The sequence below is a fragment of the Trachypithecus francoisi genome, unplaced genomic scaffold (genome assembly GCF_009764315.1).
Source record: "Trachypithecus francoisi isolate TF-2019V2 unplaced genomic scaffold, Tfra_2.0 Lachesis_group2, whole genome shotgun sequence".
NCBI lineage: Eukaryota > Metazoa > Chordata > Mammalia > Primates > Cercopithecidae > Trachypithecus > Trachypithecus francoisi.
Genome location: NW_022681465.1, coordinates 139,698,035 through 139,842,213, shown reverse-complemented (window position 1 = coordinate 139,842,213; position 144,179 = coordinate 139,698,035). Strand labels below are relative to the sequence as shown.

The 144,179-nt window shown below is 46.4% G+C and overlaps 1 protein-coding gene and 1 long non-coding RNA gene across 2 annotated transcripts; both read left to right on the top strand.

Annotated features, from left to right (window-relative positions):
- The first annotated feature begins 41,903 nt into the window (after positions 1-41,903).
- On the top strand, positions 41,904-63,667 carry LOC117065625. Its single transcript, XR_004430005.1, has 2 exons — positions 41,904-42,007; positions 63,382-63,667. It is a non-coding gene; the product is annotated as an uncharacterized LOC117065625 (long non-coding RNA).
- Positions 63,668-72,691: 9,024 nt separating this feature from the next.
- FAT2 (FAT atypical cadherin 2) lies at positions 72,692-138,795 on the top strand. The gene is made up of 23 exons (XM_033180665.1): positions 72,692-75,991; positions 78,267-78,581; positions 85,388-85,446; positions 87,144-87,455; positions 88,428-88,638; positions 90,238-90,377; positions 90,973-91,254; positions 92,347-92,557; positions 95,525-99,577; positions 101,103-101,299; positions 103,834-103,987; positions 107,408-107,641; positions 110,028-110,411; positions 112,593-112,807; positions 113,855-113,992; positions 114,610-114,753; positions 117,022-117,219; positions 120,858-121,668; positions 125,162-125,307; positions 130,339-130,780; positions 132,679-132,832; positions 135,278-135,735; positions 136,786-138,795. The coding sequence occupies exons 1-23, from the start codon at positions 72,733-72,735 to the stop codon at positions 137,316-137,318; spliced, it is 13,050 nt and encodes a 4,349-aa protein (XP_033036556.1). The 5' UTR covers positions 72,692-72,732; the 3' UTR covers positions 137,319-138,795.
- Positions 138,796-144,179: the final 5,384 nt, after the last annotated feature.

The window sequence follows — 144,179 nt, the reverse complement described above, 5'->3', positions numbered from 1 at the left end:
ACCAGGTTAAGGATGAAATGAGATGATAAAATTATCTATGGGTGGGCCCAATGTAACCACCAGGGTGCTTATAAGAGGGCGGCAGAGGGTCAGAGTAGAAGGAGATGTGATGATAGAAGCAGATGTGAGGGCTGGGCACGGTGGCTCACACTTGTAATCCCAGCACTTTGGGAGGCCCAGGCGGGCAGATCACCTGAGGTCAGGAGTTTGAGATCAGCCTGGCCAACATGGCAAAGCCCTATCTCTACTAAAAATATGAAAAATTAGCCAGGCGTGGTGGCAGGTACCTGAAATCCCAGTTACTAGGGAGATTGAGGCAAGAGAATCGCTTGAACCCAGGAGGCAGAGGTTGCAGTGAGCAAAGATCACACCACGGCACTCCAGCCTGGACAACAATGGCGAAACTCCATCTCAAAAAAAAAAAAAAAAAGAAAGAAAAGGAAAAAGGAAACAGAGGTGAGAAAGAGAGAGGGAGAGAGAGCTTTGAAGATGGAGTGGGGACAGAAGCCATGAGTTGAAGATTGTAGGGAGCCTAGAAGCTGAAAAAAAAAGGTCAAGAAAACAGATTCTCCCCTAGAGCTTCCAGGAGGAACATAACCCTGCCAACACCTTTTTTTCTTTTTTTAGGACTTCTACCTTCAGAACTATAAGATAACATATTTATGTTGTTTAAGTCCACTGAATTTGTGGTAACTCAACACTGCAGCCATAGGAAACTAATGTAAGGGCCTTACCCCTCCAGGTTTACATCTTCTCATTTACTAATCTAGTAGTCCATGGGGGTAGAGGACGTTTCTTTCTCTCAAAGTCCCCACAGGATTCCCAGAGAAAGAACTGTCAAGCTGGTTCAAGGAACTGTCTCTTGTGGTACGGATCACTGGTGCCAAAATGGGAGGAAGAGAGCCAGCCTAGCTCAGGTTACATGCCTGTGGTGACGGTTTGGGTGGAGACAATGCGATTGATGGGCCCCTCAGAATCACTTGGAATGAGGAGAAGGCCTGCTGGACAAATGAAAACAGCCCATATGCCCTGCAGCGGCAATATTCCAAGAGCTGAAACCAAGGGCTGCATTAGGAGGTGCTGATGGCAGGAGAGAGGTGTGCAAACCAGAGGAGAAGTTGGCAGAATCGCCTGAAAGTTCTAGGTCCTTCAGAACCATGTGAGAATTTCTATTGCGACATTGCAGAGTTGTCAGTGTGCATACTGCTGGGGTGTGCATGTGTGGGGTGGGTGTGCACAGGAGGTAGCAGAGTGCAATGGTGAAGCTCAGGAACTATATTTTTATTTTTAGAGACAGAGTCTTGCTCTGTTGCCCAGGCTGGAATGCAGTGGCTTTTCACAGGCGCAGTCATAGGTCATTATAGTCTTGAACTCCAGGGATCAAGGGCTTTTCGCCTTAGCATTCTGAGTAGCTAGGACTCCACAGGTGCGCACCATCATGCCTGGCTCATCAGGAGTTTAGAACATGAAAAATCTGGCTTCTGTATTTCAGTTCTGCTACTTACTAGCTGAGCAATCTTGGGTAAGGTTCCTCATCTCACCTAAGACTCAGACTCCTCATCTGTAAAATGGGGCCAATTGTAAACACTATGTCATGGGATCGTTGAGAAAATTAAATGAGATCAGGCATGTAAAGTGTTTAACATGGTGTCTAGCACACAGTAAAGACCACATTAATGGTAGCTATCATTATGATTATTTTGATTAAGGAGAAAAATCTCATGAAAGATTTTTGAGGGTGTGATTTGCATTGTGTCCTCCTGGAAGGCAGAGCCAAGGTCAAAGGGTGGAAGTCATAGTTCAACGTGAAGAAAAAGCTTTCTCTAGAGCTTTTTGTTCTGAAGACAGAACAGGCTGCCTGGGGGAGTGGTGAGCGTCCAACCCTGTAGGTTCTCAGTAGAGCTGGAGGGCCACTTAGAGGGGAAGCCATGGAGAGAATAGACATTAAGTTGGAGATTGGAGTGGTTACCTTTGCAGTTTCCTTCTGCCTCTCAGAATGTGTAGTGTTCTTCCCTTGGTAGGCGCCTTCTGCATATAAGTTGAGCAGCTGTGATTTCAGCCACTCTCCAGGCTCTATCAAGTCCACATGCATTTGGGTTCTGACATGCCCTGCCTGGGATATCTTCCAGGTTTTTAAGCTTCCAGCCCCAGAGCATGACTCTGTCTCTAACTTGTTCTACTGGAGCTTAGGGAGCAGAGGAGGCGTTGGCTTGTGCTCAGTAACCGCCTCAGGAATCCCGTCTCAGGGCAAGTCTTGGGAAAACAGCCTCTCCAGGTCCTGGCACCCTGTTGGATAGCTGCAAACAACAGCAGTTAGCAGTTCTTGACCACTTTCTAAGTGTGCAGCACTGTGCGAAGCTCCGGTACCAGCTAGAATTCAGTTCAACTGCATGGTAGAAGAGCCAAATAACATTAACTTACACAGAAGGCTTGCTTTTCTTGTGTATAAGAGAAGTTTGGATGTAAGTACTTGTGATTTGCTGTGATGGTTTCATGCAATTATCAGAGACCCAACTCCTTTTATGCAGTGCTCTTTAGAGAAGCAGTTCCCCAAATGGTCTCTGGTCAGGTAAGCTTGAGATGCACGACATACTATAATCCCCTTTTAGAGACTCACAAATCGGCGCCAATGTGCTCTGGACCCTACTTTGTTGCCCTGGAGCAATTTACTGATATATATACACACACACACACATGCACACACACACTTGCTTTTTCACCCAGTGTAATTTGCTGGAAAAAAATTTAAGTACAAACGGAGAAAAAAAGAATAAAAATATATTGTCTTTATCTTTCACCCAAGAGAACTTTTATTAGGATTTTGGTGTGTTCTTCCAGACTAGATATACACAAAATATGAACATAAATATTTACAAAAATGAGATAATTCTCACATACTCTTCTATAGCCTGTTTATTGCACTTAGCAAGATATCATTGACAAATTTCCTTGTTAAGAAATATAGTCACAGCATCAAATTAATTTATTTGATTATTCAACAGTATTTATTTGGTGTCTACCAAGTGGCAGGCAGGAACTACTGCAGGCAGGTAGAAAAAACCAGAAGCTGTCTTGTCCCTTCTTCTGGAGCTCACAGCCTTTCTCCACTGCACCATGTTCCACCTTGGGATTGTTGACTACACACACATACAGCTTTCGTTGTTTACTGAGATATATGTAGAGTGAAGGGAAGACGTTTTTCAGGCACAGCTGGTTAAATGTTTGCATGTGTGTGCCTCCATGTAACCACCCCTCAGATACAGCACATTTTTAGCACTCCAGAAAGTACCTTCTTGCCCCTTCCCAGACATGGATCCCTCACAGTTGAAATATATTTGGGGGTGTGTGGATTTTTCAGGGGAGTGGATTTTGTCTCTGGAAGTAGATAGAATTTAAGCTCCTTGACCTAGTCAGTGTCCTGCACCGCTCTTGATCCTAGAGGCCAGGGAAGGCTGGTGGGCATTACTGAGGGCTGATAAGTGTGTCCTCTGGGCTTTCCATGTACCTATCCACCTGGCATAGTCTCAGGGGTCCTCCTGCACTCTCAGGTCAGGCTTGAGTGCTCCTCATAGTGGCACCCCCCTGTTCTATCTTGTCTGGGTACACTGGAGTGGGGAGGGCAGTGGACAAGAGCACTCAGAGGATGGGAGGGTAGAAGAAGAAGGATTAAAGACCTTATTCATGTTTCCCCCACAGGCAAGCAGGTTCCTGGGCACAGGAGTGATGAGTGCAAAACATCACCAGTTCTGAGGTGGGGTGGGAGATAGTCAATTATTGGAACAATGGAGGAAATTTGAATATGGACTGCGGATTAAATGGTGGTATTGTATCAAAGTTAAATTTCCTGATTTTGATCGTTGTACTGTGATTGTGTAAGGGAATGTTCTTACTTTGGGAAACACACCCTGAAGTTTTGAGGGATGCTATCTTTTACTTACTTCCAAATAGTTCATGCCTGTGCATGTGTGTGTTTGTGTGTGTGTGTCTGTAGGAAAGAGAATGGTAAATAAAATAGGGCAAAATATAAACAAATGGTGAATCTGGGTCAAGGATTTGTGGGAGTTTTCTGTACTTTTTTATTTTAAAAAATAAATTAGAAGTTATGGTAAGATATAAAGTCACAGACTACAATGGCATGTGAGACTTTCCCGGGTTTTGGATGTGTCCACTCTATTTCTGGTGAGCTGCATGATCTTAGGCACCTGCTTTTCTCTTTGATCCTAATGTGTCTGGAGTTGGTTCCTTCTGGTGGATTTGTGGTCTCGCTGACTTCAAGAATGAAGCCACGGACCTTCCGGGTGAGTGTTACAGCTCTTAAAGGTGGCATGGACCAAAAAAGTGAGCAGCAGCAAGATTTATTGTGAAGAGCAAAAGAACAAAGCTTCTACAGCATGGAAGGGGGCCCCCAGCTGGTTGCTGCTGCTGCTGAGGGGGTGGCCCGCTTTTATCCCCTTATTTGTCTCCACCCGTGTCCTGCTGATTGGTCCATTTTACAGAGTGCTGATTGGTCCATTTTACAAACCTCAAGGTAGCCACAGAGCACTAATTGGTGCGTTCTTACGGACCACTGATGGGTGCATTTTACGAACCTCTTGTAAGACAGAAAAGTTCTCCAAGTCCTCACTGGACCCAGGAAGTCCAGCTGGCTTCACCTCTCACTAAGACTTCACTGTGTAGGGGAGGCAACTGGACACCACATGATCTTTGTAAGACTGATGAGCTCTGGCTTTCTGGAATTCTAAGGCTCTGGGCTTTTGGAATGTCAGAATTACACAGGTGACTGAAACGTAGGGTCCCTCTCTGTTCCCATATTTATCAAATTACCTGGAGTATGGGGTTTGCTTCCTGCTGGGGAGGAGGAGAAATGATTTTTCAGTGGCTGCCTTTCTAACAAATAAAACAAATTCTTGTTTCTTCCCTCCTTCCTTCTCTTCCTTCTTTCCTTCATAACAATAAAAGTTGTGGCCAAATTACCATTACATTGTGCTTTAAAAAGAATTAGGACATTTATAAGACGTGTGGAAAATAAAAAATAAAAAGCCAATGGCAAAGGCATCTATAATCTCGCCACCCTAATTATGGCATCCATTTGACAGGTAGTTTGTCAGAACAAGAAGGAATCCGTACTTACTGTACAGCTGGGGAAACTGAGGCCCAGAGAGAGTCAGTAACTTGTTCAACGTCACATAGAGATTTGGTGGCAGAGTCAGGACTAGAGATTATATGTTTTGAGTTTCAGACTAACTTAGTATTGGTTTTTATTTTATTTAATTTTATTTTATTTTGAGATGGAGTCTCACTCTGTTGCCCAGGCTGGAGTGCAATGACACGGTTTTGGCTTACTGTAACCTCTGCCTCCCAGGTTCAAGCAATTCTTCTGCCTCAGCCTCCCAAGTAGCAGGGACCACAGGCACATGCCACCACATCTGGCTAATTTTTGTATTTTTAGTAGAGACAGGGTTTCACCATGTTGGCCAGGCTGGTCTTGAACTCCTGACCTCACGATCTGTCTGCCTTGGCCTCCCAAAATGCTGGGATTACAGGCGTGAGCCACCATGCCCAGCTGTTTTTTGATATATAATGTTATTTTTTCTAGGTATGTAAAAAACACATCAAATTTGAAAATACATGAAACTCTGAGGAGCCATATCTAGTGGATTTTGGTTGCTGGTTTCCATACTCTAACAATCTCCAGAGTTCAGATGGGGCTCTCCTGTCTCTCTGGGGTGCACACCTGGCCCTTCCTTCCATCCCAGCAGCCTGGGCAGGGCAGGGCAGGGCAGAGCTTAACTCCATTCCTCTGCAAGATGCTTCCGGGTGACAGCTGGAAACACTCAGGCCCTGAGTAGACTTCCCTGCTGGCTTCTTCTCCTCCTTCCATGGAAAGTTGGGCTGGGGCTAGTGCAACAACCAGGTGCTGTATATGCCACCCACAGAGCCTGACTCCAGGGGCCAGGAAGATAAACCATACATGCATTATCCTACCTGAAATTTAAGAATCACAGCTTCATTCCTATAACTGAAACTTTGGCCAGATTCCTCGGGCTGCCATGTCCACCTCTAGAGCAATGGGTTCATCGGAAGGTTGGGGTCATTCTGCTTGTGGGAAGAGAGGTGTCCTGCTTTCCTTTTTCTCACACCCCAGAACCCCTTTGGAGCTTTTGGCAAATAGCGAATTCTGCTCTGGGGCCATCCCTGGATGGCTTGATTGTGATCTTGAGGTAGGTCAAGGTAAGAATGCCCAGAAGCAGATACATTTGTTTTACAAAACAAAACAAAAATTCTGGTGGATCTAAAGTTTCCTGAGCTACAATTTTGGAGTAGGCACCCCACTAAGTGCCTGACATGCATAACCTCTTTTAATGCTCACTGTCACCTTAAGAGGGATATTTTCTCTTTTCCCTGGTTCATTCATGGAAAACCTGGCTAGAGGGGTGAGATTCTACATGGTTGCAAAACAGAGTAGGGATGGGTCAGAGACACAAATCCAGGTCTCACCCTGGGAGGAGGGAGTCATGATTGCTTTGGGGGTTTGGCCATCCTCCAGCCCCTAGACCTTCTCTACCACCATCTCTGGCACTGGGCAAAGGCCCTGGTCCCCTATCTCCTACCAAAGCCCCTCATTTTGCTCAGACTGCTATAAACTGAGACTTAGAGTGGCCTGCAGAGGTGATCCACACCAACCTTCGTCCTCCTTTCGGCACAGCCAAGGAAACTGCGATTAGAAGCAGGGCCACTGGGTTGCACAAGTCTGGGCACATTGTTTCATTGTCTCCCGTGTGAATGGGACTTCCTGAAGTTGTGAAATGCAGGGGCTGCGAGAGAGGCACAGGGACTAGCCCAAATCCCAGGGTCTGTGGAAGAGCCAGGACTTTAACCCAGAGCTGAGGCACTTCCTGGCAACTGGGGCAGTGCTCCTGAGGGTGCTCTGGGGAATGTGGAGGGTAAGTCTGGCCTCATGGTTCTATGCCCAGCAGGCAGGCCTGGAAAGCTTGCTGTCCAATCTAGCCATTTCTGAGGGGGAAGCCTTCCCTGCAGGAGGATCCACAGCCTCCCACATCTCGCCCTGATCCTGAGCAGCTCTTCAGGAGAGCCCGGCAGAGAGCAGCAAGTGGTGAGACCTCCTCCCCGAGCCGGCCCTGGCTTGGTGCCCACCCTTCCACACGCCGCCAGCGAGCACAGGGCAGAGCAGGTCACTCCTCTTACAAAACCTTCTGTGGCGCCCCATTGCCTGGAGGATGGAGGAGTCCAGACACTTTGCTCAGTTTTCAAGGCCTGGCTCAAACCTGCCTTTCCAGCAGCAGCAGGCCACAGCCCTCTTTCCGCTCTGTTGACCCCAGACCACTGCCCGTGACTACCTGATGCATTGAGCTTTCCTGCCCTGTGACTGAGCTCAGGCTCTTCTCACCTACCCGACCACCTTCCTCCTCTCTAACCTCTTGATCTCACCCTACTGAAATCTTACCTACTCTTTAAGTCTCAGTCCAAATAGATTTTCTCTAAAAAGTATTAACTTACCAGAATTAGAATTATCTTTCCTCTGGATTCCGAAAATATTCAACTGTCCATTATCAATCCATGCATCCATGTCTCCTTCCTTCCCTCCATCTCTCCCACTGTGTCCTAAGTTTAAGGATTCAGTGAGGAACACTGCATGGTCACCGCCCTCAATTAGCTGTCAGTGAGAGAGGCAGACACCTAAGCAAGGAACACAGTAAGTGCTGCTCTGGGGGAAGGGAGGTCTCAGCAAAAGCCTCATAGGGAGCCCAGACAGTTAACACCCCTTCAACAAGTGAAGGAGACCTGCATGGACTCAGCTCCACACTACATTTGGAATCAAGAGAATAGCTGGTGCTGACAGGCAACTTGTCCAGTGCAGTTTGTCACCAGTACTGTTGTGTGTCCTTAATAACTCCCCATATTAACATTTACTTTATTCATGCTTTCTCTTTTTGTTTGTTTATTTTGGTTTGGTTTTTGAGACAGTCTTTGTCGCCCAGGCTGGAGTGCAGTAGTGTGATCTCAGCTCACTGTAACCTCCGCCTCCCAGGTTCAAGTTATTCTCCGGCCTCAGCCTCCTGAGTAGCTGGTATTACAGATGCGCACTACCATGCCCGGCTAATTTTTGTATTTTTAGTAGAGATGGGGTTTTGCCATGTTGGTCAGGCTGGTCTCGAACTTCTGACCTTAGGTGATCCGCCAGCCTTGGCCTCCCAAAGTGCTGAGATTACAGGCATGAGCCACAGGGCCTGGCATACTTTATGCATGCTTTCTCTGTTCTCATTTGTATCCCACGAGAGCTCTGCTATTTATAGATGAAGACACTAAGGGTCAGGGAGGGGAAGTGACTTGCTCACATAACCCAGCTACCACAAAGCAGAGCTGAGACTAGAACCCAGATCCCCTGATTTCTAACCCATTGGCCTCTACTTTATATCTCAGCTGCCTTCTTATATCCACTGCCTCCCTGTTACCTTAACAGCTGCTGAAAGACCCTCCTTCCCACTGAATTTAACCTTGGGATGGATATTTCCTCTCATTCCAATCAAAAGTGGCCAGTTCCTGTCCCATTCCATCCCTGTTAGGGAGACAGAAGGAAATCATGAAAATTTCCCAAGGTAAGTAGGTCATTTTTTTTTTTTTTTTTTTTTTTGAGACGAAGTTTCGCTCCTGTTGCTCAGGCTGGAGTGCAATGGCGCGATCTCTGCTCACGGCAACCTCCACCTCCTGGGTTCAAGCCATTCTCCTGCCTCAGCCTCCCGAGTAGTTAGGATTACAGGCATGTGCTACCACACCCGCTAAGTTTGTATTTTTAGTAGAGATGGGGTTTCTCCATGTTGGTCAGGATGGTCTCAAATTCCCCATCTCAGGTGATCCGCCCACCTCAGCCTCCCAAAGTGCTGGGGTTACAGACGTGAGCCGCCGCGCCCGGCCTGTAAGCAGGTCATTAAAAATATTATCTGCCCTTGTGCCCATTCTCTTCAGAACTCCTTACTGGGCCCGGTGCAGCGGCTCACGCCTGTAATCCCAGCACTCTGGGAGGCCAAGATGGGCAGATCACCTGAGGTCAGGAGTTTGAGACCAGCCTGGCCAACATGGTGAAATGCCATCTCTACTTAAAATACAAAAAAAGGAGCCAGGTGTGGTGGTGCATGTCTGTAGTTCCAGCTACTCAGGAGGCTGAGGCAGGAGAATCGCTTGGATCCGGGAGGTGGAGGTTGCAGTGAGCCAAGACATTGCCACTGCACTCCACCCTGGGTAATAGAGTGAGACTCCGTCTAAAAATAAAAATTAAAAAATAGTAATTAGAAAAACCTCCTTACTGGACCGGTTTAAGCTAGCCCCTCCCCATCTCTAGGCTTCAGTTTGTCCATCTGGCCTAGCTGACTTACAGAGCCCGGGTTAGCCACTGGTCAGCATTGCTCTTCCTCATTCCCTCTCTTCTTTCCAAAGTTTTCAGGTGTTCAACATGTACCAGATGCTATGCCAGAAACTGGGCAATCAGCTGACATGATGGTCCCTGCCTTTACACACATACAGGACAACAGCCTTTCCCCTCTAGCCTATTGAGAAGGGTTCTCTTCTAGTGAGAACGTGCAGCTACAGACTGCAGCAATTATACATCCTTTCTAGGGATTCTCTTCCTGGTTGGTCATGCTTCAGCAATGTGACCTTGGCCAAGCCACATAACCCCTTTGGGCCTCTATTTTCTTATTTATAAAGGGGAAAACCATCACTTCTTCCAAAGAGAATTAGTAGTATGAAATAAACTCACACATATAAAGTAATATCGTAATTTACGGCTTGGGCTCTGGAGTCACACATATGTCAGTTCAAATCCCAGCTCTGCCACTCACTAGCTCTGTGACTCAAGGAAAGTCACTTAGCCTCTCTGTGCCTCTGTTTCCATGCCAACAAAATGGGGCTAATAATAGTAATCACCTCAAAGTGTCGTTGAGGAGATTAAAGGAGATGATGCATGTAAGAATTCAGCCCAGTATCTGGCATTTTATAAGCCCTCGATCTGGTCCTCCTCTCTCTTCTTCTTTCTTCTTCTTCTTTTGAATTGTACTCTGTCAATTGAGTAGGTAATTCATGCAAAAGGTACCAAAGCACATATGAGAGGTCCCCCTCACATCCCTTTGCACAGTCAACTCTAGGAAGTCTCTGTGTTGCCAGTTCTTTGAATTGTCTTTCAGTGTGTGTGTGAGTGTGTGTGTGCATATAAACAAATTTGTTCACATATTGTCTCTTTTTTCATACAAATGGTAGTTTCCTATATTTAGTGTTTACACTTTGCTTTCTGCTACTTAATACTCCATTGTAGAGACCATTTCATAGTATATATAAAAAGCTTTCCTACTCTTTTTCTATAAAAGGTTGTTGCATTACATGAACACCCCATAGTTTATTTAACCAGCCTAGGGCTGGTGGATGTTTAGGCTGTTTCCAATCCTTTGTTTTCTAATTTTTATCGAGATAGGGTCTGGCTATGTTGCCCAGGTTGGTCTTGAATTCCTGGGCTCAAGTGATCCCCCTGCCTTGGTCTCCCAAAGTGCTGGGATTATAGGCATGAACCACTGTGCCGGGCCCCAATCTTTTCTAATTACAAAGAATGTGGTAGTGAATGTGCTGTTCTTTTGTGTTCCTTTCAGCCTCTCTCAGCTCATGATCACTCACCGACCCCTGTGGAAGGGAGACAGGGTCCACAGACACAGGCGGCAGTGACTAGTGGGCAGAAGTGTGGGTCCTGGGGCAGTCCTGGGCTGCCACCTGATGCTATGCAACTTGGGGGAGATTCTTATGCTCCCCCAAGGGATTTAAGGCAATAGCACCTGGGAATTTGCATTTCTAACACATTTCCAAGTGATGCTCATGTTGCTAGTCCAAGAATGCACTTTGATAACCACTGCTCTAAGCCACCCAAAGGGGTAATTTGATGTTTCCCATCTCATAGGCTTATTGTCGGGGTTAAGGTGTATAGCCCCTTAGCACTGTGCTAGCATCAGACTAAGAATTTAATCACATATATCAGTGCGTATTACTATATCCACCCCTCACCACAAAGAGAAAAGTGAACCAATGCAGAGATGATGCACAGCGATGCGAAGAGCCTTAATCTGTTCTGCAGAGGTTCTGAGTGTGGTGGAGCTCCTCCCCACAAATCTCCTTTGAGCCCCAAGTCTTGGAATGGCTGGGGAACTCTGCTGAGCTGTCTGCAATCAGAAATCTTCATTTTCCCAGCAACTGGAAAGTAGAAAAATTCAGAGTAGAAGCCCAACCCAGAGTCCCAGCAATGACCACAGGGATGGATGCTTCTGTGAGCACCGTCCTGTGCCAGCTTGTTCCCTGGTGAAGCGCATTGCACAAGAGGACAGAGAGAGCAGGCTAGTCCCATCTCAGCTCTCACTCCGGCGGCCTTCAAAGGGTCCCTTCCATTTTCAGAGCCTTTGTAATTTGCTCTCATTAACCTTGCTTTGTTCTGGGGTTGAGGGGCTGGTTGAGAACCCCTAGTTAGCCACAGCAGGCCTGGTCATGCCCCCACAGCCCTCTCCTTCCTGCCCTGGGAGGGGAATCCTGGAGTGAAGTCTGCTGCTTTGCTCCCTTCCCACGCCATCCTCTCTGCAGGGAGCCCGGGACCGCGGAGCCTGCCATGGTGGAAGTGTGAGTCTGTTAGTCAGAAGAGGGGCACTTGTTGCAGTGCCAAAATCCCTGGGCTGGGAGCAAGACTGGGCTGGGCTTTAACTTGTTGGGTGACCTTGGGCAAGGCCTTTTCTCCCTCTGAGCCTCAGCATTTCTTTTTGTAAAATATGGTGTGCTCCAGCTCTGTGCCTGGTGCCCTAGTCAGTGTCTTGTCCCAGAATTAAGAAGTCAGCAGCCGAGGTCAGGATATTGAGACCATCCTGGCTAACACTGTGAAACCCCGTCTCTACTAAAAATACAAAAAATTAGCCGGGTGTGGTGGTGGGCGCCTGTAGTCCCAGCTACTCGGGAGGCTGAGGCAGGAGAATGGCGTGAACCCGGGAGGGGGGCTTGCAGTGAGCTGAGATCGCGCCACTGCACTCCAGCCTGGGCGACAGAGCGAGACTCCATCTCAAAAAAAAACAAAAACAAACAAACAAAAAGAAGTCAGCAGCATTTTCCCTTGCTCACTTGTGCCCAGGACCAGAGACACTGAACTTCTAGCACCTGCACGCAGGCCTCCTCTACTGCCTGGCACCCCAACCTGCCACCATCTCATCCCAGTCTCCTTCCACCTTCTCCAGCTTGTATTCCACGCCCCAGGCCTTCTAAGGATGACCCACCTCCTTGATGCACTGTGTTACTCACCGGCTGTGGGACTTCAGGAGTCATTCAAGCACTGTTTCCCCATGTGTAAAATGGAAATAACATCACAGCAGATACTGAGCGTTCAGTGAGACAACACATGCAGAATGCTTAGCACTATGCCAGGTCCATGGTAAGCTGTCAGGAACCATGAGCCATTCTTGTCCTTATCATTGTTGTTATTATTTCTAAAACTAAGCAGAACCAGCACTCTGGGTAGACAGACACCCTAACTCTTGGTTGATTTTCTGTTTTAACATTTTACCATTCTCTCCTCTTTTCTGAACTATCTCAAACACCTAATTATCTAGAGAAAACATTCAGCTCTCTGTTGTTTGCTTTCTTTTCGTCAATGAAAACGCATCATTTTATTTCTTCCTTCTTTCCTAAAACAGACATCTAAATATTGATAGAGTTTCTACCAGATCCCTGACATGACAGCCATTGAAACCAAAAAGACTGAGAGGGTCCCGGGACTTAGGAGGGGGAGGCAGTGAGTGATCACATAAGTTAGTATGTAATTACAATTTAGAAGTGTGTTCTAGATGGCATGACAGAGGGAGGAGAGAGCTTGGATGTCTTAAGCTACAGTTTTCTGTAGACCTCATTTGGCCCCTGAGACTGCACATGAGGTACATTTCACAACAGGACAAAATCGATGCTCCAGGACCTCCATCCCTAGTGTGCTTGGATGAGTTTGGATGCAGAGGGTACGGTGGAGTGGGGAGGTGCAGGAGGGTCATTCTCAGCTATAGCAGCTACACACAGGACCTGCTGAGTGACTTTGATGAGTCACATGGCCTCTCTGATCTGTTTAGCTTATTTAATGGGGGGGGGGGGACTTTTCCCAGTCCTAGGAAAGGCTGGAAAGTCCTCTCACTGACAGAGTTGTTCCCATATGCCTGCACTTATTCCTGAAAGATTCCTACATGCCTTCCCCATGCTCTGCACTAGGGGAACAATGAACACATGGACTTGGCTCTTGAGCGGTTCATAATACCAGCCAGCATTTATTGAGCTGTTACTATGTGTCAGGCACTTTACCCATATTAAGTCATTTTATTTTCACAAGAGCCTTATGAGGACAGTTATTACTAGCCATATTTTATAGGCAAGAAAATTGAGGCATGAAGAGGTTTAGCAACATGCCCAAAGTCCCCAATAATTTGGCTTCCACCATTACACTAAGACTTTCATGGAGTGGTCTGGGGACCCCTGTCTAGGGGGGGTCTCATAACCCTTGTACGTGGTCCATGAGGTCAAAATATTTTTCATGATAGTACCAACAACACGTTTACCTTTTTGCTCTCATGCTCTCCCGAGTGCTCAGTGGCATTTTCCAGAGGCTGCCTCCTTAATGATATCAAAGCAAGCAGCTAGGAGAATCCAGGTATCTGTTGAACACATTTGCAAACATGTAAAACGATGCCACTCTTCTCATGATTTTTTTTTACTTTGGAAGTATGGTTCAGGACATGGTATGCACCTGTAGTCCCATCCACTCAAGAGGCTGAGGTGGGGGGTGACTTGGCTCCAGGAGGTCGAGGCTGCAGTGAGCTATGATTGTGCCACCACACTCCAGCCTGGGTGACAGAGTCAGACCCTGTCTCCAAAAAGAAAAAGAAAATGTTATGATTATGTGAAACATGTAATGGGCTTATTGCTATTTTTAAATAAATTACCACATAAATATTTATTTATTATTTATTGTTTATTTGTGTATTTATTTATTTGTTTTTATTTCAATAACTTTGGGGTAACAAGGGTTTTTGGTTCATGGATGAACTGTATAGTGATGATGTCTGAGATTTTAGTGCACTCGTCACCCAAGCAGTATACAATTGTACCCAGTATGTAAACTACCATGTAAATATTTAAAACACTCTTTTCAGTTTTTTTTTTTTTTTTCTTTTGAGACAGAGTTTTGCTCTTGTTGCTCAGGCTGGAGTGCAATGGCACGATATCGGCTCACTGCAACCTCTGCCTCCCTCCCAGGTTTAGGCGATTCTTCTGCTTCAGCCTCCCGAGTAGCTGGGACTACAGGCATGTACCACCATGCTCGGTCAATTTTGTATTTTTAGTAAAGGTGGGGTTTTGCCATGTTGGCCAGGCTGGTCTTGAACTCCTGACCTCAGGTGATGTGCCCCCCTCAGCCTCCCAAAGTGCTGGGATTACAGGTGTGAGCCACTGCGTCCAGCTGTCTTCTCAGTTTCAATTCCTAATAAAGACAGAGTGTAAAGGGGTCCTGAGATCGAGTGTCTTGAGAACTGCTGCATAAGCCTAAAGGGAAACGCTCCCCGCTCTTTGGCACATGGGAGCTAATGCTCCAGCAGAGGCCCACTTGAGGTGTGGTCCCGGCGTTGCCTGCCAGTCTCATTAACATGATGAAGTCATAGATTTCTGGATTGTGCTGCACAGAGCAGCCTGTGTCAGAACCAGCTCCCTCAAAAATCAGTGCTGGTGATCTCTCTTTGTGACTTGCAATATGGGACTTAAATTTTGAATCTGTCTCTGGGCTTCCCTTTCTGCAGCTTCCTGAGAACTATGGCAGGCCTCTCTTGGTCAGCAGCCCCTCCAGTGTCTAAGACGACTCCCTTGCAATTTGAGATGCACCCCCGCCTGAGCCCTGCAAAGTAAATTTTGTTTCCTACATAGCGTACACTTTATACAAAATGTTTGCAAACATTCCTTCCAAATTTGGTGACAGCCCATCAAGTCACTCTCATTTGATGTGGTGGCCACTAGAAACTAAGTAGTGAAAATGATGATAACAATAGCACTGGGAATTCAGTAGGAGCTGATGGCACGGAGTCAGATCTACCACACATTTGCAAAATCTGTTATATGTGTCCCTTGCAGGGGAATCTTGTTTTCTGGATGGCATTTTTAATTTAATCCTTCATATTAACTTTTAGATTGTCCTGTTTATCTGGAGCTCCATAGGAAGTTTCTTGGAGGAATTCTAAAGGACATATATTCTAGAAGGATTTTATTCCAGAAATATTAAATTATGATCAGACATAGGGAGGATTCTAGCCTTTCAGTGTTTCTGTAAAGGTTTCTTCGAAAGACGCGCAAGCTACGTTTTTCTGCTGTATTGGTTCAATTACGACAGGTGCTGCATGTGCTGATTTTCCACACCCGCTCCCCACAGAGCGTTCTGTATCACGCTTGGCAACTCTTCTTGTGCTTGGCTTCATTTTGAACTTTGTAACCCATTCAGAGGCTTGCCTGAGAGCGGATCTTGTTTTGGAAGCTCACAATGGCATGGTGTCAAAAGGAATGAGCCTCTGATCTGACCTGAAAGGATAGGGCAGACCACAGATTTCTGCCTCTGAATCAGAATATTCCTATGTGATCCTGGCTGAACGGTTAGATATTCTAGAGCTTCGGTCCTCAGCAGTCAATAGAAAAAGAAATCTATCCTTCTTACCCTTACAGCATTGTTCTGAGGATCAAACGAGGTAAAATACTTTGAAAAACAGAAAGCACTTATCATCGCTGGAGGCTTTCGAGCGTACTGTTCTCCCTACTTGGAACCCGCCCTCATCCTTCCCTATAGCTGTATAATCCCAACTCATCCTATGATATTGCTAACTCTGCTCCAGTCACACTGGTCTACCCCTGCAAACAGAAATCTCAGGGCCTTTGTACTGGCCGTTCCCTTTGCATGCGATGCCCTCCCCAGCAACTGCACGGCTGGCTCCCTGACTTCCTTCAGAGAGGTCTCTGTTCAAATGTCACTTTATCGAAAAGACCTTTATTTTAAAAAAAGTTTTTATTTTTAGACAGGGCCTCACTCTGTTGCCCAGGCTGCAGTGCAGTGGTGTGGTCTTAGCTCACTCAGCGTTGACCTCCTGGGCTCAATCAATCCTCCTGCCTTAGCCTCCCACATAGCTAGGACACAGGCATGCAACACCATGCCCAGCTAACATATATATATATATATATATATTAGATGGAGTCTCACTCTGTCACCCATGCTGGAGTGCAGTGGCAAGATTTCAGCTCATTGCAGCTTCTGTGTCCTGGGTTCAACTGATTCTCCTGCCTCAGCCCCCTGAATAGCTAGGACTATAGGTACCTGCCACCATGCGTGGCTAATTATTTTTTTTTTTTGTACTTTTAATAGAAATTGGGCTTCATTATGTTGGCCAGGCTGGTCTTGAGCTCCTGACCTCAAGTGATCTGCCTCCCTCGGGCTCCCAAGTTGCTAGGATTACAGGTGGGAGCCACCATGCCCAGCCTTAAAAAGTATATGTTGTTTTTGTAGAGATGAGGTCATGCTGTATTGCCCAGGAAGTCTCAAACGCCTGGGCTCAAGTGACCCTCTTGCTTCAGCCTCCCCAAATGCTGGGATTACAGGCAGGAGCCACTGCACTCACCCAAAAAGGCCTTCGCTAGACTCGCTATATGAATTAGCACCCATGCCCTGGGTGCTCTCTATTCCTCTTACCCAGTATCAGTGTTCTTCATAGCGTGTATTACCATCTGATGCATCATATTGATTTACCTGATTGTTTGACTTTAAAATGTCACTTCCATAAGAGCTGCTTTGTTTTGTTGTAATCTCAGCGCTTAGAATTTGGCACACACACACCCCTCCACCAAAAAAAAGGGAGACAAGAAAAAAATAATCAGCAGATAGTGATAGCAGAGTATAGGACAGGGTGGGCTGGGTGAAAGAGATTTCAGTGGGCCAACCATAGAAAACAAAGGACAGGAGACCCCATGTTCCCTGCTGCCCATCCTCATCTCCTGGCTTAGATGCATTAGAGCAAAGCCTCAGTGTAATTATGGGCATTTGGATTGTTTACTCCTCGTTAACCACCCTCTTTGCTCACTTAATTGGTCCAAAGCCTGTGGCATGAGTAACTAACTGTGCAGCAATTTGGCACGTGGTCAGCCAGCAGCGGCAGCCGTAATTGCACAGCGAGTACTGCACTCACACTAACTGGGCGGGTCCTGTGCAGTTCTCACACGGTAATGGAGCTCAGACGGGCAGCTGCCGCTGCCTGCAGCACCTTTGATGTCCTGGCAAACACACCCATGGGACTTGCTCAATCACAGGATCTTCACTCTTGGCTTCTTATGGGTGCCCAACTAGTCTCCCAGGTCCCATGCTGTCTGAGCATCTTACACAAGTGGGCAGAGAAATTCACATCCCTGGTTTAGAGGGAACTCAATCCAAGTTGCGAATGCATGGCCTGGCTTCTGCCTGCCTGGCCACCTCCCCTCACACCTCTCCTCCTCAGGTTGCTCTGGTACACTCACCTCCTGCCTGCTTTCCTGTAAAGGTCGTGCCTCAGGCCCTTTGCACTAGCTCTTCCCCCCATATCTTCACACGGATATCTCCTTCTTATCCTGCATGTATCAGCTTATATGAATAAATGAAGGAATTGTATGACTGTGGGCAAGTCCCAGTTCCTCTTTGAATCTCCATTTACCCCTCTGATAAGTGAGTAGATGGATTCAATCTCTATGCTCTTTTCACATGGATATTTTATGTCTGAGCATTGTGCTAGTCATTGAACGAGGCCACAAAGATTTTTGGAGACTCTACTAGGCACTGAGCTCTGGGTGCTAAGTAGAAAGTAGTAAGGAAATAAAAGAGAAACACGACCCTCAAGGGGCATGGCAGGAGGAGACTGACAGGCAGTAAACATACACACAAAGAAATAAGATGATTTCTATTATTGATAAGTGTTCTGAACATAAAAATAAGGGAGTATGATGGGCAATGAGTGATGCGGGGGTTTGGTTAGTGTGGTCAAGGAGGACCTCTTCAAGTAAGTGACTTTTGAGCTGAGTCCTGAAAGATGGGAAGCTGGGGGCAAACATTCCAAGGAGGAGCAACAATTTCAGAGGCCCAGGGAAAGGAACAAGTATGTCATCTTCTCGGAGTGGAAAGAAGGCCTGTGCATAAGGGGCAGTGTGGAAGGGAAGGACGTCCTGTGGGCAGGAGACAGGTGGTGAAAGTCTTGTCCAGGGACCATGGTAGAGAGTGTGCATTTCCCACTAAGGGCCATGGGAAGTCCACGGAGAGTTTTAGCAGGAGAGTGACTTACTATCTTAGAGCAAATCACTCTGGCTGCTCCTTGGAGAAGAAACTACAAGAACAATCATCCAGGAAAGAAAAGGTGGTGACTGGATATAGGGCGAGGGACCGACAGAAGTGGTGAAATTCAGGGTGTATGTTTTGGAGGTAGAGCTGTGAGCACTCACTGATAGGTGAGATGCACTTGTGAGGGACGGAGAGACATGTGGGATGCAGTTGGTACATGTCTAGTAAATTATAAACACAGCCCAGGGATCCTGTGGGGCTCTGGTTTGCCAAAGAGCTCAACTTCGGGATTCAGGCACATCTGAAATAATAAGATGATCTCTGTATTTCTCACCTGTCACTGACCTTGAGTGGAGGAACCGTGCGGATTTTATTCGTCACTTCAAGTGCCTAACATAATCCCAGGCAGAGTGGCACTCAGTCACTAAATTGTCCCTGAAGCTTGCATCTCTCTCAGGGACCTCTCAGGGAGGATGGGAGGCTGTTTGAAGAAGGCATTCCTGGGTTCACAGGCCACGTGCTCTCTGATAGTACCGTCAGTCCCATAAGGAACCAAGTCCAGTAGGTGAGACAGCTCCCATCACCCACTGTCCCGGGTCACCCAGAGCCCTCTTCTGGGGCCTCTGCCCCCTCACTGGCTGCAGGAGCCCAGGCTCCCAATTTGATGCACTCTGATCGCTTTCTCAGGTCAAAAATATGTTCATTGCTTATAATTCACCAATAGACTGGATCTGTTCCCCCAACCTCCTCCACTGCCCCCCATCTCTGCTTCTTTCTCTGTGGGTCACACTGTGTTCACAAAGACCTTTGGAGACCAGGAGCCTGTTGCACATGAAGGTCAGTTGTATGTGGGAAATGTTAGGAGCAAGGGTACATTGCCAGGAGGTACTGTTTATCCAGATTTGTCTCTGCCAAGGGGCTCCCCACTTTGTCTATGACTAGGATTGGCGCAGGAAAAAGGATGCTTCTTGTTCATAAGGTCCCCTGAGAATTTCCCCAGAAGGAAGGTTGCTGTCCCAGGAAGCTTCTCAGGGAAGGGACTCCAGCCTCACATTCTTGGCCCCACCTGACATGCCGGCTTCGCCCTGTTTCAGGGCTGATGAGAAAGCACGGCCCCAGGCACTGGGGCTTCATATTAAATGTTTAATAGCCATGGTGGGTTTGATCCCACACTCCTGAGAGAATTAGTCACTACAGGTTCAAGTGAGGAATTTATGGACAGGCCTCAACAATCTGCTTCTAATTTGGGGATGGAAACTTTGATTTAAGAATCCCAAAAGGCAATATAGTAGGCACAGAGGAAGGAGCGCAAGGTGGGGAGGACTTGATTCCGGTTGCTGAACACACTTTATTCATCTCTGTGTCTGGCACTGTCCTAGTCCAGGCCACTTCCTGTGAGTCGAAAGCTATGTTACCCTGGGCAAGTTCCTTCCCATCTCTAGGCTTCAGCTTCCTGACTGGCAGAAGGATGGAATGCAGCCCTCTTCTGGCTTTTTTGGGGGAGTGGAGCAGGAGGGGCTTTGATGCCTTGAGTCTGGGTCTATGAAGGACAAATGGCATCTCCAGCTGTGGTTGCTCCCAGGGAGGGCTCCCCTATGGAAAGTTGGCTTTGGTGGCACAGCAGTTCCTGGAAGACCATGCATGCCTGGGATGCATTCTTTACCCTCTGTCTGGAAACCCTGCCTGCCCTCCTGCTGCTGGGGAGGCATGGAAGGGGTTAAAGTTGCTGAGCAAGGAAGGAATAGACTCACTCCTTCCCCTCCCTTGTCAGGTCCTCTCCCCCTTTTGTTCTCAGGGATTTGCTCAGCTTGCTGGGGTTAGGTAAGCCTCCACTCTGGGCTGGGAGCCTTGCCACTCTGCTGTGTGGAGAGAACAGAACTGCAGCAACTTGCCCTAGCTCTTCCCCCAGGCAAGAAATCTGAAGCTACCACAAGGGGTGGGGAAATCTTGGAACCTGAGACAGTGACCAAGCTGGAGCTAGAAGTGTCTTTAGGTATCACTGAGTCCAACTAACTCCTTTTGCAGATGGGGAAACTGAGGCCCAGAAAAGAAACATTTCTTGGGTTCACAGCTAGTTAGATGGATTCAAATGCAGGTTTTCTAAATTTCTGGGCCTGCTCTCCTCACAGAGTATAACTAACATGACAATGGAGGTAAAGTACTTTATAAAGGCCAGTGTGGAACCAGTGGTCTCTTGGGGGTCCCTCAGGCTACTTTGTCGCATGGCTCCATGGCTCCTGGACAATACCTGGGTTGACCAGTTGTCAGTCATCTCAGGATGTGGTGTTGGGGAAACACCAGGATCCTGGAGGTGTGGGGACTCTTTCTTTCTACCTGTGAGCTGAATGACTCTGGGCACATCATTTCACCTCTCTGAGACATTTTGCCACTGCAAAATGGGGCCAGAATCCCTGCTTTCCCTAATTCATAGGTGTCTGTGTGGAATAATGTACTTTGAAGACTGCAAAGCCCTATATGTGCTCTGCATCGATTCCTCCTCCCTCTGGTTCTGCCCCTGATTTTCAGGAGGGGTTCAGTCTAGTCTTCAAGCTTAACCAGTGGTTGGGGGCAACGGACCCAACCTATGCTCCAGAGATGGGTTTTGCCAATCAGAGCATGAGTTCCCTGTGGTCACTGTGATTGGCTCAGGGATGCGCTTGTACCCCAATCACAGATAATCAATATTCATCCTGGGACTTTTGCTTGTAGTGACAGAAAGAAATGACTCACTCTTTTCTCAGCTGAACAATAGCCTCGGAGACTGTGAACTCAGAGCTCCCAGGGACCACCAGCTGAGGAGAAACTACCTGATAATTAAGTAAATGCAAAGGAAAATAGCCAAAAAGCAGAGAACGGCAATCTCTTGACAATGCTGTTGGCTCATTTGGCCTCATACTTAGACCTAAGGACAAACTCTCCCTGGATATGAGTCAATTCATTTCTTTTACTGTCTCCTGTTCTTCTTTGGTCCCTCTTTCTTTCTATCCATTTCTTTATTTTTGCTTAAGCAAGTGTGATTTGGGTTTCTGTCATTTGCAATCAAATTCCTTATTAAGACAAAAAAAAAAGAAAAATAATTACTGGGCAAACAGTGTTAGTTACTGACCCAATATCCATTTCTCCTTCTCACTAAAATAACCCTGATGGGAAATGAGAGCAGGGAGAGACAATGTGTTAAGCCCCAGGAGAGATGGAATGGTGGTGTAAGTTAATCATGACATCCCTGTTTCTTGTTTTTCATGATTCTTTGCAGCTGGTGGTGGCCACATGACCCAGTTCTACACTGTGAAACATAGGGGCAATCAGCTGGGAAAGAAAACATAAAGGGCTTCTGGGAATGTAGACATAGCCAGCATCACCCGATCTCCTTTTCCCTGCCTTGAAAGTGAGTGCAATGTCTGGAGCTTCAGCAGCAATATTGTGTTTATGAGGCAGAAGCCTAAAGAACTGCAGTGACACCACCCTGACACCACTGAGCCACTGAACAAATGCCAACAGCTGTCTGTCTGTGTGTTTCTTGCAATATAATACAAACCAAAACCTATTTGTTTAAGCCACTGTTAGTAGATTTTCTATTATTTGCAGGCAGCTCATAGCATTCTCTGAAAATGAGTCAAGTACTTATCTTGCAAAGTCACTGATCCAAAACTCAGTCAAAAAAAATAGCTAAGAATAAAACAAATATTTACTGAGTAGCTAAGGTTACAATCCAGTGTGCTAAGTGCTTTAGTTGCACATAACTTTACATTGAGCTGCAATGACCTTATGAGGCAGATACTACTATTAGTCCCATTTTATAGATTGGAAAACTCAGTCATAGAAATATCTTGCTCAGGGTCATACAGCTAATAAGTGCTGAAGAGAGAAAGGCTTCTGACTAGCCACAATGGTTTCTACTATGTAGACTCATAGGACTCATAGGAAAGTCCCTTGCTCAGATATTACATATCCATTTTATACCCAATGCAGACATGTAGTTATCTAATAGATTCACTGTCATAAAGAAGACAGAGAGAGAAGCGCCTCTGGAATAATTGACAGCTGACAGTGTCAATGAGAGAAGATTAAACACAAAAAAGAAAAGCCTTGCCTTTCAGTGAGAGGCAAATAGCCTAAAATATCTTTGCAGCCCTTGAGGACACCTCTGTTTTAAAACTCAGTTCAAACGTTAATGTTTTTATGATGGTCCTGAGTCACCAAGGAAAGATGAAATCATGCTTTGCTTCCTGTTTGAAAAGGCAGGGAAGCACCTAGCAGAGCTAGAGAAGGTTCACACCTTTAATGGTTACAAGGAAAGAAAAGTTTAACACATTGATCAACACTGCCTCTTCTCTGACTCCCTCCCCAACCCAGCTCTCTGGAAAAATCAGCTTACAGAATACTTCCTTCCTCCACAGGCCCGAAGGCCAGGGTATTAGAAGACTGCATTTTTCATCACCATTTCCCCAAGATGCTCCCTTCCCAAGCCTACAAATCTCCTCCAGCCTGTTTTTAGCAAAGATGATCTGAATTATGATGCCTGGGGGTTACCGACAGGCACTCGCGGCAATAGCATGAGGCCCTAACGAACAAGGCCTGGTTGGGGCCTCTGCTTGCTGCCTGGCTGGGATCACAAGTAGGTGGAGAAGGAGCTGAGAGGGACGATTACATTGATCCAGTGTCTAGATGGGCAGGGGCCACTGAATAAAGAACTCGAAGGTAAAAAACCACCCCATGCTGAGTCTGAGTGTGCCTTTTGATATCCAGAAGTCCAATCTGTTCTTTTATCAGATAGGGAAACTGAGGCCCAAGAGGGAAAGGACTTACCCAAGATCATAGAGCCAGGTTATGGCAGAGCCCAGAGCTTTTGTGTCTTGACTTCTGACCAGGGCAGAGGGGGACATTGAGCAAAAGCCCCTGAGGGTCAGGAAGGTCAGTTCAGACTTGTGTCCTGTAGCTAGGAAGGAATCACCTTGAATGAAGCTCTTCTCTCCACTGGGCCTTTTCTTTGGGACTCCTGGAGCTTCCAGGGAGCTGGTTCAGGTGGGGGCCTTTCTGATATATTCATTCAACAAATATATACTGAATGTCTGCTCTGTTATCACCATAGTGAGAAAATAAGAAGTGGTGACTGTCCCTACAGGGTCAACAGTCAAATGTAGTGGTTAAGATTATAGGCACTGGGTCGGGTGTGGTGACTCACACCTGTAATCCCAGCACTTTGGGAGGCTGAGGCAAGTGGATCACTTGATGTCAGGAGTTTGAGACCAGCCTGGTCAACATGGCAAAATCCCGTTTCTACTAAAAATACAAAAAACATTAGCTGAGCATGGTGGTGCACCCCTGTTTCCCAGCTACTCAGGAGACTGAGACAGGAGAATCACTTGAACCTGGGAGGCAGAAGCTGTAGTGACAGTAAACCAGGGCTGGTGGTGGGCACCTGCAATCCCAGCTACTTGGGAGGCTAAGGTAGGAGAATCCCTTGAAACTGGGAAGCGGAGGTTGCAGTGAGCCAATATCACAACACTGCACTCCAGCCTGGGCAACAGAGCAAGACTCCATCTCAACAAAAACAACAATAGATTATGGGCACTGGAATCATTTGGCCAGGGCCAAGCATGGGGACACCCTGAGCTACAGAGGCAAGAACATCCATACAGACCCACAGGCAGAACGATGTGCATGTTCACACACAGTGACACAGGTACTGTACACACAGGACACACAGGCACAAACACATAGACACACGTATACATGTGTCCACATCAGACACACATATACATATCACACACAGACACAGGCATACATATGTACACAACGTGTGTATATACACATGCATGTGCGCACACACATGGAACCTTCTTATATTTTCCCCCATAAGCAAATTGCAGTCTCAGGAATGCTAGAAATGACATCTACATATTCTCCTGGAAAATCAGACTTCCTACATGCTGCCTGATTCATGACCGGGGTGCCTGAGTCTCTCTCCCTACATCCCCCGCTACTGTACGCATTTGCTGAGGAGAAGCCAGAACCCAGGATCTGAGCCACTCCTGCCTGATTCATTCCTCTCTGGGGCCACAGAGTTTCCTCTTCCCTGCTTGGAGCAGTCTCCCAGGCTTAACACCTTGAGTTCTGCCCCTGACTCATTCTGTTTCAGCACAGTACTTAGACCTGTGGTTTGCACAAGTCAGGGCACGACCCAAGGTGGGGATGGGGTGATGTTGGTGGTGAGAGGGGGGAGGTCACTATCAGGTAATCAGGCAAGGGCTCTGGAGAAGGTTAGGGTGTGGCTGTGTGGCTATGTGACTGTGCAGGGGCATAAGGAATGTGCACTAGTCAGCCCCGCTGGAAAGCTGGCTCATGAGGCAGAGGGGACCCAGCTGTAACTCTGGCACTGTCTGCATTTAGAACTCCCTCACATTGGAGCTACTAGGCCCTGCCCTGCTCTTCCTCCAGCTACATTGTTGCTATGGGGTGAGGAGTCTGTGGAGCCAAGGGAATGGCTTACCCTAAGCCTGTGACCCACTTACCACTTTCAGATCACATTCTGAGCACCCAAGCTGTCGGTTTCCAGCTCAATAGCCCCCAGGTCACTTTCTAGGCCTCTGCCAGGGGTCTTTCCTCCAAAGGCAGGCTGTACACCTCTAAGGGTGGCCTGAGGGATGGCCAAGTTGTTGTTTGCTGGGAAGGCATTAGGGTGGTGAGGATGGAGCGTGGTCACAAGGGGTGAGATGTCTAAACACCTGCGTGTAACCATTTTCCTTGTAGGAAAAGGAGTCAAGAGCAGGCAGGTGGGCTGGAGCCACAGCGTCCTTCTTTTGTACTCTAGCTTCGTGCCCTGTAGTATTAGGGTTAGACCTGCCTGAGGTCAGTCAGTCCAACTGCAGAGATGTGGAGGCCTTCCAAAAAGTATTTGCCAGGCTGAATTTTTATTGCAATGATAAATGCATGAGACTGCATTCAAGAGAAACTGGATTCTGGCCAAGTTCTGACAAAGAGTCCCACTGGATAGGAACGTAGGTTCTGGGGTCAACTACCTGGGTTTCAAAGCTCTGGGACCTTCTGGCTGTGTGATCTCAGACACGATCACCTCGGTGAACCTCACTTTTTTCATGTGACACATGAGATCAATAATTGTGTCTCCCTCGTGTTGGATGGAAAAATGCTTAGCACAGTGGCTAGTACCTAGTAAGTGCTTAGAGTGATTCTATGTGACACCACTTGCTTTCTCTGAGTCTCAACCTCCCTTCAGAAAAGGAGGGGATGATACTAAATTCAGTGGTTTTTAACATTTCTCCAGACACTCTCCGTCTGGGATTAGGTCTGAGGGAGAAGCATCGCGGTGCCCAGAAAGCCCCCTGGGCAGAGCACAGCAGATGAGCTGAGCACTCTCCCGGCATCGGGACTGTGGCTTCACAGAGTTTGGACCTGGAAATCCTCAGCAAAGGGTTTGGAGAGGAAAACAGTTCTCGAGTACTGTAATAATGTCTGGGGGTTATAAGGCTCCAGCACCTTTGCACATGCTGGTCCCTTTGCAGGGAACACCTATTGTCTCCCACTTCTCAGCGGTGAGCTGCCACGTATGTTTCAGATCTGAAACCTCACTTCCTCAGGAAAGCTCAGAGCTTCTGTTACAGGTTCTTTTTCTCTGTATCCACTCCCATCTACACTACACATCAAGGTGGGGGAGCATTTGATGACACTCCTCCAAGAGGTCTTTCTTTCGGCTCCATCCAGGTTTAGTGTCCTTCTGAGGTGCTCCCAACGAACCCGGCACTGTGCATTTCACATACTTTAAAACTCTGGTCAGCTTCAATTCAGTTTCCCTCAGGGTCACACAGCCAACACACGCTGAACACAAAAAGGCTTCTGAGTAGTTGCAATGGGTTCTACCATGTATTTTACTCATAAGGAGTATGTGTTGCCCGGATATCATATATTCTTTTTTTTTTTTTTTGAGATAGAGTCTTGCTCTGATGCCCAAGCTGCTGTGCAGTGGCGCGATCTCGGCTGGCTGAAACCTCCGCCTCCCAGGTTCAAGCGATTCGCCTGCCTCAGCCTCCCGAGTAGCTGGGATCACAGATACATTCATTTTGTACCCAATGCAGACATGTAGTTATCTAACAGATTCACTGTTGTAAAGAAGACAGAGAGAGAAGGGCCCCTGGAATAACTGACAGCTGACAGTGTCAAGGAGAGTGATACCTTCAACCAACTCCCATGGTTCCCGAAGCCACCGCCTTTTTCTCCATTGTCCAACAGCCACCGCGGGAAACCTCATGAAGCGAGGGCAAGAGGGGATGTGAAAGTTCAGGGGAATGGAGGGAGGCTTCCTTGACACACTAGCATCTGAGCCTGGCCTTGAAGCCTGTCTGGGTGTGGTTTAGCCAGGCTGAGACTGTGTGGGTGGATTAGAGAAGAGCAGGGGGAGGCAGGAGAGGCATTTCAGGCAGAGAGAATCATCAGCAAAAGCTCAGGCAACGAATCATCAGCAAAAGCAGCCGAGATGTCTCCCACCCTGGAGGCCCCAGATTAAATAGCTTCCTCCGTTGCATGTTCCCGGAGTGCTCTCTACTCGCCTGTCATGAAGTACACCGCACCTGTCAACCGGGTCAGGGTGTGCTCAGCATGGGTCTCTCACCAGAAAAGAAACTTCTAAGGCAGGACTTACTTGCCTTAACCACAGTTCTGTCTCTAGGATTGAAAGAATTATTAACTACCCGTCTGCCCTTTCTGCTATGAAAACAAACTACACCTCCGGCACCACACACACACACCACACACACATACATCACACCACACCCCCCCACACCACACACACACACATACACCACACCACACCCCCCCACACCCCCCACACACACATACACCACACCACACCCCCCCACACCACACACACACACATACACCACACCACAACCCCACACACCACACACACACACATACACCACACCACACCCCCCCACACCACACACACACACATACACCACACCACACCCCCCCACACCACACACACACACATACACCACACCACACCCCCACACACCACACACACACCCCCACACACCCCCCCACACACACCACACACACATACATCACACCACACCCCCCCACACCACACACCACCACACCACACACACACACCCCCACACACCCCACACACACCACACACACACACATACACCACACCACACCCCCCCACACCACCACACACCACACCACACACACACCCCCACACACCCCCACACACACCACGCACACACACACACCACACACACATACATCACACCACACCCCCCACACACACCACACCACACCACACCACACACACACCCCACACACACCACACACCACACACACACACCCCCCACACCACCCACACACCACACACACACCCCCACACACCCCCACACACACACACCACACACACACCACACCACACACCCCCCCACACCACCACACACACCCCCCACACCACCCACACACACCACCACACACACCACACCACACCACCCCCCCACACCACACACACACCCCCACACACACCACACCACACACCACACACACACACACCCCCCCCACCACACACACCACACAACACACACACCACACCCCCCACACCACCACACACACACCACACCACACCCCCCCACCACACACACACCACACCACACACACCACACACACACCACACGCAGACACCACACACACCCCCACACACCCCCACACACACCACACACACAACACACACACCCCCACACCACACACACACACCACGCACATCACAAACACAACACACTACACACACACCACACACAGACACCACACACACAGCACACCACACACAACATACACGCATACCACACACACACACCACACACACACCACACCACACATATACACCACACACCACACACACACCACACAGACACATACCATACCACACACACATCCCACACACACCACACCACCACACACACACATACCACACCACACACATACACCCCACACACACCACAACACCACACACACCACACACACACTACCCTCACACACACCACACCACACACACACACACCACACCACACACACACACCACACCACACACACACACCACACCACACATACCACACATACACCACACACAGACACACACACACCACACACACACTACACACACACCACAGACACATACCACACACACATACCACACAAGCACCCCCTCCCACACACACACCACACACACACGTAGACTCTCACAAATCAGTTTTTGTCCTCAATGCCTAGAATGGTGTCTGGCAAGAGGTAAAATTCTCAATTAGTATTGTGAAACGAATGCGTGAATAAGTGACTCTCCTTTATTAGAGGTGAAGCTCTGGGAGGCCAGGGCTTATGTCTTAAGCAATGTTGTTTTCCATCTCCTCATGAAAATGGAGTCAAGTTAGGCCCTGGGAGAAATGTCCCTGTTATGGGAGCAGATCTCCTGGCTTCCGCTCGGGCAGTAGAGTAGGGCCTCTGCTTCCTCACTCTTCAGCTCTTTAAAACCTGCCCCATTCTCCCATCTTGCCTCAGCCTTTCTTTCCAATCTTAATTTCCACAACTTCCCCTCAACCATGGATATCATAACTCCCCTGGATTCCTGAAGCCACCCCTTTTTCTCCGTTGTCCAACAGCCACTCTGGAGAACCCCTGGAATAAAGGAATAAGGGTCACTGGTTCAGTAGGATAGGAGGAAGTTTTGTTGAGACAGCAGTATTTGAGCTTGGCCTTGAAGTGGGGTACGATTTAGCCAGACTGAGACTGCAAGGGTGGCACAGAAAGGAGCAAGGAAGAAATGCATTTCAGGCAGACAGGACCGTCGGCAACAGCTCCAAGGGTAACCAGTGGAAATGTTGAGCCCTGTGGCTGCTTCCCCTAAGAACACTATGGGATCCAGTGTTACGGAGGTAGCAGAAGGATTGGTGGGTGCTGGAATAGATTCCTGACCTGGCCTCATTTTAGAGAACAGAAGTCAAGGTATCATCAGCAATAAGAAAACTGAGATGTGGCCTTTCCTATTAAAGAAACTCACTGTTAATCTTATGCAGGACCTTGCCTTTCCTGGACCTCCTCATCTACAAAATAAATGTTCTGAATGAGGCAATCCTGTCAATCTTTCCTGCTCTGAAGTTCTGTGACTAAAACTAGTTTCCTCTTAGCTTCTCACTCTGGTTTTGGGCCAGTCCCAGGACTTGCGACCAGATATAAGGTCAGTCTTAGCGATTTCAAGACAAAAGAGGGCTCTGTCTGAGCTGCTGGTGCCCGTTTTCCATGCCCAGGGCTTTGCTTAAGTGGTTGGTGCATCTGGCTATCACTGTGTCTATGGTGTCACCTGCTCCTACTAGCCTTTCATCCTCTGGGCTGTGGGAGCATCCCCGGAGCTTGGCCAGGGGGAAGCTGTCACAGCAGGTCAAGGAGTGGAGGTGAGTGAGGGGGGCTGTGGGGACCTGGCAGGACACTGTGGACACCCTGATGACACTTGGCTCGATGGCCCAGCTTCAGCCTTCCTTTCCTATGCCCACATATGTTTCCTGCAGCCAATAGATTTTGGAATGAGTCAGACCTGGCTTTGAATTCCCTCCTTACCACTTACAAGCTGTGGGCATTTGGCCTAGTTATTTTACTTTTCTGAATCTCAGCTTCTCTATCAAATTGGAATGATATTAACTATGCATTTGTTTATTAGCTGAATTTGGCCATCCATTCATCCATATACACATTCTTAAAGAAGTGTTTATTGAATACCTACTATGTGCACACACAATGCAGGGGATTCAGTGGTCAAGCTGACATGGCCACAGCTCTCATGACACGGTGTAATGGGATTGTTGGCTTGCATGTCCAACACCATGGCCACCGACCACCCGTGGCCATCGAGCATTTGAAATCTGGCTAGTATGACTAAGGAACTGAATTTTGAATTTCACTTAATTTTAACTAAATTTAAATTTAAAAACTCAGTTTGCTTTTAAGTATGCTTGGTGTAACTTGGGAAGGTGAAGCTACTTTTTCAGCTATACATTTCATGAAATCTAAATACAAGTCAAATATCACCAACAAAAATTTAGCATTTGAGGCAAGATGTGCCAGAAGTATCTGAAAATATAGTGGATTTTAAAGACATTGCAAGAAAAAAAATGAATGAAACATATCTCACAAAAATGTTTAAATATTGATTACATATTGAAATGATAACGTTGTGAACATATTGGTTAAATACAAATATATTACCAAAATGAATTTCACCTCTTTCTTTTTGCTTTTTAAATATGGCTCCTGGAAATGTAAACTCAGATCTGCAGCTCACATGCTTTTTCTATTGGACAGTGCTGTGTTAGGCAATTAAACAAGCAATTATAGCGTAAACTCATGAAATCATGGTGAGCATTAAATGAGATACTGCCAGTAAAGTGCTTAGTTCAGGGCAAGTACTTAGTCATTATTAGCTATGGCTAAGCATCAGACACTGGGCTGTACCCCAAATTACTCCTTTCCCTGTCTTGGAGCTGAGCTCTAGTTCCCATTGCTGAGGGTGACTTCTTTCCTAGGAGTCTCCTGGGTCTTTCATGTAAATAGGGTCTTTCTCATCCCATCACACCACCCTTTGGACACTACCATGTGTCTATTACAGTGTGGGCCCAGGTGGGCCCCTCAATGCCCCACTTGAAACCATCTCTGCCTTCCACCTTCCTCCTCCTCAGCAGTGCACCTTTCTGCCCCACCTCAAAATCTGACCCATTCACCAGGACGTTCTAAGTCACTTTTGGATTTCACAGATTGATACTATCCCCCACAATGGGGAGGGGGAATACAACATTGCTTTTGCTTTTTTTGTTTTTTCTTTGCCAAGCAAGGTCTTAAAAAAAAAAAACTCATTGTCATCTTCTATCATTTTATTTTATGAGAAGAAACACTTTTAAAAGTGAGACACTTTCTTTTTTTGCAGAATTTGACAAACTAATTAAAAATTTATATGAAAATACAAAGGACTCAGAAAAGCCAAAACAATCTTGAAAGAGCAGGACAAAGTTGGAGAACATGTACTTGCCCACTTTAAAACTTACTGCAAAGCTATGGTAATCTAGACAGTGTGATACTGACATAAGGATAGGCGTATGGGTCACTGGGATACAATTGAGAGTTCAGAAATAAACCCTCATATTTATGGTCAATTGATTTTGACAAGGATGCCAAGACAATTCAGTGAGGGAAATAGGCTTCTTAATAAACAGTGCTGGGACAATTGTATATGCGGGTATGAAGGAATGAATTTGGACCCCTATATCGCTCCATTCACAAAAATTAGCTAAAAATATGTCATAGACCTAAATTAGTTATAAACTCTTATAAGAAGATATAGGTGTAAATCTTTGCCACCTTGAGGCAGGCAATACTCTTGCTCTCTCGCCCAGGCTGGACTGCACGGGTGCAATCTTGGCTCACTGCAACCTCCGCCTCTTGGGTTGAAGGGATTCTCCCACCTCAGCCTCCAGAGTAGCTGGGATTACAGATGTGTGTCACAACCCCTGGCTAATTTTATATTTTTGGCAGAGACGGGGTTTCACCATGTTGGCCAGGCTGGTCTCAAACTGCTGACCTTAAGTGATCTGCCCACCTTGGCCTCCCAAATGCTGCGATTACAGGCGTGAGCCACTGTGCCTGGTCAGTGATTTCTTAACATATGATATTCTAAAGCATAAGGAATAAAAGAAATGGACAAATTGGGCATCATCAAAATGAAAAGCTTTTGTATTTCAAATGACACCATCAAGCAAGTGAAAGGAACAACCAGCAGAATGGGAGAAAATATCTGCAAATTGTATATCTGATAAGGGACTTGCATCCAGAATATATAACAGACTCTTAAAACTCAACAATATGCAGACAACACACGTAAGACAATAGGCAAATGATTTAAACAGGCATTTCTGCAAATATTACAAATGACTAATAAATACATGAAAAAATACTCAACATCCTTAGTCATTAGAGAAATACAAAGGGAGACATCACCTCACACCCACAAGAATGGCTATGATGAAAAGGACAGATAACAACAAGTGTTGACAAGAACAGAGAGAAACTGGAACTCTCATATGCTGCTGGTGGGAACATAAAACAATACAGCCACGTTGGGAAACAGTTTGGCAGTTCTTTAAAAGTTTAAAGATAGAGTTATGATATGACCCAGCCATTGTACTCCTGCATATCTACACAAGAGAAATAAAAACATAGATCCACAAAAAAAGAAAAACTCACACAGAAATGTTATTAACCACATTATTCCTAATAGCTAAAAAGTAGCAAAAGCCCAAATGTCCATCATCTGATGAACGCATAAACAAAATGGGATATACCCACACCATGACGTTTTATTTAGCCACTAAAAAAGGAATGAGGAGGCTGGGCATGATGCCTCATGCCTGTAATCCCAGCACTTTGGGAGGCTGAGGTTGGTGCATCACCTGAGGTCAGGAGTTCAAGACCAGCTTGGGCAACATGGTAAAACCCTGACTCTACTAAAAATACAAAATTATCCAGGCGTGGTGGCATGTGCCTGTAGTCCCAGCTACTTGGGAGGCTGAGGCAGGAGAATCGCTTGAACCCAGGAGGCAGAGGTTGCAGTGAGTTGAGATTGCACCATTGCACTACAGCCTGGGCAACAAGAGTGAAACTCTGTCTCAAAAAAAAAAAAAAAGAGAATGAAGTACTGATATATATGATAACAGAGATGAATCTCGAAAACATTGAGCTCATTGAAAGAAGCCAGTCACAAAAGAACAGATGTAGTATGATTCCATTTATGTGAAATGTCCAGAATAGGCAAATCTACAGAGATAGAAAGTACATTACTAGCTGCCTAGGACTGGAAGTGAGGAATGGGGACTGGGGAGTGGCTGATAATGGGTATGAGGTTTCTTTTTGGGGTGGTGAAAATGTCCTAAAATTAGATTACAGAGATGGTTGCATGACTCTGTAGGTAAAGTAAAAACCATTGACTAGCATACTTTAAATGGATAAATTTTATGACAAGTAAATTATATCTCGATAAAGCTGTAAGCTGTTAAACATAAAAGTGGGCCCTAGGACAGACAGTATATTGGTTAAGAATGCAGGGCTCTGGTGTCCTGAGGTCTTCAATGAGTCCCAGCTCTGCTACTTTTTTTTCCTCTTCTTCTTTCCCTGAGAGACAGATTCAAGTTGCCCTGAATATATGCTCTGTTTTTTTGGTTTGTTTTGTTCTTGAGAAAGGGTCTCGCTATGTTGCCCTGTCTGGCCTCAAACTCCTGGGCTCAAGAAATCCTCCTGTCTCAGCCATCATGTCCAGCTTGCCATGTTCAGCTGGGGCTGGAAGATCTTTAGGGATCATCTACTCCAGTCCTTCCCCAACATGTCTTAGGACTACGTAGAATCAGTCTCCACATGAAATTAAAATACTAATAATCATATCATAATAATAGCTAATGATTGTTGAGCCTTTACCGTGAGCCAAGTACTATGCTCAGCATCTCATGTGCATTGTGTCCTTCAATAACTCTCAAGGCACTCAAGGCCATGGTGTCAGTAAGCACCTCGAGAGACTGTCAGTGTCATATAAAACATCAGTACTCTTAATCAAAGAATGGTTAAAAGTGAAGATTTGGAGCTTGACTATAAGCATTTGCACCCTAGTTCTGACTCTAGACAAGTTATTTAACTGCTTAGAACCTTGGTTTCCTCATTTTTAAAGTGGAGATACAGGCTGGGTGCAGTTGCTCACACCTGTAATCCCTGCACTGTGGGAGGCCGAGGTGGGAGGATCACTTGAGCCCAGGAGTTCAAGACCAGCCTGGGAAACTTAGCAAGATCCCATCTCAAAAAATAAAAAATAAATAAAGCAGAGATACAGATACTATGTAGAATTATTGCACTAAGCTGTGTTATTGCATGTAATTCACCCAACAACGTGTGAGGGCTCAGTGTTTATTTTCATTGTCACTCTATGTATTACCTCCTTGTGAGGAAGCCCAGAGCATGAAACAGATTCAAGCAGGGTCCTTCTGGTTGAAAAGAGTTGGGGCCCCAGTTCTATCTGTCCTGTCTATCTTCTGCTGCTCCTTCCTTCAAGGCACCACCAAAAACAAACAAACAAACGAACACCCTTCTTTGGGACTCTAGGGCTCCTTGAAGCATAGTTCAAAATCACTGTTCTTAGCCCATTCTCCCTCATTCATTGAAGAGAGGGAAATATACTGCTTAAAGTCACACAGTCAGTCACAGGCAGAGACAGGACTAGAACTATGGCTCCCTGAGTCCTGACTCAGTTGTTTCTGCCACAGTTGGGGTCCCTAGGTCTCCCTGCTGCCTCACAGGAGACTGTGCTGCTGCCAGAACTCCCAGATTCTGCTCCCTCCCTTCTCCCAGTCTCAGATATAATCCTTTAATGAATTAAGTGGAGCAATTATGGGGGGTTATGGAGAGGCTTTGGTACTTCGTGGTAACTAACTGGTATCTTGCAGAGTCTCATTTACTGTCAGTTGTGTACTTAGGGATAAACCCTCTTACTTTCCAAATCTTCACCAGAATTTCCTCCCACCACCCTCTCCTTCAAGTTAGCAGTCCCTACCAGGCAAAGGGGATAAAGTGTGAACGTGAACTTTCTCTTTTTGCCTCCTCTCCAGTGCTTCCATTAGTATAGCAGATGGACACAAAACAAGCAAAAACCAAGGCAAAACCCAAAAAGATAAATATTATCAAGCTATCTACCAGTTTGCAAATCTCTTTGCCCAGGATGGAGTAAGAGGTTGGGTCTTGGAGGTAGCACAGAACAAGGCTCTCCTGTCTGGAATGTTTGCTTGCTGATCTTCAAGGCTGGCTCCTTATCCCTCCAGGTCCCCTCCAGGGTCACTTGTTTGGAGTGGCCTTCCCTGACCACCACACTAGAGCAGCCTCCAAGCCTCTCCAACCCTTTCTCTGCATTAATTTCTTTAGAGCATATAGCTCTCTAAAATCATCTGATTGATGTAGCTGCTGATGTGTTTGTTTTTCATCTTCCCCTTGGCCCCCTCCCCCAGCAGAAGCTCTGGTAGTGAGAAGTATGTCTGTCTTCCTCAGGACTCAATGGCCAGCACCAGAGCAGTGCTTGGCATTGAGTAGGGGCTAGGTAATATTTGTTGAATGAGTGAGTGATGGAAGGAATGCGAAGGTAAATTGCAAAGAAATGGGAATTGGGAAAGGAATCTAGTTCCAGATCTGTCACTAACTTGCAGTGTGACCTTGGGCAAGTTTCTCACCCTCTCTGGTTAACCTCATTTTCTTTTCTTCAATTGCAAGATTAAAGGCTTAGAGTTAGCATCTGTTTCAGTTGTGTGCTCAGATCTCATTAGAGTTAGCATCTCTTTCAGCTGTGTGCTCAGAGCTCCTTAAGATGATTTTCACATTGAAATATAATTCTCTCTTTAGACATTTGTCTTACCCATTAAGCTCTATGTTCCTTGTGGGTAGAGACTATGTCCTAATCCGCAGCCTAACCTAGCACAGTGCTGGACACACAGGGAAGCTAAGGGTATATTGGACGAGTGAGTGAATGGATGAATCAAAGGCTCTCTGGAGTTTCTTCCAGGTCTAGTGATTTAGGGTCCTAAGGTTCCTGAAAGCAGGGACATTAAAAGAGGAAGCAGGTGTTCAAGTGTTTGCCTCCTTTGGCATTTACACTTGGACACTAAATCAGAATCTTTCACCTGACTTCCATACCCATTTCCAGAGTTCAGGCTGTTCTTGCCACCCCTGCCTCCCACTCCCAATCTCCAAGGCAGAGAACACTCTGCCAAACCACAGGTGACACCATGGAGGGAGTGGTACACAGGTGGCCTGTGATACAATGTCATTAAAGAGCAAAAGATAGGGCAAATTATTAATTATCCAAACAGCAAAATGCATAAAGGTAATACAGCAACAATCCTGTGGAATAAGGGCTGGGGGGAACTAGAACAGAGGTTAGCACACCTTTTCTTTAATGAGCCAGATGGCAAATATTTCAGGCTTGACTGTCTCAGTTGGGACTCCTCAACTCTGTGGCCATAGACAATAAATAAATCTATATACAAATGTGTGCCAATAGAGCTTCATTTATGGATACTGAAATGTAAATTTCATATCATTTTCATGTATCCCAAAATATTATACTTGTTTTGACTTTTTTTCAACCATTGAGAAATGTAAATCCTTTCTTGGCTCATGGTTCTGTACAAAACGGGTAGCTAGCTGGATTTGGCCACAGGGGCACAGTTTGCTGACCTCTGAGGTAGAAGGGAAAGAATAGTGCTGAGGGAGGTCTACCTGGGAGGTTTTCTGGAGGAGGCACAGAGATCAGGGAGAAATTTGGCTAGGGGAGCAGAGAAGGTTTGAGTCAGATGTGAACTAGTGGGCTCACACACTCAACCACCAACAGGGGCCGGGCAGGTCAAGGGGGTGACTGAGGCAGGCTGGGTGGGGATCTGAATGCTTGGGTTCCATCTAAAGTCAGCAGCATCTGAGTCCAGCCCTTTGCTGCCAAGATGCCCATTTTATGGATTATCTAACATTTCAAAAGAAGCCCAGATTTTTTTGTGAAAACTCTCAAATTTAAAATGTTGACAATGAATAAAATTTTTTTCAATTAAAAAAATAGAGTTAGTCAAATAGAATAGGAGGTTGATTTTGGTGCATGGATCATTAGTTTGTCACTCTCAGCTTTAGGTGTTTGTGGAGATGGTTCAAATTTAAGTGACAGGAAAGCTTCTCAAACTAGGAAGTGTGCCTGCCCAGGGAGGTGAGGATTGAGGAGAAGAGATATAGAGACTGAAATTCACTGGAGAAGCAAGACCTGTAGTCCAGGAGGGTCCATTTTACTTGAACACTTAGGAGGAAATTATTGTTAAGGTAAGCACAACTATGTTTGAATGAATTTGACAGTTCATTCAAACATGATTGTGCTTGCTTTAACAATAATTTCCTGTTTTTAAAAAATTTTGGTATGATAGATATACAGTAGAGCACACTTTTTTTTTTTTTTGGAGATAGGGTCTCGCTGTGTCACCCAGGATGGAGTGCAGTGGCGTCATCTGGGCTCACTGCAAACCTCCGTCCTCCAAGCTCAAGCGATGCTCCCTCTTCGGCCTCTTGAATAGCTGGGACCATAGGCAAGCACCACCATGCCCAGTTAATTTTTTGCATTTTTAGTAGAGACAAGGTCTCACTATGTTGCCCAGGCTGGTCTCAAACTCCTGAGCTCAAGTGATCTGCCCACCTCGGCCTCCCAAATTGCTGGGATTACAGGCTGACGCTGCACCTGGCCAAGCTCCCTAATCTTAATAGCGCAGTTGAATGAATTTTGACATGTATTTGCATTCATGTCCCTTTCCAATGGATATACATCTCTACCTTTCAAGGTAACCACTATTCTTTCTGCTGTCATCTGAATCAATTTTATCTGTTTTTGAACTTCACATTCATGGAATTATACAGCATATGCTATTTTGGGTCTGGCTTCCTTTTCTCAAGATTTTGTCTGAGATTTGTCCATGTCGTCATGTATAGCAGTAGCTTGCTATTTTTCATGGTTCTGTAGTATTGCTCAATTTACCTACTCTACTGCTAAAGGACATTTGGGTTGTGTCCACTTGTTGGATTTTATGAATAGCAATGCTATGAACATCCCTATGCATGTCTTTTTGTGGACATAAGCACTTTTCCCTTGGGTATATCCTCAAGAGTGGACTTGCTGGCTGTGTGGCTTATGTGCATGTCAAAGGAAATACTGTGGCTGCTGTCTGCGGTTTCAGGCTCCACTCCCAGCCCCCAGAAAATCAAGCCCACTCTCTTTTGCAATTAAGAGCCCTTTGAGGGAAGTTTGGGGCACATTGATTAAGGACAAGTGTAAGGAATGAAGATCCAGAAGACAGAGATCAACGTATACTACCGTTGTGAGTACTGTTTTGTAGATAAACACACTGAGCTCCAGAGAAGGAAGCTGATTTGTCCAAATCAAGTAACTATTGAGAAGAGACCCTGGGTTTAATCCAGATTCATCCAACTCCAGAGTCATGTTATTAACTACTCTACACTAAAGCCTCAGGGAGTGGGCACCTGTATTTTCACCTGTCTGGCATCCATTCTGCTCCTTCTGCTAACAGCCACCAGTCATCCTTTGGGGAGGCACCAGCTGCCACCTAATGCAGTCTCAGTGTGCTGTCACTTCAGGTGCCTTCTAAGTTGGATCAGGACCAGCACTATGGTGGGGCAAGTATGGTGCCCAAAGCACCTACAGAGCAAAATATAAGAGAGCACTCATTTTCAGGGTCAGCAAATGCTTGGTCAGCCTCACTCTCCTCACAGCCCTGCATGGGACCCAAGCGTAGCCAGCCTAACCCCTCTTTCATAAATCTGGATCTTGAGAGGACCAACCTTGGTGCATCTTTCTGGTGGTGGTGTGTGATCGCCTGAACAGATTGCACATGTGTTGTGTCTGGTTCTTTCCTAACTGTGAGCCCTGTGTTCTCTCTCATTCTCTGTGTCACCCATGGCTCTTCATTAAATCTCCCGTTTGCTTAAGTTAGGTGGGGTTGGTTTCGGTGGCTTTTAGAGAACCTAACAGAGTATGTGCTTTGGAACATGTTGTCATGTTTCTAAGCACTCGTCCCTTGGGTATATCCTCAAGAGTGGACTTGTTGGCTGTATGGCTTATGGCTTTACATATGTATGGAGTGGGCTTAGGCTCCTGGGAGCTGGAAGCATTGTTTCCATCTGGGAAATGGGATTCTATGCTTGGGACTTCAGCTGGAAAACACAGCAAGCCCCTAGGCAAGGATCCTCAGCTCCACAATTGCATTAACTGGGGAGTTTTAACAATCCGATGCCCAGACTTGTATCTTATCCCAATTAATTCAGAATCTCTGGGGGTTGGCCCAGATATCAGTAATTTCTAAAGCTCCACAGATGATTCCAATGAGCACCAAGGAATGAGAACAACTGCTCTGAACTACCCCGGGGATTACTGTGGGCAATTAGCAGCTCGACTTCACCGGCACAGCCCACACCGGTGACTGGGACTTCAGCATCGGCATTAGGTGGCCTCCATCTGGGCAGCAGCCAGACAGGAGGAGGAACAAGAACTACTTATCTCCATTAGGCCTCCCTTATCCCCAGGTTCTGTGAGGATCCCCACAGAAGCCTGGTGAAAGCTGGAGGGCTTAGCTCAAAATCCTCAGGCAATTTGAGTGGCTTGTGTCTGGGAGCTGCTGAGGAGTCTGAAATCTTAGGGCCAAGGGCTATGGAGAGGTCATTGAAGTTATTTTCTTGTCCCTGGGCAGGAGACACTGACAGGGGCCTTGCAATAGTGAGATGGAGAGCTGGGTTCAAATCTCAACCTTGCCAGATGCCAATCAGTAAATGTGGGCAAGCAACTTCAGCTGCAAAACAAACAGATGTTTACAGAACAATCACTGTGTGCAAAGCACCAAGCCAGGCAGCCTCAATCCGGACACATCAAAGTACTCTGATTTAGAGGACAGAGGGAGAACCCCAGAATTTGCCTTTGTCAGTAGGCATCTGTCTTAGTCCATTCCTGCTCCTATAACAAAACACATGAGACTGGGTAATTTATAAAGAACACAGCCCTGGAGACTGGGAAGTCTAAGATGAAGGTGCCAGCCAAGTTCAGGGTCTGGCAAGGTCTCTGCTTCTGAGATGACGCCTTGTTGTTGCATCCTCCAGAGAGGATGAACGCTGTGTCCTCACATAGCAAAAGAGATGGAAGGGCAAAAGGGCCTAGCTATTTCCCTACAGTCCTTTCACAAGGGCACTAATCCCATTCATGAGGGTGGACCTTCTTGGCTTAATCAACTCCTAACGGCCCCATCTGTTAGTACAGTTGCATGGGGGATTAAGTTTCAACAAGAATTTTGGAGAGGACACAAACATTTAAATAATAGCAGCATCCAAGCGATTCCAATATAGATGGGCTCTAGATATGAACCCTGAAGCTGTTTTATCAAAGTGTTTCTAAAGAGGGAAGCCAGCGTTGAGTATCTCAGCAGAAGGTGTGGTATCAGGGAGGAACGGCATGGTTTGGATGGCAAGATAAAGTGAGTAAGCCAGATGCTGACTTCAAGCAGTTCCAAAACATTAGGCCCTTAGCTTTCTCAACTGTTATTTGATGGAGTAGGACCTACTGTTGTGTAATATAAATTCCAGCTCCTACATCCTATTCCTCTAAAAGTCATGCTTCATATTACCAGCTCTGAATCCCTTGCATTGTCCTGTTGATGTGCATCTAGGACTGAGATGTTGTTTAAATGTGTTTATAACCACTATCCTCTGACAATGGCATACAGCTTTGTGCAGAACTCCCTGCCATCTGCTATTTCAGGTGATTCTCATAATTTCCTGGGGTGGCAGGCTGGACTGGTTATCCCTGTTTTTCAGCACAAAATCCATATTATCACATGGCCAGTAAGAGTCAGTAAGCAGAAGGTCCAAATTCAGACTTGGATATCTGACCCAAAACCAGATGAACCTGGACCAAGATTATCTGTCTCTTTGCTTGCCCATCAATTTGTTCATCATCCATCCATCCATCCATCCATCCATCCACCCACCCACCCATCCTTGTGTCCATGAATCCGCACATCTGCTTATATCTGTCATCTACTTAATACATTCATCTGTTTCTGTGTATTCATTTATTATGACCTATTCTCTATAAAAATCTGCCTATTCAATTTGGCAAACATTTACTCAGCACCTGCCATGTGCCATACACTGTCTCTACTTGTATCTCCTGGCTCCACGCTCCATCTACCTCATCTTTCCTGACTACTCCAGCCTCCACTGAATGCTTTCTCCTCTGGCCTTTTTGCAGGACCCTTAGTCCATGTGACTATGGTCTCTGCTGTCTCCTGGGTCACATTCATTGACTGATTGTCAGTGGACTCTTTGTCCTTCCTTGACTGCCACGATCTGGCTCCATTCCTGCCCTATGTCAGACTCCAGGGAAATATTCATTGGGTGGATGACTGGACCCCCAACTAGACTGTTTGCAACTCAAGGGCAAGGACAGTATCTTTTCAAGAGTTTCATTCCTTCCTCAGTTCCCAGTCTAGGGCTACACACAATGGAAGCATTTTGCTCGCAATAGAGGGCTTAAATTCACAGTCCTTAGGAGGTGGAAGGAACTTTACAACTTTTATTCTTTCAACAAATCTTGCCTACATATGTTTGCTAGGTGCTCTTGCTAGGCATAGAGATTAGTGAAAACAACGTTTTACAGAGGAGGGAGGGAAACCCAGAAAAGGACAGCCTGATGACAGCGAGGAGAACACCACCTCTCTGCACCCAGATAGTTCCTAAGTCCTCACAGAGCCAGATCGTCTGTGCCTGAAGATCCCCAGAGAGGCGGTATTGGGAAACCACAGTTGCCTCACCAAGTCAAACCAGTCAGGCCCCATCGAGAGCCATAGGAAGCCAGTTTCCGGGTGGCAGAGAGAATCTGAGTCAGCTCTCACCTACATGGATCACATCAGGGCGATCAGGAACTGGCAAAGATGGAAGGAGTGGTCCTGAGAGTGCTAAAAGAAGGTAAGTAGAGGTGCCCCAGCTGGATCTTGGGGAACCACACCCTTGACAGGGGATATCTGAGCCATGGAGTCCATGTCCAAGCGTCAAGGATACTCCAGTCAGGCCAGGCTTTCCCTCACTCTTGGGAAATAGCTTGCTGATTTTGCCCTCCCATATGTTAAGAGCAGAGGCTCCAAAGATATCAGTTTATCAAGCACAGCGGTTCTTTGTTTGTTTGTTTTGAGACGGAGTCTGGCTCTGTCGCCCAGGCTGGAGTGCAAAGTGGCCAGATCTCTGCTCACTGCAAGCTCCGCCTCCTGGGTTCACACCATTCTCCTGCCTCAGCCTCCCGAGTAGCTGGGACTACAGGCGCCCACCACCATGCCCCGCTAATTTTTTGTATTTTTAGTAGAGACAGGATTTCACCGTGTTAGCCAGAATGGTCTCAGTCTGCTGACCTCGTGATCTGCCCGCCTTGGCCTCCCAAAGTGCTGGGATTACAGGTGTGAGCCACCATGCACGGCTGCACAGCAGTGCTTCTTAAACTTGAATGAGCCCCAGAATAACCTGGGAAGCTCAAAGCATGGATAGATCTCTGTGTACTACATGATAGAGACCTTAAGACACACTGTTGAGTAAAATAAAAAGTTGCAAAATGACACAGAAGATGTTATTCAGCAACGCCCTTCCCACAACCAACCCATTTCTGTATATTTCCCACTGGTATACTTATATATGAATGTAAATATTTAGAAAGATTACATACCAAAATTATTATATTGGCTGTCTTTAGAAAGGTTATTGGTAGTGATGGCAGAGAGAGCTTTAGCCTTAAATGCAATGTTTCATTATTTTTATTAGGAAAAGGTATCATGTATTACTTGTGTACATAAATTGTTTTAAAGTTCAGATTTCTTCAAAAATTTTCACCTATTTTGTCTGGTTGGAGGTCCAAGAATCTGCATAATGGCAAAGTTTCTGGGTGCTTCTTTGGAGTGCTTTTGTAGAGATGATCACTTTAAGAAAAGCTGGTCTAGTCCAACCTCTTATCATAAAAAAGGGCAATTTGAGGATCAGAGAGGGTAAGGAACTTGTCCAAGATCACAAGGAACTTGCCCAAGACCACACAGCATAGTAGTGACTAAGATGGGGTTTGATCCTAGGATGTTTTACTCCAAGGTGGTGTGTTCTCTTGCATTCAATGACAAGAAAGGAAGCTCACTAGGAGAGGTGGGTGATGGATGTCCACAACCAGAGTGTGAGGGGTCTAGGGCTCTGTGCACTGCTGACTTAGTCCAGTTAGCAGTTTCTGGCTGGGGGAACAAGGATAATGATGGGGCAAGAAGGGGGAAGAAGGGGAAGACAAACACTGCTCATCTTCTCAACTCTTTTTTTGAGCTACTCTATTCCCAGATCTCCTCCTGAGGCTCCTTCCTGTTTCCGGCAGGGGCAGTGGCTCAGAGAGAACCACACAGCTTCTACCCTGACAACCTTGTTGCTGGGTGACCTGGGGCAATCTCGTTCCCTCTCTTACCCTCAGCTTCCTCATCCATACAGTGGATTGAATCAGTCTCCCAAACCTGGTTTGGCATCCTCTTGGAGGCTCAATTAAAAACACAACACATTTCAAAATAACATGTTGTACATGATAAATACATACTTTTTGTCAATTAATAAAATTCAGAATCCTGGGCCCCTTCATAATGGGGGTGCATCCTGGAATGTGCATTTTTAAACACTCCACGTCTCCCATCTCCACGGATGATTCCTACAGACTCTGAAGTTAGAGAACCATTGGGCTACTGAGTCTCTTTTCCCTGAGCAATCCTCCCTGCATTGTGGGTGTTGGGTGGGACTGAGGCCTGGCCTGTGAGGAAAGTTTGGAGTGGCCCAGTAATCCCCACTCCTCAGGAGACCCCTGCCTCTCTTCTTGCTGTCTCTATCTAGGTTAGGGCTCCCCAGGGTCTCTCCCCTCAGGGCCAGCCTCTTCCTAACCTGGGCAGAATGTCTGGAATGTGGCTGCCCAGGGAGACAGGGCCAGTACAGCTGCCAGAGCTGCCTCAGGAATTCAGGCAGCAGAGAGCAGACTCCTGCCCATGAGGGCCCCTGCTCTACTGGCTTTGAGGTGACCTGCGGAAGCCAAGCCTCCGAGTGGGCAAGGGAGGGCTGTAGGGCTCTGAACAGGCTGGGAAGTCTTGTTAGGCCTCAGTTTCTTCACATAAAACCATGTCCTACTCCTCTACACAGGTGGCATTTTGGCACCTCCAAAGCAATTTTGCATCTATAAATCCTCTGCCCCATCACATTTCATCAGCACTATGCAAAGAGCTACGGGAAATCTACAGATAAGTTAGACACCAAACGGATCCAGGAAGTTTCCACTTTTTGGCCCTGGGCACACTGCTTAGTGTATTACCACAAATTCATCATCTTATGTAATCCTCATGATAACCCCTGCAAGATAAGAACTGTTATCATCTCTATTTGGCAGATGAGGAAACTCCTCAGAGAGTTTTAATTACTTATCCAAGGCCACACAGCTGCAGAGCTGGGTTTGAATCCAGATCTGCCAAACTTCAAGTTCAAACTTTACCCGGTGCTCCACTCCCCTGACAAGCACAGCAAGGGAATGAGGACTACACAGGAATATCTTGTCCTGATTTCACTATGAGGCCTGAACAGAGCAATCTATGCTCCACAATGGCAGGGAACCTCTAGTAATTCATAGAGATGGTCCTGAGCAGACGATCTTCTGATGAACCTGGCAGGTGTGAGTGGAATGACAGTCTAGGGAGAGAGACAGCATAGGCATTAGAGGGTGATAGGCTGTAGCTTGGGACCCATAGGCTAGCTGATTTGCAGAACTAGCTCCATAATCTGCAGGTCCCAATGCAGAATGAAAATGTGGGGAACCTTATTCAAAAGTGATTGAGATTTGCAAGACAGAGACAGCAGAGTAGGAATCAAGTGTCGGTCTATCCACAAGTGCAAGTGCCATGTCCGTGAATCCAAATCCTGTGATTTGGTTGGACTATAGCCTAACAGTGGTAGCTAAGAGCATATATCTTGAAGCCAGATAGACTTAGTTCAAATCCTAGCTCTACCATTTAAAGGTATGATAACCTTAGACAAGTCACTTAAATCTCTCGGACTCTGAGTTCCATCCTCTGCAAAATGAGAATGACAATAATAGTATTGTTATTATTTTCTTTTTTTTTCTTTTTTTTTTGAGACGGAGTCTCGCTCTGTCGTGCAGGCTGGAGTGCAGTGGCCGGATCTCAGCTCACTGCAAGCTCCGCCTCCCGGGTTTACGCCATTCTCCTGCCTCAGCCTCCCGAGTTGCTGGGACTGCAGGCGCCCGCCACCTCGCCCGGCTAGTTTTTTGTATTTTTTAGTAGAGACGGGATTTCACCGTGTTAGCCAGGATGGTCTCAATCTCCTGACCTCGTGATCCACCCGTCTCGGCCTCCCAAAGTGCTGGGATTACAGGCTAGTATTATTATTTTCAATGGCAACAGCCGCAATTACTTTTGCACCAACCTAAGGCCTCATAGGGAAGATCAATTTCAGGATTAAATGAGATGATGCTCAGCCTGGTACATAATACATTAGATCAAATATTGTCATTATTACTACAAATATTATTGTTGTTGTTATTACTATGCAATGGGGAAAAATGGAGATGATGCTGGAAATATAGTTCATGGTTATGAAGAAGGGGACAAGGAAGGGGTACTGGTTCCCTGGGCCATGGCCACATCACAACTGCAAGTCTCAGGGCAGGGAATGGTGGGGATAACATCAGAGGTTCTGTTTCAAGTCTTCAGAGTGTCCTGCCACCTCCCAGGCGTCCCAATGGGGAGACCTAACCAAGGCCATTGAAGCAGCCAGCCCAGCTCCAGTGCACTCACCCTGGAGCCCCACCCACCAGCAGCAGCCTGGGCCAGGCCGACTGAGGACTGGGCTGGCAGCAGATGAGCTCATGCCCACAGGCCTGGCCAACAAGGCCGGACGCTTCTACTGGTAGGAGCCTGTCAGAACTGCCGGCTGGGGGTCAGGATGAGCTGGAGAGCCCGGTGGTACCCAGATGCCTATGGCCAGCAGGTCTGCTGAGTGTTTGATTACATTCCCGGGCACCCCAGGCAATACCAGGGCTGGCCGTTCCCACTCCTGCTGAGTTCCGTCTGTCAGCCACAGAGTTGCCATCCCAAGCCCGGCCCCCACGGCCCTCCTACCTTCCACCTTCTGCTTCTCCTTTTCAGCAGCAGCCCTGGCTGCAGAGCCAGGGGGCCTCATCCCCGGATGACTTCATCCTCCTTAAAGGCATCATGTCCCTTTGACAGTCGGGCCTCTAGAGGCTTTCCTGTCCACAGACCAGGCTTCAGGGTCTCCACTTTATTCCTGTCTCCCAGCTCCACTCTCATCCTGCTCTGTGACCTTCCCCAAGGAGAATGCAGTGTAAAGGAAGGGGCCTCAACCTGGAAAAACAGTTTGCACTTGTCACTGAACGTGTCGCAATGTAACCAGTCCATCAGCCAATTGTCCCCAGTGGGCTGAATCCTCTCTTGCTACTGGTCTTCTAAGGTGGACGACACTCACTTGGCACCTACCCTATGTAAGCGATGCATGCGGTGCAGTCATGCAGCATTTCCCTCCACTAGGATGACCAGCCATTCTGGTTCTCTTGGGACTGTCACAGTTATTGAAAAGTCCTGCATCCTGGGAAACTCCTCAGTCCCAGGCCAACTGGGACGGTTGGTCAGCCAGCCCTGTGCATGCATCTGTGACATGCCTCCTCTGACGATTTGTGTTTGATTTTCACTGAACAAATCTGAACCCTTAGCCTGCCCCAGAAGGAGTCAAGGGGGTTCAGTCTTAAAAATTCAAATAATACTGTCTATGCTTCCAGACTTTATGAGCACCCTGAAATCTGCTGCCTGGTCAGAGTGTCCTCTGCTCCATCCCCTCATTTACATCACTGCTTATTCCGTGAGTGCAGCCATATTGTTCTAGAAAGAAAAGCCCAGGAGGGAGAGAGAAAGAGCTCACCCAGTTCATAGGGAAGAAGACAGCTTTCCCCAGGCAAGTAGGGGAAATGGACATGACTCTTCTAGTTCTTTCTTTAGAAGCCTACAACACCCCTGTAAAGACTTTAGAACTCTAGAATGTTAGAGGTGGATGTTAAAGATCAGAGTTCAACACCTCCTTTATTGAAAGAAGGACCCTGAGGTCCAGGAAGGGGATTCAGAATCAGTTGTGAACACTGAGGCCTGGGTCCCACCCACAGGGAGTCTGATATAATTGGTTTGGATCTGGGGCCTGGGCTTCCCAGGTGATGCCAATGTGCAGCCTTGGTTGAGAACCAATGCGTGAGACATAGACCCATCCCTGAGGAACTTCAAATAGAGTAGGGCAGGAGTTAAAGTGAAGAGAGGTACACACAAGGCCAGGGTCACACAAGGGGTCTTGCCAGAGGGTTGTGAGGAGAGGGGAGACCCAGGCAGTGCACAAAATGCTGGGTTAAGGGCTTCAGACAGACCGGAGCTTGGATCTTAGCTTAATCTAGACCAGTGACCTTGGCCAAGTAATTAAAGCTTTTCTGAGCTTCAGTTTCTTCACCTGAAACAGAGAATGATAATAGCACCTAATCCATTGTGGATTTCAGAGAAATCAGATAATTCATGCAAAGTGCTGATGTAAAGATGAGATGTTATTATTATTATTATTATTATTATTATTTGAGACAGAGTCTCGCTCTGTCACCAGGCTGGAGTGCAGTGGCGTGATCTTGGCTCACTGCAACCTCCACCTCCTGGGTTCAAGCAATTCTCCTGCCTCAGCCTCCTGAGTAGCTCGGATTACAGGCAAGTGCCACCACTCTCAGCTAATTTTCTGTATTTTTAGTAGAGACGGGGTTTCACCATGTTGGCCAGGCTGGTCTCGATCTCCTGACCTTGTGATCCACCCGCCTCGGCCTCCCAAAGTGTTGGGATTATAGGCGTGAGTCACCGCGCCCAGCCTATTATTATTATTATTACTTCTTGCTCAGGTCAGTGGCTTGGTCAGGATGTGCTCACAAAGGGGAGTGGAATATGAGCTATACCAAGACAGAGAGGTACAATTTCAGGAGGAAGAGAGAGAATTTCAGATATCAGGGAATGAGAAGTTTCTGAGCATGCTTGGAGGGCACTAGGAGTCCATTTCCCTGGTGCACGGGAGACTGGAAGCCTGAAGACCCACCAGAAAGGTGCTGGGGCCAGCAGGGAGAAGGACCAGGAGTGGCTCAGGAGAGTGGTAAGGGAGCTGGGGAGAAGGGGATGGACACCAGCAGCCTTATGAGGCTCCGAAATCCATCCTGATGCCCATCTCCCCCTCCTGCAATAGGCTGCAGACAGTCCCTGCGCTGGACAGGCTGGAGCCCAGCCTTGGCCCCAGTGAGGGCCCCCGGGGGAAGACAGTCGCCTGCCACTCTGCACATGACTAATCAAAGGGCCCGTGGGGTTGCCCTGCCACCCCCTCTCTGGTTAATGCCTAATCGGACCAAACTTGGAGGCCTGGGTGGCAATCAGCCAAGTGGATAATTGCTCAGGTTAGCCTTGATCACAGGCTCCCTGGGAGCCGATCACAGTAGCTCCCTTCACGCTGCAACTCCCTGGGCCTCTCATCTGGGGTGGAGGCAGCTTGTCGGAGGGAAGCCTCAGAAACTCCTACTCGTGGGGAATCCCTCTGGACATCTTGAGCAACACACCATAGCAGCCTGCATGATGCCTGTGGTCATCCGGGATGCTGGTGACAGGTCCCTGAAGGCACAACTCACAGTGACTGCAGCAGCTGCATAAACATCTCACTGAGAGCCAGGAAACAGCAAAAAGCCTCGTTGCTCCTGTATAAGCAACAAGACCAGAACCTTCAAGGTTTCACTAATTCGTAGGGTACAGCCTAAACTTCTAGATACCTAAGTCCTAGCCATAGAACCAGGCTTTAGTTTTGTCACATGGCAGGGGAAACAGATCTGTTCTGAGTGGTCCCAGCGCAGTTGTGACCCCATTTAACAAATGCGGAGACAGAGACTTAGCAAATTTAAGTCATTTGCCTTGAGACACATAGCTTATAATAATAATAGCATTAACAACAATAGGAATAATTCTTATTTATTAACCAGGTGAAAGAGTTGCTGCTCAGCTGAACAACTAGAATTGCTAAGAGTTCAAACTGATTGCTGGGAGAGGTGATAAGCTCCTTGTAATTAGAGGTATGCAAGCAAAGACTCATTTATTTGCCAGGAATGTTGCAGAGGGGCTTCAAGACCTGGGGGGAGGGAAGGGATTGGACAGAATGGTTGCAGAGTTGCTTTTGGCTTTATGGGGCAAGAGCTATTTCATTTACCTCTGTGTCCCCAGGGCCTAGTACAGTGTCTGGGAAAAGGTAGACATGGGCCTCACCTCTGCATGAACACACAAAACAAGCAAACAAATGTGTTCTATAACTAAAACCATGGCAGCAGGGGAGACGAGTGCTGATTCTTGTCTAACTCTTCTTGCTTTCCCTTAAAACACTGGTTCTCAACACAGGGTGCACAGTGGAATCATCTGGGGAGCCAGAACAGAGAGGCACCTCACAAAATGCATCGAAGCCGAGGCGTCCTGCACCCCAGTGAGCCGTCACTCACTGTGCTTTGTGATGCACACAAAATCGGTCTCATGAATCTGTACAATCTTATGAAGGAGGTATTCTTGTTACCCCCATTTTATAGATGGGGGAGCCCAAACGTAGAGAGGTTAAGTCAGGTATGGGGGAAGTCACAGCTGAAAACAATAAGAATAAGAATTACCTTTTATGGGGGACTTTCTCAGCTAAGTCCTTACTGGTTTCTTAGCAACCTTTATCTCATTTAATTCTCATAACAACCTTATGAGGTAGGAACTATTATTATCCCCATCTTTTCAAAAAAGGAAACTGAGGCTCAGACTAGGTAACTCACCCAAGCTTACTGAGCTGGTAGGTGGCAGTGCCAGAGTTTCGAACCAGATCTGTCTGGCTCCCAAGCCTTGGGGAAGGGGGTGCTGTGGTTGTCAGTCTCAGATCTGAAGCGGGGAGGAGTGGAGAGAACACTGTTCTGAGAGCCAAGTGACTTTTCTAGTTCCCCCGTGGTCTCTGTGTGACTGTGTGACCCGAGGCAATAACTAACTGTCCAGGGCCTCAGTTTATCCCTCGGTGAAACCAAGAAGGGAAGTGGAGATGGGCCTGATTTCTCAGCTCCTTTCATTTTCCATGACTCGATTCCCCACCGTGAGTTCTGGGCCACAAACCAGTTGGCTTCCTCCCTCCCTCTCCGTGAGACAGAGAGCTGGCAGGAGGGGATGATCCGCCTCAATTCTCCCACCTCCTTTTTCCTCCTCCTCCTCCTGGGCTGGGACACACCTACTCCAACTTTCTCAGCAGCCTCTCCGGCTGCGGGCTGCGCGCCTTCCTGCTCCGAGTCTCTGCACCTCCCTCTGGAGCCTGTCAGCCTGGCCCTCGTGAGAGGGGCGCCAGCCCAGCAGCCTGCTCTGGGGCACAGGTAAGAATTGCTGGAGGATGGGAAGATGTGGGTGGCGGGGGGGTGGTGGGCAAAGTTAATCCATTCTCAAGTCTGGTTCCAAAGCAGGCTGTAGCTGGGGACTCCTGGAAGGTAGAGAAGGAACCAGGAGATGGCTGGAACAGGCACAGAGAGGGAAGACAGGGACATCTGGGCCTGGATCATCTAGGTACACTGAAAGAAGCCAGTGAGGTAGCCAGTCCGCGGCTGGGGATTGGGGCCCAGCAATGGGCAAGGCTCAGACTGTGATCTTATGGAGGAGGAAGGTCATATTTGCACACGTGGAAAGTTGGATTCTTGTCCTGGAAGAATCAAATCCCCCACTTGGACTTTCTGGAGATGAGCCTTTAAGAGGACATGGAGGAGATTTCCTCTGTAGTTTTAGGAGGAAGTGCCAGGGCCAGGAATTGAGAGTTGCTGGCTTCTTGTGTGTGTCCAGGTGGGCACAGGAACCTTATCACAGACAAATCTACCCGGCGACTAAGGGAGAGTCAGATAGTCTGGTCAGCTCTGGTTCTCCGGTGGCTGCTGAGATTAGGACCTCGGCTTCCCTGACTGTAGAATGGGGGCATGCATAGTCTCTAACGGCTGTGAAAGACCGTGAGTCTGAGTGGCACCTAAGATAGCACTGGAATTGTTGGGGTGGGAACAGCCCTGCTCCCCTGTCTTGGGGAAAGCAGAAATCTGATGCATATCTCTGGAGGCAGGAGAGCCAGAGTGGAACGCTGAGCAGAACCACTAGGCTAGAGTTCAGTTCTCAGAGCGGGTGCAGTGCCATTTGCCCCAGCATGGGGAGCAGTGAGGCAGTGCAGAAGTTTGCCAAGGGCTCAGAAAGGCTGCCTCTGTGCCCAGCCTTAATCTGGAGCTGGTGCCTGGACTCAGGGGAGGTGGAGAAGTAGGCTAGGAAGTAGGTACTTGTAGTCCTTCAGCCCCTGCTTTACAGGTGGGAGCAGAGACTGGACAGGTGAACATGCCTTGCTTGCAGGACCCTATTAAGAATTATTACAGCTTATGCTCACTGAATGCTTCCTGTGCTCTGGGGACTATGCTGAGCATGCATGGTCTTTTGAAATTTTTGAGGTTTCAAATCCAGGCAGTGTGGCAGAGTGGAAAGAGAATTTCATTAATCATGTCTCTGTGACTCACAGGCTGTGTGGCCTAGGACAGTTTCTTACCTCTCTGGGCCTATGTCTGAACATATAAAATAAAGGCAGTTGGATGTTTGTTAAGATCCCCTCCTCCCTTTATTTATTTATTAAATATTTATTTATTTTGAGACAGGGTCTCTCTCTGTCACTCAGGCTGGAGTGCACTGGTATTATCATGGCTTACTCTAGCTTCCACCTCCTGGGCCCAAGCAATCCTCCCACAGCAGCCTGCTGAGTAGCTAGGATCACAGACAAACACCACCACACCTGGCTAATTAAAAAACAATGTTTTTTTGTAGAGACGTGGTCTCACTATGTTGCCCAGGTTGGTCTTGAACTCTTGGGCTCAAACAATTCTTCCACCTTGGCCCCCTAAAGTGCTGGCGTTACAGGCATGAGCCACCACACCCGGCCAAGATCCCTTCTGAATCTATTCTGTTGGATAGACAGAGCAGGAGTGATTGTCTCCATCTTGCTGTTGAAGAACCTTGAGAGGCTCAATGTTCCATGTCCCTGTAAGAGGCAAACGAGGGTCTTCCCCCAGGGCTCTCCATAGAGTACATGTTAGACTTCTTGCAGGAAGATGCTGAATCCATGATGTCAGCTCGCCTGATGCTCAGCTTCCGGCATACTCTAACCTAAGTGCAACTGAACTCACCTTGGCCTGTAAGTTCTCCTTCTAGATGCTTTATGACAGGCTGTGGCACTGGCCTGGTGCTCACCAGTTAAGGCCAGGTGGGAGAGGCTGTCAGGTAGGCGCTAAGTTTTAGAGACAGTCTGTGTGTGTCTGGGGGGAGATGGAGTTGGTACAGTTGGGGACCTGCTTGCACCCCCTGGATAATCCCTGTCTTTTGGATTCATTTTGAGTGGGGATGAAGCCTCCTATGATCCCTGGGCTCCTAGAGTGCAAACTGAGCTAGCTCAGAGCCTCAACACTAGTATTTCTAGGACTGATAGTACTAACACTCACATTCATGATGGAGGTTTCTAGACAGGTTTACAAAGTAAAGTGTGGGTCCAACTCCAGGATATTATTAGCCAAGTGACCTGGACCTCAACTTCTCTAAAAACCTCAAGCTCCTCATTTGAAAAATGGAGATCATCATGGTTCTTTCCTCAGAGAATTGTTGATGTGAGAAATGAGGGGGTGCGTGGAAGGTAATGCAGGAAATGTGTAGGACCTTATTTATTATGTTCACAGTCATCAAAGAATTGATTCTTCTCTCTTCCTCCTGGAGTGAATATCATCTCACAGCACCCTGAAGTGTTCCTTCCTGAGAATGATCACAATTATAATTATTAATTCTTTGTGTAACTTTTTTTATGTTGGTTCTCCTACTAAGATAAGCCATGGGTCTGTCTTGCTCACTGCCCGGGTGCCTGAGTCCAGCACAGTGCCTGGCACATAAGAAAAGCTCATTGCCTATCTGCTGAATGAATGAATGAATCTTCATTTTGAAATCATAGATGAGAACTGCTGCTTACTGGAGGACTAACTATTAGCCCCAATCCATTCATAGATAGAGTCCAGTGGAAGGCCCTTAGAGATCACTGAGTCAGACAGTTGGTAATGGTGAGGCCTCACTAGGGAAGTCTGGTAACTTGACTGAGGTCACACAGCAGTGGGGAAAACCAGACCACTACGCAGAACTTGGACTTGCCTCTGCTTTTCTCTGCCTAGCCCAGTTCAGGAGGTGTTCCTGTTTCTTATGTAAGTGGCAGGTCAGTCTTGAAGGCCAGTTGGCTCCCACATCCTCCAGAGGCAATGTGGGATCAGCAATGAGGTTGATCTCTAGATTGTCAGCTGCCTTCCAGGGGACAAAAACATCATCAATCAGACTCCTCTCTGTCAACATGCACCAACACCCACATATACACTCACACACACACACCACTCCATCACTATTGCCAGTGGGTCAACAGATAGCTGTAACTGTACAACTCGAAGAAGCCTTAGGAATTCTCTGAAGTCTCCCTTGAAGAATCATTGCTCCCATTTTACAGATGGAACCATAGCTTTTGAACTACTTGCCTAGAGTCACATAGCCAGTTTGCCTGGGTGGGCATGCAGTCAACAGTGACCTATTTGTGAGAATTCTCAATGACTTAGACCCTCTATGTGCAGGTCACCAGGTTAGGCCCTTTCACAAACTCCTTCTCTTCTACTCTGCACTACTGCCCACATCACCCTCTACTGCTTCTTCTTGTCATGGTTTTCAGTGTGGAGACCATGAATAGAGACTCAGAAAAGTTAAGCTAATCCCTGTAAGTGACACAGTTCTGTTCTTAATAGACACTTAATGAGCAGTTACAATGTGTCAGGCCCCCAAACACTCACAGTTGGTAGAGACAGGCCCGTAAATGGGTGGTTTAATATCTCGAGGTAGGCGGTAAAACTCAGGCTGGCATGGGGACCCAGAGGAGTGACGGTAGTTGGGTTATAAATTCAATGAAGTTCTTGGAGGAGTTGGCACTGAACACCAGTTTTAAAGGCTGAATGAGAGTTAAATAAGGAAAGAAAAGTGGGAAAGGCATTTAACAGAGGGAAAATAACATATGGAAAGGCACAGCAGTTAAAGAAAACAGCAGATGTGTACAGGAACCTATAAACTGGGTGGGGAACATCTGGAGACATGGTCCGAGAGATAGGTTGGGGCCAGATCATTGAAGGCCCCAACCTACCTTTTTTGTATGTGTCAGGCCAAGGAGCATGGCATTTTCAAAAAAATGTCACATATATATAATGTATTATTGGAGGAAAATTATACACAGAAGTAAACAGAATGGTGTAAAGAAGCCTATCACTCAGCTTCAACAACTATGTTATTTTGGGGCATGGGTTGTTTTTTTTTTTTTTTTTTGGAGATGGAGCCTCATTCTATTGCCCAGGTTGGAGAGCTGTGACATGATCTTGGCTCACTGCAACCTCCACCTCCTGGGCTCAAGTGATTCTTGTGCCTCAGCCTCCTGTGTAGCTGGGACTATAGGCGTGTGACATCATACCCAGCTAATTTTTGTAGTTTTAGTAGAGATAGGGTTTCACCATGTTGCCCCAGGCTCGTCTTGAACTCCTGACCTCAAGTGATCTGCCTGCCTCGATCTCCCAAAGTGCCGGGATTACAAGCGTGGGCCACTGCGCCCAGCCTGAGCCACTGTGCCTGGTCAACAATTAGGTTTCCTTTATACCTCCTCCAACTCTTCCCCTATTACATGATCTTGAAGCAAAAATCCCAGATATATGATTGCACCTGAAAATATTTCCATGTATCTCTTTAAAACAGAAAGAATTCAGAAAGTATTTTCAGGAGCATGGCTTTTATTTTATAAACATTGGAGGATCGTTAAAGGAGTTTAAGTTAGAGTGCTTTGGCTAGGTAGACCTATCTGCCCGTGAGGTGGAACACCAATTCAAGGAAAGGAGTCAGATTAGAAGGCTAAGATATCCTATTTTCTCCCCCTTGGCCGATCACAGTGCCTGATATTCCACCACTACCCATTGATTAACAAATTATCTTCTGAAATCCATCTCTTCCGGAAAGGGGCGATGTCATAAGCATTTTCCAGTGTGAGTCTGCAAAAGAGAGAAATCCTCCCTTGCTCCTTTTTCCGTTCCTGGGCGGCCCCTGCAAGACCACCTGAGGCAACAGGAAAATGCCATCTATCCTTCTGCTGGCTGGGGGCAGGGAGCTCACAGACGAGAATTCTCTGGTTCCCATTTGGCTCCAGTGCCCGCAGCAGTTGGCCTGGGCACAAGCCAAGCAGGATGGAACAAGCCAGTGGTGCGGTAACGTCAGCATGTGTGCACGTGTTGGCCTGCATGTGCTCACGTGTCCAGTGTCAGAGCTGCTGCCTGTCCCTGCAGCATCCTCTCCCCTCAGGGTCTTCCCATCAAATGCAAGGCTCAATGGTGCAAAACGTCTCATTTTGGACCCTTGGAAGCTTAGCCTGAGGAAGCGGTAGAGATCGCTATCAGTACGGCACGTGGGCTCTGGAGCTGGGGTGCTGGAGTTCCAGTCCTGGCCTTAACACTTTCCATCTCTGTTACCTTAATGCATGATTCCACCTTTCTGAGAGTTGTATAATGCTGTCTATCGCCCAGAGCTGCTGAGAGTTGATGCATGTAGAGTGCTTAGCATAGTCGGCACAAGCTAAGAACTCTCTAAATGTTAGTTACTATTATAGATTTAGGGGCTCCTGAAGTCTTGGAAATTGACTCAGAGAATTATAGCATCTTGAAAAATTCCTAGAAGCTCAAACTCTTGGAAGCATATATTAGAGAACCCTGTTGGATCCCTGGTACACACTCTCTACTCTGTCCTGGTAGTATATGACAAATTCAAAAACAGAGTGCATAAATTGTAAGTTATGGCTGATAATTTTTTTTTTTTTCCTTGAGATGGAGTCTTGCTCTGTTGCCCAGGCTGGAGTGCAATGATGCAGTCTCAGCTCACTGCAACCTCCACTTCCTGGGTTCAAGTGATTCTGCTGACTCAGCCTCCCAAGTAGCTGGGATTACAGGCATGTGCCACCACGCCCGGCTAATTTTGTATTTTTAGCAGAGATGGGGTTTCACCATGTTGGTCAGGCTGGTCTCGAACTCCTGACCTCAAGTGATCCAACCTGCTTCGGCCTCCCAAAGTGCTGGGATTATAGGCAGGAGCCTGGCCACAGCTGATAAGTTTTTATAAAGTGAACTCAGATGGTGGCTAACCAGTAACTGGAGCAAAAACCAGATGTTCCCGGCCCCCTGAAACCCCCCTGGTGCCCCTTGCCAGTCACTGGCCCCTGTTGAGTGACTGTTATTCAGATGGCCAGGCTATTCTCAATGCCTCTGAGGATGGCCATGTCACTCCTTCTTTAGGGGCTACTTACTGTTGTTAGGAGAACTCCAATTATTAGAGCGGTCCAGTGAGTTAACTTGGAAGTTGCTAAATTAAACTTTACCTTAAGTTTTTAATTTTTACTGTCATATTTCAGAGGCAGCCTAATTTAGAGGCAAGTTTCCCAAATGTCTAGGGCTGTTTTTTAAAAAACACAAATTACTTAGCCCCATCCTAAGTCTACAAAGTTAGATGGAGGAGTGTGAGGGTGAAGGACGGGAATCTATATATATTTTTAAGCTCCAAGGAGGCTCCAGGTGAGGTCTAACTGGGCTTGGTAGCCATTGGACTAGCGGTTCAGAGTTTGGACTCAAGTCAGATAGATCATTTGTTCCAATCCGTGATCCACACTGGCCATTGACCTTGAACAAATCACGTGGCCTTTCTGACCCTCAGTTTTTTCATTTGTGAAATGGAGATAGATGAAAGGATAGTACCTGCCTCTGTGGGTTGCTGAAAGGCACTGAGACATCCACAGTACAAGCGCTCACTAAGTGCTAGGTGCTATAATCAACATTACTATTATACTGGGCAGAGACCGTATGTGGTGGAGCCAAGGGAGTGCTGAATCTGGCATCTGAAGTTTTGTGTTTGAGTCTTGACCAGGCCACTTGCTAGCAGTATATGACCTTGGACAAGCCTTTTGAGCTCCCATCTCCTGGCCTTGACTTCCCCATCTACAAAATAGAAATACTCCTTGCTTCCTTCATAGGGTCTTTGAAGGAATTAAATAAGAAAATGGACCAGAAAATTGCTCCAAGAACAGAAAAATGCTGCAGGAAGCAAACCCCAATGAGCTGGAACCCAGCTAAGCCTGGGAACCCTGTGGAAAGTGGGCTTGCCATTGTCCTCGTGGTTCTGGGAGGGCAGGCCGGGCAGGGGAGGGTAAGGGAACCGTTGAGGTGTCAGTTTTCCACAGCCCTGGTATGCCCTGGCATGGTTCCTGAGCTTCTTGGTTTCTGAGAGCTGTCTCCTTCCTGGTTCCTAGGGCAGGAAGGGTCCAAGATCCCATAGCTGTGAAATCCCATGCAATTTGCAGGTAGTCCAAATGCTTTTATTATTTTAATGTCTTCTTCTTTTTTAATTAAAGTCTTCTTTGAAGTCATTTACTAGTGTTTAAAAAAAACTTTTTTTTTTTTTTTTTTTGAGGCAGAGCCTCACTCCATCACCCAGGCTGGAGTGCAGTAGTACCATCTCAGCTCACCACAACCTCTGCCTCCCAGGCTCAAGTGATTCTTGTGCCTCAGTCTCCCAAGTAGCTGGGATTACATGTGTATGTCATCACACCCAGCTAATTTTTTTATTTTTACTAGAGACGGGATTTCATCATGTTGGCCAGGCTGGTCTTGAACTGCTGTCCTCAATTGATCCACCCACCTTGGCTTCCCAAGGTGCTGGATTTACTGGCACAAGCCACCATGCCTGGCCCCTAAAAAAAAACTTTTTAATGAAGTATAATATGCATACATAAAAGCGCACAAATCACAAGGGTACAGCTCAATGAATTTTCCAGAAACTAACCAGCTCCCAGATTAATAAATAGAATATTACTACTATTCCAGAAACCTTCTTTGTACCCTTTTCAGTCACTCACCACTTCCCCCCCACATGAGAGTGACTCTAATAATCTAATCTATAGATTTGTTTTGCCTGTTTTTAAACTTTATAAACATGGACTACCACAGTATGTACTTTTTAAGATATGGCTTCTTTTGCCCCATATTTTGTGAGTGGGATTCATCTCTATTGTGCCTAGAACAGTAGTTCATTTTCTTTGCTGTGTAGTGTTCCATTATGTGACTGTACTGAAATATACTTGTCCATTCTGCTCTTGATAGCCATTTGGTTTGTTTCCAATTTGGGGCTGCTATAGCTAGTGCTGCTTTGCATAGTCTTGTGATGAATCTTTTGGTGAACATATGTTCACACTTCTGTTGACCTAGAAGTGGAACTGCTGGGTCATGAGCTGTGCATATGTGAATGGAACTCTCTTATTTTCAGGTTAAGTTCTATTTATTACAGGTAGAACATGGCTCCCCAGGGTTCAGTCTCTATCTAGGAGATCGAAAGACCTCAGGAAGATGAACAGCTGCCCCTGGGGTTGGAGATGCTGATGAACGGAGGCCTGTGCAGACAGTGACATGTGTATGCTCAGAGACTTCCAGGTGATAAAGTTAGGCATGAAACTCAGATCTGTTGCGTTCCCTCTCCTGTCTGCTCTTCTGTTTGACTTTAGCGGTAACGTTGTGTCCACTTTGCTTGAGGGCCAGTGTTCCCCACACCAACAGTCAGCAGACCACCTACAGCGGAAATATGAGCCCCACTTTGAGTTCCACGGCAGCCCTCCTGAAACAGGCTTTTGGAGGAAGAGGTTGCGATTTTTAACACAGTGACATTTGAGAATCACTTCTCTAGCCTGAACAATTTCTAAAGACTGCACTCTTTTCCTGATGTCCTCCATCCCCTCTCTGCCAGGGCGTAGGATCAGGCCACATTTGGGATATCAACTTTGAAAAGAGGCATGGTAAAGCATAAGATCCTAAAGAAAGAGATGGTTCCCTTGTTCAGCAGTTCTTGAACACCGGTCATACCAAAATCACCCAGGGAACTTGTTAACCATCTATTTCTGAGCCCCACCCCTAAGGATTTTGATTCAGTAGATCTGGGGTGAGGCTGGGAATATCTATATTTTTAACCTTCACTCCCATCCCCTCAGGGAATTCCTAATGGTAGGAATCACCAGTTCAATCCACTGGCCAGCTTTGTAGATGAGAACACAGACGGGCCCAGCCACTCTGTTTTTTGTGTCTGCTGATGGCTGGGTGGAGCAGTTGCCTTGGCTAAGAAAAATTGGTATGTGTGGACGGAACCCAGGGGGCTTGAATGTTGAACACAGGGACTTGGCCTGCAGCCCACCGGCAGAGGCTCATTTGCATCTCATTAGTATGTACCTTGGGTTACTCAGGGTGCTCCCAAATCATCCCTGACCTCTTTCGTGCCTTGGCTCTGCAGTTAGGTTCAGCCAGCTCAGCAGCAGGACTGGATGCATCAGACAGCAGAAAGCCTGTCTTGCCCCACTGCCAGAGCACAGCTCCCACCTGCAGCAACCTGCCTGCCTGCCTGGCTTTGTCCTAAGCTGTTCTACTCAGAGGGGAGAGGACAGACAGATGGCTGGGCTGGGCTGGGCTGGGCCAGGCTGGAGGAAATGGGAATGAGAGGGAAGACTGGAAATGAAACCTATGCTGAGAATCTGTGTTTGCTGGCAGGAGAGGATCTGAGGTTATGTGATCCCTGATATGGGGGCGGGATCATATCATCCTCCGCCTTCACAATTGCTCTTTCTAACCCATGGGCATGGGGAGCAGGCCAGGGGAACTGTTGGACACACAGGTGATCGGAGTTTTATCCTGGCTTGGCTCATACTAGCTGTGTGATCTCAGGAGTTAAATAACCTCTCTGAGTCTCAGTTATCTCATCTACAAAATGAGGATAATTATAAGGTTGCTGTAAGCAAGCTTAAAAGCGATAATGCCTGCCAAGTGCTCACCACAGGGCCTGGCACCCAATAAATGTTCAATAAATGTCAGCTGTGAGCAGCTGCATGCGCCTCTGCAAGCTCTCCATAGTTCCAACCTCACCATCTTCAGGGCAGCTGGTGAGAGCTCAGCAGACGGTTAGATCAGGGAGGTAGGAAAGCAGGGGCTAGTCTCCGTTCCCGGATGGATGGGTGGAGTCTCCATTAAATGAGGGGATTTGCTCGGGGCTGTCTCACTGGGCCCCCTGCTTGGCCCTCCCATATAATACCAAAGGAGTAGGGGCTGAGGTCCCTGGATTGTCATCTTCATCACAGCAGCTACCTCGCGGGGACTCACATGCAAGCCACTGTGCCCACCACTTTGTGCCCTTCTTCTTAGTTCTGACCCTCATAACATAAATGAGGGAATGATTATGTTCCCTTGTTTACGCCTGAAGAGACCAAGCCTTTGTCAGGTCCCATGATTTGCTCAACATTACATACAACCAGCAGTGGGCCAGGGCAGGACTCCAACACAGGCATCCCCTCTCCAGAGCCTGGGTATGTGGCCTGACTGTAGCCACCCCACCTCCTGCAGGTGCCTGAGTTAGAGGCAGAACCTGGTTGGGAGTGGCCACGTGAGACTGATGGGCTCACGGAAGGGAACAAGGAGAAGCTTCTGTTTCAGCAGTTAAGAGGAACAGTATTCCTTTTGCTGTTGGCCACAGGGTCTGCTGGATCCTGGGAAGGCCGCTTATTGTGTCTTGGATAGAGACAAGAAGGGGTCCCAGAGTAGTTACCCCAACATGTCAGTGGCAGAGCACAAAAGATCGGGAGATGTATGTTTTTATAGAATGTGCAGGACACTTTCTACCTGGTGTTTTCACTGTCAATACTCTTCTGACCACTTCACATCCACCCTCTGCCCCCTCTTCAACTCTGAAGGAGGTCACATCTGTTATTATTTTAATGGTGCTCAAGTTGCTGCTTCAGCTTTGCTGCAAATCACTGCAAAAAGAGAAGGAATGTCACAAAGACCCATGTGTGTGTATGTGTGTGTGTGTGTGTGTGTGCACGTGTGTGTGTTAAGGGACCTTCCCACAAAAGGCTCCTGGGGCACGAGTGAGGGTCAGCACACATACAGAAAAGAATTCCTACATTCTACACAGATTTTTTGAGCACCTACTGTCATGGTAACAACCATCACCCATTAGCGACCTTCTGCATGATTGGCACCATGCCAAATGCCATCCATGCATGTGTTCATGAAATCCTCCGGGAAGGTGTTACTAGCCCCATTTCACAAATGGGGAAACTGAGGCTTAGATAGGCTCAGCCTTGCCCCTCAATGCAAGCAGAGGCTGTACTGAGGGCAGGTCTCATCCTGAAACCAGTTCTTTCTCCCTGCACTCTCCTCTTGACTAATGCAGAAGACCTTGGCCTTGTGGGTTCCTGAGGATCCTACAGGTTGACAGCGGAGCTGGGGTTGGGAGAACAGCATGGCCAGTGGCAAAACCCCAGGATGGGGAGCCTGGGTTCTGGTTCCAATTCTGCCACCAACATGCTATGCAACTTAAAGTGACCCCTTCCCTTCTCTGGGAATAGTTCTCTCGTCTTTATTAAACAGAGCTTGGACTCATAGTTGTCTTCAAACTGTGCCCTAGGGAGGCCGAGGATTTCACCGACAAAGGGACGATGCATAGGGGATGGGTCTCTGGGGCTCCTCTCACATCTATCACAGCAGGTCTGTTTCAATCTGCTTAACATAACAAGAATGATAGTTATAAAATAGCAACAGCTAGCATTTATTTAGCAACTACTAGGTGCCATGGATGTGCTGAATGTTCAACAGGCACCATCTAGTTCTACCTTCAGAACACTATCTGAGGTGGGTTCAGTTAGTATCTTTCTCTCTCTCTCTTTTTTTAAAAAAATATTTGCTTATTTGTATTTTAAATTGACAAAATTTGTATATATTTATGATGTGCAACATAATGTATTGATAATGTATGCATTGTGGAATGGCTAAACCAAGCCATTTAACACATCCATTAACTCATATGCCTTTTCAAAATTATTTTTTTTTTATATTTTAGAGGTAGGGTCTTGCTCTGTCACCCAGCCTGGAGTGCAGTGGTGTGATCATTGTTCACTGCAGCCTCAAACTCCTGGGCTCAAGCAATCCTCCCACCTCAGCCTCCTGAGTAGCTAGGATTACAGATGCAAACCCCACCCCTGGCTAATTTTTAAATGTTTTGTAGAGATAGGATCTCGATATGTTACAACAAAGCTGGTCTCAAACTTCTGGCTTCAAGCAATCCTCCTGCCTTGGTCTCCCAAAGATCTGATATTACAGGCATGAACCACCATGCCTGGCCCCTACATGCTTATTTTTTTGTGATGACAACATCTAAAATGTATTCTCTTAGCAAATTTTCAAGTACAATATACAATGCATTTATTAATTATAGTTACCATGTTGTACCAATAGATCTCTTGAACTTACTTCCCTTCCAAACAGAGAGCGCCAGAAGTGGGGCTGGATTTGTTGATCCCTCAGAATTCCTACTTTCCGTCCTTCCTACCCCAAGCCCTGTGTTCCTGATGTTCCCTCTGGCTTAGGAATTTTTCAACTCCAAATGGAAATTTTGTATTCTTTGACCATCTCCCCAATCCCCACCCTCACCCCAGCCACTGGTAACCATCATTCTATTCACTGTTTCTATGAGTTTAACCTTTTTAGAATTCACACAGAAGTGAGTATATGTGGATTCTAAAAAAGTATTTGCAGTATTTGTCCTTATGTATTTGTCTTATTTCACTTAACATAATGTCCTCCAGGTTCATACATGCTGTCACAATTGACAAAGTTTACCCACCTTTTAAGGCTGAATGATATTCTCTTGTGTATATAGGCCATATTTTCTTTATTCATTCATCTGCTGATGGACATTTAGGGTAATTCCGTATCCTGGCTATTGCGAATAATGCAGTAAACACGGGCATGCAGGTATCTCTTTGACATACTGATTTCGTTTCCTTTGGATGTATACCCAGTGGTGGGATTGCTGGAGCATATGGTAGTTCTATTTTTTATTTTTTGGGGAACCTCCATACTGTTTTCCGTAATGGCTGTACTAATTTACATTTCCACCGACAGTGTCTGACAGTTCCCTTTTCTCCACATTCTCTTCAACAGCTGTTATCTCTTGTCTTTTCGATAATAGTCATCCTAACATAATCCAATTGTGGCTTTAAGTATCTCTCTTTCAAAGGTGAAGAAAAACAGAGGCTCAGAGATCAAGTTATCCAAGGTTGCCTCAGTTGGGACTTGAGGTCTGTGTTTGAAAACTCATCCTTTCGCAAAGGATTCCATTGGATCAAAGTGGCAAGAACCACAGGAGAGTAAGCACCCCACAAAACGAGACCCATACAGCAGGTACATTCTGGCCTTTGCATTTTGTTCTCTTCTCCACCTGAAAGAAGCTTTCTAGTTCTCCTGGAGAGTCTGTTCTGTGTTTAGAGTTTCTAATGAATAAATACCAGGCAGTGTTCTGCTAAGCTGGAGTTGGCTTTGATTTTTTTTTTCACCTTTCCCTTTTCATGGATTTTAACGGTTTTCATCTAACAAACTCCTCCTACCAGAGAGCCCCAGAAGAAGTGGGGCTAGAGTTGTTGATCCCTCAGGATTCTTCCCTTCTCTCCCTGCCACCCTAGGCCCTCTAGTTCTGAGGTTCCCTCTGGCTTAGGGATTTTTCAGCAGCAAATGCAAAGCTCATAGATCCATATTAAACAACCCTAAGAGGAAGAGACCCCAGACACGCCTCTTCCTCTCTCTGGGCCTCATCGAGTATCAGGATCTGCACTCTCAAAAACCCACAACAGCGTTTTCCTTGCTGCCATCTCAGGGCCTTTGAGTTGCCTGTTGTGTGGAACTCTCTTCCTCAAGATAGCTCTGTGGCTCTCTTCCTCACTCTGTTCAGCTCCTGCCCAAACGTCACCCTGTCATATAGGACTTCCCTGACTCCCCTTTAAAAAATAGCATCTCCCCTCCGTGCTGTACCTCTTGCCCCACATGATGTTTCTTTATATTGCTTTTCATCACTTGACACAGTCAATATTCTCTTGTTTATTGTCTCTCTCTGCTACTAGAAAACAGTCTCCACAAGAGCAGAAACCTCATCTCTCTTGTTCACTGCGCTAGGTGCCTGGCACAGGGCAGGCCCTCAGTGAGTATTAAATGAATGAATGAATGAATGAATGAATGACTTCAGCAGAGGAAGCTCAACAATAAAACGCTTTCTTCACATCCCCCACTTTGTTCCTTTTCTTCCCCAAAGCCCAGGCCACTGGAAGCCCTTTTCTTCCTTCAAGTATCCATTTCTGCAGGGTCATACTATGACTTTTGAGCGCTCTAAGCATCTTAGTCTTCGTGGGCCCCTTCTTCCATGAAACAATTATAAATTATAATTACGTTCTATGACATCATTGGTATAAAGATGCATATATAGTCATGTACCACATCATGACATTTTGGTCAGTGTGGGACTGCATATACGAGAGTGGTCTCATAAAATTATAATGCCATACTTTTCCTGTACCTTTTCTATGTTTAGTTACACAAATACTTACCATTGTGTTACAATCACCTACACTATTCAGTACAGTAGGAGCTGTACAAGTTTGTATCCTAGGAGCAATAGGCTGTACCACATAGCCTAGGTGTATAGTAAGCTTCACTATCTAGGTTAGTGTAAGTGCACTCCATGATGTTTGCACAATGACAAACTTGTGCAAACTTCTCAAAAACCATGAATGACTCCCTACTACTAAGGAAAGAAATTATTTTAGTGGCTAAGACTTGACTAGCAGGTACCTAGAATGTCACTATTCTTTCACTTACAGTTTTTGTTCTGGTTCAAATAGTGACACATTTCTCAGAATGTATTCCCATTGTTAAGTGAGACATACTTGTGTTATTATATATCCAAACTCAACCCAAAAGTTTTTCTTTCTTTTGTATTTAAAATAAACTAAAACATTTATTATTGATTCCATTTTCAAATTTAAAAGGAAATTCTCAATAATTTATTAACTATAGTAACTTTCTACAGTAGTCCTCTTTCCTGAAAAGATGTTTAAAAACCCAAAAACCTATAGTATAACTTAATTGATTTAAACTAAGGGTGAGTGAAATGTTTTTAAATGTTCTCCTGGTAATTCTAATATGCGCTAATAGTTGAGGCCCACCGTTCCAGATAATATCTCCCAGTTTGCTCCCTCAGATCATTCTCATCCTCCTCTAAGACATAATCTGGGGACATATTCATTCCAAAAGCTAACCATTTTAAAAATACCCCCTTGTTCCTACACCATACTGCTAAGTATATATATGAATTTTAGCTTTTTCCCTTCCATATCTTTCTAACCCACATATTAAGATCTCAATTTTTCTTAAGAGATTCTCCCTTTTCATTCCGCTTTAATAGTATGTGTAGTCCTGGGTCCTGGGTGTGCCCGCTGTGCCTTATAGATGAGTAGACCCAGCATTCTTCTCTGAATCTCACGAATCCTGTGGTTCCTATGCCATGTTCTCTAGAGCTGGGCTGTCCAATGTGGTAGACACAAGTCACGTGTGGCTTTTAAAATTTAAATTAATTAAAATAAGAAAAAATAAAAAACTCAACTCCTCAATTGTACTAGCCGCATTTCAAATGCTCAATAGCCAGCCATGCATGGCTCGTGGCTCCCACCCTGGACAGCACAGAGACAGAACACTTCACCACTGCAGAAAGTTCTGCTGGAAAGCGCAGCTCTAGAGTGAGCTCCAGCTACTCCAGGCCTCTGGGATGTCTCTCTTCTTAGAATGTGGATTCCTATTCTGTGCTGGTGCTTGCACCCATCACCTACTAGATGAGTGAACCTAGGCACAGTCTTCAAATTATCCAAGCCTCAATTTCACAGTTACAGATTCAGAGTAATGAATGTCATAGTACAGATGATGATGGTACATCACTAAATGGTACTGAGTGTGTTCCAGTGCTAGGTATTTGCCGTACTTTAACTCATTCAGCCTTCTCAAGAACTCCATGGGCTAAGTACCATTATCATCTCCCTTTGTACTGAAATCAGCAAGGTTAAATGATCACCCAGGGCCACACAGCTGATAAACAGAGAGCTGGGATTTGAAACCAGGTCTGTCTGATCCCAGAGCCCACTTTCTTAGCTTTTAATTCTGTCAAGTACTGCATACTCTACCCAAAGACCAAGTGAGATAACGCATGCAAATGCTTACTTGAAAACTTATAGATTATCATACAGATGTAAGACAGAATAATTTTTGTCATCAATAATAAAAAGAATACTAATAAATAATGGGACCTCATGTCCCAGCTCTCTTTCATCCGTGTTTTAGATAAGTATTTTCTTTTTAGTCATTTCTAATTCCAGACTAGGACAGGTCTGGCTTTTACAGTCAACCCCCCTAAGATGGCCTCTCTGCCAGCTGACCTTCAGACTGCCATTTACTGAGCCATTATTTGTTCTAATAAGGTGTTACTCTGCATTTTTCCTCCCTGTGCTTTCACCTGTCAAATTTTCTGTTTTCCCTGAAGTCCTGGGAAGTAGGTAGGAGTAGCTATTATTATCTCCATTTTACAGGGACAGGCAAATTGAGGCCCAGGAGAGATTATGTGGCATTCTCAAGTCACAGGACCCATCAATGGCTCCAACCACTGACTCCACTCCTGGCCACATCCAGTTCTTTGTTTTGTTACATGATAATTCAACAATGGCTGCCTACTAACTAACAAATGACTCACATGTTCATCCAAGTTTCTTGAAAGTAAACTAAGCCTCTCTACCCTCAGTGAACTCCAGTTGTCTTAAACCAACAAAGCTGGTGTTCAAGCCCTGTCCATACCAGAGTAGGAGTCTTGAACGGGAAAATCCTTTTTTGGTCCAATGTCAGATTACTTATCCCAATGATGTAGCCCTGTCCTGGTCCTGCTTCTTCTCAAAAACCATCAATGACACCCTACTACCAAGGAGAGAAATTATTTCAGTGGCTAAGACTTGACTCGCAGGTACCTCGAATGTCACCATTCTTTCATTTACAGTTTTTATTCTGGTTCAAAGCACATTCCTTCTTAATTTATTTCTCTCACCTCCTTAAGGTTTTTCATAAACAGAATATGTTTAGGATTCTTTCTTGAGAGTCACAAGAGCCAGTCTTAGCACTGAACGCGTGGGGCTGACGGTAGGACAATTAGAGTGGTTTGGAATCACCGATCCATTACAGCCCTGCCCTCTATATGCACACACATTATTTACAGATGAGGAAAAAGGTCCACAGGGCTTAGGTGACTTACTTGACCAAGAACAGACAGAGAATGAGTGACTTTAGGTCTCAGCCTCCCAGAACCCAGGTCAGGGATCAGTTTATTACACTGACTCTCAAACAAGCATTGGCAGGTGTATAACCCTGATCCAGAGCCAGAGGAAATCCCTTCGTTGCCTTTGCGGGGCTCGTTTAGGGTCTGATAGAGACCATAGGTATGCACAGGCCAAAGAACTATGCCTGTATGAGTTGGAAGGGACTTCAGAATGCTTCTTATCTCCCCCAAGGATAAATATCCTCCTACAGTAGAATATGCTCCTCAGGTGGCCACCCAGATTCTGCTTGGATTCCCCCAGTGAGCAGGAGCTCTCCACGTTCAAACTTTTATCAATGAGTTGGATAAAGACATGGATGTTACCACCATCAGGTTTCTGAATGTTGGAATCAAGATCCTGAGAAGCTGGAGTAGAGCACTGAAACACAGGGTGAAATGAATCACAACTTCTTTAAAGCCCTACAACGCTAAGTTGCAGAAAATCAGCCTGCACAAGCGTAGATCAGGGATGATGGAATAATTTGTCTGAAAGTGTTTTTTGTTTTGTTTTGTTTGAGATGGAGTCCTGCTCTGTCGCCAGGCTGGAGTGCAGTGGCGCCATCTTGGCTCACTGCAACCTCCAACTCCCTGGTTCAAGCGATTCTACTGCCTCAGCCCCCTGAGAAGCTGGGATTATAGGCACGTGCCACCATGCCTGGCTAATTTTTGTCTTTTTAATAGAGACAGAGTTTTACCATGTTGGCCAGGATGGTCTTGATCTCCCGACTTTGTGGCCTCCCAAAATCCTGAGATCACAGGCATGAGCCACTGCACCTGGCCTGAAAGTTTTTATTATCCACAAACTCAACTGTTAATAGTATAAGCCAGGTGCTAAAAAGCAGTATTACTGGGTAATATTTGTTGAAAACTGTATCACGTATTGTGCTCAGCACTTACGTACATTAACTCACTTTCATTCTCGAAATGATCTCAGGAAGCAGGGAAACTGAGGATCAGAAAAGGCAAGTCATTTGCCCAAGGTCACACAGCCAGAGTCTGTGTGTTGTTAGCCACCTTCTCCTGCCTTCCACATCTTTGAAATGGGGATGGGAGTTACATGGAGGCAAAGTTGGTTCATACATATATCCTAAAAGGGTCCATTCATTGCCAGGTAGACACAGAACTAATGTACCCACACAATAATTCAAAAAATTGACTACTAAGTATGCATGTGTGCCCTCTTGTAAATGTGCATATTCACTCAGATGCAGGTCTCTTTCTGGGCCTGAGGAGCCAAGGAGCATGAGGCCCCACCCCAGACAAGTGCCTGCTCGCAGCTTCCCAGAACAGTCTGTGGCTAGGCCAGCAAGCTTAGACTCGACCAGAGACCAGTGGCTTCCTGCTGTGTTGGGGCACAGGCTGGACTTTCTCCAGAGGCTTCAGCGGACCCCGCCCTCAACCCAGCCCAGGCTTTGATTCTGCCGTGGCATTAAAATCTAATAACGAATATGTCCTGAGTTTTGTCTACATACCAGGCACTGTGCTGAGTACATTAATGTGCATGATCTTATGTAGTCTCCATAAAACCCTATGAATATGAATGCAGTACTCTTAATAGCCCTCTCTCATAGAAGAAAAAGCTGAGATTCAGGGACACTGAGTAACTTACTAAGGTTAAACAGGTAGCAGGTGGTAGAGTTGTGACTTGAACTCAAACAGTCAGATTCATAAGTGACCATAGCTCTTTCCGGAAGCACAGTCGGGAGGAAAGAACGTGGCTCTAATTCTCACCCTGTAACTTTGGGCAAGTCTCTTTCTTTCTTTGGGACTTTACTTTCCAGCTTCCAAAAGGAAGGAATGATCATGAAAGGGTCTTTCAGCGTTCATTCTGTCATGGCATTTCCTGAGTCCAGATTCTTCCATTTTTCAACTAGTATTGATTGAGCCTGGTTCTATACCAGGCACTGTTCTAGGCACTAGGGAATTCATCTGTGAATAAGATACACAGAACTGCTCTCTTCATGGAGTCCAGTGTCAAGTGGGAAGACAGTCATTAAACAAGTAAACAAGAAAATATTGGGTAGTGATAGGTGTCATGAAGAAAATAGGGCAAAGTGATAAAGAGGGAGTTGGCAGGAAGGCTACTCCAAACAGGGGCTCAGGAGGTGATATTTAAGTGAAAACTGGATGACAAGAAGGAACTATTCATGTGAGAATCTTAAGGGAGGCAGTAAGTGCAAAGGCGCCGAGGCAGGTCCCAGTTTTGTGTGGCTGTAGCTTGTGAACTGGAGAAGTAACATGGGCCAAGGAGTTTATGTTTTAATCTAAGTGTTATGGGAAGCCACTGGAAAATTTTAAGCAGGTAAGTCAGATGAATTGATGTATGTTTACACAAGATTTTAAAATAGTGGTCCCTGGGTGTCGTGAACTAGGAAAGTAGTACAAGGAGCCCAACATGCCTCTGTGCCCTACAAGCCTGTTCACTCAACTGGACCTGGGGCCAGGAAACAGCTGTGCAGACACTATTCCTTCCCTCAGCAAACTACTCCCCAGGTGTGCAGGTCCTACAGCCTGGGCAGGCCATGGGCACCAAGCTGCCATCCCAGGGTGCATTCTCTCTGCATTTTATCCTCCTCCGGGAGACCCCTCCCCTTCCCCTTCCCTCCAGCTCATCTTAACGGCGCCTGCACTGCAAGGCGCCTGTGCAGCCACCCAGCAGAGTATCTTGCTGGGACCTGCCCAACACGGGTACTGACCTGGGGAACAGGAAGCTCTCCATACAGCAGGGCAGGCAGGGCTGGGAGGCTGCGTGCACCCTGGGCTCGCAGAGCTGTGGAGCCAGTGGACCTGGGACTGGGGTGAGGACTCATTTTCCCTTGGGGCTTCAACTTTAAAAGCAATGCCATCCTGCAGGGGTTGGAGGCTGAATGACTCAGGGGTCCCTTCTGCTTGTGGGGGCTGGGTCAGGGGTAGGGTGAGTGTGGCTTTTGCCTGGGGCTGGCGCCACTATGGGCTGCAGCCCTAAGCATGGAGGGACAGTAGGGGGCAGGCAGGGCGGGGAATGTACAACAGCTCTTTCTGCCACTAGCTTTCAGACCTCGAGTGAAGAATCTGCCTCCTTCCTGCCCTCTCTTTTCTGAGGTGCCTGGGCTTAAGGCACCACCAACAAAATCTCAAGAGTCGGAAGGCAGGTGGTAGGGAAACTGGAAGGGTGGGACATATTGAAATTATTTTCTGTCACAGGCCTTCAGACCCCGAGTTAGGCAGACTTTTCTATTCCTGCCTCTTATGTCGGGATGCTGTCAGCAGAATCCTGGGGAACCCTGTGCCCAGTTCACACAGGACTCTGGGAAGGCTCGGCTCCAAGCCTCTCCTTCCCCCTTTGCCTTGGAAGTTTAACTCTTCCTTGGCTTTGAAGAGCAAGGCAACTGGAAAATCAAGTCTGGCCAGTTTTATCCAAGAATGCTTCAGCACATCTGGCTGGCAGCCACGAAGCTCCTAGGAATCAAAGCTCCCGGGCAAGCCAGGCATCAGCCTGGTGCACCAGCCCTACACGTGGCCCTGCCAAACTCTGCCCCGCTCCTACCTGCCCCTTGCTGCATCCTTGGCCCTGGTGAGTATCACATTTTCACCCAGGCTAGAGTTCAGGGATGGGCTCTGTGGGAAACAAGGGTCTAAGAGAGGCAAAGCATTTATTCATGATTAGTTCAACAAGAACTAACTCCCAGGGACTAGTTCTTACCTGGTCACACACTGTGTGACCTGGAGCTGGACTGATCTCGACTTCGGGGCTCTATTTCCCCATCTATGCTCATCTATGATGAAAAGCAAGGATAGAACCCCATCATCTCTAATGTTCATTTCAACTCAGACATTCCAGGAGCCTGGGAGTTTTCATGTTCCAGGTTACAAGATGAGTCAGAGTCATGCCCTGTCTATAAGGGACATGTGGTGAAACAGGTATAAATAGGACTGGGGCAGGGAGGCAACCCTGGTCTATGCAAGGAGTTCCCACTAGCTATAAGGCCCTGGGCAGCTCCCTTCCTTTTATGAACCTTAGTTTCCTATTATCAATAATGGCTGATATTAAGTTAGAACTGATGATAAACCAGTCACTCTGATAAGTCATTTACCTTTATTATTTCACTAAATTTTCACAACAATCCTATGAGACTGATAATTTTTTTATCCTTATTGTACAGAAGGTGAAATGAAGGCTCATCGAGGTTAAATAACTTGCTCTAAAAGTCACCTACCTAGCAAATGACTGAGGCAGGGCTGAGAACCAGGAAGCCAGACACCAGGCCTGGGATCTTGGTCACTTTGCTTTCCTGCAGCCTCTGCACATGCGGAAACAGCTCAGTTTGGCTAGAGCTCAGCCCTAATGGAAAGGCCTTGTAGGAAGGAGAGAGAGAAGAGTAGTTTAGAACCAGATTGCTAAACTTGGTTCCTGGCTAAGAGTTGGGACTATCTCACCATCACCCAAGGAGTCACAGAAAGTTTTTGGGAAAAAGAGTAAGAGTTCAGGACTGTGTTCTAGCTGCTGAGTGCCTTTGAGAGAGCATTTTGAACTAGTCTGCTATTCTTCAGCCACGGGGTTTCTCAACCATGCACTACTGACATTGGGGCTGGATAATTCTGTTGCAGGGCTGATATGGTTTGGCTGTGTTCCCACCCAAATCTCATCTTGAATTGTAGTTCCCATAATCCCCCAGTATTACGGGAGGGATCCAGTGGGAGGTAATTGAATCATGGGGGTGTGTTTTTCCCATGCTGTTCTTGAGATAGTGAATAAGTCTCATGAGAGCTGATGGTTTTATAAAGGGGAGTTCCCCTGCCCACGCTCTCTTGCCTGCTGCCATGTAAGATATGCCTTTGATTTTCCTTTGCCTTCTGCCATGATTGTGGGGTCTCCCCAGTCATGTGGAACTGAGTCCATTAAACCTCATTCCTTTATAAATTACCCAGTCTCTGGTATGTCTTTATTCTCAACGTGAGAACTGACTAATGCAAAGGTACTGTCCTATGCATTGTGGGATGTTTAGCAGTATCCCCGGCCTCTACCTGCCAGATGCCATTAGCACCACTGGCCCCAAGATGGGACAGCCAAAAGTATCTTCAGACATTGCCAAGTGTCCCTTGAGGGTCAAAATCACCTCCAGTTAAGAACCATAGCAGTAGAAACCATTTTTTTTTTTCCTAACTTGCACCCTGTCTTTTATTTTCTGCCCAGGGTTTCGGGAGTTTTCCACAATGACTATTGCCCTGCTGGGTTTTGCCATATTCTTGCTCCATTGTGCGACCTGTGAGAAGCCTCTAGAAGGGATTCTCTCCTCCTCTGCTTGGCACTTCACACACTCCCATTACAATGCCACCATCTATGAAAACTCTTCTCCCAAGACCTATGTGGAGAGCTTTGAGAAAATGGGCATCTACCTCGCGGAGCCACAGTGGGCAGTGAGGTACCGGATCATCTCTGGAGATGTGGCCAATGCATTTAAAACTGAGGAGTATGTGGTGGGCAACTTCTGCTTCCTAAGAATAAGGACAAAGAGCAGCAACACAGCTCTTCTGAACAGAGAGGTGCGAGACAGCTACACCCTCATCATCCAAGCCACAGAGAAGACCTTGGAATTGGAAGCTTTGACCCGTGTGGTGGTCCACATCCTGGACCAGAATGACCTGAAGCCTCTCTTCTCTCCACCTTCATACAGAGTCACCATCTCTGAGGACATGCCCCTGAAGAGCCCCATCTGCAAGGTGACTGCCACAGATGCTGATCTAGGCCAGAATGCTGAGTTCTATTATGCCTTTCACACAAGGTCAGAGATGTTTGCCATCCATCCCACCAGCGGTGTGGTCACTGTGGCTGGGAAGCTTAACGTCACCTGGCGAGGGAAGCATGAGCTCCAGGTGCTAGCTGTGGACCGCATGCGCAAAATCTCTGAGGGCGATGGATTTGGCAGCCTGGCTGCACTTGTGGTTCATGTGGAGCCTGCCCTCAGGAAGCCCCCAGCCATTGCTTCGGTGGTGGTGACTCCACCAGACAGCAATGATGGTACCACCTATGCCACTGTACTGGTCGACGTAAATAGCTCAGGAGCTGAAGTGGAGTCAGTGGAAGTTGTTGGTGGTGACCCTGGAAAGCACTTCAAAGCCATCAAGTCTTATGCCCGGAGCAATGAGTTCAGTTTGGTGTCTGTCAAAGACATTAACTGGATGGAGTACCTTCATGGGTTCAACCTCAGCCTCCAGGCCAGGAGTGGGAGTGGTCCTTATTTTTATTCCCAGATCAGGGGCTTTCACCTACCACCTTCCAAATTGGCTTCCCTCAAATTCGAGAAGGCTGTTTACAGAGTGCAACTTAGTGAGTTTTCCCCTCCTGGCAGTCGGGTAGTGATGGTGAGAGTCACCCCAGCCTTCCCCAACCTGCAGTATGTTCTAAAGCCATCTTCAGAGAATGTAGGATTTAAACTTAATGCTCGAACTGGGTTGATCACCACCACAAAGCTCATGGACTTCCACGACAGAGCTCACTATCAGCTACACATCAGAACCTCACCGGGCCAGGTGTCCACCATGGTTGTCATTGACATTGTGGACTGCAACAACCATGCCCCCCTCTTCAACAGGTCTTCCTATGATGGCACCTTGGATGAGAACATCCCTCCAGGCACCAGTGTTTTGGCTGTGACTGCCACTGACCGGGATCATGGGGAGAATGGATATGTCACCTATTCCATTGCTGGACCAAAAGCTTTGCCATTTTCTATTGACCCTTACCTGGGTATCATCTCCACCTCCAAACCCACAGACTATGAACTCATGAAGAGAATTTATACCTTCCGGGTAAGAGCATCAGACTGGGGATCCCCCTTTCGCCGGGAGAAGGAAGTGTCCATTTTTCTTCAGCTCAGGAACTTGAATGACAACCAGCCCATGTTTGAAGAAGTCAACTGCACAGGGTCTATCCACCAAGACTGGCCAGTAGGGAAATCAATAGTGACTATGTCAGCCATAGATGTGGATGAGCTTCAGAACCTAAAATACGAGATTGTATCAGGCAATGAATTAGAGTATTTTGATCTAAATCATTTCTCCGGAGTGATATCCCTCAAACGCTCTTTTATCAATCTTACTGCTGGTCAACCCACCAGTTATTCCCTGAAAATTACAGCCTCAGATGGCAAAAACTATGCCTCACCCACAACTTTGAATATTACTGTGGTGAAGGACCCTCATTTTGAAGTTCCTGTAACATGTGATAAAACAGGAGTATTGACACAGTTCACAAAGACTATCCTCCACTCTATTGGGCTTCAGAACCAGGAGTCCAGTGATGAGGAATTCACTTCTTTAAGCACATATCAGATAAATCATTACACCCCCCAGTTTGAGGACCACTTCCCCCAATCCATTGATGTCCTTGAGAGTGTCCCTATCAACACCCCTTTGGCCCGCCTAGCAGCCACTGACCCTGATGCTGGTTTTAATGGCAAACTGGTCTATGTGATTGCAGATGGCAATGAGGAGGGCTGCTTTGACATAGAGCTGGAGACAGGGCTGCTCACTGTAGCTGCTCCCTTGGACTATGAAGCCACCAATTTCTACATCCTCAATGTAACAGTATATGACCTGGGCACTCCCCAGAAGTCCTCCTGGAAGCTGCTGACAGTGAATGTGAAAGACTGGAATGACAACGCACCCAGGTTTCCTCCTGATGGGTACCAGTTAACCATCTCGGAGGACACAGAAGTTGGAACCACAATTGCAGAGCTGACAACCAAAGATGCTGACTCAGAAGACAATGGCAGGGTTCGCTACACCCTGCTAAGCCCCACAGAGAAGTTCTCCCTCCACCCTCTCACTGGGGAACTGGTTGTTACAGGACACCTGGACCGCGAATCAGAGCCTCGGTACATACTCAAGGTGGAGGCCAGGGATCAGCCCAGCAAGGGCCACCAGCTCTTCTCTGTCACTGACCTGATAATCACATTGGAGGATGTCAACGACAACTCCCCCCAGTGCATCACAGAACGCAACAGGCTGAAGGTCCCAGAGGACCTGCCCCCTGGGACTGTCTTGACATTTCTGGATGCCTCTGATCCTGACCTGGGCCCCGCAGGTGAGGTGCGATACGTTCTGATGGATGGCGCCCATGGGACCTTCCGGGTAGACCTGATGACAGGGGCGCTCATTCTGGAGAGAGAGCTGGACTTTGAGAGGCGAGCTGGGTACAATCTGAGCCTGTGGGCCAGTGACAGTGGGAGGCCCCTGGCCCGCAGGACCCTCTGCCATGTGGAGGTGATTGTCCTGGATGTGAATGAGAATCTCCACCCTCCCCACTTTGCCTCCTTCGTGCACCAGGGCCAGGTGCAGGAGAACAGCCCCTCGGGAACTCAGGTGATGGTAGTGGCTGCCCAGGACGATGACAGTGGCTTGGATGGAGAGCTTCAGTACTTCTTGCGCGCTGGCACTGGACTCGCAGCCTTCAGCATCAACCAGGACACAGGTACTGGGGGTGGGGTAGGATAGGGTGCCAGGGCCTGGGGTAGATGGGCTGAAGGAAAAAATAAATAGCGATTCTTTTTCCTGTGTGTTTTATTTTTAATTTGTTTTTACTGGAAATATATATCTATATATGTGCATATAGACATACACATATATGCACATATATTACATATTCTGTTTATAAAACTAATACATCAGATTATAAATTTTTTATATAAAATTTTAAAATGAATGCTCCCCCATGTTCCATCATCCCAGATATAATCTTTATTAACAATTTGTTCTATAATCTTCTAAAGTTTCTTTCTTTGTGTCTTATATATCATATATTGTTCATTTTATTATTATGAAAATATAGTATAATAGATACTATTCTAAAATTTACTTTTTTCATGTCATATAACATCAACACATTTTATTTGTTAGTTCATTTGTTTTAATTGGCCACATATTATTCTACCATATAGGCATAATATTCTTATTTATATACTTTTACTTATATGTCTGAGTCTCTACAGAAAAAAATTCTTTTCTTTTTTTGAGACGGAGTCTTGCTCTGTCACCTAGGCTGGAGTGAAGTGGTATAATCTCAGCTCATTGCAATCTCTGTCCCCCGAGTTCAAGCGATTCTCCTGCCTTAGGCTCCTGAAAGTAGCTGAAATTACAGGTACCCACCATCATGCCTGGCTACCTTTTGTATTTTTAGTAGCGATGGGGTTTTGCCATGTTGGCCAGGCTGGTCTCGACCTCCTGACCTCAGGTGATCCACCCATCTTGGCCTCCCAAAGTGCTAGAATTACAAGCATGAGCCACCATGCCTGGCCGAAAAATTCTTAAAAATGAAGTTTCCAGGTCAGAGGATAATGTGCATTTTCTGTGTTAACAAGTATTTCCAAATTGCTCTCCAAAAATGTGACACAACCACATTCTTTTTTTTAAGTTTCAAGGAAAATATGTGTAAGTCAGCACTTTTTGAGTGCCCAGTACTGGTAAGGCCCTAAGATAGGTACCTGCAGGAGATCCAAGGTGAATAAAGGCAGATGACTGCCCTCAAGGAGTTTGCAATTTGGTAGGTGATTTATTTCCACCAAAACCAAGTTGTAATAACTTGTTCTCAATGTTGGCTTTCAGCAACCTTTGTCTCTTAACTCCAGCCACTGAAAGAAAACAGCTTAATCTAATTAAGCTGTGTAATTAGAAAGAGCATTAGATTAAGAGTCAATCCCAGACCCAGTTCTTCCACATACTTGCTACATGATCTTGGTCGAATCGTGCTCCCTCTGTAAGCCTCAGTTTCCCCAGTGGTCATCTCTGTCATGCTATGGCTGTAAGCATGGGCCATGCCCTCTCACACAGACCCTGCCAGTACAGCATGATTCATGAGAGCTTGGGGTGTAATCTTCTTTTCCTCATTCTTGGACCCTCAACTTCTAGAACAGTGCTAGCTCATAGTAAGCAATTTATGGAGGGAATGAACTAAAAAATGAAGCTCAGCCCCTTAAAATCATGAAAATGATGGAGAAGGGAATGGCAATTTGTTCATCAAATCCCTAACCCTGAAATTGATTATCTACCAGGACATAAAGTGTGAAGAATTTAAGGACAACTATAAGAAAACCTCACTTACAGAATGGGAAATAGATCAATGGAACTTGGGTTTAAGTAGTCAAGAGAAAGTAGATAAACTACCACTGTCTTCTGAAAACCCTAAATATGCTCACATGCTAAAGGCATGGGCCCATTTTAGCAGAGGAATGTTCTGAGAGGTTCTAGAATAAGGATATTAATTCCCCTGTGTTCAACTCAGCATCTCCCACATTATATTGGTAGAAGGAGTTTCTTCTTTTCATAGGAAATCTACTTATTTTTTTTTTTTGAGACGGAGTCTCGCTCTGTGGCCCAGGCTGGAGTGCAGTAGCCGGATCTCAGCTTACTGCAAGCTGCGCCTCCCGGGTTTACGCCATTCTCCTGCCTCAGCCTTCCGAGTAGCTGGGACTACAGGCGCCCGCCACATCGCCTGGCTAGTTTTTTGTATTTTTTAGTAGAGACGGGGTTTCACCGTGTTAGCCAGGATGGTCTCGATCTCCTGACCTCGTGGTCTGCCCGTCTCGGCCTCCCAAAGTGCTGGGATTACAGGCTTGAGCCACCGTGCCCACCAGAAATCTACTTATTAATATCCTTTCCATAGTACAGTTTGGGGAATGGTGGGTAAGGGTGATTTCTAAAGCCACTTTGAGCTCTAAAGTATTTTGGGTTTGCTGACTTACTGTCCCTAGGAATGATTCAGACTCTGGCACCCCTGGACCGAGAATTTGCATCTTACTACTGGTTGACGGTATTAGCAGTGGACAGGGGTTCTGTGCCCCTCTCTTCTGTAACTGAAGTCTACATTGAGGTTACGGATGCCAATGACAACCCACCCCAGATGTCCCAAGCTGTGTTCTACCCCTCCATCCAGGAGGATGCTCCCGTGGGCACCTCTGTGCTTCAATTGGATGCCTGGGACCCAGACTCCAGTTCCAAAGGGAAGCTGACCTTCAACATCACCAGTGGAAACCACATGGGATTCTTTATTATTCACCCTGTTACAGGTAAGGATCCAAAAACTGGTTGAACATGGATCTCTAAAATGGTGGTTCTCAAATTGTGGGCCCCAATCAGCGCCATCAGCATTACTGTGAACTTGGAAATTCAAATTCTCCAGCCCCACCCTAAACCCACTGAATCAAAATTTCGAGGGTGAGGCCCAGCAGTTCGTGTTTTCGCAAGACTTGCAGGGGATTCTGATGTGTTTCAAATGTGTGCTAACATTTGACAATGCTGTTCTACAAAGTCCATCTCTGTGTGAAAATGAAAAGGATCTGTCTTCATGTTTCTTTCCTTGGGGCCCAAGGAAACTAAGCAGGTTGCCCATTGGTCAACCTGAGACTAGTTCAGACCTCCAAGTGGTCCCAACCTGACTCTCTCCTGAGTCATGAGCCACAGGTTGAATCCCTTAACCCTAGTTTCAGACTGATCTCAACCCTGCCCAGAGTGTTGGCAGTGTGAATCCACTTATGTTGTCAACCATCTCGGGAGCACCTGCCCAAAGCCTTCTGGGGCAAGGATGGTGGATGGTTGGGAGAAATCCAGACATTGGCAGCTGGCAGCAATGAGTCAGACATTGCCTATAAAGGTGTTTTGTTTGATTTGCTTAAGCTTTATACAATTATTTTTTAAGTTGTAGCCAACACATAAAATTAGAAAATTCCACAAAACGTTCCAGATTTCTGGTTGTTCTTTAAAAATGGAAGGATCGGGCCACACTGTCTTCCTAGTCCCACTGGGCCACAGTGGCCCGGAGCCAACAGCTGCTCCCTTTGTAGACTTGGCACAGATGCTCTGGTCCCTGCAGTTCCTGCCATCCCCTGTTGTATTATTCCCAGCCTGCCTCCCTCATTGACACCACCTGCCTAGCTTTCCTTGGTGCTGCAGTGTGAGAGCTAGGTCCCACGGCTGCAGACGCTTCTTAAAGCCGCATCTTCCTCTTGGGGGATGAACAACAATCCTATTGTAGAGAAGGCTGACATATTCCCCACTGAACCCAACATCTTGTTTTCCGTCTCCAACAATTTACTCTTGTTCGAGAAGGATGGAACCTGGTGAGACTGGAGGAAGGGAAGAATGTGGGCGGGCAGTCCCTTTATTCTTAAGACAAAAGGGAACCAGGAGGAGGATGAGGCTGGGAGTCCTGGAGCAGACAGGAGGGTGAGTGAGATTTAAGTCCCTATTTGCCTGGTAACATTTGTTGCCAACCTTTCCTGTTAACCTTTGACCTCAGGGTATGGAGTAGTTCTAGGAGGAGGATGCTTTTCTCCTGGAAAACAGGCTGAAGCTGGCTCTCTACCTGGGCCCACCCTCTCCCTCCCTGTCCCTCCCTGTCCCTCCCTCTTCAGGAGTGGGAAGAGATCTCTCACCTAAGGCATTAACTTCTCAGCTTCTTCCAAATCCTTGTTCTATTTACTATCAACAGTTCCCTGACAGCGGGTCTGGCAAATGCCCTAGAGGGCAGAGATGTTCTTAGCCTTCCTGCAGTTGAAAGGAAGAAATCTTTATACGCATGAACATTTTCAAAAGTAGAACAAATCACCAATGAGCCCCCAGCCCACCTTTCTCATCACCAGCATTACTTTGTCCCACTTCCCTACTTGGATGCCTTGCATGGCTTCCCTGTGCCCTTAAGATAAAGTCAGTAAGCCAGACACGGTGGCTCACACCTGTGATCCCAGCACTTGGGGAGGCCATGAGCCCAGGCGTTCTAGAGCTCCCTGGGCAACATGGCGAAATCCCATCTCTACAAAACATACAAAAATTAGCCTGGCATGATGGTGTGCACCTGAAGTCCCAGCTACTCAGGAGGCTGAGGGAGCAAGACGGCTTGTGCCTGGGAGGTTGAGGCTGCAGTGAGCCATGATCACATCACTGGTCTCCAGCCTGGGCGACAGAACAAAAGCCTCTCTCAGAAAAAAAAAAAAAAAAAAGAAAGAAAGAAAGTCAGATTCTGCTGTGTCCTACAAAGTCATGCCTGGTCTGTCCTTGCTGACCTCTCTGGCCTCATCTTGCCCCTCTCCTGCTGCCCCTCCCCATGTTCCAGTCACATGGCCTGCCTCCGTCGGGGCCCCTCCACACAGAATTTTGCATGTGCCATTCTCTCTAGCAGGCGACTCTTCTCTCCTTTTGTCCGGTTAACTCCCGCTCTTCTTTCAGATTCCAGCCCAGCTGTTCTTACCTTAGAGAAGTCTGTCCTGATACCCTAACACACTTTCCAGCACCACCTACTCCTTTTGTGATGTTATATTCACTTGTGTGATTATTCCATGAATAGTCTGTGTCCTTCACTAGACTTCAGAGTTCCCCGAGAAAAGGGTCCCTAACTGTTGGTGCCCACCACAATTTCTTCAGTACCTGTCACACATTAGGAGCTCAACACATAATTGCTAAATGGATGAATGAATCTCTGCCAGCATCCACAGTGTTTTGTTAAACTTAGGATTCATGCACACACTCAGCAAAGGTTTAAAGGTGTCTGCCCTCACGAGGCTTCTAAATAATGTGCTGTGGAGTTATATGAAGACAAATAAAACACGATTTCAAGTGTTGAGAAATTCAGTCCATCAGGAGCATGAAGATTTGGATATAAACACGATAGAACCAGTTTGAAAGGGTGTAACATCGCAAAATATGTGTAGATACAGTGCCCTGGCCACTCAGAAGAAGGAGGAAGCTGCTCTGGGTGGTAGATCTGCAAGGGCTTCACGGAACAGGGGTGGTTATGCTGAGCTGGAGGGTGGGAGGATTTTGAGAGGCAGCAGTCTGGGAGAGCAAATGGGCGAGGATGATGACACAGGTGCTATCTGAGAGGGAGGAAGACCCTGATCTTGTTGAAGACAATACAAGTAGATGGACTTTCTAAAGGTTTATCGCAATTCCACCACTTATAAATAATGAGATCTTGGGAAAGTGACTTACCTGCTCTATGCTTGAGTTTTCTCACCAGTGAAATGGAGATTATAATAGAGACCACCTGGGCTGTTGTGAGGATTAAATGAGTTAATATACAGAGCTACAGAAAGAGCTTAGCTGAATGCCTGTGCATGTGAGAGCTCCAATAGGGTTGGTTCTTTGATGCTGCAGGAGGGAAGAAGAGGAAGATAAAGATGGAAAGGTAGCTGGGGCAAGACCTAGATTTTGGTGACTCAGGATAAGAGGAGTTCAAGATCAGGAATCTATCAGACATAGAATCAACAACAGTCGGAAAACTGTTGGAGGAGGGAAGATGAAGGGTCAAATATGGGTCTGAGATAGGGTGTTGGGGAAACATTTGTTTGGGGGAGAAAAATGGTAAGAGTGAAGTCCACTGAGTGCCACCTCATCCAGGAAGGGCGAGAGGGGTTTTCTATGCACCTTAGTGAATGTGCACACAGCCCTGTGGAGGTGGTTCTGCTATATCCCCATTCTATTCAGGCACTTCTTGGGAACTCTGACACTGACTTCAGAGAGGAGGATGAGGATGAGAATAGGGGCCACTGTGCAGGATGCCACAGGGCATTGATTCCAGGGGCACAGGACCTTAGAAGGTCAGGGGAGGCAGTGGTGAGAGGCAGAAAGAGAAAAGAAAAACCATATGGGGTTGGAGGAGAGAGGGAGAGAGAGACAGAGAGGCTGAGATTCAGAGACAAAAGGGGAGACGAGAGAGAAGAGCTGGAAGAGAGGAGTAGGATGGTGAAGGAGATACACAGAGAGAAAAGAGCACAGGGAGAGGAGAGAAGGGCAGGGAGGAAAGGAAGGGATGGAGCCAGATGGAAGGCTTACCTGCCAAGACCCCCTAGTCCTTACGCTCTTCCTAGGGGAACCCAGCCCTCGGCCCTCCCCCATGAGGCACCTGAGCTTGGGGCCAAGCTGGGACAGTATCCACACCCTCCCGCTACAGGAGTGTGTCCTTCCTTCCATTTGTTCTTCTTTGACTGGAAGGGTGCCTGAGTGTGGAGCTTCTCAGGAGCCTTCTCCAGTTCCTCACATGCCAACCTTCAGTTAGGGAAGAAAAAGCTGGAATGACTTGTGTTCAACTACACAAGGCGAAAACATGCCCCTGACAGAGCCCACATCCTCGCACCACACTCCCATTGCCATGACTGGAGGCTCTGGGCCAGCACTGAATCCCTGTTCCCCTTGCTGAGCTCCCAGCTCTGTCACTGAGCCCCCCAGGGAACCTCTGGGCTCTTCACTGAGCTTCTTTTTCTACACTTAATTCTATGATCTCAATCACTTCATCACCTAAACAAGATCAGGAAACTTACCGAAAGTGTTCAGATGTTCCATTAACCTTGACCAGTAACTCTGCTTTCATTTACAAGAGACCATCCATACCAGCCATGGCCTCTCAGGCCATGGCTTTGGATGACCTCTGGGCCCCTGAAAACCTCCACCTCAACTTCCCGGAATCTTTCAGAGAGCTAGCACCTTCTCTGCCCAACTTCTTCAATTACGGATGAACTGAGAGAAGCCCAGAGGAGCCCCCTCTCTATTCATCTGCACCAGCCTGTCATGGGAAGAGCCAGTACTAGGACCCTAGTGAATAGTAATAATAATAAATGGGGAAAATGCTATCACTTCATGGTTTCTCTGAAACTGAAGGCAATAGTTGTTATTTCTGCTGCAGCTCCTGACAAGCTGCTTTTTCTTTTTCTTTTTTTTTTTACGGAATCTTGCTCTGTCACCCAGGTTGGAGTGCAGTGGCGCAATCTTAGCTTACTGCAACTTCTGCCTCCTGGGTTCAAGCAATTCTCCTGTTTCAGCCTCCCTAGTAGCTGGGACTACAGGCACATGCCACAACACCCGGCTAATTTTTTTGTATTTTTAGTAGAGATGAGGTTTTACCACATTGGTCAAGCTGGTCTCAAACTCCTGACCTCAAGTGATCCGCCCACCTTGGCCTCCCAAAGTGCTGGGATTACAGGTGTGAGCCACCATGCCCAGGTGACAAGCTGCCTCTTTTACTCAACAATATATTGTGTGCAGCATTTCCCCATCTACAAAATGTATTTTGAATAGTTGCTTAAGATTCCTTTTTATGTAAACTGTATACAACTGATTCCTTATATGGATTGTGTCCAATTATCTGCTTTTAAAACATGACTAAGGTGAACACCATGTGTACTCATCTTCCCAGATGTATGCATTGATTTCCTTAGAATAAATTCCTTAAAGTGTGATGAGAAGTTCGGAACTTAAGCCAGAAAGATGTTAAAGGTCGCCCAGTTCCACTCCTCCTTTTGCAGAGGAGGCTGGGGTTGAAATAAGGTTGGGAAAATTAACAGGAGCTTCCTGGAGTCAAGCAAGGCACAGAGGGGATTAATGGGTCCCCTGTAAGGAACCTGAGGCTGGAGTTGGGGGTTAGCAGGGCCATAGGAGGGGAAGGGAGAGGCTGAGGCAGGAGGTAGAGTCCTTTCTGGAGGCCTCCCAATCCCAAAGACCCTGAATGCTTTCCCAGCCTCACCATGACCCCTAACCCATTCCTGTCCCAAAATATGAATTCTCAGAATTGAATTGGTTGCCAGGACTTTTTCAGATGTAAAGATAGAAACCCAATGCAGGTTGGCTGAGGCAATAAAAGACATTGTTTTTCTTTATGGAAAATTCCAGACATAGGATGGCTGCAGGCACAGGTGTAGCCAGCGTTCGAATAATGTAATGAAGGCTCTGCCTCTGCTTATCTCTTGGCCTTATTTTCTCTGAGTGGATCTATCCTCAGGAGTCCTTCTTGTTGCTGTCAGGCTTCCTCCTGTCCTCTCAGCACACCAGCAGAAAAAGTATCTTTCTAGAGCTCTTGCAAAAGTCCCAGAATTGATTCTTATCAGACAGACGGGTCCCTTGTCTATTGCAGAGCCAGTTGCGAGGGCCAGGGGGATAGTCTGTGCTGACTGGCTATCCTTGGGCTATAAACTTCTCCCCAGGAGGTTCAGCTGCACCCCAGATAGTGAAGGACTAAAACTGGTTTCCCCTCAGGAGAACTAGCATTTGTTAATTAAAAGAAGAGGAAATGAATGATGAGCAGAAGACATCCAGATGCAAACATGTTCCATAGATTTTAGTGACAAGAAACCAAAATCACAGCAGTGCTGACATTAACCCCTGTGCACCAGTAACCCTACTGGGTGCTTCCAGCTGGCAACCATCCTGACTGGGGAGGCTGCTCACGGTGGGCCAATTGCTGAAGTTTTGATGTATCACCCCTGCCTAATAGTGAAAGCAGGAAGTAGCTGGGAACTTCACCTGACATATTATCTCTGCTGTTCTCTCCCAGCTCCTCACTTCACCGTCCCTTTCCCCCGAGTTTCATTTCCCCTTAGTGTTCTGATGCTCCTCAGCCTACAGTGAGGTCATATTCCAATAGATCCATTATAAGTTAAAAATACTGTAAGTCCAAACTGTGTTTAAACACTGAACCTACAGAACATCATAGCTTAGCCTTGCCTACCTTGTACGTGCTCAGAACACTTGCATTAGCTTAAGGGGGCAAAATCATCTCACACAAAGCCTATTTTATAATAAAGTATTGAATATTTCAACACTTCAGTATTTGTACTCAGTACTTCAGTATTTGAATACTGAAGTGAAAGTCAACAACAGAATGTATGGATACTTGAAGTATGGTTTGTACTGAATGTGTATTGCTTTCACACCATGATAAAGTAGGAAATTTAAGTTGAACTATCCTAAGTCGAGGATGATCTTTAAGTGTTCTTCAAAGATCAGAAGAATTCTTATCTGAGATTTGAATGTAATTCTTGAACTTGCCTCAGTAAAGTGGCCTTGAAAGCCTTTTGCTCATGTCTCTCCCCTACCATCTCTCTCCCAGGTCTCCTATCTACAGCCCGGCAGCTGGACAGAGAGAACAAGGATGAACACATCCTGGAGGTAAGTAATGGTGGTGAATCCATCGACTGGGTTTGAATGCCTCCCACAGAAGGTGATTTGTGGAGCCATGTTAGGCCTTGGAGCCACGTGCATGTCTAGCCCTGTGGCTGAGGAGGGTTTGGCCTCAGGGAGGAGGATACACATGAGCTGAGCCTTGCTGGATGATCCTTGGATCTTTGCTAGCTCCTCAGCACTGAGAAGGGAAGGAGTCTGAAACTGTGTCCAGGCTGGGAAGGCACCATTGATTGATTAGTAATGCCTGCAGGGAGTGAAGGACAGGGGAGCAGTACATGTGTGCTATGTACTTATTGAGTCCAGTTCATCCCTCCTGGCCCAGGAGACAGAATCATTCTTGGTCAGTAGCAGAGCCAGGATGAAGACCAGACCTTTGTCTTCTAGATCTGTGTTCTTTCTAGGATGCCTCTAAAATCACATAGGCATTCCTGGTGCCTATTCCAATGAAAGGCTTTAGTTAGTGGCTTAGAGGGAATGAAATCAGAAGAGAAGGAGATCAAGTGGAAATCTAACTATTTCCCCTCCTGAGCTGTCCTTCACTGATTATCTCTTCTAGTTTTAAAGGCATCAGGAGGGGGGAATACATATTCCTCAGCAGGAAATAAATTTTGCCTTTGATACTTCCATGCTCTGCACATTCTTTTTCCTTTGGTAAGAAACAGGTATTATTGGCCAGGTGCAATGGCTCATGCCTGTGATCCCAGCACTTTGGGAGGCTGAGGCGGGCAGATCACTTGAGGTTAGGAGTTCAAGACCAGCCTGGCCAACATGATGAAACCCCATCTCTAATAAAAATACAAAAATTAGCCAGGTGTGCTGGCGGGCGCTTGTAATCCCAGCTACTTGGGAGGCTGAGGCAGGAGAAGCACTTGAATCCGGGAGTGGAGGTTGCAGTGAGCCGAGATCGTGCCACTGCACTCCAGCCTGGGCGATAGAGCGAGACTCAGTCTCAAAAAAAGAAAAAAAGAAACAGGTATTATTAGTAAGAAGTAGCTAAATGGCTTTCTAGAATTCCTAAGGACTGAAAGCATTCTCCACAGTTCAGTAACAGATATTTACCTTTAAACACCGAAGTGTTTTTAAAAATTCGGAACCATTTCATGTGGAAAGGTCCTGTCTGATATGATGCCCTTGGGGCTATTGATGCATGTGATTATTTGCCCTTGCATTAAATAACTACTGGTTCTGAAATGGTTTGGGGGCCTTTTCTCACTCGATTTCATTGCATTGGGCCACGTGTCTGACTCAAAAAGTACGACTCATTCCCTCATAAACATTTTCTCATTTGTTTTCTCTAATATTGAGCAGCTTAAGGAAACCAGAGAACTAAGATTATGAGAAACACAAGCAAGTAAAAAGTACGTAGTCTCTGAGAAATGGCCCAGGGGTTGTCCCACATACACAGCACCAGCTTTTGTCTAGAGACTCTGACTCTGTCTTCTTCCAGTTCTTTCTGCTTCCTTTCTCTGTTCTCACTGGCTTTCCCATGGGCAAAGTTGCCAGAGAGCTGAGTTCCAAGTAGGTGAAGTTATGATAATAAAAAGCACAAGCTTATACCAAAGAACAAACTGACTGATATTTCCAGGTTGTTAAAAGTGGTGGTAGGGCTGTGGTGGGTGGCAAAGCATAGTCACTAATTTGCAATTGTCAGCTCAGGTGCTCATGCTCAATTCTGCCCCCAGGTGACCGTGCTGGACAATGGGGAGCCCTCACTGAAGTCCACCTCCAGGGTGGTGATAGGCATCTTGGACGTCAATGACAATCCACCTGTATTCTCCCATAAGCTCTTCAATGTCCGCCTTCCAGAGAGGCTGAGCCCAGTGTCCTCTGGGCCTGTGTACAGGCTGGTGGCTTCAGACCTGGATGAGGGTCTTAATGGCAGAGTCACCTACAGTATCAAGGAGAGCGATGAGGAGGGCTTCAGTATCGACCCGGTCACAGGTGTGGTGTCATCCAGCAGCACTTTTACAGCTGGAGAGTACAACATCCTAACGGTGAGCAGACAGAAGGAAGCCACAGAGGGAGGAGTGGCATGCTGGTTAGTGACCTTCTTTGAGAATTCAGGAGGAGGAAGACAGCCCGCCGTCATGAGGGAAGTGGTACTCTCCTTCTTGGCCTTCTACCAGAGAAACTGGGAGTCCCAGCTTCAGCCAAAGGATCAAATTCTGGGTCCTTCTCTTTGAGGGCAATAAGGTCTTTGCCTGGGAAATCCCCTCGACTCATAGAAAGAAGGATTTAGTGAGAGTAAGAGAGGATTTGGAATCAATAAGCCTGGGTTCCAACCCTAGTACTGCCATTTTACACCTGTGTGATCTTGGACAAGTCATTTAACCTTTGTTTTATCATTTGCAAAATGGAGATAAGAACGTTTTTCTTGTGAGAAGCCAATATATCAAGTAGCTAGTGCATGGGTGCTTTCATCAGTCAGCCTGAATTCAACCCCAGTCTCATTGCTAGCCAAGCATTTCATCTGGTAGGTGAATTGACCACGCTGAGCCCTAGTTTCTTCTTGTAAAAGAGAGATGATAACAGGACCTCTTCCAAGGTTATTGTGAGGATTAAATCAGATATTGTGCACAAAGCTCTTAGAACAAGGCCTGATAATAGTGAGAATTCAATAAATTCTAGCTTGTTAGGTTTATGGTAGTTGGGAAGAACAAAGGGCATATGTATGTAAAGTTCAATTTAGGAAGTAGTACACAGTAAGTCTTCAGTTAACAGTGGCATTTATTATTTTTACACTAGCCATGAGGTTCTTGAGCACAGGTTATATGTTTTATTCACCACCGTGCCTGCAGCAACTGGCAGGGTGCCTGTTTACAGCAAGCCCTCAAGTGTGCATCAAATGAATGAATGACTGCATAAGAGGCCAGCTTGGTCAGAATCACAGAACGCTCTGGTTCTCATCCTGGCTGCTTGGGTCTTCTTGTCTCTTGCCCTCAGTTTTGGTGTTGGCCTCCTTTCAGATCAAGGCAACAGACAGTGGGCAGCCACCACTCTCAGCCAGTGTCCGGCTACACATTGAGTGGATCCCTCAGCCTCGGCCATCCTCCATCCCCCTGGCCTTTGATGAGACCCACTACAGCTTTACGGTCATGGAGACGGACCCTGTGAACCACATGGTGGGGGTCATCAGCGTAGAGGGCAGACCCGGCCTCTTCTGGTTCAACATCTCAGGTGAGGCAAGGCTGAGGGCCCAACGAGGGCCAGGCCCTCCTGTCCTTATACACCAGCTCTAGTTTTCCTGCTACAGTCCTTCTGAGCCCTCTCAAGGTCGGGCTCCTTGGCACCCCCTCTTTCAGCCTTGAGGGCGGACTGCCTCTTCCCTGGTTCTCTGGGAGCACAGGCAGTAAGAATGCCACGAATGCCAAGCTTTCCTTTCACTCCAGCCACGATCTCTAACCCCAGCCAGAGTTGGCAGTGCCTCCAGTTGCCCCAAGAACCTGGGAGACCTAAGATGGTCCAGGAAGACCCAAAGCAGAAACGCTTTGTGTTTCCTTTTCCGCCTCAATGTGAAAATCATAGTTGACCGTGAGCCTGCCATCAGCGATACCCTGGGGCCATGCGCAATGTTCTGGCTTCAGGTTTTGCCCTTGAGATCAGGGGAAAGGGCCCATTCTCATTCTAGGAGGCACTTGGATCCAGGCTCTGATGGCCTTCTCTGAAATTCCTCTCTGTCTCTAAATCAAGGTTTTGTTTCAACATCTGGGGGTCACAGAACCCTTCAGGAATCTGATGAATGCTTAAGTCCTCATTCCAAAAAGTTGCATGCACAAACACACACAAATGTAAACCTGCCTACAATTTAGAGGATTTATAGGCTCTTTGAAACCCATCCAGGGATTCCAGGTTAGAAATCTCTAAGAGTTTCAACGCCCACATGAACATGGAGTCCTGGTACAGTTTTCTGTCCTGGCTAAGAGTAGGATAGGACATATGCTCCTGACCCAAGCTCTTTGAAACTCCTGGACTTACTTCCAGTTCTGGTTTACTGCTCTTTTAATTATTTGACTTTTTTTCTTTAATACCAAATTAATGCATGTACTCTCTAAGATATTTCGAAAGCACAAATGGGCTGGACACAGTGGCTCGCACCTGTAATCCCAGCTATTTGAGAGGCTGAAGTAGGAGGATCACTTGAGGCCAAGGCTGAGGTTATAGTGAGCTATGATTGTACCATATACCCCAGCCTGGGTGACAGAGTGAGAGCCTGTCTATAAATAGGTAAATACGCACATACAAATGAATGCAGAGAAAAGAATAAAAATCACCTAAAATTCCACCAATCAGAAGATAATCCACTGTTATAATTTTGATGTGTTTCCTTCTTGTCATTTTTCCTTTACATGCACGTGTGCACGCACACACACACACCCCCCCTTAGGGTTATATTAAAATATTGTTTTGTAATACTTTTAAGTGTAATATATCATGAATATATTTCCATGTCACTAAACATATTTCTATATACTAGGCATTTAAAAAACTTCATGTTATTTTACATTTGGATTCTTATAGTTTATTGATCAATTTGATTTATTAATAAAATTTAAATGAAAATAACTTGACAACAACTTGACAGAATAAATTACACTTTTGGGACTGGGGGCCTGTCACCCAGATCTTTACCACCTTTACCACCTTTACCATCTTCACCATCTTTACCACTGTGGACTTTACCACCACGTCCTCTGAGCCTGACAACCAAAGCCTGTCTTATGCTGTGATGCCTAAATCACTGAGGTTGTGTGTGCTTTCTCCCCACTCCCACTCTAGGTGGGGATAAGGACATGGACTTTGACATTGAGAAGACCACAGGCAGCATCGTCATTGCCAGGCCTCTTGATACCAGGAGGAGGTCGAGCTATAACTTGACTGTCGAGGTGACAGATGGGTCCCGCACCATTGCCACCCAGGTTAGAGGCCTCAGCTGGGGACCGCTGTGTTGAAAGGAGATGGAAGGCCTCCTTGGTTGGGATGAGGCTACAGAGGTTTTTTGTGGATGTGGTGTTCCTCAAGGAACACTGAATTTAGAATCAAGGTTCTTGTCTAATGCACTCTGTAATTCTGTGACCCTGGGAGAATTCTTGCTCCCACTCTGAATCTGTCTATAATTGGAAGCTTGTTTAAATGAGCAGTTTTAATTAAAGATAGAGTACCATGAGGCTTCCATGGGTATAGGGGGATGATGACTGGGTAAGTGGGGCTCTGAATTTCTATTCTGGCTTCAGCCAGAGTTTTATCTGTTTCTCACATTTGGATTTCACACAACATTTCACTTGATGGAAAGGCCCTTCAAGAAAATTTTTGTTTTTGAAAAACACTAGACTGTGCAGCATCTGAAAGTCTTTTGATTTTGAAATGCTATCATTCATTCAACAAATATTTATCGAGTGATTGCTGAGTGCCAGGCACTGTGCTAGGCCTGCGTGGTACAGGGAGGTCCAGACAGACCCAGTCCCTGTTCCCCTGGGGCTCGCAGTGGACCTTCTCCCTCACCTCCCTCCCTAGGTCCACATCTTCATGATTGCCAACATTAACCACCATCGGCCCCAGTTTCTGGAAACTCGTTATGAGGTCAGAGTGCCCCAGGACACCGTGCCAGGGGTGGAGCTCCTGCGAGTCCAGGCCATAGATCAAGACAAGGGCAAAAGCCTCATCTATACCATACATGGCAGCCAAGACCCAGGAAGTGCCAGCCTCTTCCAGTTGGACCCAAGCACTGGTGTCCTGGTAACGGTGGGAAAATTGGACCTGGGCTTGGGGCCCTCCCAGCACACACTGACAGTCATGGTGAGTAAATGGAAAAATCTGGTGAGAATATGCTTGCATGCAGATGTGTGGGGGTGGACGTGCTTGGAGACATGCCGAAGGTCCCCTTCCCTGGTGAGCCAGGCACACCAGTGCTCATAAAGACCATACATGAGGCAGAGTTGTGACATTTCACAGCTGGCCAAGGGCACCTTCCATAAGGGATGCCTGCAAGTGAAGGTAGAGATGGGACGGCTGCCAAGGAAACTCCTGTCAACCTCAGCTTTCTCTGGATTCACCCCAAATATTCCCCAAGAGCTATCTCCCTGCTCAGTGACTTCATGACACAATGTGGATTCATATAGTGTCAGAGCTGGAAGGGACACGGAGGCTTTCCCACTGAGAGCAAGGACTAGGGTTAGGCCAGCAAGCCATGCAGGACACAAAATGTAAGGAGGGCTCACTCTCTCTGGGCCATGTGCCTGCATTTTTATGACCCCAAGAGTTAGGGCCTCTTTAAATTTTGCACCCTACTTGCCTACCCCTAGTTCTATCCCTGATCCTGCCCATTTGTCTCATCTTACACCTGAAACCCACCGAGAAAGACAGACTTGCTCACTGCCATATAGTTATTTATGATGGAACCAGAATAGGAGTCTGGCCTCCTGTCTTAGAGATCAGGGTTCTTACGCTAATTTATCATCATTTGGGCATATAATATGTATTCAAGGCTCTGTGAAGTCCTGCAGCAAAGAAAACTGTTTGCATTTAATTCAGTGCTCCCCAAATTTACGTGACCATATAATTTTTTTCCCTGCATAACATGTTAACATCTTGAAGAATGAGTATTATTCTCTGAGACGTAATTTGGAAAACATTGCTTCTCTGCCTATTTCTGCCTTTCTTCTAAAATAGAATTATCCATTAAAATAGCTGAGCCTAGGAATCATTGACTGACAAATTTACATAAAAGAAGAAAAAGAGCATAGATTAGAACAAGATTTAAAAGAATACAGAGAGTTAGTTACAACTGGGCATATTTTAAATTGGCATTCTAGTTCATTGACCTTACCCTAACCCTGCCTCCTCCTAATTCCATTTGCTGCTCACCCAATTACCCCTTTGGGCCTATAGGTCCGAGACCAGGAAATACCCATCAAGAGGAACTTCGTGTGGGTGACCATTCGTGTGGAGGATGGAAACCTCCACCCACCCCGCTTCACCCAGTTCCACTATGAGGCAAGTGTTCCTGATACCATAGTCCCTGGCACAGAGCTGCTGCAGGTCCGAGCCATGGATGCCGACCGAGGAGTCAATGCTGAGGTCCACTACTCCCTCCTGAAAGGTGAGACGCCTGGCCATGAGCTCAGAGGATGGGTCAAGATGCTTTAGAAAGAAAGGAAAGCACTAGAGGCATGAATTTGCAAATTAATCGAGTACCAAGCTTGTTAGGCCTTGGCAAACAATAATTCTAGAGCATTCCCTGGGACTACCTAAATTAATGCACTTCCAAAGATAGTATTACTATCCAAAGATAGTAATAACATAACTACTACAGTATGAGTAAGGACCACTCATGCTGTGGGATAATTTACATATATATTATATAAACCCACCAGTGACCAAACATGTAGAAGGTATTTATGAAGTCCATGCAACATTTAAAAATGTAATAACTTCACATATGTATGTTAGAATATTTTATGAGTTGTATGGCATAGTTTTAGATGTAATTTTTATTTTCTGACAAGGCTGCACAGTGATTTAGTATCTATTATATGGGTTTCTTCATCTGAAAAATGGGAATAATTTTACCTGTGCCAGAAAGTCATTGCAAAGATTAAAAGAGAAAATGTATGTTGGCCGGGCGCGGTGGCTCACGCCTGTAATCCCAGCACTTTGGGATGCCGAGGCGGGCAGATCACCTGAGGTCAGGAGTTTGAGACCAGCCTGACCAAGATGGTGAAACTCTGTCTCTACTAAAAATACCAAAATTAGTCGGGCATGGTGGCACACACCTATAATCCCAGTTACTTGAGAGGCTGAGGCAGGAGAATGGCTTGAACCTGGGAGGCAGAGGTTGCAGTGAGCTGAGATTGCACCACTGCACTCCAGCCCGGGTGACAGAGCAAGACTCTATCTCAAAAAAGAAAATGTATGTTAATATATGTTGTAAATGGGAATATTGTACAAATGCCAGGGGCTACTACTACCATTGATAAGTGTTCATTATAAGCAATTACTATAACAAAAGCGATAATATCCAGTATCCAACTAGTTATTAATGATAATTTGTAATAATTATAATACATAATTAATGATATTTAATAGTAATAATTATATTTAATAATAATACTTCATAGAGCTAGTTGCTATGAGAAACAAAGATGAACATAATTTGCTGACTGCTCTCCCAAGACCTAATGTTCATTTATTGCATGCCAGTAGCTTATACAGTAGCTACTGGTACTGTATAAAGCCAGTAGCTTTAACTTTTCTTTTTGGAAGAAACAGTTGCCATATAACAGAAGTCTATTCACCCCCAAAGAAGAAGAATATGGATTATAATGCATTGCTTGCTTTTTGTGATTTATGAAATGAAATCACATCTTTTATCTCATTAACAACCTCACTGATGGAGATAATGATTTTATTTTCCAGATAAGATTAGTTTTAAAATATTCTTCTGATTATAGAAGTAACACATGCTCACTTTTGAAAACATGAAAAATACAGGAATATATAAAGAACACAACACACAGCCATCATTTTCATCACCCCAAAAGAATGATTTTCTGTCTTTCCCTCTCATCTTGCCCTATGCATATTTTTGTAATATTGAGATCATAATGAATATACAATTGTGTGCCCTGATTTATTTCTTTCAGCAGTGTGATATTATATCATAAATTATAATCAAAATTACATCTAGGTTGTTAACTTAGCTGCTTTTAATGGAATCACTTTAAAACAACTACTTACTCTTTAAAACCATGTTCTTTGACTGAATTTAGCAGTTATGTGACAAATCACCTAACCAGTCAGCTTGAGAAGGGCTTCAGAGGTGGAAGAATCAGATTGAAAGTTTATGACAAAACTTAGCCTTTTGCTTTGCTGTTGAAATAATAAAATATGCACCCATGTGATAGAGGGAGTAAGACATGTAAACGGCAATATTTTCTCAAGTGTTAAGGCCTGTACCTGTGGTGGTGAGCAAAACAATTCAACTATTACTCATTTAATGGCATTAAAAGGTTATTGGGCATGGAGAAAGCACTCCTCTTTAAATTACTCAAGCTCCCTGATGGAATGAAGAACAAAGCCTCTGTTGGGTTCTAGAATGTCTTGTCATCTTCTCTAACACCTGCCACTCTTTGTCTACCAAAGAAAGAGGATAGCTCACAGGCTCAAACCTTTTGGCAAGCAGTAGATTTTATCTCAATTCTAATAGGGTATTTTTTCGTTGACTTCTTTTTACGGTAACTTCTGATTTATGGTAAGCAATACGGTGTTTTTATTTAAAGAAGCAACATAATGTTACCTTTATAATATTTATCAAATTTTGAGTGAATTAATTTAAAGGAAAACATCAATTAAATAATAGTGTAACACAACACAAGCAATAGATGGATATTGAAAAAATTATAAAGATGATGTGAGAATGCCTAGAGTTTAGGAAATACAGGCATGGGGCAAAGACATTTGCTCAGGAGCCTCGAGATGTGGGTGTTCTATATAACCAAAGCTATTAAAAATCATATTAAAAATGTAGCCAGGCACAGTGGCTCATACCTGTAATCCCAGCAGAGGCTGAGGCTGGAGGACCACTTGAGCCTACGAGTTTGAGGCTGCAGTGAGCCATGCTCACATCACTACACTCCAGCCTGGGTGACAGGCAAGACCCCAACTCTAAAAAAAAAAAGTTATACAAAAGATGGTTACAAATTCTTTATAATGCAAAATGAAGCTTTTCCTACGAAAGGCTTCACTGAAATTCAGGGTGGAGTATGCTTTTCCTATGGAGCCTCCTTGTTTGGTTTCAAACACCTACTATAGCTTTGGTTTGTAGCTTAAGTTGTGTCCCAGAAACTTAGTGATAATTGACAGTGTGATATGAAGCACCTACTACGTGCACCATGTTAGAGATTTTATAAAGTATCTACTCCATACACTATATCCATGGTGGATATACACTATATGCAGATTTTGCTCTGTCCAGGTTTTGTCTGATGGTCCCTTTACTGATCTAGAAAGCCTAGTTGATAACCTCTCGAGGGTGTGGCAAACTTGTTTGTCTTGTCTTCTGTTTCAGGGAACGGTGAAGGTTTCTTCAACATCAATGCCCTGCTAGGCATCATTACTCTAGCTCAAAAGCTTGATCGGGTAAATCATGCCCCACATACTCTGACAGTGAAGGCAGAAGATCAAGGCTCCCCACAATGGCATGACCTGGCTACAGTGATCATTCACATCTACCCCTCAGATAGGAGTGCCCCCATCTTTTCAAAATCTGAGTACTTTGTAGAGATCCCTGAATCAATCCCTGTTGGTTCCCCAATCCTCCTTGTCTCTGCTATGAGCTCCTCTGAAGTTACCTATGAGTTAAGAGAGGGAAACAAGGATGGAGTCTTCTCTATGAACTCATATTCTGGCCTCATTTCCACCCAGAAGAACTTGGACCATGAGAAAATCTCGTCTTACCAGCTGAAAATTCGAGGCAGCAATATGGCAGGTGCATTTACTGATGTCATGGTGGTGGTTGACATAATTGATGAAAATGACAATGCTCCTATGTTCTTAAAGTCAACTTTTGTGGGCCAAATTAGTGAAGCAGCTCCATTGTACAGCATGATCATGGATAAAAACAACAACCCCTTTGTGATTCATGCCTCTGACAGTGACAAAGAAACTAATTCCTTGTTGGTCTATAAAATTTTGGAGCCGGAGGCCTTGAAGTTTTTCAAAATTGATCCCAGCATGGGAACCCTAACCATTGTATCAGAGATGGATTATGAGAGCATGCCCTCTTTCCAATTCTGTGTCTATGTCCATGACCAAGGAAGCCCCATATTATTTGCACCTAGACCTGCCCAAGTCATCATTCATGTCAGAGATGTGAATGACTCTCCTCCCAGGTTCTCAGAACAGATATATGAGGTAGCAATAGTGGGACCTATCCATCCAGGCATGGAGCTTCTCACGGTGCGGGCCAGTGATGATGACTCGGAAGTCAATTACAGCATCAAAACTGGCAATGCTGATGAAGCTGTTACCATCCATCCTATCACTGGTAGCATATCTGTGCTGAGTCCTGCTTTCTTGGGACTCTCTCGGAAGCTCACCATCAGGGCTTCTGATGGCTTATATCAAGACACTGCACTGGTAAAAATTTCTTTGACCCAAGTGCTTGACAAAAGCTTGCAGTTTGATCAGGATGTCTATACGGCAGCTGTGAAGGAGAACTTTCAGGACAGAAAGGCACTGGTGATTCTTGGTGCCCAGGGCAATCACTTGAATGACACCCTTTCCTACTTCCTCTTGAATGGCACAGATGTGTTTCATATGGTCCAGTCAGCAGGCGTGTTACAGACACGAGGTGTGGCATTTGACCGGGAGCAGCAGGACACTCACGAGCTGGCAGTGGAAGTGAGGGACAATCGGACACCTCAGCGGGTGGCTCAGGCTTTGGTCAGAGTCTCTATTGAGGATGTCAATGACAATCCCCCCAAATTTAAGCATCTGCCCTATTACACAATCATCCAAGATGGCACAGAGCCAGGGGATGTCCTCTTTCAGGTATCTGCCACTGATGAGGACTTGGGGACAAATGGGGCCATTACATATGAATTTGCAGAAGATTACACATATTTCCGAATTGACCCCTATCTTGGGGACATAACACTCAAGAAACCCTTTGATTATCAAGCTTTAAATAAGTATCGCCTCAAAGTCATTGCTCGGGATGGAGGAACGCCATCCCTCCAGAGTGAGGAAGAGGTACTTGTCACTGTGAGAAATAAATCCAACCCACTGTTTCAGAGTCCTTACTACAAAGTCAGAGTACCTGAAAATATCACCCTCTATACCCCAATTCTCCACACCCAGGCCCGGAGTCCAGAGGGACTCCGGCTCATCTACAACATTGTGGAGGAAGAACCCTTGATGCTGTTCACCACTGACTTTAAGACTGGTGTCCTAACAGTAACAGGGCCTTTGGACTATGAGTCCAAGACCAAACATGTGTTCACAGTCAGAGCCACGGATACAGCTCTGGGGTCATTTTCTGAAGCCACAGTGGAAGTCCTAGTGGAGGATGTCAATGATAATCCTCCCACTTTTTCCCAATTGGTCTATACCACTTCCATCTCAGAAGGCTTGCCTCCTCAGACCCCTGTGATCCAACTGTTGGCTTCTGACCGGGACTCAGGGCAGAACCGTGACGTCTCTTATCAGATTGTGGAGGATGGCTCAGATGTTTCCAAGTTCTTCCAGATCAATGGGAGCACAGGGGAGATGTCCACAGTTCAAGAACTGGATTATGAAGTCCAACAACACTTTCATGTGAAAGTTAGGGCCATGGATAAAGGAGATCCCCCACTCACTGGTGAAACCCTTGTGGTTGTCAATGTGTCTGATATCAATGACAACCCCCCAGAGTTCAGACAACCTCAATATGAAGCCAATGTCAGTGAACTGGCAACCTGTGGACACCTGGTTCTTAAAGTCCAGGCTATTGATCCTGATAGCAGGGACACCTCCCGCCTGGAGTATCTAATTCTTTCTGGCAATCAGGACAGGCACTTCTCCATTAACAGCTCATCAGGAATAATTTCTATGTTCAACCTTTGCAAAAAGCACTTGGACTCTTCTTACAATTTGAGGATAGGCGCTTCTGATGGAGTCTTCCGAGCAACTGTGCCTGTGTACATCAACACTACAAATGTCAACAAGTACAGCCCAGAGTTCCAGCAGCACCTTTATGAGGCAGAATTAGCAGAGAATGCAATGGTTGGAACCAAGGTGATTGATTTGCTAGCCATAGACAAAGATAGTGGTCCTTATGGCACTATAGATTATACTATCATCAATAAACTAGCAAGTGAGAAGTTCTCCATAAACCCCAATGGCCAGATTGCCACTCTACAGAAACTGGATCGGGAAAATTCAACAGAGAGGGTCATTGCTATTAAGGTCATGGCTCGGGATGGAGGAGGAAGAGTAGCCTTCTGCACGGTGAAGATCATCCTCACAGATGAAAATGACAACCCTCCACAGTTCAAAGCATCTGAGTACACAGTATCCATTCAATCCAATGTCAGTAAAGACTCTCCGGTTATCCAGGTGTTGGCCTATGATGCAGATGAAGGTCAGAATGCAGATGTCACCTACTCAATGAATCCAGAGGACCTAGTTAAAGATGTCATTGAAATTAACCCAGTCACTGGTGTGGTCAAGGTGAAAGACAGCCTGGTGGGATTGGAAAATCAGACTCTTGACTTCTTCATCAAAGCCCAAGATGGAGGCCCTCCTCACTGGAATTCTCTGGTGCCAGTACGACTTCAGGTGGTTCCTAAAAAAGTATCCTTGCCGAAATTTTCTGAACCTCTGTATACTTTCTCTGCACTTGAAGACCTTCCAGAGGGGTCTGAAATTGGGGTTGTTAAAGCAGTGGCAGCTCAAGATCCAGTCATCTACAGTCTAGTGCGGGGCACCACACCTGAGAGCAACAAGGATGGTGTCTTCTCCCTGGACCCAGACACAGGGGTCATAAAGGTGAGGAAGCCCATGGACCATGAATCCACCAAATTGTACCAGATTGATGTGATGGCACATTGCCTTCAGAACAGTGACGTGGTGTCCTTGGTCTCTGTCAACATCCAAGTGGGCGACGTCAATGACAATAGGCCTGTATTCGAGGCTGATCCATATAAGGCTGTCCTCACTGAGAATATGCCAGTGGGGACCTCAGTCATTCAGGTGACTGCCATTGACAAGGATACTGGGAGAGATGGCCAGGTGAGCTACAGGCTGTCTGCAGACCCTGGTAGCAATGTCCATGAGCTCTTTGCCATTGACAGTGAGAGTGGTTGGATCACCACACTCCAAGAACTTGACTGTGAGACCTGCCAGACTTATCATTTTCATGTGGTGGCCTATGACCATGGACAGACCATCCAGCTATCCTCTCAGGCCCTGGTTCAGGTCTCCATTACAGACGAGAATGACAATGCTCCCCGATTTGCTTCTGAAGAGTACAGAGGATCTGTGGTTGAGAACAGTGAGCCTGGCAAACTGGTGGTGACTCTAAAGACCCTGGATGCTGACATTTCTGAGCAGAACAGGCAGGTCACCTGCTACATCACAGGTAAGAACACCTGTCATGGACTGTAGGCTCTGGAATGTATTGAAAAACATCCAGGAAGAGGTGCCCTAAAATGGGTTCATGTCCTGGGTTTGCCACTTATTAGCAGTGTGACCTTGGGCACATTTAAATCCCTAGGACCTCAGTTTCTCCACCTATAGACTTGCCATGCATGTTATGATTCACCTCACAGGCATGCTGGTAAGATCTGTAATTTATAGAAAGCACCTATACGTTAGAAAGTGCTTTCCAAAAAGGATGTCTCATTATTTCATGTGAGTCATACTCTAACTGCTGTGAGTTGTGTTTTGAAAGATGGAGGAGGCACCAAGAAAGTTGTGTGATCCATGAAAATTCTGTCAAGTGACTATCTTTATGGAGAGTGTCCTGCCCAGGGAAAGTTGTGAGTGATAAAAAACGCTTCTTAGTCAATCACAGGTCCTAAGTGTAGGAATGACAGCACTTCCTTAGGTATAATTCCCTCATTTCGCATATGTGAAAACTAAGACCCAGATGGAGAAGTTCAACCAAGGTCACACTCTTGTGCTTGCTTCAGGGCTGGGATTAAAACCCAAACCTACAAGCTGCTTTTCTTAGTGGATACCTACTGTGAAACTAAGTTCACAGTATTCCCAATCCAGTGACTAAGCCAGCTAACCAGTGGCCATGAGAGAGTTTCTTCACTCCTGTGTCCTTTTTTTTTCTCACCCCAGGTGCCATGTCCCCCTATTCCCATGAACATGGCTCCTTCTGCTCTCACAGCTGTGCAGTGAAAAGCCCATGAGCCTGTAATTCTGACCAAGAACCATAGACTCCTGAAGACATAGGATCAAAGCTGTTTGAAATACAGAGTTGTAGAAAAATAGAATCTTATCATCTTAAAATATCAGACTCCTAAAAACACAGAAGTCTTAAAATCTCAGGATAATACAGTAATAAATGTCAACATATTACCAATTCTTGGAGCAGTTGGATCTTAGAACTCTGGAATCTTAGGATCTCAGAGTAAGAAATCCATATTCCTACATTCTTGTCAGTGATTAGTGTCAACGAAAGAAAGATGACTTAGCAAGCAAACCTAGTGCTCCTACAGAACCTCCACTTAGGGTGGGTCCTTAGTTATAAAATAACACCTTGGAGTGTTTAGTGTTTTTGATTGCTTCCTACCTCTCCACTGTTATATAGCTATGCCTCTTAGACATTTACATAGAATTGAAATTTATTTCCCTTTAACTTCCTGCCATGTCTTCTGGGCCACAAAAATAAAAAACCCTCCCTTCAGCCACATATTTTGGAGTGATGCTTCTTGCATTGATAATTTCATTTAACAGAAGGCATTTGAAGTCCGAAGTAGCTTCATAACACCAAAAAGTGGACTCAGTGTAGAAGTGTGGGTTCCTAGTTAAGGAAGGAAATGTTTGCTTTCCCAGCAATTCTAAAAAATGTGTCCAATGGGCAGCCACCTGTGACACAAAGTCGAGTTCATTTCTATTGCTTGGCTTCTGAAAGCTCTGCCCCATCTGTTTAGAGGGAGACCCCCTGGGCCAGTTTGGCATCAGCCAAGTTGGAGATGAGTGGAGGATTTCCTCAAGGAAGACCCTGGACCGCGAGCACACAGCCAAGTACTTACTCAGAGTCACAGCATCTGATGGCAAGTTCCAGGCTTCGGTCACCGTGGAGATTTTTGTCCTGGACGTCAATGATAACAGCCCACAGTGCTCACAGGTGAGAGCCTGGTGAGGGGCGGAGTGGGTAGTGGAGGCAAGGAAGGTAGAGTGAGGGGCGGGAGAACAGAGGGTGAGGGGCAGGAGAAGGGAGATTGAGGGGTAGGAGAACAGAGAGTGAGGGGCAGGAGAAAGGAGGACCAAGGGATCCATCTCTGAGGCCGGCCATCACTGACCTCACCTCCCTTGCTTCTCCCCAGCAAGCCTCAGATGAGTTCCTGGGGGCAGGGACCATTCTAGGTAATTCCTTGACCCCCATAGGGATATACCAAGCTGTTCAAGACTCATGGTCCACATCTTTCCCCCTACATTCCCAACAAAGGTCTATTTCTCTGCAGAACATATCCAGAAGGAAAGTAACATACGCGTTCTCCAAACACAGCCAGCCATGCCCAATGGGCAAACCCCTGGCACTGCTCAACTTGTTGATATGGCTCACTATTATCAAATACACTCATAGAGACCTGGCCCCAGACAAACCCCTTGCCCCATGCCCATATATGCACCTCTCCACATCGGCTGGGGTAATTTAGCCGTTTGAGATATCCTCTTTCACTTATACAGATACAAACATGAGATAGGGCAATTTCATTTGGTGAGGGATACTTTCTTAAGGATCTCATGTAATTCAACTCCAAACTTCCAGCGGGAACAAATGTTGTGTGGTGTGTTTGTGTGTGCGTGTGTGTGTGTGCATTGTCAGGAGAGAAACTGTGTTCCTAGAGGCATAAACCAACAATTGCTGTCATGGAACTTTGCTTTTAAACATATTTTTAAAAATACAGTAAGTAATTTTTAATTTTGAGAGGATTTACATTCTTTCAAAGTTATAGATAAAGTTAAACTGCTAACATTTTAATTTTATAACATCTCAAATTATCATAATCCAGCCATTCCATATATATACAAATGCACAGTTATATATACCCACACATATACACAAAAGATCATCTACAACCCTATACACACAGGCAAATACCTATACATGTATACACATAAACATATAAGCATATACCTATATACCTAGCATAATCATCCATATACTCACCCACACATGCAACTATACATAATAAATTCACATGAACATACTTACGCATTTGCATATATACAAACTTTGATTTGCTTGCACATACATATACATGTATAGACACATACCTAGCAACACACATAAATACATATATCTCCTCACCTTTTCTTCTTCCGCTCTTCTACATGCCAGTCACATAAAAGCATAGTAGAAAAAGAGAGTCTGGTTATTGGTATGCATGCAAAATGTCTTTTCAGGATCCGAGATGACCATATTTGGGGTGGTCTCAGAAGGGAGGCTTTTTTGGGGAGAATGGTGGTCACCTTCCTTCTCTTTTCCCTCAGCCATCATTACAACCAACCTCTGTCCTCCCCATGCTGGGAGAGGCTGGGATCAGGCTCACCCTGGCCCTCCCAGAGATAGTTCACAGCATCATTAGAGCCAGAAAAAAGAGGCCTGGGGAACCACCTCCACACGGCCTGCCCAGGCATAAAACTTCCATCCACACCTGTAATCCAAGCACTTTGGGAGGCCGAGGCAGGCGGATCACCTGACGTCAGGGGTTTGAGACCAACCTGGCCAACATGGTGAAACCCCGTCTTTACTAAAAATACAAAAAAAATTAGCCAGGTGTGGTGGCACACGCCTGTACTCTCAGCTACCTAGGAGACTGAGGCAGGAGAATTGCTTGAACACAGGAGGAGGAGGTTGCAGTGAGCCAAAATTGTACCACTGCACTCAAGCCTGGACAACAGAGTGAGACTGTCTCAAAAAAAAGAAAACAAGAAAATGAATAAAGCTTCCATCCAGGGCATGTAGGGGTCCATGCTTGCCCACACTCCACAGTGGTTGAAACCATGATGCTTGGAGGCTGGCTCAGAGCCAGCCACTGAAGAAAAATTGAATTCTCAGGGAACTCTAGCCTTTCCCCTCTGTCACTCCCTCAGATGCCGTGATGGTATCTGCAGCAAAGGGAGGGTAGGCCAAGCGATGGAGCCACTGGAGTCCAGACCTGACTCAGAGGTCAAGGGTCTGTCCTGAAAATATAGGGACAAATCAGGGAGATGAGCTTAATAGCATGGCCTCGCCACAGAGGCAGGGGAGGTTGACCTGACACCTTCCAGAATGCTTGCGTCAGGCTCATCTCTCCTTCCTCCTCCAAAAGCCTCAAAGGACTGGGTGGAAGAAATTGTAGCAGTCCCTTCTAGCCCTGCCTGTGGGCTTTTGGATGGCAGAACTTCTCTATTCTCTCTTTTCTGACTTGTTCTCTTGTCATCCTCTTCCTGTTTTAAACCTCAATTTTCCTTGCATGTTTCATCTTATTCTACCTCCTTCTGTTCCCCTCCCTCCCTCTCTCTGCTTCTCTTTCTCTCTCTCTGTCTCTGTTCATCTCTGCTCTCTTAGTGTCTCTCTTTCTGCTTCTGCCTCCCTCAGTCAGTCACTCTGCTTCTCTCTGGATCTGAATGCAGTTCCCACAATCTCCCTCTTCTTTGTCTTTCCATCTCTAGCTTCTCTATACTGGCAAGGTTCATGAAGATGTATTTCCAGGACACTTCATTTTGAAGGTTTCTGCCACAGACTTGGATACTGATACCAATGCTCAGATCACATACTCTCTGCATGGCCCTGGGGCGCATGAATTCAAGCTGGATCCTCATACAGGTAGGTTTCCTGAGTTGCAGGATCAAGACAAGAACATCTTTACTGAATAGCAAGTGCGCAGTGCCATGGTATTCTCCTTGGAGAAGAAACAGGAGTTCACTCATCCATCTGCAAACATATATTGGCCCTATGTGCCAAGCATTGTACTGGGGACATAATAAATAGGCTGATAAGACAAGATTTGGGTCTTTACAATCTAGTGGGAAATGGAGTCGTTGAATTAGTGGTTTTAAATGAGCTAAATTAAGAAAAAATGCAGAATGCTAAGGGGATTAATTTCATTCTTTTAAAATTTATTTTAGCACAGCTGACTCCTTGGTTTCTCCTTTCCTTCCCTCCCCTCTCCCCTCCTTTTCTTTCCTTTTTTCCTTTTCTTTTCTCCCTTTCCCTTTTCCTTCCTTCCTTCCTTTCTTTCTTTCTTTCTTTCTTTCTCTTTCTTTCTTTCTTCTCTTTCTTTCTCTCTCTCTCCCCTTCCACCCTCCCTGCTTCCTTCCTTCCTTCCTCTTGTTCCCTCCCTCCCTCCCTCCCTTTCTTTCTTTCTTTCCTCCTTCCTTCCTTCCTTCCTTTCTTTTTCTTTCTTTCTTTCTTTCTTTCTTCTCTCTTTCTTTCATCTTTCTGTCTTTTTGCTAGCTATGGGAATATTTGGCAACAGAACTTGACTTGGGCTACGGAGTGGGGTTAAGTAAAACATCACCGAGGAAATGCCACTTTATGTGAGCCTTGCAGACACAGAAGAGTTAGCCAGGGGTGACAGAGTGGGGGAAAGGGCACTCAAGGCAGGAGAATTCATACGAAGACCTTCTTTGGGGAAATAGTACGCACACTGAGGACCTGAGAGAAGGCCAGAAACTGGTGCCCAGAGAGGGAAGAGAGAGGACAAAGAATGAGGCCCCAGGGTGGGCAGGGCCAAATCCCACCTTTAGAGCCACTGGAGGATTTAGGCAGGTGACTGTCATGGCCAAGAACATGATCTCAAGGTATCTATGCTGCAAACCAGGGATAACATCTTATAGAATTGTTGTGAAGATCACAAGTGAGAAACCATATGGAAGCCTAGCCCAGGTCTGGCTCAGTAGATGTGGTTGCCATTATCATTGTTACTAGCCAGGGGATAGAGCAAAATAAGAAGCAGAGATTCCTGCAGGGTAGGCCAGGAGTAGCCAGGAGAGGCTGGGCTGTGAGAGTCTGGTGGACTGGACTTCCTTTGGAAGACCAGCCCACTTAGGAGGGATTCCTGCCCTGCTGCTGCAGGGGAGGGTGTGGGGATGGGCAGCACAGAAGGCCTAGGTCACAAGGGCCAGCTGCTGACACTTGGCTTGGGTCCAATAGCTCAAAGGATGACTTGGAGATACCTGAGCAGGAGGTGGCAGGGGAGAGGGGTGTCATAGGAAGCTATCTGGGTAGATAGGGGACAATGTTGTCCTTCCTAAACCCAGCAGGGGCATGCAGAGTGACCCAGGCAGGTTACCTAACCTCTCTCTGCTGCTCTTTGCAGGATGATCAGTAAGGACTTAAAGAAAAAAAAACTGGCATTTTTTTCTGAATATGGAAATAATACATGTTCATGGTATAAAATTCAAGTAATGTAGTTATGCATTATGCAGAAACTGGAACGTCTACATGATAACCCCTTCCTCCACAGATAAGGACTCTTGGTATATATTCTGTCCAACTGGTTTTCCATGCATCTCCAAAATCTCTATATAATTACTTCATGAAAGTAGAATACTATTTGTAAGTTGCTTTTCTTCACTCAGCTGTATCTCAAAGCTCTATCATAATTCATTTTTGGTTGTTTTTTGTTTTTTTTTTTTTTGTTTTTTTTTTTTTTGAGATGGAGTCTCGCTCTGTCGCCCAGGCTAGAGTGCAGTGGCGCACTCTAGGCTCACTGCAAGCTCCACCTCCCAGGTTCATGCCATTCTCCTGCCTCAGCCTCCTGAGTAGCTGGGACTACAGGCACCCACCACCACGCCCGGCTAATTTTTGTGTTTTTAGCAGAGACGGGGTTTCACCTTGTTAGCCAGGATGGTCTTGATCTCCTGACCTCGTGATCCGCTCACCTCTGCTTCCCAAAGTGCTGGGATTACAGGCGTGAGCCACCGCACCTGGCCATTTTTGGTTTTACGGTGTTTTGGAAAAACCTCTCTCAAACCAGGTTTTTCCTCTGCTCTCACACCAAAACAATCATCAACATAGAAGAATTCTGTGGCCAAATGTGTGTGGGTTTTCCCCATACAACAAGCAGCAGAGACCACTCATGTGTCCTCTAAGTCAATTCTGACACTATCTACCTGGAGATAGTGTCAGATCCCACGGGTTGAGGGCCCTGTCCACAACACAACACAAGGTGTACCCCCTTACCCAGACACCAGTTGCAAGTCCAGGCCTCCAGAATGTCTGACCAATCGGCTTCAAGTTGGGGATCCCAAGACTCCTTCTTTGGGTTTAATTAATTTGTTGGGACAGCTCACAGAACTCAGAAAAACACTTGTGTTTACTGGTTTATTATAAAGGATATTGCAAAGGATACAGGTGAAGAGAGGTGTAGGGTTAGACATGAGGAAAGGGGCTCCCATGTCCTCCCTGGGCGCACCACCCTCCAGGAACCGCCATGTGTTCAGCTATGTGGAAGCTCTCGGAACCCAGTCCTCTTGGGTGGTTATGGGAACCTCATGATGTCAGCATTATTTCCCCCAGGGTATAAGGCAGGACCCTCTCTGGGGAGAGTCTTAAAACCCACAATCAGAAAAGGGGGGAAAGATGGGAGTCTTGCCTTGGGGCAAGTGAAAGGAGAGCAGGAGAAGGTCAGAGACATCGTGCTTCCTGAGGCCTAACACACCCAACATTATAACAAAAGACTGTGCAACAAGGGCTGTGGGAGTTATAGGCAGAAGCCACACATGAAAACCAAGATACATATAACACCATACATGGTATTTTACTGTGTGGCTAAATCATAATATACTTAACCAGTCCCTTTTTGAAAGACATATAGAATGATTTCAGTATGTTGCTATTATAAACAGTGCTGCAGAGAATATCCTTATACATAGATTTTTATCTTTGGGTTGATTCTTCTCTAGAATATATATATTCCTAGAAGTGGAATTATGAACCAAACAAAAAATGCATTTTATATATTGTTAGAAATTGCCTAATTGGCCTTTAAGAATATACCTATTTTTAGCTTGTTGGTGATGATCTTAAACTGGCAATGTGATGAAGTGTGTTTGGGAGAATCAGGAAGGTGAATGGATGTGGGGGAATATAGGCTTAGCTGCTTTCCTGACTGTATTGAGCCCTCCTTGCTGTGAACAAAACTCTGTGTGGCTGGGTTTGTCTCCTGTAGATATCTAGAGGGCACATACTTGGGTAATATTTCCCCAGAGAAAGCTCAACTTTTGTCATTTCTCTGGCCAGGGGAGCTGACCACACTCACAGCCCTAGACCGAGAAAGGAAGGATGTGTTCAACCTTGTTGCCAAAGCAACAGATGGAGGTGGCCGATCGTGCCAAGCAGACATCACCCTCCATGTGGAGGATGTGAATGACAATGCCCCGCGGTTCTTCCCCAGCCACTGTACTGTGGCTGTCTTTGACAACACCACAGTGAAGACCCCTGTGGCTGTAGTATTTGCCCGGGATCCCGACCAAGGTGAGTCTGAGAAGGATTGAGGCTATTTCCAATGATCTCCTGGGTCCCCTTTGTGTCTTTCTAGGACTGGTAAGGGCTGTGCCTCCTTGTTGAGTCTGTGGACACTTAAAAGTAAAAAGTATTTATCCTCAAACTGCACACCTAAGTGCTATATGACAAATGATTTTAGCAATGTTTTGAAGCAGGAAAAAGGTATTTCAGCCTTATTGTTTCTCCCCTTCCACTTAGACCTGGGGACTTTTCAATACTGCCATTTAACCATAAAGGCATTTTTAAGTACAAAAATTTAATCAGAAATATACCAATCAGACTTCTTCAATTCTGATTAATTTGCCTCAGGAAAGGAATTTTGGGCACCAACCCCAGTAAACCCATTACATTCCTTGATCAATTTTCTAAACAGTGAAGTTGAATCATTTTCAATATTTTACATTTTAACTCTGATGCCACTATTTTCATTGGAGTTAATTCTTTTTCTTTTAAAATTTACAAGGTAAATTGCATTCATTCAAACATATTTGTTCTATATTGTACCAATTATAGCTTCTGCTACCACAAAGTGTTCTATTCTGATTGTATATACATACTTGTGTGTATACATACATATATATATCTCATTAATATGAGAGAGAGATATATATGCATATTTAAAAGCTGTCCAATTTTCTTGAGTCAAATTTTATAATGCAGGTAGGGTTAAAAAAAATGCTGTCAGCATCAGAGTAGCCAGGTCAACACAGGAAAATGATGATGATAAGGGATCAAAACACCCTGCTTGGTTTGACACCAGCAGGGTAAAATTAAGATTTCCTAGAGAAAGTGAGTTTTAGCTTGGCATTGAAGGAGGTGAGATATTTGAGGGATGAAGGGGTTCTAGAGAGGGCAAACAGTCAACAGAAAGGCAGGGTAGCTGGATCTGGGAAATGTGTGTGTATGTGTTGTGTGTGTGTGTGTGTGCGTGTGTGTTGGAGGTAACAAGTGCAAGTGGAATAGACTTGCTTGAGATGCAGAAATGGGTTTGATAGGAGAGATCCGGAATACATCAGAGCTGGAGTGACCCATAAGCCATCTCATCTACCTCTCCATCTAATGGCTGTAGGGCTCTGTGAGTGCTCCCTTAGCCACTGCTTACACACCTCCAGGGACAGGATGCTCCCTATTTCCTAAGCAGCCCCTTCCTTCTATGGTTCTTCAGGCCATTATCAAGTGGGACATCTGTCAGTCCTGGTCCTGCCCTCTACAATCACACAGATCTCCTAGATGGCTCCTAGAGTGGCCTTATATCAATTTACCATTAATCTTTCTGAAATGGTTATTCCAACCCAAATATTTCAACTAAATAATCCAGGTGTGGCTTGACCAGCATCTCTCTGTCTCTAGAAAAATTATGGTTTCTTCATATAAGTGCCTGTATGGGGAAGTTGCATGGGATGTGCATTTAATGGATATAAATTCAACTCTTCTCAGAGGCAACTCCTGTCACCATTCCACCAGAGAAGTGTGTGTTCCATGTGTGTGGGAGACGTGAGACCCTTAGACTCAGGGGCTGTGTTCATCTCACTGGGGCAGGATCTCACAGCTGAGCCTTAAATGTTGGTGTTTTTCATACACTATGGCCAACTGCTTCATCTGGTACTTAACCAAAGAAAATAACAGAATTGGAGACAAAGCTGGAGAAACACTGTGTGTTTTGATTTACTAAGAACTTCCATGGGTGTTTTCTTAACTTTTTATGTTGACGTAATTATAGACTCCATAGGAAGTTGCAAAAATAGGACTGGTGGGGACTGTGTGCATGCTACATGCAGCTTCCCTAATGGGAGCATCTTACATAGCAGCAGAATAATATCAAAACTGGAAAATTGACATTGGTCCATTGTTGGTAACTAGACTACAGCCTTGTTACTCAGATTTCACCAGTTTCTATATGAACTCATTTGTGTGTGTGTGTGTGTGTGTGTGTGTGTGTGTGTGTACACACACACTTAGTTCTATGCAATATTATTCCGTTTAGATTCTTGTAACCAACACCACAATCAAGCTACAGAGCTGTTCTATCTCAGTCAAGGAACTCTCTGGGTGGTTTTATCTGCACGTTTTTCATTAATAAACTGATATTAGACCCTAATCCCCACATAATATTTTCCGATAGTTTGATAGATTTGCAGATTAGGTTCCCCCAAAAACCTTTCAGTGAGGCCTTGGGTCTCCCTGCCCCAGTCAAGACCCCCTGCTGGAGAGATCCTAACTCCTCACATACCCGAGCCAGCTTGTCAGCCTTCATGGGAGCCCCCTCCTCAGCCCCTCCTGTGGCTGCAGGGTTTGCTGCAGGCAGAGCCGGAGGAGGCGCCCTCAGTGTGGATCACACCCTTGGTCTCCCTGCCAGGCGCCAATGCCCAAGTGGTTTACTCTCTGCCGGATTCAGCCGAAGGCCACTTCTCCATCGACGCCACCACGGGGGTGATCCGCCTGGAAAAGCCGCTGCAAGTCAGGCCCCAGGCACCACTGGAGCTCACGGTCCGTGCCTCCGACCTGGGCACCCCAGTATCGCTGTCCACGCTGGGCACCGTCACGGTCTCGGTGGTGGGCCTAGAAGACTACCTGCCCGTGTTCCTGAACACCGAGCACAGCGTGCAGGTGCCCGAGGACGCCCCACCTGGCACGGAGGTGCTGCAGCTGGCCACCCTCACTCGCCCGGGTGCAGAGAAGACCGGCTACCGTATGGTCAGCGGGAACGAGCAAGGCCGGTTCCGCCTGGATGCTCGCACAGGTGAGAGCCTGATCCACCAAGCCCCGAAGCATCCCTACAGGGTTTCTGGGAGCGCTGTGTTCCTCCCCTGTGTGCGTATCTGCCCTGTGCTGCGCCTCCCAGAGCAGGCCTCCTCTGGTCGTTTCTCCACTCTCTCCTGCTTCTCTCCGAGTACCAGGTCCCTCCTTCCGCCTGGGGGGCCAGCTTATGTGGGAGCCTCCCTTAAAGGGGATCCTCCCACGTCCCCAGTCAGGCCTCTGTGTCCAGGACCGTCAATGAACAGTCTCCTCCCACAGTTACCGGCTTCATGGTCTCAGCTCAGGCCCAGCGCAGGAGGCAGAAAAGGCTTGGCTGCAGAGGCAGGAAGCCCTTGCTGGAATCTGGGGCTTAAGCAACCCTGGACAAGCCTGCCTGCTTCCCTCCTGGATCCCCACATCCGCTCCAAACATCCTGGCACCCCTTAATTTTCTCTTACTCTCATGAAGAGAGAAAGAACTAGGAAACCTTCTCTCTTCTTTCCTACTAGCCACAGAAGAATCTAAGGCTCACAGAAACTCAGCGAAGGGCCTCAGAGACTACCCAGGTCAGCCTGTGTCTCACGCAGATTCCTCCCCATGGCTCCCCTGGAATGGTGCTCTCTAGCTCCCCAAACAGCTGCCTTATCATTGAGCAATATTTTTAAAAATTTACTATGGAGATTTTGAACATATTAAAACAATAGAATAGTACAATGGGCCCCATGTTCCTACCACCCAGCTTCAGTAACCATCAGCAGAGGCCAGCCTGGTTTCCTCTTTACCCTTCGGCCCCCACATCCATCCAATCCCAGACACAGTGTCATTTCATTTGTAAGGACTTCAGTGTGTATCTCTGTATAATAAGAAGTCTTTTTCTAAACAAAACCACAATACCTTATCACACCTAAAAGATAACAATTTCTTAAAATCACCAGGCCATTTTTCAGATTCTCATCAATGTCTTTTTGAAGTTGGTTTGTTAGTATCCCCAAAACGTCTACATATTGTATTTGGTTGATATGCAAGATTTTAAGTGTCCTTAAATCTCTAACATTTTCTTCTTCCTCTTTATTTCCCCCTGCCGTTTATTTAATGAAACATTTGAGTCACGTGTCTGATAGAATTTTCCATCGTTTGGATTGGTTGGCTCCTTATAGTGTCATATAGCATATCCCTTGGGTCCTTGTATTTCCCAGGAATGACATTTGGATCAAAGGCCTTGATCAGGTTTAGTTGACAGTGCTTGGTCAACACGGTGCTTCATAGATGATGCTATGCTGTTTGCATCATGTCTGGAGGGACATAAGGGCTAACTGGCTCTTTTTTTTTCTGGTGTTAAGATAGATGGTAAGTTCAGGTGTTGTCAACCTGATCCATTATATATAAATATATAGTTATAATTTGGGTATGTAAGTCCATTATAGACTTCTTCATCGGCCTTTCTTCTAATGGTTTTAGCAGCCTTTGCTGATCATTTCCTAGATAGATATACCTTTTCATTAAGGGCTGTAAAATGGTGATTTTCTAATCCTATTACTCCTCATTATTTTCTGACTGAATTATAAAAAGATGTTCATTGGCAAGTGATGCTGTTGAAAGAAAAATAAAATAAAACAAAAAGCAGCGTGTCCACCATTAACTATTTGGTTAGCCAGGAAAGGCAGGATAAATCCTTGTTCTTTTATTTCTTTTTTCCAGTTTTCAGAATAATAACCTATGCCCTAACAATTTGTTGGCAACTTGGAGTATTATGAATCTCATTTTATGACCTAAGGTCTGTCATTTACTAGTTGGGTGAGGTTGGACAAGTCACTTGCCTATCAGAGCATCCAGGTCAATGGACTGACCTAGAAAATGGGAATCATAACTGTTCCTGCCCCACAGGGTTCTTACAGGTCTCAATGAGATAAATTTAGCATCACACATTTAAATGAGATTTAAATCAAATATTACAGAAGTAAGTGAGGGAAATACAGCTGTTGGAATAATAACAAGGAAAATGAGGGAGATGATGGGGAAGGGAGTCAAGGGGATAGCAAAGGGAGATGGACAGGGAGATGACAGAGGACACTCGCCTTGCCTAACCCTGTTGAGCTGCCTCTCCTAGGGCTGGGCTCAGACCCTCAGTCCTGTGCCTTTGAGGGCCCAACTGTCTCATTCCTCCTGTCACCTCTTGCTTCTTCAGGGATCCTGTATGTCAACGCGAGCCTGGACTTTGAGACAAGCCCCAAGTACTTCCTATCCATTGAGTGCAGCCGGAAGAGCTCCTCTTCCCTCAGTGACGTGACCACAGTCGTGGTCAACATCACTGATGTCAATGAACACCGGCCCCAGTTCCCCCAAGATCCATATAGCACAAGGGTCTTAGAGAATGCCCTTGTGGGTGACGTCATCCTTACGGTAAGGATCTGCCACCTTGCTCTTTGTGGGGACGAACTCTGGGGTGGGTTCTTATCTCACCCCCACACCCAGCCATCTATGAGCATGGATTAGTTTATTAAGTTAACACACTGTAGATTTGACTCTGACTTGTCAGAGGTTTATGTGAGATTTGAGTATGGCCAAACCATGCTCCGCCAAACTATCTCTCCTGAGAGAATGTCTCAGAGCCATATAATAAGATCAGAGATGATGCAATGGGGCATGGGATAGGTGAGGTTTGTTAGGAGAAGAGAGAAAAGAGACAGGCCCCAGAGGACTGCCAGAGGCTCCTAAGCCTGGGAAGGGCCTGGCCATAGCGGATGACATGGAATGTCAATGACAGCAGGGACTGAGGGGACATCAGATAATACCTCTTTGCATTTAAATATGCAATAGCTCCCTCATTCAATGGAGTGAAACCCAGTTCTGTCCACCCACACTCCCACACTCTTCATCCCACCTTCCAGTCTCTCCCTGTACTCCCTACTATGGTACACCCTATGCTCCAACCACACAGGAATATCTACCTTTCCCCCAAACATCATCTGCACTTCCACACTCTGAGCTCGCAGTATTTCCTATGCCTGGAATGCCTGCTCCAGCCCCAAAAGCCCTCCTGATCCTTCAAGACTTCATGAATCCTTTCCTAATATCCCCAGTGTAATGTATCACTGTGTGCTCTGTGCTCTCATAAGGCTGATCATACTTTACCCCAAATTAGAATTACCCATAAAATTAGGCATTAAACTTCCTGCAGGCATATTCATTTTAGCGCATTCCTCACATTTTAGGACAGGGCCTAGCATGCTATTAGCAAAAGTGAATGGTGAGTGAATGAATAAACTATGGCATGCTGAAGTCCACACGAGGATATAAGTGAAGAGATTACTTTGGCAGGGATGACTGTGATCCAGGCACTGCTAGCCCAAAGGCAGTCATTGGGGCAGGGACATATCCGTTTCCCCCTACACTCCCAGGAGTCAAGATTCCTGTCCCTCCCTTCACAATCCCCCTCCCCCACTGCAGGTATCAGCAACTGATGAAGATGGACCCCTAAATAGTGACATTACCTATAGCCTGGTAGGAGGGAACCAGCTTGGGCACTTCACCATTCACCCCAAGAAGGGGGAGCTACAGGTGGCCAAGGCCCTGGACTGGGAACAGGTGAGTCATGTGGGAGGGGCGCACCCTGAGCTCATTAGAGCAGAGACACAGTCCCACTGCAGGTCCAAAAGATGAATCGCAGTCAAAACCCCATCCTGAAACTTCCTCAGACCTGCCCAGAATGTCTCTCACTTGTTTTCTCTGTGGTGCCTCTGTGGACTGTGAGGCCAGAGGCAGGAGAGGGCCTGAGTGACCCCATAACCTTTCCTAGAGGAGCTCAGGTGGCTTCTCACAATTGAGCAGGGATCGTTAGATCATTATAAAATAGCCACATTATTTGAGCATCTACTGTAAGCCAGACACTTTCCTAAATGTTTTATAAGGTTTTATGCCATTTGATCCTCAAAATAATTTAAGGAAGTGCATCCTGACATTATCCTCATATAAATTCATTCACTTTCCCAAGGTCTCATTGCTAGCAAATGATTGAGTAGGGAATCACACCTATTTCTGTCTGACTCCAGAACCTAAGCCCTGAAATGCTACGGGTGGGCAGTGGGGGTGGGCATAGGAAAGTGTCTCCATCTTATTTTTCTGAAAATATTAGTGGTGACTCACGGGGCAGAAGTGAGGGACAACTACCTCATTGCTAACCTGCACTGGGCATTTTGCAACAGGCCTCTAGTTATTCCCTGAAACTCCGAGCCACAGACAGTGGGCAGCCTCCACTGCATGAGGACACAGACATCGCTATCCAAGTGGCTGATGTCAATGATAACCCACCGAGATTCTTCCAGCTCAACTACAGCACCACTGTCCAGGTAAGCTTGAGCTTCCAAGGCACCCTGAGCCCTTCCTGCCTTCATTTCCCTCCTAGCAGAAGATGCTCCTCAGTGGTATTAGTCCACATGAACAATGGCTGTGACCTTGCCACTGATGTCCCCAAAGGCAACACAGACTGCTGGAGGGCATTATGGAAATAAAAGGAATCAGGCACTGTGTTAGGCACTTTCGTATCCATTACCTCATTTGAGACTCATAACAGCCTGAAGTAGGTAGTACCCATTTTACGGATTTAGAAGATTGAGATATAAAAACATGCCATACCTACAATGTGGCAAACTTGGGATTTAACCCCATTTTTGTTGTTGTTGCTTGTTTCCAGAACCCAAGCTATTCCCTACTAATGGTTTGCAAATAGGATTTGGAGAGGGCCTTGGGATTCTATGAGTAATTTTCAGGGTCATAAGTGGTGAGGGAGGTGAGGGAGTGAATAAAAAGGCAGAGTTCTAGGTCCCACTGTGCATTACCTAGGGCTGTTCCACTTTTACCTGTTTTATATATTATGGGTATAGGTTAGGATGCTTTCGCTGCAAATAACAAGTTACCTGACTAAGAATATCTTTTCTGAGAATATCGCCAGTCCACATCTGAACAAAAGCAGGATTTTATTTTTTATTTTTTTTAGTTTATAATGAAAAAAAGTTTAATTGGCTCCCGGTTCTGCAGGCTGTACAGAAAGTATAGCGGCTTCTGCTTCTGAGGAGGCCTCAGGAAATTTACAATCATGGCAGACAGAGTGGGAGCAGACATCTTACTTGGCAGGAGTAGGACCGAGAGAGAAGAGGGAGGTGCTACACACTTTTAAACAACCACATCTTACAATAACTCACTCACTATCACAAGAACAACACCGAGGGCATGATGCTAAACCATTCGTAAGAACTCAGACCAGGCCCCACTGGGGATTACAAATCCACATGAGATTTGGGCAGAGACACAGATCCGCACGATATCAGGTTGTAACAGGTACATAATGCTAAATGTCTGGGTACAGAATGAAAAAATCAGTTACTATCCCTAAAACCTGTATTCTACTGCTTTGTATTTTATTTAAATAGAAAAAAATAAAAATAAAACAATGAGTCAGGGTCAGAGTCCATTCAACTGAGCATTCTGTCCTTGGCAGTGCTATTAAAGGTATTTTGGTGAAGGGTAATGTTGGCCCATGTTACATAAATGAATAAATAAGTGAGATAAGGAAGGATACATAAATCAATAAACAAAAAGACTCACGGCTTTGCTCCATGCAGTCATTCATGGGCCCAGGCTCTTTCCATCTATCCTGACAGCCTTTGGAGTCCACCACTGGATCCTCTGCATTCAACCCGTAGAGAAAAGAAAAGAATGAATGTAGAGGACTTAGTGGGAAGTTTAGGGTACAGTCCTACAGATGGTGTACATCATTTATTCTAATATCTTATTGGCAATAACTCATTCACAAGGCCACACCTCACTGCAATCATAGCCAGAAATATAATCTAGTATGTGCTCAGAAGCAAAAGGGAAAATGGTTTGGTGAACCACAAAGTGCGTTTAATCTTGATCTGGTCCTTCTCAAACTATTTTCCAATTTGAAGAATCCTTTGAAAAGCAGGATTTTATAAGAAAGGAACACAGAATGTCTGTTCGATAGGCAATGATCAGTTTCTGCCCATTAGATTCTCTTTGTAGATAATATTGTGAAGCTAAAAAGTTAGCAATCATTGTGTTATAGTATACTAAATTCCCATGTTATACAACAAAGTCTAAAATGATACTCAGGGAATCTGGTTTTTCTTAATTAAATTCCTAGTCATCTTTAAGCGTGCTTACCAGATGCATATTGCATGCAGGTCTTCTAAGGAAGAAATCATTTATAAGTGTTCAATTGGCTTTGCAGATCACAACATTCCCTTTTGTAACCCAGGTAATAACTAATTTAAATACATGATTCAGCACTGTGTGATGTTGGGCAAGTCATCTCTCTACAGAATGAAGGGTTTAACCTTTGGTCTCTAAGGATCCTTCCTGCCCCAATGGGCTGTGTTTCTAAGACCCAACACTGCCCTTGGGGAGCTCCTGGTCGAGACAGGACAGTCAACAACTACCTCAAAGGCAGGCAGAATGAATGAGCAGCAGCTTGATGTCCAGGCATCATCTACAAGCAGAGTACTGATGACTCATTCCAGATGATGGACCCAGACAGGTGCAAAAGGAAGAGCTGGGACTCATTCTGCTCTTTGCTTTCCTGTCACTCTTGGTCTCAGGAGAACTCCCCCATTGGCAGCAAAGTCCTGCAGCTGATCCTGAGTGACCCAGACTCTCCAGAGAATGGCCCCCCCTACTCATTTCGAATCACCAAGGGGAACGATGGCTCTGCCTTCCGAGTGACCCCGGATGGATGGCTGGTGACTGCTGAGGGCCTAAGCAGGAAGGCCCAGGAATGGTATCAGCTTCAGATCCAGGTGAGAGCTGTGCTAGGCTTCTTGTGGTGACCATGGGGACAGTAAAGATGCTGGCACAAGCCCCACCAGTGCTTCTATCATTAGGGGAAAAATGTACAAAGCACTTAGGATGCATCAGGCACTGGGCTAGGTGCTTCTCAGGACTAAAGCCTCACAACACTCAGGGCAGGTATGGTTACCACCCTACTTTACAGATGAGGAAACTGAGGAACACAGAGGATTTAAGTGACTGGCTTAAAGTAATACTGGTAATAAGTGGCAAAGGTGGGTTGCTTCAAACCCAAGCACTCTGACCCCAGAGTCCAAATTCTTAATCCTTGCTCTGTGCCTGGGCAAAACACCCTCTGACTGTAGCTCTTAGAGCTTAGCCAGGACAGCTCTCTGAACCTCAGGAGCTAAAACAACCTACCTCAGAGAACTGGCATGGGGCTCAAGTCAGATATTGTATGCACATGTGCAGGGGATTCTGGTGGCGGTGTTATGGGTTTCATAGCAATTGCTAAAGAACAGTGGCCAAGATGGTGGTCCGATATCTCTACCTCACTTTGTTTCCCCAAATCCCTTTCCTAAATCTCAAGTCCAGTGGACCCTACTATTCTGTGAACTTATGGGCTGGGAATAATGTATTCATTCTTTCAGTCAGTCAGTCCATCTCTCAATAAGTACTTATTGAGCATCTATGACATGGGAGGCCCTTTGCAAGCTGCTAGGAACATAGCAGAGGGAAAGGAGGGAATGGTTCCTGTCTCCAGGGGCTTTCAATTGTAATCATGGAGATAAACAATAGACAGATAAAGAAAGAAGTAACATCCTTACAAATGATGATAAGGAAGTAAAGTGATGAGAGACTCATAAGACAGGGGGACACACATTCAGAGGGAGGCTGCCCCCAGGAGGTGACATTTGGGCAGAGAGCTGAGCCGCCAACCATGTGAAAAGTGGGCAGGAGAGTCTTCCGGGCAGGAAGAGCAACATGAGTTGGGAAAGAGCCTGAAGTGGCCTGAGGTGCTCAGAACATCATGAGCAGGGGTGGGAATGAGGCTGAGGAGATAGACTGGGTAGATCGTGTGGGCCTTGTGGCTTGGATGACTGTACTATCTGAGGTCCAAACTGTGACCTTTTGAGAGTGAGAGAAGCACTGACTTAGTCCATTTGGGCTGCTACAACAGAATACCACAGGTTGGGTGGCTTAAAGGACAGAAATGTATTTCCCACAGTTCTGGAGGCTGGAAGTCCAAGATCGGGGTGCCAGCATGGCCAGGTTCTGGTGAGTGCCCTCTTCTGGATGGCTGACTGCTGGCTTCTCATTGTATGCTCACATGGCCCTTCTCATAAGGGCCCTAATCCCATATACAAGGGCTCCACCTCCAAATACTGTTACACTGGGAATTAGATTTTAACATATGAATTTTGAGGGGACACAAACATACAGTCCAAAACAGGCACTAAAAATAATACTTGGTAATAGCTGATTTACAACAGGTAAAAATCAAGACCGTCCTTGACAAACCAGGGCAGCCAATCTTCTAAGTATAAGCCTTGGTAACACTTTTAGATTCTAATCTAAGTACAATAAGAGGTGGTTGAAGGGTTTCAGATGGAAAAGGGATCCTTTTTGTATCTCCGGAAGCTCATTTTTCAAGCTCTATAGAGTGCGTGAGGGAGACAAATGAGAAGTCATCCAAGCTGGAGATAGTGGGGCTGAGACCAAGGGATGATGGAAAAGATGCAGGAAGTGGACAGATGTGGGACAGATTTTGTATGTAAATTGATAGGAGTTGGTGGAGTGGATGTGGGGATAGAAAGAAGAGAGAAGATTCAGGGATGATTTCTAAATTGCTGGCTCCTGTGAAGACTTGGGTGGTAGTGCATTTATGAGACTGGAAAGGCCCAGACGGGAAGGCAGGACAGGTTTATGGGCTAAACCGTGCTCTGTTTTGCATATTATTTCCCAGTTGTTTGTGAGACGTCCAAGCGGAGGTGTCCAATGAGTAGCTGGGAATTGGAGTTGGCAGCTCAGAGGATAGGTAGATGGCCCTTAAAGTCAAGAGCATGGATGTGATTGCCTAGGGAGAGATGACAGAGAACGGCTTCCTGACCTCTGTTTTCTAAGACCCAGGCACACGCCCTGCCTAGACAGGAGCTTGTTAACGACTGGCATCATCACCATCAATTGCATTTGTCCCATATTTCCACTTCCGTGCACTGGGAGGCACCAGAGGCCAGCCAAGAAAAACATAGGCTATGGAGACAGATAGGCATTTAGATTCTGCTCAGGCCTTACCTGCTGTATGACCTTGGGCAAGTTACTTCACCTCTTTGAGCCTCAGTTATATTTTTTGTAGGATGGGTGACTTGATACTACCTATCTCATAAGAAAGATAAACTATGATAATGACTAGCACATGGTTTGTACTCAGTTAATATTAGCTCTGTATTATACATAATCAGTAGTAGTAGTATTGTTGTAACTAATGTTAGCTATACATTATAATTAGTAGTAGTTAATTATTGTTGTTGCTATTGATATCTCTTCAGTGTTTGCATGACTTCCAGCAGTAGGTGTAATCTTACAACTTTCTTGTACAGTGAAAGTGTTGGAGTGCAGGTGAATAAGATATCACCACAGGGAAAATTGTGGAGACCCTTGTTGACAGCTGAGGAAGTGATAACATCACTGAGGAGAGGAAGGCAAGCTTGTCCTTTCTGAGTCAGGCAGGAAGTTGCAGGGATGTGTGGTGAAACATGAAAGGAAAATGCATTTATGATTTACATTCTTTTCCCTACTTAAGTGAGGTCCTGTCACCCTCACAGCTTTTCACAGTTCTGACAGAAACTGCAACCCTGCATGTGCCAGCCCAGCAGTGAGGCCAGGCCTGCTTCCCTGCCCACTTGCTCGAGCACCAGTGGCCCCGTCTGTGCTGTTGAACACACCGCCTTCATTCCTACCCCAGGACCTTATACTTCCTGTTCCCTCTGTCTGTCACCTCTTCTTCTCATTCCTCAGGACTCAAATGTCTCTCCACAGAGACTCCTTCCTTTCTACCTGATCCAAGTTAGGTCTCTGTTTATTTCCTTCACAGCACTTTATCCAAGTTATTTGGTAACTTATTTATCATCTCTTTTCTCCTGGCCACAGCAGGAGACTTTGTTGACTGACTAGAAGAACAAATCCCGACTCCCACTCCAATCGCATAGCAAAAGGGTATCCCAGGGAGAATTTTCTTAGGCTGAGCAGGGTACATGGTGCATCAGAATCGCTGAGACATCTGACAGCGCAATTGAGGACAGGGACAGAATGAGAAAGTTCATGAGGAAGTTAGCCCAAGTCTATGGCTGGAGAGATTTAGGAAGAGGCTCAGAGAGATGTCAGACGAGGAAACTGCATTGTTTTACTGCATGGTATAGGATGTAACTCCCTCCTTCAATCTCTACAAAACCTTCAGAAAATCTTTATTACATGTCAGTGTTTTTGGAGTTAGATTTTTTTTTTTTCTCTAAATGCGACAATGCACTGAGCCAGCCCTCAAGTTGGGTGTGGGGCAGAGAAACGTAGCTCCACAGGGAGGCCCAGCCTCAGTCAGGCCCAAGAGCACTGCAGTTCTGTTGGGTGACAGCAGTGTTTGTTTTGCCCACAGGCGTCAGACAGTGGCATCCCTCCCCTCTCGTCTTCGACGTCTGTCCGTGTCCATGTCACAGAGCAGAGCCACTATGCACCCTCTGCTCTCCCACTGGAGATCTTCATCACTGTCGGGGAGGAGGAGTTCCAGGGTGGCATGGTGGGTAAGATCCATGCCACAGACCGAGACCCCCAAGACATGCTGACCTATAGCCTGGCAGAAGAGGAGACCCTGGGCAGGCACTTCTCAGTGGGTGCGCCCGATGGCAAGATTATCGCCGCCCAGGGCCTGCCTCGTGGCCGCTACTCGTTCAACGTCACAGTCAGCGATGGGACTTTCACCACGACTGCTGGGGTCCACGTGTACGTGTGGCATGTGGGGCGGGAGGCTCTGCAGCAGGCCATGTGGATGGGCTTCTACCAGCTCACCCCCGAGGAGCTGGTGAGTGACCACTGGCGGAACCTGCAGAGGTTCCTCAGCCATAAGCTGGACATCAAACGGGCTAACATTCACTTGGCCAGCCTTCAGCCTGCAGAGGCCGTGGCTGGGGTGGACGTGCTCCTGGTCTTTGAGGGGCATTCTGGAACCTTCTATGAGTTCCAGGAGCTGGCATCCATCATCACTCACTCAGCCAAGGAGATGGAGCATTCAGTGGGGGTTCACATGCGGTCAGCTATGCCCGTGGCGCCCTGCCAGGGGCCAACCTGCCAGAGTCAAATCTGCCATAACACAGTGCATCTGGACCCCAAGGTTGGGCCCACATACAGCACCGCCAGGCTTAGCATCCTGACCCCACGGCACCACCTGCACAGGAGCTGCTCCTGCAATGGTAAGTACCACGTCCTCCCTAGGGACAAGCAGCACTGCTGGGCTCAGCCCGCCTGACTCTAAGCATGGAGATTCCACTGAGGCTCTGTGGGAGAGTTCAGGGAAGTTTTAATGAGCCCAAAGGCCACTGATCACCATAAGACAGTTAGTGGCCTCACAAAATCTGGTTATGGCATAATACCCAATTCTCAGCTCCCTTTCAAGATTTAGAAAATAACAGTAAGACTACAATATGCAGTTTAACATCATGGCTAAGAGCATAGGCTGTGGCTTCAGTCCTCATGGGTTAAAATCCCAGCTCTACCACTTCCTAACCAGGGGACTTTAGGAAAATTAACCTCTCTGTGACTTTGAGCTGGGCTGCTGTAGGAATTATGTCAGTTCTATGTATCAAGTGCTTACTTAGAACAGTGCCTGACATATAGAAAGTGCTGAATACATGTGAGTTACTAATACTGCTACTATTATTACCATAGTCTGGTGGTTGTAAGCTCAAGGCAGCTCAGACAGCTCAGGTTCAAACCCTAGCTCCATCAGTCACTAGCTGTGTAACCTTGGGTGTGTTGTTAAAACCCTCTGAGCTTTTTAGTTTCCCATCTATAAAACAGTGAAAATAAATACATCTGCCTCCTGGAGTTGGGCTGGGGTGGGGGGCGGAAGTTACATAATAATTATAAAAGCACTAAACCCATGGCTGGCCCATGATAAGCCCCAGATCAATGGTGACTGTCATTCCCGTGGTAGCAGTTGTTGCTCCAAGGAGCCTGCTGTACGCCACGCTCTGTGTAGATGTCATCTAAACTAATTGGTACCACAGCCCTACCAAGCAGGGTCGTTAGCCCCATCTGCAGTTGAAACTGAGATATGAGATTTCGTTTGCCTGAAACTGTACAGCTTCCAATGAAGGCCTGGTTATTCAAATATCTGTGTGTCCCACTCTAAAGCCTGAACTCTTCACTAAGCTCTTCAGGCACTCCAAGACTCACCCAGCACCCCTGGCATTAAGACTAAGGGAGCAGCTCAGGAGTCTTGGCTAAAGGAAAGTGACATGACCTTCAGCTCACCAGCGCTCCTGCCTGGCCTGGCCTGGCCTGCCCCTTATGGGTCCAGCCGCCTGGCATTAGGGATATAATTTCTCAGAAGATTTGTGGACTTTGTCCAGGGACCACTCGATTTAGGCTGGGTGGGCTTCTCTCTGTCAGGGAGAGGATTTCCTTCTCTGTGTTTCTTGCCCCAGGGCCTGCTGCAGGGAAAGCCAAGAAGGCTGAAGGGTCTCTCTCAGCCACCTGGCATCAGACAGCAGGGGTTCTAAAATTCAAGATTTTGCAAAGTCTTCTGGAGAGCGTGATTATAAAGAGACATGTTCCTGGGTGTCACTTCCAGAGGTTTTTATTTAGAAGGTTCTGAGTGAGTCCTAGAATTGGCATTGAATTCCGAAGCAGCAGGTGCAAGGGCTTAAGTTGAAGAAATACTAGATAAACTCAAGGATCACCGGAATCAGTTGAAAAGAGGTTTTTTTATTTTTTAACATTTTAGTGAAATATAAAACACACAGGAAACCAATTCATGTATCATAAGTACACACTTCAAATAATTTTTATAAAGCAAATATATCTGTGTAGCCAGCACCCAGATCAAGGAAAGAATATGACCACCATCTCAGAAGCCTCCCTTGGGCCCCCTTCCAGTTACACCCACGATGGTAAGATTTTTAAAATACATATTTCCACGTGCCACCCAGAACTACTGAATCAGACTCTCTGAGAGGAGAACTTAGGATTCTGTGTCATAAAGATTCTCTAGCTGATCCTGATATCCAGCTAGGGGTGGGAATTTCTGATCTAGATCGTCTTCAATATCCCATCCCATTCAATATCCCACCCACACCTACTACAATGGAATTGCCAGTGTCAGGGAATTTCGGACTTCTCTGGATTTTTGTTTTTGTTTTTGAGATGAAGTCTCGCTCTGTCATTCAGGCTGGAGTGCAGTGGTGCGATCTCGGCTCACTGCAACTTCCGCCTCCTGGGTTCAAGCAAGTCTCTTGCCTCAGCCTCCTGAGTAGCTGGAATTACAGGCGAGTGCCACCATGCCTGGGTAATTTTTGTATTTTTAGTAGAGACGGGGTTTCACTGTGTTGATCAGGCTGGTCTCGAACTCCTGACCTCAGGTGATCCCCCATCTTGGCCTTCCAAAGTTCTGGGATTACAGGTGTGAGCCACTGCATCCAGCTGGAATCTGTGGATGTTATAATCCCTTGTGCCTCATCTTTTCTGGTTCTTCCTTCTCCCTCTTTTGGCTTTTGTTCTCTCTCTTCAACAATTCCTCTTTGCTAGGTATCTAGAGACTAGACCGCTCATCCTCTCCCCTGACAACTGACAAGCTTATTTACACTGAGGTTTTGGGGATTTAATAGCTGGACTCACTTCCGGGGAGGGTGGATTTTTTAAAAATCTGGGGAGGGCAGTGCTTCCCAAAGGGGGTTCAACAGAATGCTATTCCTAAGAGTGGTCCACATAAGAGTGTCCCACAGTCAAAGAAGCTTAAGAAACTCAAGTTTACTCCATACTATGCAACTGTGCATTAGCCATTGCTAAGGCGGGATGGAGGATGCCAGACTTTAAAAAACTTTTGGCCATACAGTCTATCACTGCCCCCCTCTCTTTATCATATAGAGTGGCTCTTGACCTCCTGAATAATTAACTGCTGCAGATACAAGAAAATATCCTGAGGCAAAAACCTTTGTGGGTCTAAAATCACACCCACATGCAAAATCTACATTCCCAATGTAGATTCCCAATGCCAGAAATAACATGGAAACTAAGTAGAATAAAAATTTTGATTTTCACACACTTGATTCATTACATTTCTGACCTGATTTTTACTTTCTTTTTAAAATTACTATTATTATTAGAGACACAGTCTCTCTCTGTCACCCAGGCTGGAATACAGTGGCAAGATCATGGCTTACTGCAGCCTTGACTTCCTGGGCTCAAGTGATACTCCTGCCTCAGCTGAGAGGATGTAATTCCAAGTAACTGGAGTTACAGGCATGTGACACCATGGCTGGCTATTTTTATGTTTATTTTATTTTTTAGAGATGAGGTCTTACTCTGTTGCCCAGGCTGGTCTCGAACTTCTGGTTTCTGGTGATCCTTCCACCGCAGCCTCCCAAAGTGCTGGGATTATAGGCATGAGCCACCACACCTGGATGACTTTTGCTTTCTTAATGGTTTAAGTTCATACTTCTTGACCCAGGCCAGGACCTAAGGCAGGGGTCCCTGCAGCCAACAAAAGGTAGGGTGAAGGCTCCTGTCTGGCTCTATGTGTGAGACTGGAAAGGTACGGCGCGCCCCACACCGAGCCTAGTTTCTTCGTATAAAATATGAGCAATGATTCTGTCTGCCACCCAACGATTAAATAAGACAAAGTCAGTCCAAGGGCTCAGTGGGGACCACTTCAAGTAGAGGTGACAGCTTTGGTTGCTTTCTCAGGTACTGCTGCAAGGTTCAGTGGTCAGAGCTACGTGCGGTACAGGGCCCCAGCGGCTCGGAACTGGCACATCCGTTTCTATCTGAAAACACTCCAGCCACAGGCCATTCTCCTATTCACCAATGAAACAGCATCCATCTCCCTGAAGGTAAGGCACTGCCAGCCTGATAGATTTCACGTGGGTGTGCCAGGCTGGGGAGGTAGGGGGTGCGGCATGAGGAATGTCAGGAAGCCCATTTCTGACAAAGAAATCCCTGCACAGTTTTCAAGGATTCTGGGTGTGACTGTTGGACCACATGACTGTCCTGTCCTGGATGGTTACAGCCACCCTATCTGGAGATATATGTCCAAGGACAACCACCATGGGGCTGTTTACTCTGGGAGGTAAGATAGAAATGGAGATGGATGAGGTCACCTAGCCCTGGTGACATTATCATTTTTGCTGAGTAATAGGCCAGTGTTTCCCAGGGAGGGGGGGATTGCCTACCACTGGGGGTGTTCAAGATGACAAACCCAGCATGAAGTCACATGGAATCACATGGAAGAAAAATAAATTTCCTTTGTAATAATCATTCAGTTATTTGGATTATGTCACGTAGAAGGTCACAGTCTGCCTGTCTGATTTTAACACCTCTATCACATGCGCCAATCTACCGTTTCTTTTTCTTTTGAGACAGAGTCTCTCTCTGTCACCCAGACTGGAGTGCAGTGGTGTGATTTCGGATCACTGCAACTTCCACCTCCAAGCTTCAAGCGATTCTCCTGCCTTAGCTTCCCAAGTAGGGGATTACAGGCACATGCCACCACGCCTGGCTGTTTTTTGTATTTTTTTAGTAGAGATGGGGTTTTGTCATGTTGGCCAGGCTGGTCTCGAACTCCTGACCTCAGGTGATCCACCTCCTCGGCATCCCAAAGTGCTAGGATTACAGGCATGAACCAATGAACCACTGTGCTCGGCCCCAACCTACCATTTCAACATTGGCCACTAGATTTTAATTCATTCAATACAGATTTATTGAGCATCTACTATGTGACAGGAACTGTTCTAGGTGCTTGGGTCTCATCAGTGAAAAAGACAGAAATCCCTTTTAAAGCTTTCGTTCTATGGGGGAGAGACTGACAATAAACATAAACATAATAATAGCTCAGAAAATTATAGAATTCATTCAAATTTGATAAGTATTATGAGCAAAAAGGAAAAACTGGAGGGGCATCAGGGGTGAGGAGAGTTGCAATTTTTATTTATTTATTTATTTATTGAGACAGAGTTTCACTCTGTTGCCCAGGCTGGAGGGCAGTGGCATGATCTCGGCTCACTGCAACCTCTGCCTCCTGGGTTCAGGTGCTTCTGGTGTCTCAGTCTCTGGAGTAGCTGGGATTACAGGTGTGCGCAACCGTGTTCACTCGTTTTTTTCTTTTGTATCTTTAGCAGAGACGAGGTTTCACCACATTGGCCAGGCTGGTCTCGAACTCCTGGCCTCAAGGGATCCACCCACCTTGGCCTCCCAAAGTGCTGGGATTACAGGAATGAAACACCACACCCAGCCAGAGTTACAATTTTACAATTTTAAATAAGGTGGCCAGGGAAGCTTTCATTGAGATAATAATTGAGCAATAATTTGGAGAGGGTGAGACAGTTAGCTCTATGGACATCTGGAAGGAACAACATTCTAGGTAGAGGGAATAACAATGCAAACACCTTTTGGCAAGATAATGCTTAGCATGTTTAAGCAATGGCTTGGAGTTCTACCTGGCTCCAGTGAAGTGAGTCAAGGGAACAGTAGGAAGAGGAATTGGTCAGAGACATAATGGGATGGGGCACATCTATAAAGGTCTTGTAGGACATTGTAAGTACTTTGGCTTTTATTCTGAGCACAATGGAGGCATTAGAAGGTTTTGAGTAGATAATTGCAATAATCTATTTTAAAAGCGTCATCAAGGCTTCTTTGTTGAGAATCAGCTTTAGAGAAACAAAGATAGGAGCAGAGAGACCCAGTCAGGAGGCCATTGAATTAATTTGGATAAGACAGGGTGGTGGTTTAGACCAGGGTGATGACAAAGGAACTGGAAAGAAGATAGATTCTGCAAAGATTCTGAAGGCAAAGTCAACAGAATTTCCCAGTGAATTGAATGAAGGGTGGGAGAGAAGGCAAGTGGTGAGATTTTGGCCTGGGCAACTGGAAGAATGGAGTTTGTTCCAGCAGGTCTGGCAAAGGGCATGGGTGGATACAAAGTTTCGGGAGGGGAGATCAGGGAGCAATTTTGGATGTGTAAGTTTCAGATGCCCATGAGACCTCCAAGTGGATCTGGAAAGACAAGCCTAATGTTGTGAGGGGTCTATGCTGGAGATGGAGATCTAGGAGTCTTCAGCGCATACATGGTACTGAAAGCCATGAGATGGGAGGAGATCACCAGGCAGTGTAGATTGAAGAGAGAGTAGGCCAATGATTACTCCTTGAGACCCTCCAACATTAGCAGGTCTGGGGGAAGAGGTGATTCAACAAAGGAGACTGAACATGAGTAACTGGTGATGCTGGAAGAAAACCCAGGGAATATTGTATGCAGGATGCCAAGTGAAGAACACGTATCAAGAAGGAAGGAGTGATCTGCTGGGTGATCTGCTGCTGAGAGGCCAGTAAGATGGGAAGTGATTTGGCAACACAGAGATCATTGAATCCCCTGACACCAATGGTTTCCGTGTATGGTGGGTTAGGCTGAAATTTTGCTGAAAAGGGAGAGCAAAGAAGGAAAATATCTGGCTGGAAAACTGAGGTGAAGACAATATTTTTTTAAAAAAATAAAGATTATCATCTGTAAAGAATGTATATTTTTGAAAGTAAAGATTAGAGCAATAACAGCATGTTTGTATGCTGTGGAATGATTCAGTGGTGAATGAATAAAGATGTAGGAAAGAGGAAGGAGAATCAGTAGAGCCTTGAGGAGGTGAGGAGGTGGAATCTAGTGCATAAATGGAGAGACTGGCTTTAGCTAAGGTGGCTAGATGTGATGGTGAAAGTGTCTGCAGGTTCCGCCATCTGATGACTTCAGTAGGATGTGAGATGATCAGCTGAGAGTGGGGATGAGGAGAAAGGTATTAGGGATCTCAAGAGAGAGACGTAGTGAAAACCATCATCTGAAAGAATGGATGGACTCAGGAAGGGAGTGTGATTGCCGGGCATCATTAAAGGCTCATTTGAGAGCCATGGTCATGAAATTAAAGAGAGGCTGGTGAGCAAAGCTGCATGTTTTTCTCCAGCCATGTTCTGCTCCATGTCTGTATAGAGCAGGTGGAGAGTCAGCTTTTTCCACAGTTGTGGGTTTACCAAGTGAGTTCTATGAAGTAAGAAAGAGACAGGTCAAGAGTATGTGAAGGGAGTAGTTAGGATGATTGACTGTGGAACTTAAGCTGGATAAGGAGAGGAACAAGGACATTACAGAGGTGGGAGACAATGAAAAGATAGTGGGATCAACAGATTTGTGGTCCCAGACAAATAAAAAGAAATGATTTCATTGCAATGTTTTACTTGAGTTGCATTCATTTTTGTTATTCCCATTTCTTAATGGCAAGTGTATTGGTTTTCTACTTACCCTAATAATAGTGTCTCCTTTTTAAGTAAATAAAGGTATAGGTAGTATTCAACCAGGGCAAAAATCTGAGAGGTGGTGTACAGATGACCAATGTATAAGAAACACTGGGTTAGATCTTCAAATTTCAACAGAGAAAACTCTACGTAGCCCAAAGTGACCAGAAAACTATTTGGCCACAGGCAGTCCTACCTCTTGGGAATGAAGTGAAAGAAAATGTTTTAACCCAGTGGTTCTCACACCTTTTGACTTCAGGACTTTTTACACTCTTAAAAATTATTGCGGATGCCAGGGAAGTTTTGTTTATGTGGGTTATAACTATCAACATTTTTAGTATTAGAAATTAAAACAGACATTTAAAAATATGTATTAATTTATTTAGAAATAATAAGAAGCTCACATGTTAACATAAATACCATAATTAGTTAATTAATTAATTTTTTCTTCCAATTTTTAGTTTAGGTTCGGGGGTACATACACAGGTTTGTTATATGGGTAACTGATGTGTCATAGGGGATTGGTGTGCATATTACTTCATCACCCGGGGAATAAGCAGAGTACCTGATAGGTAGTTCTTTGGTCCTCACCCTCCTCCCACCCTTTGCCCTCAAGTAGGCCCTGGTGTCTATTGTTCCCTTCTTTCTGTCCATGTGTTCTCAGCATTTAGCTCCCACTTATAAGTGAGAACATGTGGTATTTGATTTTCTGTTCCTGTGTTAGTTTGCTTAGGATAATGGCTGTCAGCTGCATCCATGTTGCTGCAAAGGACATAATTTCATTCTTTTTTATGGCTGTATAGTAGTCCATGGTGTATTTTATTTATCCAGCCCACTGTTGAGCATCTAGGTTGATTCCATGTCTTTGCTATTGTGAAAAGTGCTGCAATCAACATATGAGTGTATGTCTTTAATTATACACTTTTATGAAAAATAATTACTTTCCAAAAGAAAAGGGAAGAGTGGCATTGTTTTACATTTTTGCAAGCCTCTCTTTTGTCTGGCTTAATAGAAGATAGCTGGCTTCTCATATTTACTTCTGCATTCATCAGTTGTGACAACATGTGTCTGCAAAACTCTGTTGTATACTTGTGAGAAAACAAAAGCAAATCAACTCTTAGGATTACTATAAAAATACTTTGCCCTTGTGGCTCCCCTGAAAAGGTCTTGGGGACCTACTCTGAGAACTGCTAAGCTATTGAAAAGGAAGTGGGAGTGAGAGAGAGGTTTTTCAAATCCCTGAAGGCCAGTATTCACAAATGTGGAACTCTGGACAGGCCTGTGAAGAAGCATCCAAAATACAGGGTCTTGATCAGCAAAGCATCTCTGGGCCTCAGTTTCCTCATCTGTGAATGGAGATGCCACCCCCTACCCAGACCACCCCATGGCGTGTGGTGCGAGCAAAGGAAACCATCAACACAAAAGCACTTTGAGGGCTTTTATGCTTTGCAAATGCCATGTCTAAACCAGCCTTGAAAATCACCAAACACGCCCCCAAACCATAAAAATACAAACAACATTATTTGAACTGGCAGCCTGTTAGCAGGTTTACAAGGACTCCTTGGCTTTGCTGATGGCTGTTTGGGTTTCCTTTGCAGCTGGTCAGTGGAGTGCCCCAGCTGGAATATCACTGTCTGGGTGGTTTCTATGGAAACCTTTCCTCCCAGCGCCATGTCAATGACCATGAGTGGCATTCCATCCTGGTGGAGGAGATGGACGCTTCCATTCGCCTGATGATTGACAGCATGGGCAACACCTCCCTTGTGGTCCCAGAGAACTGCCGTGGTCTGAGGCCCGAAAGACACCTTTTGCTGGGCGGCCTCGTCTTGTCGCATTCTTCCTCGAATGTCTCCCAGGGCTTTGAAGGCTGCCTGGATGCTGTCATGGTCAATGAAGAGGCTCTAGATCTGCTGGTCCCTGGCAAGACGGTGGCAGGCTTGCTGGAGACACAAGCTCTCACCCACTGCTGCCTCCACAGTGACTACTGCAGCCAGAATCCGTGCCTCAATGGTGGGAAGTGCTCATGGACCCATGGGGCAGGTGAGGGCTGGGGTGCCAGGCTGAACCCAGGGTTTATCCCAGAAGGCTCTTCAGGTGGGAGGCATGTCAGGGTGGAGATCTCAGAGCCTCCTGGTTCCAAATTTCTCTCTCCCCTATCTTGTGAGTAACAGGTTGGAATCTGCAATATCTAGACTGGGGGAAGCCAGGAGTCTTCCTTCCTCATCAGCAAAAACTGTCTTTCTACTTTTGGGGGGATGAGGGAGGATATGAATGGGGACCTCAGGGGCAGAGGGTTGAATTAATCACATACCTTAGTGTCCTCATTGGTCTATGCAGAGTCTCCTTCTCATTCCCCTTTAACTTGTATTCCACTCCCTTCCCCTTCCCTAACACTAGAGGTAAACATTTAAAGTTTTTGAATGAGTTCTTACAAAATACATGTGGTTTTTCGTATGCTTAAATTTCCAATTTATATAAGTGGTATGTTATTTACACTTTTGCTCAGCACCATATTTTTAAGATCCGTCAATGCTGCCATGAGCAATTCTCATTAACTGCTTCTAACTGTGGCTCAGTACTCCATGATGTACACGCACTCACATTTTCCCTCTCCACCCTCGCACTCCAGACACCCATCTCCATCATCAGTGCTGCAGTGAGCATTCTCCTATATGTCTTCTTGTAAACCTGTGTGAGAATTTCCTTCACACACACCCCCAACAGCCAGGGGTGGAAGTCTCATGCTCACAGCATGTAAGTAATTATTTTGACTAAATAGGGCTACAGTGCTCTCAGCATGGCCGCAGCCATCTATACATCACATGCAACGTGAGAGGTTCCTATGTGCCCACGTGCCTGTCAACACTTCGCATTACCCCATTTTCTGATTTTTGTCTGGTTAATCATGTCATTTCTACCTGCAAAATATCCAAGGAGTCCACCACTTCTCTCCCTCCCCACTGCCGTCCCTCTCACCCAAGCTCCCATCACTTCTCACCCTGGCACCAGCCTCCTCCCTGTTCTCCAGCTTCTCCCCTTGCCTTCCACCTTCCAGCAGGAGCCGGGGTGATCTTTATCCAGCACAGACCTATGCATGGCACTCTCCTGCTGAGAACTGCTCAGTGGCTGCTGTGCTATTAGGATAGTGTCCAATCCCTGCACGGGGCTCCTGCACCTCCCAGGCCATAGTTCAAACTTTCCCTGTCCTTCACTGGGCTGGCCCACCCTGGTGTGGTTTGAGTTCCTTGACCATGCCACACCCTTCCCTAGCCTTTGCACACACTCTTCTCTTCCATCTGAAACACCTTTCTCTTTGCCCTCTATCTTCTTGCTAATTTCTACTCATCCTTCAGATCTCAAATGAAATAGCTTCCAGGTCCCTAGAGTAAGCTAGCCTCATCCCCCACCCCTCCCAGCATTTCCCTTTAATAAAACTAATTTTATTATAATTAGTGAGATACTGAATTGTAGCTAGCTGTCTAAGTTTGAACCCTAGCTATACCGTTTACTGGCTATGTGACCTTGAGCAAATTCTGTCCATTCTCTGTGCCTCCTTTCCTCATCTGCCATCCCTTTGTACTTGTCCCCTGATGAAGATGGTGACAGTCACCAATCTCAGGGTCATGGTGAGGATCAAATGAGCCAACACAGGAAGATCCTTGGAATAGTGACTAAGTTAGTGTCTATGATTATTATCCTGTTTATTACTGTTCTTTAGATGACTGTTTTCTCTGGTGAGCTGTCAGTTGTTTGAGGGCAGGGACCAAAGTGCTCTTGTTCAGCAGGGCACCAATGCCCAGCACAGTGTTGGGCACAGAGAGGAGAAACCAAATAAATAAATGGTAACTGAATGGCTGCACGAACACACGAGTCTGCCAATGCCAGGTCTCTAACTGCTAGGCCAGAGTGCTCTCTCACCTCCCTTCTTTTTCTCCCAGGTTATGTCTGCAAATGTCCCCCACAGTTCTCTGGGAAGCACTGTGAACAAGGAAGGGAGAACTGTACTTTTGCACCCTGCCTGGAAGGTGAAACTTGCATCCTCTCCCCCAAAGGAGCTTCCTGTAATTGCCCTCATCCTTTCACAGGAGACAGGTAATCCCAAGAGAGGCCACCTGCCATGGGCTCCTCATCTTGGATTTGGCACCATTAGGGAATGTGCTCTGCACTCTGACCTCTAGAAAGTCCAATGGGAGGCCAGGGGAGAGTGCTGCAGGGACCTGGCTTCTAGGCCTTTCCCATGTGTTAGGGCAGTGGTCCCCAACCTTTCTGGCACCAGGTTTCATGGAAGGCACTTTTTCCACAGACGAGGCAGGAGAAAGGGGGGATGGTTTCAGGATGATTCGAGCACATGACATTTATTGTGCACTTTATTTCTATTATTATGACATTGTAATATACAATGAGGTAATTATACAACTCACCATAATGTAGAATCAGTGGGAGCCTGAGCTTGTTTTCCTGCAACTAGACGTTCCCATCTGGAGATGATGGGAGACAGTGACAGATCATCAGGCATTAGATTCTCATAAGGAGCACGCAACCTGGATCCCTCACATGCACAGTTCACAACAGGGTTCGTGCTCCAGTGGGAATCTAATGCCCCCACTGAGCTGACAGAAGGCGGAGCTCAGGTGGTAATGCTTGCTCACCCATTGCTCGTTTCCTGCTGTGCAGCTTGGTTCCTAACAAGTCATGGACTAGTATGGGTCCATGACCTAGGGGTTTGGGACCCTTGTGTTAAGGCATCTCTCTCCAACCCCTGCATTACAACACTTCTGGAGGAAGAAGCTGCTTGTTAGAGATTTCCCCAGCACCATTCTGAACCTGCTGCCTCAGATTCACAAGCTGGGGCTTAGGAATCTATACATTTAACCAGCTCCTCAGGTAGTTCTGGTCCTTGCTGCCATCTGAAAATGGCTGAAGTGCTTATTCTCTCACTCTGGACCCGAACTTCCCAGTGGCCTGGGGAAAATGGTTCCACTTGGGCAGGTGCTGCTGTGCCTGGAACCCCACTGCCAGCTGTCTGTGCCTCATACTGTGTGGGGCTGCGGCAGTTGCAAGTGAAACTGTCATTCCTAGACTCCTAAAGGGAAAGAGACTTTGACAATTATCTAGTTTTATGGCTCCCAAACTTAGGAGACTTTAAAGAATCACGAAAGAGACATGAAAAATATAGATTCCCAGACCCAGCCTAGACCAACTGAACCAGAATCTCCAAGAATGGGCCTAGCTTCTATTTTTAACAAGCTCCCAATGGATCCCTTTGCTAATAGCCTGTGTATAACAGCCAGTGATGTAGTTCACCCAATCATTTTACAGCTGGAGAAACTGAGGCCTAGGCAGGGAAAGGGCTTTCCCATGATTACTCTGGGTATGTTGATGACCCCAGTCCCTTTTTATTTTTTTTTTTTTTTGAGAAGGAGTTTCACTCTGTCGCCCAGGCTGGAGTGCAATGGCGTGATCTCAGTTCACTGCAACCTCTGCCTCCCAGGTTCAAGCCATTCCCCTGCCTCAGCCTGCCAAGTAGCTGAGATTACAGGCATGCGCCACCACACCTGGCTCAGTTTTGTATTTTTAGTAGATACAGGGTTTCACCATACTGGTCAGGCTGGTCTTGAATTCCTGACCTCAAGTGATCCAGCCTACTTGGCCTCCCAAAGTGTTGGGATCACAGGCGTGAGCCACTACGCCTGGTCCACCTCAGTCCTTTTTCTCAGCAACTGGTGTGTCCTGCTCTGCTTCCTGTCCTGTTTTGCAGTAGGGAATGCTACTCGTTCACGAGATGTGTTGGGAGGACATTTCACAGCTGAAAGTGGTGTCTGCATTTTAAAAGAGGACCTTAGGGAAGACAACATGTAACCCAAAATAACAAACAACTGGTAGTGAAATTTCAGGCCCTGAGAAATGTTTTGGACTTAAATGGGATGGGGCAAACTTTCCCAATATCCCTCAAAAGTGGGTAAAGCTGGTCACAGAAGTTTCCCTGGAGCTTCACACCATGGAATGCCAAGCAAGAAGTACCCTGAAAGATCACATGCTTTCTCTGAGCAAGTTGCCCATTGTAAGGTGGCTGATCTGTGCAGGACCACGTTGGCTCCTGTGACCTCCTGGTGAAGCACAGCAGGAACACGGGTGCCTGGCTGCTATTACTGGGCAATGCTGACTTGTATCTGGAACCCTGACATCATTGCTAGAGGGCAGCGGGTATGTCGATGTCTCTACTGCAGTGATATGGGAGGAAATCTGACTTCATGATAGAGAGTGTATCCAGTGCCTAGATCTCATTGCTGGAAAAATAATAGACATTCCCAGATCCTAATGGTCACAAATGAGGATGTAGCTGAGACCCGTACTTTACTGGTGGAAGGTGGAAAGTTCTGATGTTGATATGCTTGATAATTGCTTTTTTGGGGGGTGAAAAATGGGAGACGGTAGGTTTTTGGGGGAGTGGTCTCTATCCCATAGATCTCTGTAAGACGGGACATGGAAAGGGCAATTTCATGACTCGGCCCCCTGACTACTTTTCTATCTCTGCAGGTGTGAAATGGAGGCGAGGGGTTGCTCAGAAGGACACTGCCTAGTTACTCCTGAGATCACAAGGGGGGACTGGGGGCAGCAGGAGTTACTGATTATCATAGTGGCCGTAGTGTTAATTATCATAAGCACTGTCGGGCTTCTCCTCTACTGCCGCCGTTGCAAGTCTCACAAGCCTGTGGCCATGGAGGACCCAGACCTCCTGGCCAGGAGTGTTGGTGTTGACACCCAAGCCATACCTGCCATCGAGCTCAACCCATTGACTGCCAGCTCCTGCAACAACCTGAACCAACCGGAACCCAGCAAGACCTCACTTCCAAATGAACTCGTCACATTTGGACCCAATTCTAAGCAACGGCCAGTGGTCTGCAGTGTGCCCCCCAGACTCCCGCCAGCTGCAGTCCCTTCCCACTCTGACAATGAGCCTGTCATTAAGAGAACCTGGTCCGGCAAGGAGATGGGTCAGTACAGCCAGAGACGCTTAGCCTCCGGGATTGATGGCAGTGGGTGGCGGTCCTAAACACTCCGTTATCTGAGGCACAGGCATTTTTAGTCACCACACATCCAACCCTTTGGGATGGGACATGATGACATGTGTTCAAGGTTACAGGGCACTGATGCTGGAGCAGATGCCAGGTTTCTGGGTCTCATTCTATTGCACTCCCCTAAATTCCAAGTCACCCCATGGGATTGATGTTCATGACAGAAATGTGTAGACCCTGGATAGGGTTGGGTAGAATCCCTGGAGTGAGAAGGGGGCTTCTGCACATTTGTGCTTTTCTGGGAAGGGAAAGGAGAAGCAGTGGTCTAAGCTTGTGGTTGCTCAACCTGGAAGTGCAGCAGCCTTGGGCCAGACCTGGCTCATCTAGAGGGGGAATATCACCTTCCTCTCATCTTTGGTTCAAAAGGAGATGCATTAGTAAAGCACTTCATGTTTTGGCATAATCATCAGCAGTTATGACAAGTATTTTCACTGTGTCAAATAGGGAAACCGAGGCCCATCAAGATGTAGTGACTTGTTCTAACTCACCCAACTATTCAGTAGCAGTGGCAGGGCTAGGACCAAGGGCTCCTGGTTTCCTGATTTCTGAGCCACATCTCCTTTCATCACTCTCCATGATAGACTCCATCACACCTGCGAGTCCAAACTGTGTGTGTTTCCTTTGGTTAAGGGGATGAAACTCACCAGTAGGACTTGGGATGGAGTTACTGTACCCAGCTGTGGGGGTGGGGTGCATGGAGCCATCCAGATCCTTCCTTTGTTCACTGACCCTCAGATTAGTGGCAGAGATTTGCAAGATGGGCTGGCCTTGGGTGAAACCTCTAGCCTTGAGCTTGCCCCATTGGATTCTATATATCAACCTGAGCCACCAGAGACAACCTGCACAGATGGGCCCAAATGCACCCACTCCTGTCTCCACAACACGCTAGGTTATATATAGTTGCTATAGAGCCAGCTGAAACCTTCCCCGGGGAAAATGAACTCACCCTATCTTGCTTTTCCCTTTCAGTGTACCCTAGCGGAGCTATGGTCTGGCCACCAACTTACTCCAGGAATGAACGCTGGGAATACCCCCACTCTGAAGTGACTCAGGGCCCTCTGCCGCCCTCGGCTCACCGCCACTCAACCCCCGTCGTGATGTCAGAGCCCACTGGCCTCTATGGGGGCTTCCCCTTCCCCTTGGAGATGGAAAATAAGCGGGCACCTCTCCCACCCCGTTACAGCAACCAGAACCTGGAAGATCTGATGCCCTCTCGGCCCCCTAGTCCCCGGGAACGCCTGGTTGCCCCCTGTCTCAATGAGTACACGGCCATCAGCTACTACCACTCGCAGTTCCGGCAGGGAGGGGGAGGGCCCTGCCTGGCAGAGGGGGGCTACAAGGGGATGAGTATGCGCCTCAGCCGAGCTGGGCCCTCTTATGCTGTTTGTGAGGCAGAGGGGGCACCTCTTGCAGGCCAGGGCCAGCACCGGGTGCCCCCCAACTATGAGGGCTCTGACATGGTGGAGAGTGATTACGGCAGCTGTGAGGAGGTCATGTTCTAGCTTCCCATTCCCAGAGCAAGGCAGGCGGGAGGCCAAGGACTGGACTTGGCTTATTTCTTCCTGTCTCATAGCGGATGAGTCGAGTGTGGCTGGGAGAGTGGGAGGGAAGGCCCCACCCCCAGCCCAGGCTGCTGTCCCTTGAAATGTGGTCTTCCAATCCCCCAGCTAGTCCCTGAGGGAGGAGGGAAGCTGAGGATAGAGCTCCAGAAACAGCACTAGGGTCCCAGGAGAGGGGCATGCCTAGAGCAGTGACCCTGGAAGACCAGGAACAATTGACTCCCAGGGTGCGCGAGAGACAGGCGGTCTCCCCGATCTGCCATCTCTCAGTCCCCAGGGCAGAGCCTGATTGACTGTGCTGGTTCAGCTTCGCCAAGATGCATTCTCATACCTGCCCACAGCTCCATTTTGGAGGCAGGCAGGTTGGTGCCTGACAGCACCCACTACGCGGGCCATACCAAGGAGTTCTAGAGGGCTGTGTGGCGTCCTCCTAGGGACTGAGAGGTGAGCAGCAGGGGAGCAGGCACAGTCCCCTGTGCCCCTGCCTCAGTCGAGCACTCACTGTGTCTTTGTCAAGTGTCTGCTCCATATCAGGCACTGTGCTTTGCACTGGAGAGAAAACGGTGATGGAGGGCAACAAGGACTCCGAGGAGCATCACTGGGCCTCGGGCTCCAGAGGTCCCGCTCCTCAGCCTACACGCAGAGGAATGGCCTGCCTCAGAGTCACACCACTGTCTGCCAGTCGGGGCCTGCCAGGAGTCTACGCAGCTCTGAACCTTCTTTGTTAAAGAATTCAGACCTCATGGAACTCTGGGTTCTTCATCCCAAGTTTCCCAGGCACTTTTGGCCAAAGGAAGGAAGGAACTAATTCTTCATTTTAAAAATTCTTAGGCACTTTTTGACCTTGCTGTCTGGATGAGTTTCCTCAATGGGATTTTTTCTTCCCTAGACACAAGGAACTCTGAACTCCTATTTAGGGCAGGTTGGAAGCAGGGAGCTGGACCGCAGTGTCCAGGCTGGACACCTGCCGTTGCCTCCTCTCCATTGCAAACGCCTGCCCATCAAGTGTTACCTGCAGCGACTCAACCCTATGCATGGAGGGTCAATGTGGGCACATGTCTACACATGTGGGTGCCCATGGATAATACGTGTGTACACATGTGTAGAATGTATGTAGCCAGGAGTGGTGGGGACCAGAAGCCTCTGTGGCCTTTGGTGACCTCACCACTCCCTCCCACCCAGTCCCTCCCTCTGGTCCACTCCTTTTCATGTGTGTTGTTTCTGGAGACAGAAGTCAAAAGGAAGAGCAATGGAGACTTGCCCACAGGGCTGCTGCTTCACGCGAGAGGGAGCTGTGTGGGCGAGAGCCAATTTGTGTGAGTGGTTTGCGGCTGCGTGTGTGACTGTGAGTGTGAGTGACGGATACATGGTTTCATTGGTAATTTTTTTTTTTAACAATAAAGTATCTTTTTTACTGTTATTTTCTGTGTCATTTAGCCTGTTTGGGGTCAGGGGAATGATGCAAGGGTCCACAGGCCCTTCCAAGATTCATGGATTTTGGGAGCTGGAAGGGATCCTAGAGATTGTTAAGTACAGAGATTCCTGACCTGGCAACGTTACCTACTCCAGACACAAAACCAGAACCTCTGGGGGTGGGGCCCAGGAAACTATTTGGAAAAAACCTTCTACCTCTGATACAACTGTCTGCAGTCGTTCAAATCCCTCCATTTAGATGGGGCTCTGAAGCTCTGAGTGATGAGTCCACTAACCAGCAGGCTAGCTAAAGCCCAGGACAAGACCTGGGGCTTCCTGCCCTTGCCAGCACCCTTTGCACTGCATGGCATTAGTTACGGAGAAAGGACTTAACTATCACAAGTCTTGGGAAGCCGGCCCTCCTGGGACCCAGGGTCAGGCTGTGGCTGCTACTCCACAGCACACCCTTAGTCACCAGCTAAATGTGACTTCACCAGGCAACCATGACAACACCGAGACAGGAAAGCCCAGTTCCTGCCTTCAAGTTACCAGTCCAGCTGGGCAAAGAAGGCACACCCATGGGAGATACCACATAGGCGGTGGCTCAGAGGTTGGACAGGCTTGATTCCAAGCCCAGCTCTGTCACACACTAATTATGTGGCCTTGAGCAGATATGACTTGGCCTCTCATTTTTCTTTTTTTCTTTTTGAGATGGAGTCTCGCCCTGTCACCCAGGCTGGAGTGCAGTGACATGATCTCAGCTCACTGTAGCTTCCACCTCCTGGGTTCAAGCGATTCTTCTGCCTCAGCCTCCCGAGTAGCCGGAACCACAGGCGCCTGCCACCACGCCCGGCTAATTTTTGTAGTTTTTAGTAGAGACAGGGTTTCAACATGTTGGCCAGGCTGATCTTGAACTCCTGACCTCGTGATCCACCCGCCTCGGCCTCCCAAAGCGCTGGGATTACAGGTGTGAGCCACCGCACCCGGCTGGCCTCTCATTTTTCAATGAGAATTTTTTTAGAGCAGTTTTACGGCTCACAGCAAAATTGAATGGAAGGTACAGGGATATGCCCTCCCTCCCATGCATAGCCTCCCTCATTATTAACATTCCCCACCAGAATGGTATAGTTGTTGCAACTGACAACTCTCCACTGATGGGCCATTATCACCTACAGTTCATAGTTTACATTAGGGTTCACTCTTGCTGTTGTACATTCTGTGGGTTTGGACAAATGTCTAATATGGATCCAGCATTACGGGCTCTTGCAGATAGTTTCACTGCCCTAAAAATCCTCTGTGTTCTGCCTACTTATCCCTCATGCCCCCTAACCCCTCTGCCTACTCATCCCTCCTATCCCAACCCCTGGCAACCACAAAACTTATTGCTGTCTCAGTTTTCCAGCATGTCATATAGTTGAAATCATATGATATGTAGCTTTCTCAGACCTGCTTCTTTTACTTAGTAATACGCATTTACGATTCCTCCATATCTTTTCAGGGCTTGATCATTCATTTCTTTTTGGTGTCAAATAATACTCCACTGTCTGGATGTACTATAGTTTATTTACTCATTCACCTTCTCAAGGACATCTTGGTTGCTTCCAAGTTTTGGCAACTATGAATACAACTGCTGTAAACATCTGTGTGCAGGTTTGATGTGGATATAGGTTTTTGACACCTTTGTGTAAATACTGCCAAACAGTCTTCCAAAGTGGCGGAACCATTCCACATTCCCACCAGCAGTGACTGAGAGCTCCTTTTGCTCCACATTCTCGCCAGTATTTGGTGGTGTCCGTGTTCTGGATTTCGACCTTTCTAATGGGTGTGTGGTATGGTATCTCACTGTTGTCTTAATTTTGCATTTCCCCAATGACATATGATGTGGAGCATCTTTTCATATGTTTTTTTTTTTTTTTTTTTTTTTGACATCTCTAGATCTGCTTTAGTGAGGGGGCTGTTAAGATGTTTGGCTCATTTTTAAACTGGGTTGTTTTCTCAATGTTCAGTATTAAGAGTACTTTGTATATTTTAGAAAACAGTATTTTATCAGATACGCCTTTGAAAATATTTTCTCAGTCTGTGCCTTGTCTTCTCGACACTCTTTTACAAAGCACAGGTTTTTAATTTTTTTTTTTTTCTTTGAGACAGAGTCTCACTCTGTTGCCCAGGCTGAAGTGCAGTGATGCAATCTCAGCTCACTGCAACCTCTGCCCCCTGGGTTCAAGCAATTCTCCCACCTCAGCCTCCCAAGTAGCTGGGATTACAGGTGCCCATCACCACACCCAGCTAATTTTTGTATTTTTAGTAGAGACAGGGTTTTGCCATGTTGGTCAGGCTGGTCTTGAACTCCTGACCTCAGGATCCCCCTCGCCTTGGCCTCCCAAAGTGCTGGGATTACAGGCGTGAGCCACTGCACCTGCCCTACTGGTTTTTAATTTTAAGGAAGTCCGGTTTATCAATTATTTCTTTTATACATAATGCCTTCAGTGTTTTATTTAAAAAGTCATTGCTAAAGCCAAGGTCTCTAGGTTTTCTCCTATGTTATCATCTACGAATTTTATAGTTTTGCATTTTACATTTAGGTCTATGGTCCACTTTAAGTTATTTTTTGTGAAGGATGTAAGATCTGTGTCTAGGTTCATTTTGTTTGCATGTGGCTCCAGCTGTCCAGCACCATTTGCTGAAAAGGCTGTCTGCTCCATTGTGGTGCCTTTGCCCCTTTATCAAAGTTCAGTTGGGCCTCTCATTCCTCAGTAAAATGAAGATAGTAAATAATATAGGAATAATAGCTATCTCATATTGTCATAAGAAATATATGTAAATGGAAAGCTTATTAAAGCATAAACAATAAATGGTGGCCAGTATAATAGAAAATAATACCAGGCCAGGTGTGTGGCTCACACCTGTAATCCCAGCACTTTGAGAGGCCAACGTGGGTGGATCACCTGAGGTCAGGAGTTCAAAATCAGCCTGGCCAACATGGTGAATCACCATCTCTACTAAAAATACACAGACCAGCCGGGTGTGGTGGTGGGCGGCTGTAGTCCCAGCTACTCAGGAGGCTGAAGCAGGAGAATCGCTTGAACCCGGCAGGTGGAAGCTGCAGTGAGCCAGGATTGCTCCATTGCACTCCAGCCTGGACAACAGAGCAAGACTCTGTCTCAAAAAACAAAAAACAAAAAAGAACAGGTAGCATACAGATAGGACTGATTTATCAGGACTGTGCAGGAGATCACAAATTGTCCATTGTTGTCCAAATTTCTGTTTTGCTTATCACTTTCATAATTTTTACCCTGATAGAACACAACTCGTACTATAATACTAAAAAAATATATTTCGGCCGGGCGCGGTGGCTCAAGCCTGTAATCCCAGCACTTTGGGAGGCCGAGACGGGCGGATCACGAGGTCAGGAGATAGAGACCATCCTGGCTAACACGGTGAAACCCCGTCTCTACTAAAAAATACAAAAAAATTAGCCGGGCGAGGTGGCGGGCGCCTGTAGTCCCAGCTACTTGGGAGGCTGAGGCAGGAGAATGGCCTGAACCCGGGAGGCGGAGCTTGCAGTGAGCTGAGATCCGGCCACAGCACTCCAGCCTGGGCGGCAGAGCGAGACTCCGTCTCAAAAAAAAAAAAAAAAAAAAAAAAAAAAAAATATATATATATATATATTTCGATGTTTACAAAATATTCTCTATTCATCTTTAAACAATAATATCGCTACACTAACGGATTTGAGAGTATTTCTTCCTGATACCATGAAAATAAGTAACCATTCAGATTAAAAAATGACTGTCAGGGGCCCCCTCTTTGTCTTTGGGAGACAATGACCTGGTCCTCCTCATTCCTAATGTTCCGCACACTAAGGCCCATAGAGAAGGGATTTGTCTGAGGTCTCTCAGTCAGAATTCCAGGGGCAAGACCCCAACTCAGGTCCGACACCCAGCCTGGGAATGTCCACACAGCACCTCCCTGCCTCCCATTCTCCCGGATGGGGAACGCCTTCTTATGCAGCCCACCTCCATCCTCTCCCCACCAGGCCCCGCCTTCTCCTTTTCGTCCACAGCCTGAGTCTTCACAGATTAGCCACCAGAGGGCTCTCTGGGATCAAGGACTAGTTTACTGAGCCTGCGGGAAGGGCTAAAGGTTTTCAGGTAAATCCCGGCATCCTAAACCACTGGCGCTCAGGCAGATTTTCAGCTCACTATCATCACCCTCACTGCCATCAGCCACCACCTCTACTGCCTCCTCTTACTGAGCATTTGCTATGCCAGGTACTGTGCACTTAGCGTCTTATCTCATTTAATTCTCACAAAAACCTAACGAGGCACCAGGCGCAGTGGCTCCCACCTGTAATCCCAGCACTCTGGGAGGGCGGGTGGTGGGATCACCTGAGGTCAGGAGTTCGAGACCAGCCTGGCCAACATGGTGAAACCCCCGTCTCTACCAAAAATACAAAAACTAGCTGGGCATGGTGGCATGTGCCTGTAATCCCAGCTACTAGGGAGGCTGAGGCAAGAGAATCACTTGAACCCGGGAGATGGAGTTTGCAGTGAGCCGAGATCATGCCACTGCACTCCAGCCTGGGTGACAGATCAAGACTCCGTCTCAAAACTACAACAACAACAACAACAAAAACCCTAATGCAGTAGGTACTATCATCATTTACAAATGGAGAAACCGAGGCACAGATAAACTGAGGGGCTCACAATTTGTGTTAGTAACTTAAATAAGGTAAGTCACAGAGTTCATGAGTGACAGGGCCAGGATTCCAATCCAGGTTGGCCTGACTCGGGAGGTGCGCCTTACATTTGGGTTCGTGAAATAAATTACAAATATAGGGGACTGATGAGCAGCGGCAAGTGCAACGGAGCAGGTTGAGTTCAGAACAAGCCAAGAGAAGGCCATGCTCATTTCTAGGTGGCACAGAGCCAGGGTATCCAGATTTGGGGAGGTGGGGGTCTGCTCCCCTTAGGGCTCAACCCCAGGCCTCTCCTGAAGCCCTACATCCACTTTTGGGGCTGGGCCTTAAGAGTGGCACAGCGACCTTGAGCATTGCTAGAGGAGCAGGCTGGAAGGGAGGGGCAGGGTCGGGACTTGCTGCCATGCTGTGAGGAGTGGTTTCAGGAGCCAGACGAGGCCTTGCTATTGGAGAAGGAAACGCAGCTGGGATTTGCCAGGACAAACGGTGTAAGGATTGGGAAACAGGAGAATTGGGAAACGGCTTCCTTCGGGAGCTGGCGGGTGAGGAAGGGCTTGCACAGTTGTTGTCACAGGGGTGGTTTTCAAGCCTTTACAGGAAGGGCACATATGTTTTATCAGGCATCAGGGCAGTGCTCTGGAGGGAGGCACACAGGATCTCTGGGGCAGGCATGAGGCCTGGGCTAGAACCCT

Coding starts and splice junctions, on each gene's coding strand:
- FAT2 (XM_033180665.1), top strand. CDS start 72,733: ATGACTATTGCCCTGCTGGGTTTTGCCATATTCTTGCTCCATTGTGCG. Junction 103,988..107,407: donor CAAGCTGGATCCTCATACAG/GTAGGTTTCCTG, acceptor TTCTCTGGCCAG/GGGAGCTGACCACACTCACA. Junction 107,642..110,027: donor TGCCCGGGATCCCGACCAAG/GTGAGTCTGAGA, acceptor TCTCCCTGCCAG/GCGCCAATGCCCAAGTGGTT.